Below are 144,179 nucleotides of genomic sequence, written 5' to 3'. Positions count from 1 at the left end.
TACATGAATACACAGTATAAATGTCATTAATGTTATTATTACATGAAAAGGTAAGAGGACCTGCTCAGCGCTCATTTATGGGTTATATATCAATACCATGAGTAGTAGAAAGTGGATTAAACTCAGATAATATAGTAAAAAATATAAATAGCAATGAATGCACCAAGTAGAGTTATTAAATGGTGCCCCCAGGATGATACCTGTGCTAACAGCAGAAAAATAGCCTATATAAATTTACCAAAGGGGGAGAAATTATACCCTGAATAAAAATTCTTGCTGAAAGGGAACTCTTACCCATCATGGAAGTCACCGTCTCTGGTGTCAGCCCCGACGCGCGTTTCGGCCCGGAAGCCTTCGTCTGGGGGTGTGATGGTCAGTTGTCCCATTCTTTAGCTTTATCCAATTCTAAATTGGAATTTCTGTGTCAGTTTACCCCTAAAACATAAAAGCACTGCCCCCCATCATATTCGCACCTCCTGAGCAACAACAATTATACTTTTGGCCATATAGTGTGACAGAAAATTACAGCTGACTCCTGACAGTCCAATTTTATGCAGCATTCATCACCTATTATAATATGTTTGTGCGTTTGCCAGCTAATTGCTTACCTGCTTGGCAATGCATGATTTTCAATAATGCTATTGTGCATTATAAAATCATTAGAATAGCTCCCAAAAGAAGGCATAAAAGTCAATATATTCAATATATACTTCACAAAATCATTTGTCTGCACAACTGGTCATCGGCACACCTCGCTGCTTTCATCTGATGTCTATTGGTGTCATTATGATCAAGTTCTACGAAGGTCTCTTTCACATGGCTGGATTTAGATCCGTTTTTTACATCAGTATTTGGAAGGCAAAACCAGGAGTGGGTCCAAAATATGGAAAGTGGTACAATTATTTCCATTATACGTCTCTCTGTTAATGTGTCACTCCTGGCTTTGGCCTCCAAATACTGAAGCAAAATACTGACCAAAATATTGCCGTGTGAAAGTGGCCTTAGTATGTGAAAGGAGAAAGGGCTGCATCCCATTTGCCCTAAACATCAGAGCATCGTGCGACCGTATAGTGGATCGGCAGTGGGAAAAAAATCTCTGCAATACATCTCATAATGTTACATGGCACGTAATGTTTTTTTGGATGTATATGAGGGCACAGCATGGCTGTGTAGACTTCCATGGGTGCGGTATTATGGCTCCGTACAACTCAGAGCTTGCAATGAGCCGTAATACAGCCATGTCCATGAGCCCTAAGATCACATTTTCCTTTTTTTTTTAGAGAGAGACATATTTGGTAGTAGACATATTCTTCAATAAAGCAGTTTATTGCTCTTGTTGAAGGTAAAACACACTTGAAAGTGACTTGTTTCCCCCAGAGTTCTTTTTTATTAAAATAAATAATGTATATCATTTTAAACTCACAAATACTGTGCCTGGTTATATCCATAAGCACTATTCCCACTCAGAACCTCTGGTAGCTGAGAGCAGGAAGATTTAATGGCCCCCTGCTCTGTTTATTTATTCTGATGCAGCGCCGTAAAAAAGCGTATGCATCAGAATAAAGCCCATTAGTGGCAGCCGTGAAAAGGCGTATTAGCGGTCACTAACGGGTTAAATGATTTATTGCAAAGCCCACTTATGCTACATGAATAAGAGGGCTAGACAATAAAAGAAACATCCAGAAGAACCCCTTTAAGGCACATATGTAGCGCAATGCGTAACAAAAAAATCAACCGACATGCGGTTTTAACGGAAATCAGTGCTGTCTTTTAAATATTTATGTGTGAGCTTCTTGGTAGAGAAATCGGTGGTAGAGAATATCATGACACCTGAACATTAATTCATTCACTGATTGAACTTCCTTTTTTTTTTGACCAGGCAGATGATATCAGTACAATCCAGAAAGACTAATAAAAGGATAATTGTTGGAATTTTACCTTAATGGGCAGAGGTTTAACTTGAAGCTCCTGGGTCGCAATCCATAATCTGTAACTTGGCCCCCACGTACAATATGTCATTTTTTTATTTTTATTAAAACATTGGTTTTGTATTCATTTATCAAAGAAACCACAGGTTACAAATAGTATACAGTTTCCTTACAAGGAAGTACCAATGCGATGCAGACAATCAGTCAATAAGTAACCTGAGGAGGGGGGAAGGGAAGACAGAAGGAAAAAAGGGGAAGGGGGGGGGAAACCAGGATACACACCAAGTATACATTGATCAATACAACATTATAGTACATTCAACAATACCTCTCCCATGAAATACCATTTCCTGTGAACCCGATTCCTCAGCAAGGGAACTTGGCTGTCCACGACTGCCATTGGGACTTGAAGCGCGCCAATTTGTTGTGCCGGAGTGCAAAGAGCCGCTCGTACCCGCAATGAGATGAAACATTATCAATCACTTCCCTCATAGAAGGAGCCACATTAGATTTCCATCGCTTAGCCAATAAGAGTTTAACCGAGAGGCATATGTGAGCCACGATAACTCTCTGGGATAGCACAACAGATTCTATGTCCAAGGACAGGAGGGCCAATGCTGCGCTGAGCTCTAGATGGGTACCCACTAACGTGGACATTAAGTCAAACACCGCTTTCCACAATGGAGCAATAACTGGGCACTCCCAAAAAATATGAAATAATGATCCCACCCTTCCACAGCCTCTCCAACACAAGGGACTAGAAGTCGGATATATCTTGGACAATTTGAATGGAGTATAGTACCATCTTAAGAGTAATTTGTGAAAAATTTCCAGGAGATTAGAGTTCATAGTGGACCGCAGTGTCCATGTAATCGCTTTGCTCCATACCTCAATACTGTAGGTGGACCCTAACTCTTCTTCCCATTTTGCCATTTGTGGGGTCTTGGAGGTTAACACATCCCCCAGAATGATATCATATAACGCTCGAGTTAGCTTAGATTCCCCTGTGAGGGTCTTGAAAACCAAGTCATACAGCTCATATGGTACCTGTACCTGCGTATGAGATCTAGATGGAAGAAGATGTCGAGCCTGTCGGTACTTAAAAAGATCAGTCTGTGAGATTGCAAATTCTGCCCTTAGCTCTGAGAAAGGTCTTATAGCGTCATTATCAAACAAATCGGGTAGTGTCGCAATCCCCAAGGCGGCCCAGTTCCCCAGTCTTAGATTAGGAACCAGAAGTTCCAAAGTATCCACCGGTAGAGGGATCGTGCGGGTGGGAACGGAGGGAGGTATTGCTTTTAAAGCCGCTTTCCATGCCTGTATTGATGCTGTCACCGTAGGGAAGCGCGGGATAAAGCTCTTAGGGAATTTTGCTTGGGATAACAGTAGCGAGGAAAGAGGGATATCCCCGATCAGGTGACGCTCAATCGTAGGCCAACTAGAACCCGTGAACGGCAGGCACCAGTGTCTACAATGTGTCATTTTTAATAGTGTTGTCTTAAGTAGAAGAGAGGCCTTTGGGCCATCTCAGGCACCAGGGCCGGGTACAACTGCTACCTCTGCACCCCCTAAAGCTACACTCCTTGTAATAGGGTTATTTCAAAGGGTAACTTGAGTTAAAAACCCCAAAAAATGAAGCCTCCCATTTTACTTCCATTGGTACTTGCAGTTTATGTATAATATAGACAGAAAATGCAAATATGTGGAGATCAAGCAGTTTGACCCAGTCTACTGCAGAATGGCTTGTGAAGGGTATTCATGCTCACCATCTCTGCAGAAATAAGACATTCGTCAGTCCATGTTAATAGAGTGTGGATCCTGATGCCATACGGATCTTATACGGCAGAAAATGGAGTCCAGTGGCGTAACTACCGCTGTAGCAGCCGTAGCAGTAGCTACGGGGCCCGTGACATGAGGGGGACCATGCCGCCCGCTGACACGCCCCTCCCATATGCCCGGTGGCGCCGCTAGCAACCATTATGACTGCTACAGCGGTAGCGACGCTACTACGGAACCCACACCGCCGAGCCTCTAACATGTATGCGCCGCGAGGCACGGGCGTCGCTAGCACTGGAGGGGGCCCCGGTGCTAGCTATAGCCACCTCCTCTTGCAGTAATTGTACCTGCGTCTATGGCACGCAGGTACAAATACATGCATTAGCGCTGAATAGCCGGCACGTTCTGTGCCCGACCATTCAGCACCTTACAATGACGCTGATTGGCGGGGCAAAATGACTTGCCCCGCTAATCAGCACATTTCAACGATGCTGCGGGGCGATGATGTCATCGCATCGCTTCTGTGCTTGAAAGCCGCTGATTGATGGGGCAAGTCATTCTGCCCTGCCAATCCGCGCCTTTGAGCGACGCACCGATTGCGTCGTTCAGCTCCAGCAGTCCTACTCAGAAGAGAGCAGATCTACATTGCCACCGAACAGCGTGGGAACGGGATCAGGGTATGTAATTTATTTATTATATATGGGGATGTGGACCATTATATACAGGGGGTCTATATATGGGAATATGGGGCACTATCTACAGGGGGGTCTATATGTGGGACAATATATACAGGGGTGGGCTATATGTAGAGCACTATCTGTAGGGGGAGCTATCTGTAGGGAACTATCTATACGGGTGGGCTATATGTGGGACACTATATACAGGGGTGGGTTACCTGTGGGGCACTAGCTACAGGGTGGCTTTATGTAGGGCACTGTCAACAGGGATGGGCTATATGTGGGACACTATATACAGGGGGAGCTATATGTGAGGTACTATCTACAGAGGCGGGCTATATGTAGAGCACTATCTATAGGGGGAGCTATTTGTAGGACACTATCTACAGGGGTGGGCTATATGTGGGACACTACACCGCGGTCCAAATTATTATGCAAATGTTATTTTTCGCTGATTTTCCTAAATATTCGATGCAAATGACAGTCAGTATAATCTTCAAACCATCAACCCTTGGAGTATAATGCAAATTTTATTGAACAAATTTCCTAATGGCAACAGATTTCAAATTATTCTGCACAACAGAGATCAAAACATTTTGAAGGTTGTGAGGAGAACTAAAATGGTAATTTGTTGAATTTGCAGCATCAGGAGGTCATATTTACAGAAATCAAAAGCTCTTTCAATAAAAAAAAAACTTAGCAGGCCAAGTTACATGTTAACATAGGACCCCTTCTTTGATATCACCTTCACAATTCTTGCATCCATTGAATTTGTGAGTATTTGGACAGTTTCTGCTTGAATATCTTTGCAGGATGTCAGAATAGTCTCCCAGAGCTTCTGTTTTGATGTGAACTGCCTCCTACCCTCATAGATATTTTGCTTGAGGATGCTCCAAAGGTTCTCAATAGGGTTGAGGTCAGGGGAACATGGGGGCCACACCATGAGTTTCTCTCCTTTTATGTCCATAGCAGCCAATGACACAGAGGTATTCTTTGCAGCATGAGATGGTGCATTGTCATGCATGAAGATAATTTTGCTACGGAAGGCACGGTTCTTGTTTTTGTACCACGGAAGAAAGTGGTCAGTCATAAACTCTACGTACTTTGCAGAGGTCATTTTCAGACCGTCAGCGACGCTAAAGGGGCCTACCAGCTCTCTCCCCATAATTCCAGCCCAAAACATGACTCCGCCACCTCCTTGCTGACGTTGCAGCCTTGTTGAGACATGGTGGCCATTCACCAACCATCCACTACTCCATCCATCTGGACCATCCAGGGTTGCACGGCACTCATCAGTAAACATCACGATTTGAAAATTAGTCTTCATGTATTTCTGAGCCCACTGCAACCATATCTGCTTGTGAGCATTGTTTAGGGGTGGCTGAATAATGGCTTTATGCACACTTGCAAACCTCTGGAGGATTGTAATGGATTTGCCTGACACAGCTTCTTTGTCGACGCCCGTGGTTAATCAGCCTGCATCTGTGCCTAGGTCTGTTAGAGTGACTCGATCTGCTACTACTCAGGCTGGGAGGCTGAGGAGTGGGAGAACCTATGACAGCCTGGCCAGACGGGTGCTAGGTCCAAGACTCCCACGTCCCGACCAGCGGGCTTACTATGTTCTTTACCCATTCCCCAGAGACCTTGGACCCATATCTCCATGGATTTTATCACCGATCTGCCTCCATCCCAAGGCAAGTCGGTGGTGTGGGTTGTAGTAGACCGCTTCAGCAAGATGTCCCAGTTTTGTACCCCTCAAGAAACTACCCAATGCCAAGACGTTAGCTACCTTGTTTGTCAAACACATCCTGCGTTTCCATGGGGTTCCTGTCAATATTGTTTCTGACAGAGGGGTACAATTTGTTTCATTGTTTTGGAGAGCCTTCTGTAAGAAGTTGGAGATTGATCTGTCCTTCTCCTCGGCCTTCCATCCTAAAACTAATGGCCAATATTTAAGGTGTTTTAGCTCTGACTGTCAAGATGATTGGGTCTCCTTCATTCCCCTCGCCGAATTTTCCCTTAATTTTCCCTTAATAACCGGGTCAGTAACTCGTCAAGGGTCTCCCCCTTTTTCTGTAATTTTGGGTTTAATCCACGGTGGTTCCAACAATCCCGAGGTAGATGTCGTTCATCGGGAACTGTGCACAGTCTGGGCCCAGGTTCAGAAGAACCTTGAGGCGTCCCAGAGCATCCAAAAGACTCAGGCAGATAAGAGACGTTCTACTAACCCCTTGTTTGTGGTCGGGGATCTGGTGTGGCTGTCCTCAAAAGATTTGCGTCTTAAAGACCCGTCCAAAAAATTTGCTCCCCGGTATATAGGGCCGTACAAGAGCATTGAGGTCCTTAACCCTGTCTCCTTCCGGCTGGAGTTACACCTGTCCTTTCAGATACACAACGTGTTCCATGCCTCCCTCCTGAAGAGATGCTCCCCGTCCTTGGCTACCTCGAGGAAACCTCCGGTCCCTGTTCTCACTCTTGAAGGGGTAGAATTCGAGGTTGCCAAGATTGTGGACCGCAGGATGGTCCAGGACTCCCTCCAGTACCTGGTCCATTGGAGAGGTTACGGGCCTGAGGAGAGGACTTGGGTACCCGCCCGGGATGTTCATGCCGGGTTATTGCTCATGAAGTTCCCCAACAAGCCAGGTCCACCTAGGAAGGGTCCAGTGGCCCCTCATAAAAGGGGGGGTACTGTAATGGATTTGCCTGACACAGCTTCTTTGTCAACGCCCGTGGTTAATCAGCCTTCATCTGTGCCTAGGTCTGTTAGAGTGACTTGATCTGCTATCACTCAGGCTGGGAGGCTGAGGAGTGGGAGAACCTATCACAGCCTGGCCAGACGGAGCTAGCTCCCGCCCTCTGTCTATTTATACCTTAATTTCCTGCTCCTCCTTTGCCTGTGATTCTGTCTGGTTTCCTGCCTCTGCTGCTCCTGCTAGTAATATTGACCTCTGCTTCAAATTGACCTTGTCTTTACTGACTACTCTCCTGCTCTGCATTTGGTACCTCATACACTCCTGGTTTGACTCGGTTCGTTCACTACTCTTGCTGCCCACGGTGTTGCCGTGGGCAACTGCCCCATTTCCCTTAGCTTCTGTGTACCCTTGTCTGTTGGTCTTTCGTGTACTTATTGAGCGTAGGGACCGTCGCCCAGTTGTACGTGGTCGCCTAGGACAGGCCGTGCAAGTAGGCAGGGACTGAGTGGCAGGTAGATTAGACTCACCTGTATGTCTCCTTACCCCATCATTACAGGATCCTACACCTTGAGGTTCGCGGGACTCCAGAGGCACCAGCGGCTTCAAATACCTGTTTGCTGCTTTGCAATGACATTTTAGCAGCTGCTCTCCTAATCCTATTAATTTGTCTGGCAGAAACCTTCCTCATTATGCCTTTATCTGAACGAACCCGTCTGTGCTCTGAATCAGCCACAAATCTTTTCACAGTACGATGATCACGCTTAAGTTTTCTTGAAATATCCAATGTTTTCATACCTTGTCCAAGGTATTGCACTATTTCACGCTTTTCGGCAGCAGAGAGATCCTTTTTCTTTCCCGTATTGCTTGAAACTTGTGGTCTGCTTAATAATGTGGAACGTCCTTGTTAAGTAGTTTTCCTTTGATTGGGCACACCTGGCAAACTAATTATCACGGGTGTCTGAAATTGATTACAATGATCCAAAGAGCCCTAAGACACCATACCATCCATGAGTTTAATTGAAAAACTAATAATTAAATGTTTATGACACTTAAAGCCAATGTGCATAATAATTTGGAACACGGTGTATATACAGGGGTGGGTTACCTGTGGGGCACTATCTACAGGGGGCTATATGTAGGACACTGTCTACAGGGGTGGGCTATATGTGAGGCACTATCTACAGGGGTCTATATGTAGGGCACTGTCTACATGGGTGGGCTATACGTGGGCCACTATATACAGGGGGAGCTATATGTGAGACACTATCTACAGAGGTGGGCTATATGTGGAGCACTATCTTTAGGGGAAGCAATATGTAGGGCAGCACGGTGGCTCAGTGGTTACCACTTTTGCCTTGCAGCTCTGGAGCCCATATGTGGGCACTATCTACAGGGGGTTTTATGTAGGGCACTATCTACAGAGGGTCTACGGGGGTCACTATCTACAGGGGGCTATGGGGGCACTATATACAGGGGGCACGGTGTGTGTGGGGGACACATTTTATATGGTACTATTCTAAACAGGGACCCAATGAATGGCGCTATTATAGTTAGTGGTGCAGTGTATGGCGCTTTATTATATTTAGTGGTGTTGAGAATTTTAACTTCGTTTATAGGTGCAGAAATGTTTTAAAAGTGAGAAGATGAAGATACCTGAGCGGAAAACTGCAGAAATGGGTCGTGGCCAGGAGAAATCAATCATAGAGGTCTAGACCGGAGGGAGAAGAAAATAACTAGAATCTGAGACGTCACCGGTAAGTCACTTAATGTAAATGTTTATGCTGCCTCTAATCAGTACCGTAGTCACTGTATGATCTGCATCGAGATGATGGGTGGTATGATTTTTTTTTTTGAAACAGCATCTCCCAGCATATCCTTACTATTGTTCATGCTGGGAGCTGTAGTTTTACGCCGTACAAACCTATACGGTAGGGGTTGCACTAAATTTAGCTTTATTTGTTCTGGTGCTGTATATATGTACTGAGCTTGGTTCTGGGGCTGTATATATGTACTGAGCTTGGTTCTGGTGCTGTATATATGCACTGAGCTTGGTTCTGTGGATGTATATATGTACTGAGCTTGGTTCTAGTGCTGTATTTATGTACTGAGTGTCACGAAGCGGGTTAGTGGACCCACTAGGCCATATCGCCGCAGCGGGGAGGCAGCTGGCCAAACAACAGGACACCCCAGAAATACAATGTTCCGAACAAGGGTACCAGAATAGTCCAGATGGTGGCCGCAGCTCTGGCACAGATGAGATGGGTGCAGCAGATGGTGCCAAACGTGGCGGATCACACAGGAGCCGCAAGTTGCGCCAGACGTGGCGGATTCCTCCGGATGTGGCAGATAACACAGGACGAGGTGGATTCCTCCGGAAGTGGCGGATTCCTCCGGACGTGGCGGATTCCTCCGGATGTGGCAGAAGACACAGGACGTGGCAGATTCCTCCGGACGTGGCAGATGACACTGGACGTGGCGGATTCCTCCGGACGTGGCAGATGACACAGAAAGTTGCGGATTCCTCCGGATGTGGCAGAAGACACAGGACGTGGCGGATTCCTCCGGACGTGGCAGATGACACAGGACGTGGCGGATTCCTCTGCACGTGGCAGATGACACAGAAATTAGCGGATTCCTCCGGATGTGGGAGATGACACAGGACGTGGCAGATTCCTCTGGACGTGGCAGATGACACAGGACGTGGCATGACTAGATACTAGGGCAAAGCACGGGAAACAGGAACAGGGAACAAGGTACGGGTAACAACAGGAATGGGAAACACTAAGGGACCATTTGCAAGACAGACTGGGAAAACTAACAACGCTCAGGCATCGAACTAGGGGGCTGGACCCCTCTTATAGCCCAGGGTACTCACGGGTCAAAGGTCGTTCAAGATGTCCGGTGCGCGCGCTGCCCCTTTAAGAGCGGGCTCCGGCGGAGGTGAGTGGATGCAAGCGCTGGCGTCTCCTGAGGAGGAGGCTGGGGCCAGCGCTTGCCGAGTCGTGGCTGCGGCTGTCAGCGGGAGGCTGGAGCTGACAGCCCGCAGCCACGGACATTACAGTATCCCCCCTCTTACGCCCCCTCTTCTTGGGACTGGAGCGAGAGAGAAACTTCTTTAGAAGAGTAGGGGCATTGAGGTTCTCCTCTGGCTCCCAGGACCTCTCTTCGGGACCAAACCCCCTCCAATCCACCAAATACAAGGTCTTTCCTCTCACTCTCTTGGTGTCCAAGATCTCCTTTACCTCAAAGATGTCCGAGGAGCCGCTGGGAGCAACCGCAGGGCTGGGAGTCTTGGAATAGCGGTTTAGGATCACAGGCTTCAGGAGGGAGACGTGGAAGGAGTTGGGAATCCTGAGGGTAGGAGGCAGCCGAAGCTTGTAGGCGACAGGGTTGATCCGCTGCAGGACCTCGAATGGTCCAAGGAACCTGGGAGCGAACTTGTATGAGGGCATCTTCAGGCAAATGTTCCGAGAGGACAGCCAGACTTTAGTCCCCGGAAGATACTGAGGCGGCTCTCTTCTCTTAGTATCTGCCTTTCGCTTCATGCGATCTACTGCCAGCAAAATAGAGGACCGGGTCTGTTGCCACATTTGCCAGGAAGTCCCCATATGCAGAGTCAGCAGCGGGAACCTGGGATGAAGTCGACACAGGAAGAGGGACTCTGGGATGTTGACTGTAGACGATGTGAAACGGAGAGGAAGTGGTGGACTCACTTGTGTGGTTGTTGTAAGAAATTTCGGCCCAGGGTAGAAGCTGTACCCAGTTATCGTGCTGTGAAGAGATGAAATGGCGGAGATAATTTTCCATGATCTGGTTGATCCTCTCAACTTGCCCATTGGACTGGGGGTGATAGGCAGAGGAAAAGTCCAATCTCACATCCAGGAGTTTACAGAGGGCTCTCCAGAACTTCGAGGTAAACTGAACCCCCCGGTCGGACACAATGTGAAGAGGCAAGCCATGCAAGCGTAAGATGTACTGGATGAAGAGACTTGCCAGACGAGGAGCAGAAGGTAGGCCGGTCAGCGGGATAAAATTAGCCATCTTAGAGAACCGGTCCACCACCACCCAGACAGTGTTACATCCTGATGAGGGGGGAAGGTCAGTGACGAAGTCCATCGCAATGTGCTGCCAGGGGGCATTGGGTACAGGCAGAGGTTGAAGCAGCCCGGCAGGCTTGCTGTGAGTCACTTTGTTAGAGGCACACACCGTGCAAGAAGAGACAAAGTCCAGAACATCCTTATGTAGCGTGGACCACCAAAAGTGACGAGCGATCAGGTCTCGGGTTTTACGGACACCGGCGTGCCCAGCAAGTTTAGAACTATGTCCCCAGCGGAGAATTCTTCTCCTGTCCGCCAACCGAACAAAAGTCCTCCCAGGAGGGATGTCTCTAACCTGCAGAGGATTAGCAGTGACGATGCAGGACGGGTCTATGATGGTCTGGAGGGACTCCACCGTGTCTTCCATCTCAAACGATCTGGACAGGGCATCTGCCCTCACATTCTTGTCCGCGGGACGGTAGTGAAGCGCAAACAGAAAACGGGTGAAGAACAGCGACCACCTGGCTTGACGAAGATTAAGTCTTTGAGCGGACTGAAGGTAAGTGAGGTTCTTGCGGTCGGTGAAGATCAGGATGGGGTGAGCAGCGCCCTCCAGAAGATGTCTTCACTCCTCCAGAGCCAATTTGATGGCCAGCAGCTCCCGATCTCCAATGGAGTAATTGCGCTCAGCAGAAGAAAACTGTCTAGAGTAGTAGCCATATACTACAGCCTTTCCTTTGTAGCTCCTCTGGAACAGAAGTGCACCTGCACCGACAGAGGAAGCGTCCACTTCCAGTGAGAACTGCCGAGATATGTCAGGGTGATGGAGGATCGAGGCTGAAGTGAAGGCACTCTTCAGGCTATTAAATGCAGACTCTGCCTCTGGAGTCCACACTTTGGCGTTCACACCCTTCTTGGTAAGGGTCGAGATGGGAGACGTCAGAGAAGAGAAGTTAGGAATAAACTGCCGGTAGAAATTGGCGAATCCCAGGAACCGCTGTATGGCCCTTAGGCCATGGGGACGTGGCCACTCCAGGACAGCCTTCACTTTCTCAGGATCCATCTTGAGGCCTTGATCCGAGATGATGTAGCCCAGGAAGGGCAGAGAACTCTTCTCAAAGACGCACTTCTCCAGCTTGGCGTATAAATGATTCTCCCTCAATCGTAGTAGAACCTGACGAACATGCCTCCGATGAGTCGTCTGATCTGGGGAGAAAATCAAAATATCATCGAGATAAACAACAATACAGACATAGAGTAGATCTCAGAAGATGTCGTTAACGAACTCCTGAAACACTGCTGGAGCGTTACACAGTCCGAAGGGCATCACCAGGTATTCGTAGTGCCCGGGTGTTAAATGCTGTCTTCCATTCGTCACCCCGGCGAATCCAGACAAGATTGTAAGCCCCACGCAGGTCTAGCTTAGAAAAAATTTTGGCCCCACGTATGCGATCAAATAGCTCAGAGATGAGTGGCAACGGGTATTTGTTCTTGACTGTGATCAGGTTGAGGCCTCTGTAGTCAATGCAGGGACGAAGGGATCCATCCTTTTTAAAGGCATGGTGTTGCCAGAAAAACATGTTTTTTTTTTAAAAATTAAACATTTAGTGTGTGGGTGATTAAACATGGTTCAAATTTTTTTTATTTTTTTCACGAGTCAGGAAATAGTCAGGAAATATTATAAATTAATTCTAATTTATAATACTACCCATTTTTGGTCACTAGATGGAGCTAGTTCCCAAAATTGCAGCATTGCAACATTGGGTTAAAAGCCCTCGCTCTAGTGAGCTCTCAGCATCCCCCCCTCCTTTATCCTGGCTAGTGCCAGGATAAACGAGGGGTTTGAAAGGTTTAACCTCCTACACTGTGTGTCGCCATTTTTTGAGGTAACCCACAGTGTAGTAGGTTTACATACAGTAGTAAACACACACAAACACTAACATACATTGAAATGTCTTACCTGCTCCTGCCGCCGCGGCTCCCTCCGGCCCGTCCGCTCCCTTTGCTGCCGCTGTTCCATGTGCACAAGTCCGGAAGCCGCGACCGGAAGTAGTAATATTACAGTCCGGCCGCGACTTCCGGTCCACAGGAAAATGGCGCCGGACGGCACCAATTTCGAATAGGACTGTGTGGGAGCGGCGCATGCGCAGTTCCCACACAGACGCCGTACACGGACGTGAATGGGACGGGAGCCGTTCACAGTCCCTATGGGACTGTGGCTGCCGTACTCCATGTCTGTGTGTGTCGTTAATCGACACACACAGAAATGGAACAAAAAATGGCAGCCCCCATAGGGAAGAAAAAGTGTAAAAATAAGAAAAAGTAAAACACAAACACACAAATGAATAAAAACGTTTTTATTAAAGCACTAACATCTTTAACATATAAAAAAAATTATTTGCCATGACACTGTTCCTTTAACGAAGAAGAATCCAGCCCCGGCCGGGGAGGAAGATTTTCGTATAAAACCCCTCTCCAGATTCTCCTTTATATAGGCCGACATGGATAGAGACTCAGGCAAGGAGAGAGGATATACCCGTCCACGGGGAAGAGAGGCATTAGGAACCAGTTCAATGGGGCAGTCATAGGTGCGATGTGGAGGCAGCGTCTCAGCCTCCTTTTTGCTGAAAACATCTGCATACTGAGCAAAATGGGGAGGCAGTCCCGACAGCGACAGAGGCAAAGAAGGCTTGACAGGATGGATCTGCAACAGACAACGACCATGGCACTTTGAGCCCCATTGGAGAACCTCTCCAGAATTCCAGTCCAGGACTGGGGCATGAAGTCGAAGCCAAGGCAGGCCCAGCAGAACAGGATTGATGGCCTTGGGCAAAACAAGGAACGAAATAAATTCAGAGTGAAGTACTCCAACCTGGAGCTTCAACGGCTTGGTTTTAGAGATAATGGGATCAGGCAGAGGCAGTCCATTAACTGAGGCCACAGCCAAAGATGTCTCCAGGGGAACTGTGGGCAGCTGAAGATGATCCACAAGCTCTTTCTGGATGAAATTTGCAGCAGAGCCAGAGTCAAGGTAGGCAGAGACTTGATGCGTCCTGTCGCCGGATACCAGGGTCACAGGAATAGTCAGTTTGGAAGCGAATCCTCTGTTAGATTCTGTTCCACCTAGTGTTGTCTCTCCAACCAATCCTAGGCAATGGGGTCTCTCCGGCCTCTGGGGGCACAGACGCACAATATGGCCTCCATGGCCGCAATACAAACAAAGTCCAGAAGTGCGTCTGTGTTGTTTCTCCTGGGTAGACAATTTAACATAATTACTCTGCATCGGGTACTCTGGTGGGACGACTGAGGGGGATTGCGGGACAGCAGAATCCAGCCTAGGAAGTTCTCTCTTCCGGAGAACCTCTTGGGAACGTTCCCGGATCCTCATGTCGACGCGGGAGGCGAGTAGGATAAGATCGTCCAGGGTAGATGGCAGATCGCGAGCAGCTAGCTCGTCCTTGATCCCTGAAGACAGTCCCTGCCAGAATGTAGCCACCAAAGCCTCGTTGTTCCAGGTCAATTCAGCAGCCAGGATACGGAACTGAATGGCATACTCGCCCACGGAGAGGTCTCCCTGGTGTAGGGTTAGCAGGGATGCAGCAGCCGAAGAAACTCTTCCAGGTTCCTCAAAGATCGAGCGAAAGGTCTGTAAGAAGCACTGCAAGTCCCGGGTCTCAGGTCCCTGATGTTCCCACAGAGGATTGGCCCATGCCAGGGCTTTGCCAGTAAGGAGAGAGATGATAAAGGCGATCCGGACGTCATCCGAGCAGAAGGACCTGGCATTTAGTCTGAAATGGATCAGGCACTGATTAAAAAATCCCCTGCAGGACCTCGGATCTCCGTCATAGCATGGAGGTAGCGGCAAGAAACACAGGGGGTTGGTACCGGTACAGACAGGAGGTGTAGCAGGCGGAACCGCAGGAACGGGTGCGGTGATGACTGTGGACGGAGCAAGCAGCCGATGGGCTATGGCGTTCACCGACAGGAGGAACTGGTCTTGTCGTGACTGGAGATCCTCCATCTCAGCCAGCATGGCTTGTGTAGTCAACGTCTCAGGTTGACCAGCGGGGTCCATGGCCTGAGCGTACTGTCACGAAGCGGGTTAGTGGACCCACTAGGCCGTACCGCCGCAGCGGGGAGGCAGCTGGCCAAACAACAGGACACCCCAGAAATACAATGTCCCGCACAAGGGTACCTGAATAGTCCAGATGGTGGCTGCAGCTCTGGCACAGATGAGATGGGTGCAGCAGATGGCGCCAAACGTGGCGGATGACACAGGAGCCGCAAGTTGCGCCAGACTTGGCGGATTCCTCCGGATGTGGCAGATAACACAGGACGTGGTGGATTCCTCCGGACGTGGCGGATTCCTCCGGACGTAGCGGATTCCTCCGGACGTGGCAGAAGACACAGGACGTGGCGGATTCCTCCGGACGTGGCAGATGACACAGAAAGTAGCGGATTCCTCCGGATGTGGCAGATGACACAGGACGTGGCAGATTCCTCTGGACGTGGCAGATGACACAGGACGTGGCACGACTAGATACTAGGGCAAAGCACGGGAAACAGGAACGGGGGAACAAGGTATGGGTAACAACAGGAACAGGAAACACTAAGGGACCATTTGCAAGACAGACTGGGAAAACTAACAATGCTCAGGCATCGAAATAGGGGGCTGGACCCCTCTTATAGCCCAGGGTACTCATTGGTCAAAGGTCGTTCAAGATGTCCGGTGGAGGTGAGTGGATGCAAGTGCTGGCGTCTCCTGAGGAGGAGGCTGGGGCCAGCGCTTGCCGACTCGTGGCTGCAGCTGTCAGCGGGAGGTTGGAGCTGACAGCCCGCAGCCACGGACATTACACTGAGCTTGGTTCTGGGGATGTACATATGTACTGTGCTTGGTTTTGGTGCTGTATTTATGTACTGAGCTTGGTTCTGGGGATGTATATGTGTACTGAGCTTGGTTCTGGTGCTGTATTTATGTACTGAGCTTGGTTCTGGGGCTGTATTTATGTACTGATCTTTCTTCTGGTATTGTATATATGTACTGAGCTTGGTTCTAGTGATGTATTTATGTACTGTGGTTGGTTCTGGTGCTGTATATATGTATGCGCTTTGTTCTTGTGCTGTATGTATGTACTGAGTTTGGTTCTGGTGCTGTATATATGTCAGCTTGGTTCTAGTGCTGTATTTATGTACTGAGCTTGGTTGTGGTACTGTATGTATGTATGAGCTTGGTTCTGGAGCTGTAATTATATAGGATATATTTATAATAACAAAATTGCAGGGCAGATGGAATTGTTCTCAAATCATTGTTTATTTCATGGGAACCTGTCTGGTACTTTTAACCCCTTGAACCGCCACCATGTGGTAATACATGCCCTGACAATATTTCCAAATGTATGTTTTTTTCAGATTCAGCAAAATCTTTCAAATCAACTTTTAAAACGGCGCACACTATATGCTAATTACTCATTACAAGGTCATGGGGCGGTGCAGCTATCTTGAAGAGTCACATAGTCCTGCCTCCAAGCCCACCTTTCCATGTTTGATTGTCATCCCCCTGACTGATACAACTTTCTCGGATGCGCCATTGCCTTGTGGCACTATATACAAGGGGGGCTGTGTGGCACTATAAACAAGGGGGGCTGTGTGGCACTATGCACAAAGGGGAGCTGTGTGGCACTATACACAAGGGGGAGCTATGTGGCACTATACACAAGGGGGAGTTGTGTGGAACTATACACAAGGGGGAGCTGTGTGGCACTATACACATGGTGGAGCTATGTGGCACTATACACATGGGGGAGCTGTGTGGCATTATATACATGGGGGAGCTGTGTGGCACTATATACAAGGGGCTGTGTGGCACTACTAAGGGGGGCTTAGTGGCACTATCTACTAGGGGGGCTGTATGGCACTATTTACAAGAGGGGGGGCTGTGGCTCTATCTACAGTGGGCTGTGTGTGGCGCAACCCACAGGGGTCTGTGTTTGGCACTATCTACTAAGTGGGGGCTTTGTGACACTATCTACTAAGGGGGGCTGTGTGGCACTATATACAAGGGATGGGGGCTGTGTGGCACTATATACAGAAAACTGTTTCTTTTAGGCCTGAGGCTGATATTACAAACACTTACTTTTTCTTCAGATTTAAAATATACTTACAACATATTGAAAGAACGGTTGTGTGGTTAGTAAGGTGTTTTAAAGTCTCTCTGCAGTTCTCCGTGGGATTAGACACAGGGAAGTAGCATTCATGTGCTGACTACGTATTACATAATACAACAAAGTAGTGAAGAGATATCTGCATACATTTGTTTATGTCAACCTTGAAGTGATTTTTTTGTACATTTTGACAAAAATCTGAATTTTTATAACAAAAAAGCCTTATTTTTCTCTGCAGACCTTAATTTTTTGTCCATTTACTGATTGCTCCCCACTGCCTTTCTTGCACATGTGGTTGCTGGCCTTTGTAGTGACACACCACTAGTTCTGGTGACGAGCACAATTCTATTTCAAACTTACTGCTTCTTGGCTGTATGATTTAAATGTTTCTGAGAAAACATAGGGGAATAGAGTAACGTCCCTTTCACACTATGTTTTGCCTCTACATTTGACGGACGCATAGGGAAAGCTCCTGACGCATGTGTCAAACGCACCCTCAGACTTTCATTATACAGACGGAGGCCAAAAGAGTATTACTTTTGCCTTTGTTGGGCGGTATATGTTGGGTATACTTTTTTTGCTAATTAAAACTGCATAGTATTCTTATTCTCATTCTTTCCAGAGGCATCCAGTAAAAAAGTACAAATTAAACATATACTGTTAGGGATCTGCCAGGTACTTCATCTAGGTATACTCCTGGGATTAATCAGTCCACACCTGAGGCCAGACCTGTTCGACTGACACCATCTCCCACCAACCAGGGTGGCAGGCTCAGGAGTGGGAGAGCCTATCGCGGCCTGGTCTGTCGGAGTTAGCTCCGCCCCCTGTCCTTTATTACCTGCCCTGTTCTCTCCTTCAGTGCTTGTAATTCTTTTGGATTCCTGGCCCCACTGCTGCTTGCTCCAGCCTGCTTCTGCCGTGCTTCTGCCTTGCTGCAGTTCTGCTTGACCTGCTTTGCTTTGCCCCTGGCTTGCTTCTGTCTCCGTGCCCGCTCGGGTGTACTCACTTCGTCCTGGTCCTGACTGTTCGTTCGCCGCTCCGTTTCCTCGTGGCGTTCCGTGGCTACTGCCCCTTCCCCTGCGTGTTCCCTGTTTGTTTTCCTGTGCACTTAGACAGCGTAGGGACCGCCGCCCAGTTGTACCTCGTCGCCTAGGGCGGGTCGTTGCAAGTAGGCAGGGACAGGGCGGTGGGTAGATTAGGGCTCACTTTCCCTTCACCTCCTTCCTGCCATTACATAATTACAAGCCCTTACCTAGTCTACCATTTCTCCTACGCTGACGCTATCATGGACCCCCTTGAGACCCTGACCCAGCAGATGCAGGGCCTCTCCCTACAGGTCCAGGCCCTGGCCCAAAGGGTCAATCAGGGTGACGCTGCTTTAGTAGTACCCCTCACCTCACCTCTAGAACCCGACCTCAAGTTACCTGACCGGTTTTCAGGGGACCGTAAGACGTTTCTCTCCTTCCGGGAGAGTTGCAGACTGTATTTCCGCCTAAAGCCCCACTCCTCAGGTTCCGAGAACCAGTGGGTGGGTATCATCATATCCCGACTCCAGGAAGGGCCCCAAAGGTGGGCCTTCTCCTTGGCTCCTGACGCCCCTGAACTTTCCTCTGTTGATCGTTTTTTCTCTGCCCTCGGACTCATTTACGACGAGACTGACAGGACTGCTTTAGCCGAGAGTCAGCTGGTGACCTTACGTCAGGGTAGGAGACCGGTTGAGGAATACTGTTCTGATTTTAGGAAGTGGTGCGTAGCTTCTCAGTGGAACGATCCGGCCCTAAGGTGCCAGTTTAGGTTAGGATTATCTGACGCCCTGAAGGATCTGCTGGTTAGCTACCCCTCGTCTGACTCCCTTGACCAGGTTATGGCCCTAGCAGTACGACTTGACCGACGTCTCAGGGAACGTCAGCTAGAACGCTTCAGTGTGCTCCCCTCTGACTTTTCTGCGATCCCCCCCGAGGTCCCGTCTCCTCGCCCCTCCACGGAGGACTCGGAGGTACCTATGCAACTCGGGGCCTCCATGTCCCCTCGACAACGTAGGGAGTTTCGCAGAATGAATGGTCTCTGCTTCTACTGTGGGGACGACAAGCATCTACTGAACACCTGTCCCAGGCGCAAGAATAAGAAGCCGGAAAACTTCCGCGCCTAAGTGATCATCGGGGAGGTCACTTGGGCGCACAGGTATTTCCCGTTAATGTGAAACGCAATAAAATTTTGCTTCCCTTTCAGGTCTCGTTTGCTGGCCGGTCTGCCACGGGCAGTGCTTTCGTGGATTCTGGCTCATCTGCTAATATCATGTCTGTGGAATTTGCTATGTCTCTAAAGATGCCTTGTATTGATTTACCTTATCCTATCCCTGTAGTAGGAATCGACTCAACTCCCCTTGCTAATGGTTATTTTACTCAGCATACTCCTGTTTTTGAACTCCTGGTTGGCTCCATGCATTTGGAGCAGTGCTCTGTACTGGTGATGCAGGGATTATCGTCTGATCTGGTTTTAGGCCTTCCCTGGTTGCAGTTGCATAATCCCACGTTTGATTGGAATACTGGGGATCTCACCAAATGGGCTAATGAATGTCTTATGTCATGTCTTTCTGTTAACTCTATTTCTCCCCGGGAGGAGGTAAACACGCTTCCTGAGTTTGTTCAGGACTTCGCCGATGTGTTTTCCAAGGAGGCCTCCGAGGTGTTGCCCCCCCATAGAGATTACGATTGCGCTATCGATTTGGTGCCTGGTGCCAAGCTTCCTAAGGGTAGGATATTTAATCTCTCTTGTCCTGAACGTGAAGCTATGAGGGAGTATATCCAAGAATGCCTGGCCAAGGGTTTCATTCGCCCCTCGACTTCTCCTGTAGGTGCTGGCTTCTTCTTCGTGGGGAAGAAGGATGGTGGTCTTAGGCCGTGCATTGATTATCGTAACCTGAATAAGGTCACCGTAAGGAACCAGTACCCACTTCCTTTGATTCCGGATCTTTTTAATCAGGTTCAGGGAGCCCAATGGTTTTCTAAGTTCGATCTACGGGGGGCATATAACCTTATCCGCATCAAAGAGGGGGATGAGTGGAAAACTGCGTTCAACACACCCGAGGGTCATTTCGAATACCTGGTCATGCCCTTTGGGTTGTGTAATGCCCCTGCTGTCTTCCAGAATTTTATTAATTAAATCCTGAGAGAGTACCTGGGTAATTTTCTTGTTGTGTACCTTGATGACATACTGGTGTTTTCCAAGGACTGGTCCTCCCACGTGGAGCATGTCAGGAAGGTGCTCCAGGTCCTTCGGGAGAATAATCTGTTTGCTAAGACTGAAAAATGTGTCTTTGGGGTACAGGAGATACCATTTTTAGGGCAAATCCTCACTCCTCATGAATTCCGCATGGACCCTGCCAAGGTTCAAGCTGTGGCGGAATGGGTCCAACCTGCCTCCCTTAAGGCGTTACAGTGTTTTTTAGGGTTCGCCAACTATTACAGGAGATTTATCGCCAACTTCTCGGTCGTCGCTAAGCCTCTTACGGACCTTACCCGCAAGGGTGCTGATGTCCTCCATTGGCCCCCTGAGGCCGTTCAGGCCTTTGAGACTCTCAAGAAGTGCTTTATCTCGGCCCCCGTGCTGATTCAGCCCAACCAAGAGGAGCCATTTATTGTGGAGGTTGACGCTTCCGAGGTGGGAGTGGGGGCCGTCTTGTCCCAGGGTACCAGCTCCCTCACCCATCTCCGCCCCTGTGCTTACTTCTCTAGGAAGTTTTCGCCCACGGAGAGTAACTATGATATTGGCAACCGCGAACTTCTAGCCATTAAATGGGCTTTTGAGGAGTGGCGGCACTTCCTGGAGGGGGCCAGACACCAGGTAACGGTCCTTACGGATCACAAGAATCTGGTTTTCCTAGAATCGGCCCGGAGGCTTAATCCTAGACAAGCTCGGTGGGCACTATTCTTTACCAGATTTAATTTCTTGGTTACCTATAGGGCTGGGTCCAAGAATATTAAGGCTGATGCTCTGTCACGTAGTTTCATGGCCAATCCTCCTTCCGAGAAGGATCCTGCTTGTATTTTACCCCCTGGTATAATCGTCTCTGCCACGGATTCTGATTTAGCTTCTGATATCGCGGCTGATCAGGGTGCAGCTCCCGGGAACGTCCCTGGGGACAAACTGTTTGTTCCCCTGCAATACCGGCTGAGGGTACTCAGGGAAAACCATGACTCCGCTCTATCTGGTCATCCTGGCATCTTGGGCACCAAACACCTCATTACCAGAAACTATTGGTGGCCTGGGTTGCCTAAAGATGTTAGGGCTTACGTCACCGCTTGTGAGGTTTGCGCTAGGTCCAAAACCCCTAGGTCCCGACCTGCGGGCCTACTAAGTTCCTTGCCCATTCCCCAGAGACCTTGGACCCATATCTCCATGGATTTTATCACCGATTTGCCTCCATCTCAGGGCAAGTCGGTGGTGTGGGTGGTAGTCGACCGCTTCAGCATGATGTGCCACTTTGTGCCCCTTAAGAAGCTACCTAACGCCAAGACGTTAGCTTCTTTGTTTGTGAAACACATCCTGCGTCTCCATGGGGCCCCAGTCAATATCGTTTCTGACAGAGGGGTACAATTTGTTTCCTTATTTTGGAGAGCTTTTTGTAAAAAGTTGGAGATTGATCTGTCCTTCTCCTCCGCCTTCCATCCCGAAACTAATGGCCAAACGGAAAGGACCAACCAATCCCTGGAACAATATTTAAGGTGTTTCATCTCTGACTGTCAATTCGATTGGGTCTCATTCCTTCCCCTTGCTGAATTTTCCCTGAATAACCGGGTCAGTAACTCGTCAGGGGTCTCCCCGTTTTTCTGTAATTTCGGGTTTAACCCAAGGTTCTCCTCCGTCTCCCCTGGTTGTTCCAATAATCCTGAGGTAGAGGATGTTCATCGGGAACTGTGCACTGTCTGGGCCCAGGTTCAGAAGAACCTAGAGGCGTCCCAGAGCGCACAAAAGATTCAGGCGGATAGTAGACGTTCTGCTAACCCCCGGTTTGTCGTCGGGGATTTGGTCTGGTTGTCGTCCAGGAACTTGCGCCTTAAGGTCCCGTCCAGGAAGTTTGCTCCCCGATTTATTGGACCTTATAAGATCATTGAAGTCCTCAACCCTGTATCCTTCCGTCTGGAGCTCCCCCCATCCTTTCGCATACATGACGTCTTCCATGCCTCCCTCCTTAAACGCTGCTCCCCGTCCTGGTCCCCCTCGAGGATACCTCCTGTTCCCGTTCTCACCCCTGAGGGGGTGGAATTCGAGGTGGCCAAGATTATGGACAGTAGGATGGTCCAGGGCTCCCTCCAGTACCTGGTCCATTGGAGAGGATACGGGCCGGAGGAGAGGACTTGGGTACCTGCCCGGGATGTTCACGCTGGGGTATTGATCAGGAGGTTCCACCTTCTCTTCCCCACTAAACCGGGTCCCCTTAGTAAGGGTCCGGTGGCCCCTCATAAAAGGGGGAGTACTGTTAGGGATCTGCCAGGTACTTCATCTAGGTATACTCCTGGGATTAATCAGTCCACACCTGAGGCCAGACCTGTTCGACTGACACCATCTCCCACCAACCAGGGTGGCAGGCTCAGGAGTGGGAGAGCCTATCGCGGCCTGGTCTGTCGGAGTTAGCTCCGCCCCCTGTCCTTTATTACCTGCCCTGTTCTCTCCTTCAGTGCTTGTAATTCTTTTGGATTCCTGGCCCCACTGCTGCTTGCTCCAGCCTGCTTCTGCCGTGCTTCTGCCTTGCTGCAGTTCTGCTTGACCTGCTTTGCTTTGCCCCTGGCTTGCTTCTGTCTCCGTGCCCGCTCGGGTGTACTCACTTCGTCCTGGTCCTGACTGTTCGTTCGCCGCTCCGTTTCCTCGTGGCGTTCCGTGGCTACTGCCCCTTCCCCTGCGTGTTCCCTGTTTGTTTTCCTGTGCACTTAGACAGCGTAGGGACCGCCGCCCAGTTGTACCTCGTCGCCTAGGGCGGGTCGTTGCAAGTAGGCAGGGACAGGGCGGTGGGTAGATTAGGGCTCACTTTCCCTTCACCTCCTTCCTGCCATTACATATACATTTTTTTAACATGGTAACCTATGGGTGATGAATGTCACTGTATGGCATCCATCACAGGCATTCGTTAAGTATAAACGTCATGAGCTTATCAATAGCTTTGTATTGCGTATACATTAAACAAATTCCATTATAGCCTATGGGGGACAGATGCGTTAAACGGATGCCTAACAGTAGCATCCGTCATCCATAGACTATAATGGTACCCGTTTAATGGATACGTCATGAAAAGTATCATGAGAATTCATGATCCATTCGTTAATCGGATACCATTATAGTGTATGGATGATGGATGCTGCTGTTAGGCAGCTGTCATAGCCTGTAAAACACATATACAGTATTGTGTAAACGTTTTAGGCAATTGTGGAATGCTGCAACGTAAGGCTGGGTTCACACGAGCATGTTACGTCCGTAAAGGACGGAATGTATTTCGGCCGCATGTCCCGGACCGAACACACTGCAAGGAGCCGGGCTCCTAGCATCATAGTTATGTACGACGCTAGGAGTCCCTGCCTCGCTGCAGGACAACTGTCCTGTACTGTAATCATGTTTTCAGAACGGGACAGTAGTTCCACGGAGAGGCAGGGACTCCTAGCATCGTACATAACTATGATGCTAGGAGCCCGGCTCCCTGCAGTGTGTTCGGTCCGGGACTTGCGGCCGAAATACGTTCCGTCCATTACGGACGTAACATGCTCGTGTGAACCCAGCCTAAGAATGCTTTCAAAAATAGAAGTGTTCATATTTTTTTTATAATTTAACAAAACACAAAGTGAATGAACAGAAGTGAAATCTATATCGAATCAATATTTGACTTCAAAACTGCATAAATTCTTCTAGATACACTTGCACAAAGTCATGGATTTTGTAGGATTATAGTCAGGTGTATGATTAACCAATTATACCAAATAGGTGATAATGATCATCATTTTCATATGTAGGTTGAAACACAGTCATTAACTGTAACAGAAACAGCTGTGTAGGAGGCTTAAAACTGGTTGAAAGACAGCCAAACTCTGCTATAAAGGTGAGGTTGTGGAATACCATTTCATGTCACAAGTCTACCAGGGCAAGACTGAGCACAGCAACAAGACATTAGGTAGTGGGACCCAGGTACCTCCATCTACTGTTCAGAGAAGTCTGGCCAGATGTGGTCTTCATGGAAGAATTTCGGCCAGAAAGCCATACCTTTGATGTGGAAACAAGGCCAAGCGACTCAACTATACATGAAAACATAGGAACTGAGGTGCAAAATATGGGAGTAGATGCTCTGAACCGATGAGTCAAAATGTGAAATATTTGGCTGTAACAGAAGGGCGTGGGAGCGGTACAATAATGAGTGTCTACAGGCAACAGTGCATTTCAGCAAAAGGAGTTGTGAATTTGGTCAGGATTGTTGGTATCCTCAATGCCGAGAAATACAGGCAGAGATTTATTTATCATGCAATACCATCAGGGAGGCATTTGACTGGCAGGGCAACAACCCCAAACATACAGTCAATGTTATTAAGAAACACCTTCAGGGTAAAGAAGAACAGGGAGCCCTGGAGGTGATGATATGGCCCCCACAGAGCCCTGATCTGAAAATCATCGAGTCTGTCTGGGATCACATGAAGAGATAGAAGGATTTGAAGATGCCTACATCCACAGAAGAACTGTGCTTAGTTTTCCAAGATGTTTGGAATAACCTCCCTGCTGGGTTCCTTCAAAAACTGTGTGCAAGTGTACCTAGAAGAATGGATTCTTTTTTGAAGGCAAATGTGGTCACACCAAATATTGATTTGATTTAGATTTCTCTTCTATTCATTCATTTTGCATTCTGTTATTTGTGAAAAAAAAACTATTAACACTTCTATTTTTGGAAGCATTCTTACTTTGCAGCATTTTTCCACAACTGCTTAAATCTTTTGCACAGTCTTGTACATAGTTTGCTTTTCCCTGCGTATACATCGAACGCAGGGGCGTAGCTAAAGGCTTATGGGCCCGGGTGCAAGAATTCAGCTTGGGCCCCCCTATCCCTCCTTAACACCACCATCATCAGACCCCTGCGCGAGCCTATGCCCAGACGCTTTGCCCAACAGCCCCCATAGTATAATGCCCCCACACAGTATAATGCCCCATACAGTATAATGCCCCCCATAACAGCCCCATACCGTATAATACTCCCCATATCAGCCCCCACAGTATAATGCCCCACATATTTGCCCCCATACAGTATAATGCCACCCATACAGTATAATGCCCCCCATATGAGCTACCCATACAATATAATGCCCCCATATGAGCTCCCCATACAGTATAATGCCCCTCCATATCAGCTCCCCATACAGTATAATGCCCCCATATCAGCCCCCCATACAGTATAATGCCCCCTATATCAGCTCCCCATACAGTATAGTGCCCCCCATATCAGCTCCTATACCGTATAATGCCCCCATACAGTATAATGCCCCCCCATATCAGCCCCCATACAGTATAATGCCCCCCATATCAGCTCCCCATACAATATAATGCCCCTCCATATCAGCCACCCATACAGTATAATGCCTCTCCATATCAGCTCCCATACAGTATAATGCCTCCAAATCAGCTCCCCATACAGTATAATGCCCCCATATCAGCTCCCCATACAGTATAATGCCCCCCAAATGAGCTCCCCATACAGTATAATGCCCCCCATATCAGCCCCCCCATACAATATAATTCCCCCATATCAGCCCCCATGCAGTATAATGCTCCCCCATCTTATCAGCCCCCAAGCCATATCAGCCCCCCATACAGTATAATGCCCCTATATGTGCGTAATAGAAAAATAGCATAATTACTTACCTATCCCTGTTCCTTCGCCTCCTCAGGTGTGTGCTATGAGTGACTCGGCGCAGACAGGCGCGATGATGTCGCTACATCCCGCCTGTCTGTGCCGAGCCGCTCAGGGCACAGTGAATGCTGGAGCAAGGAGACATCAGCTCCTTGCTCCAGTATTGAATGGAATCGGGACCTTGGTGAGTGACTCGCGACCCCCCGGAGGTGTTCACACGACCCCCCAGGGAAACGCGACTCACAGTTTGTAATGTATTGTGTTGTATTGTGCAGTTTGCGATGGAGAGAGGAGGGGGGACTGTAATTTAACGGGCCCCCCCTCCACCGCAAACAGCACAATACAACACATTACAAGACAACACAACACAATACATTACAAGGCAACACAATACATTACATTACAATACATTACAAGACAACACAATACAACACAACACATTACAATACAGACTCTGCAGCTCACCTGGAGTCCTCTGCACCGACTCTTCCACTGCACTGGCTGTAAGACGTGTCACGTGACAACACGGTCACATGGTACACTAAGTGTACCAAGTGACCGTAACCAGGAAGTGCCGGCTTCGCGGCACAGAAAATATATTTGCTTGCTGTATGGCAACGGGGGCCCGTGGGCCCCCCAGGCTTAGGGGCCTGGTCGCATTTGCGACCGCTGCGACCCCTATAGCTACGCCACTGATCGAACGGAGACCAATAAACGCAGTATGAAAAGAGCCTGAGGGTATGTGCACACGATAGCAGGCATTTACGTCTGAAAAGACAGACTGTTTTCAGGAGAAAACAGCTGCCTCGTTTCAGACGTAAATGCTCCTCCTCGCATTTTGCGAGGCTTCTCTGACAGCCGTAAATTTTTAGCTGCTCTTCATTGAGTTCAATGAAGACCGGCTCAAATTACGTCTGAAAGAAGTGTCCTGTACTTCTTTTGACGAAGCTGTATTTTTACGCGTCGTCGTTTGACAGCTGTCAAACGACGAAGCGTAAATGACAGGTTGTCTGCACAGTACGTCGGCAAACCCATTCAAACGTATTGTAGCCCTATTTTCAGACGTAAAACGAGGCATAATACGCCTCGTTTACGCCTGAAAATAGGTTGTGTGAACCCAGCCTAAGGCTTCACCACACCAATACAGAAGAGCTCTCTGTAGAAGTTAATAGCAAATGAATGTTAAATAAATAGTCCACATGATCTTTACTGCAAAAGTGGAACTTCACTTTAAATTGTGCTTTAAAACTAAATGTTAAAGCCCACAAAAGCGATAGTCCCTTTTTAGAGGTGGGGGGAGTGTTACAGTAGCAGGTTTACAAAATACAACATTAATATAACTTAATTCTCCATGTAAGCTTCCGTAATTATAAGCTATGAGTAGTGATGGGGTTACTGGGCTCTTTATAGTACATTGCTCGAACATGTTTTTTTGTGAATGTTGCTCAAAGAATCTAAGAAATCCTCATATCTCTAACTCTTAGGTGACGGCTGATACTAATAGGAACCTATCCAGGTTTCCCAACTTCCTCTGGGAGTCACGCCAAATCAAAAGAAAAGCAATGCAAGAGTTAAAAGGGCTGTACGTTTTGATAGTTTCAAAGTAAGTTGAAGTTTCAAGGCAGTCGCAGCTCCTGGAGCGAAACTGGTTCATCCCTTGAGATGTTACGTGATGAAAAAGAAGGTCAGTCACTTCATAGACTCTGGTTTGGGGATCAGCTTAAGATGTTCTTACTGAAATTTATGCACAAATATTACAAATCTTTATATGCAGTGTCAACCTTTGTATGTGATAAACCTGGATAGGATGTACCTTTCAAGCAGTGAGATTTTGTTTATGCTTTTTCTTCTTGCATTGAAGTTCAATGTCACAGTGATAGATATGCCTCACTTATTTATGGGATATTTGCAAATAAGAAAAAGATTATATGGGAGCAAAGGCCCTAAAGTAACAAGGAGTCAAGTGCAGCACTGTGGCTAAATGGTTAAAACTGCTGCCTAGGGTCCTGGGATCCAATCCAACCAAGGACAGCATCTGTATGGAGTTTGTATGTTCTCCCCGCGTTTGCGTGGGTTTCCTCCGGGTGCTCCGGCTTCCTTCCACACTCCTAAAACATACAGAAATGGAATTTGGATTGTGAGCCCAATTGGGGACAGTGAGTGAGGACAACTTCTGCACAGCGCTGCGGAATATGTTGGCGCTATATAAGCAACATAAATAAATAATAACTGAATCATAACAAGCAATTAGCAGTTGAAACATTTTACATGAATTAGCAAGGGTCTCAAGGAGGCGACATGTGTATATATACATCAAACTGCAGTCTAACTATTGCAAAACTACAACCCCCAGCATGCCCTGACCACCTACACCCACTGATGTAAACTAAAACATTGCTTGCATCCAGTATGAATTAATATATCGACTGCTATTCTATTCTATTTTTTTTAAAAACAGCCGCGTAAAAAAACATCTTGTAAAAAGAAGTGCATGTCATTGACTTAATAGAAAAACAGCTCCAAAAAAGGCCGTAAAAAACACAGCAAAAAAAGCAAGTTGCTTAAAAAACGGCTGAAAATCAGAGGCTATTTTCCCTTGAAAACAGCTCCGTATTTTCAGCCGTTTTTTGTTAAGCGTGTGACCATAGCCTAAAATGCTGCCGATTTTTTGCACTGAAAATCTGCAGCATTTCCGTTCCGTGTGAATCCAGCCTAATTATGTGTACCTACCAAGATAATCGACAACAGCGATCCCTAGCAGTAAATTATCCACCTTTCTCTGTAAGGTTTGCCTCACATTGATTGGTTGCTAGGTAAAGCTGACATCAAGGGGGGTGGGGGGGCATACATACAGACACATCCTTGTTTGCTTTTTGTGACCATGAGCCCATTGATATTAGACCCATGAGAGTTAAAGGGGTTGACCTACACACAGAATAGGTCATCAGTATATGATTGGTGGGGGTCCGACACACGGACTCCGCACTGGTCGGCTGCCTCCGGGAACTGGATGTCCATGCCGGAAACAAATGGCTCTGGTCACAGAGTAGCGGCCGAGCTGCAGTACTATGAATAGGAGTAGAGTTGCTGTTCTGCAGACGTATGTAGTCGTCTGAGCAACCTGCTTCCAGCTCTGAATACTGCATACCCTGCATAACATCCGGCGTCCCGAAAGCAGCCAGAGCAGCTGATCAGTGTGGTGTCGAACCCCCACTGATAATATACTAATGACATATCCTGTGGACTTCACACAGTTATTGTTATAGTTGTATTTCCTTACTTCATGTTATTTTAACCCCTACCCGCACCAGGACGTAACTGTCCGTCGTTGCGGGAGGTTACTTCCCGCACGAGGACGTATAGTTACTGAGTTTTTCCCGGTGCACACTGTCGGCGACAGTGTGCACCGTGAAACGGGAGGTCAGCTGTCACCAACAGCTGACACTCCCCTCTTGCCGGCCAGCGGTCCTTTGCCGCTAATTTCGGCGAATTAACCCCTTAAATTCGGCGATCGGGTGCAATCGCCGAATTTTGGGGGTTTCTAACTTATCGGCAGACCCCGGTCCAAAATCGCGGGGTTTGCCGATAGTTACTATGGCAAACGGAAGCCAAACAATGGCTTCCAGGTCTGCCATGGACGGTGCAGTGTGCATCGGGAACTTGGAGATCAGCTGTCCCCGACAGCTGACACTCCAGTGTTGCCGATCATCGGCTCATCGCCGCTGATTTCGGCAATTAACCCGTTACATGCGGGGCTCGATTGCGATCTCCGCGTGTAGCGGGTTTGTAGCGCATCAGCAGCCCCCATGCAATCGTGGGGGCTTCTGATGCTTGTGATGGCACCCGGGGGCCAGACAACGGCCCCCAAGTCTGCCATGTATGTCAGCCTATGAGGATAAGCCTCTGCTGATCCTCGTAGACCAACTGTTAGAGTGACTGTGACGTCACACTGACAGTTGGAATACGTTACACTACCTAGGTAGTGTAATGTATTCTAGCGGCGATCAGAGCTGCAGGTCGTAAAATGAAAGTGTAAAAAGTAAAAGAAAAGTTAATAAACAAAAATATAAAGTGTAAAAAGTAAAAAAAAAGTTAATAAAAATGTTTTAGAAAAGTGTAAAAATAAAAGGTTTTGTTTTCCTATAATAAGTCATTTATTATAGGGAAAAAATGAAAATGTTAAAAAAAAGTACACATATTTGATATCACCGTGTTCGTAACGACCCAAACTATGAAACTATAATGTTAATTTTTCCACACGGTGAACGGCGCAAACAAAATAAACGGAAAACTGTCAGCATCGCTATTTTTTGGTCACCACCCCTCCCAAGATATAGAATAAAAAGTGATCAAAAAGTCGCATTAACCCCAAAATGGTACCAATAAAAACTACAACCCGTCCCGCAAAAAACAAGACCTCCCACAGCTTTTTTGACGAAAAAATAAAAAAGTTACGGCTCAGAATAGCGTGTCTCAGAAAATAAATAATTTTACAGAAACGTAATTTTATTGTGCAAACGCTGCAAAACTTAAAAAAAACTATACACATATGGTATCGGCGTAATTGTACCGACCGGCAGAATAAATAAAAATGTAATTTATTGCGCACGGTGAGCGCTGTAATAAATAATCTAAAGCGCCAAAATCGCTGTTTTTTGGTCACCTTAGCTCTAAAATCCTGAGGGGCCAAAATGCTCACTATACCCCTAGAAAAATTCCTTGAGGGGTGTAGATTCCAAAATAGGGTCACTTTTGGGGGGTTTCCACTGTTTTGGTCCCTCCGGGGCGTTGCAAACCCGACATGGCACTGAAAACCAATCCAGCAAAATCTGCGCTCCAAAATCCAAAAGGCCCTCGTTCCCTCCTGAGCACTGCTGTGGGTCCAAACATCAGCTTACGACCACATATGGGGTATTTCCGTAATCAGGAGAAATTGCATAACAACTGTTGGGCGGCTTTTTCTCCTTTATTCCTTGTAAAAATGAAAAAAATCTATGTTTCCACAGAAAAATAGGTGATTTTCATCCTCTCAGACTAATTCCACTAAATTCTGCAAAAAAAACTGTGGGGTAAAAATGCTAAGTATACCCCTAGAAAAATGCCTTGAGGGGTGTAGTTTTCAAAATGGGGTCACTTTTTGGGGGTTTCGACTGTTTAGGTACCACAAGACCTCCTCAAACCTGACATGGTGCCAAAAATATATTCCTAAAAAAAAGGAGGCCCCAAAATCCACTAGGTGCTCCTTTGCTCCTGCGGCCTGTGTTTCAGTCCATTAGGACACTAGGGCCACATGTTGGATATTTCTAAAATCTGCAGAATCTGGGCAATAAATATTGAGTTGCGTTTCTCTGTTAAAACCTTCTGTGTTACAGATTTTTTTTTATTACAAATGAATTTTGGCAAAAAAAAAAAGAAATTTGTAAATTTCTCCTCTACTTTGCCTTAATTCCTGTGAAACGCCTAAAGGTTTAAAATACTTTCTGAATGTGGTTTTGAATACCTTGAGGGGTGCAGTTTTCAAAATGGGGTGATTTATGGTGACTTTCTAATATATAAGGCCCTCAAAGCCACTTCAGAACTGAACTGGTCCGTGAAAAAATGGCCTATTGAAATTTTATTGAAAATATGAGAAATTGCTGCTAAAGTTCTAAGCCTCGTAACGTCCTAGAAAAATAAAAGTACGTGAAAAAAAATGATGCAAACATAAAGTAGACATATGGGGGATGTTAACTAGTAACTATTTTGTGTGGTATTACTATCTGTTTTACAAGCAAATACATTTAAATTTAGAAAAATGCTAATTTTTGCAAATTTTTGCTAAAATTTGAAGTTTTTCACAAATAAATATTGAATTTATCGACCACATTTTTTTCACTAACCTAAAGTACAATATGTCACGAGAAAACAATCTCAGAATCGCTTGGATAGGTAAAAGCGTTCCGGAGTTATTACCACATAAAGTGACACATGTCAGATTTGAAAAAATCATCTGTGTCCACAAGGCCAAAACAGGCTGTGTCCTAAAGGGGTTAATTATGTATGGGCACATAGTACATGTAAACATTCATGTTAGGTGTGGTATGTTTTAATTGCTAGCAATGCACGACCGGTTCCTGTATCGTTTTAACTTGTAGCAAACAAATAAGGTGAAATGTATTTGATTCCTCAGTATATTGATTCAATACATTGCTGTTTAATTGTGGCCATGCACTTTCTATGACATGGCCAAAAATGTCTTTGCACCAAGGTACCTTTATCATTTTCTCAGTAAATGTATACAGACCAAGTATGGTTAAAGAAAAAAATACCAGTGAATTGACTGAGTAACATGAGAGCAGAGCATTATTATATTGGTCAAGAGATTTATGAAATCTGGAACAGCTACCAATTATGTGCAGGGAATGAGTCTTCGAGGAAACATTGGGTCTACTTTACCTGCACATTTTCCTTCATATTTAAAGGGTGGCACATATGGCTTCCTGGTTTATTTAATTTATTTTGCATAGATTTTTAAATTAAAGACTATGTACACCTTTTTTTTTTTTAATAAAAAGGTTAGTCAGCTGCTAAATAGTTTTTATTAAAAGTTTGTTTTACCTTTTTAGATATAGTTGCTTTCTATTCTGTATACAGAGCAGCTCTATCGTTCGCTATGACCTAAATCTGTCAGTCCCGCAGACCTGACGGGTTTAGTGTCAACGGGTCCTGCGAGTCTCTGACACGCAGGATCCACCTGTAATATATCACATCTAAGTTATTATCTTAGATGTGATAGATTACAGGTGGATCCTGCATGTCAGAGACACGCAGGACCCGCTGACACTGAACTCGTTTTTTATGGAATTGCTAGTAGAGCGATTCCCCAAAAGCTGCTGGAGACTGCTGGGCGAGAGCGTGCATATAAATCCGCAACCTCAAATCTGCCACAACTTTGATTAACAGAGTCTAAGGCTACTCTATGGTATTAGCCAGAGCCTACCACAAGGTGGGATGGTTTTTGCTGCATAGAACCCAGTTTGTTGTGGCAGAGCTCAACGTTGGATAAGAGGCAATGCAGGTAAACCTGAACAGGATAAGCAGACAGCCAGAGGGTAAACAGAAAGTCCAAATCAATATGTAAGTGGATACCAGGAGAAGCAGAGGTCAGAGCCAGCCGGGGGCAGATAATCCAAATCAGCAAACAAGTGGTTAACGAGAGACAAGCCAAGGTCAGTATTCCAAGAAGTCTAAAAGTCAGAGGTATGGGGTTTAGTCAGAAGCTTGATCAAGACACCTGAAGGTAAGGAAAATCACAAGCAAAGTCTGAGTGTGAAGGACAGGTATAAATACTAAACCAAATCTGATCGGCAGAAAGAATGAGAAAAGAAATAGGCTCAAGGAAAAACAAGAGCCGCCCAGAAGCCAGAACAGTATTCATGGAGATCATTAAAGGAATAGGCGTTTCCTAACACCCATCAGTCTTGCGGACGTGACGGGAACAGGATTTAGTGCTAGAGCAGCTGAATCTCAAAAAGTAAAACTAATTTTAAATGAAAAACTATTTAGAAAGTTGCACTCATCACACTGACTGACCTATTTATTTAAAAAAACTTGCTCTTCAAAGGTTTACATAGCCTTTTATACACTGATCATGGGTATAGTGCATTTGTAGATAGATAGCTAGAGTGTCAAAATATTTGTGTCCAGCCCAATTAAAATGTTAGGCTCTCAATCTTTTTAAAGGGAACCTGTCACTAGGTTTGGAGCCACTAAACCACCGGCATGTCGTTATGCAGCTGGGGTTTAGTGTTCCAAACATATCCACATAAAAACAGGGTGCTTCGCTAATAGTAAAAGGACTCATACAACTCATCTCCGTAAATTGTAAGTTATTTTACTATTACCGAAACGTCCAGTTTTGATGTGGGCATGTTTGAAACATTGAACCCAAGTTGCATAACGGCATGCTGGTGGTTTAGTGGCTCCAAACCTAGTGACAGGTTCCTTTTAACTGGTTCCTGACCGCTGGCTGTGTATTTACAGCTGGCGGTCAGGTTCCTTAAAGCCCGCGCCATAGACTATTTATGGCGCGGGTTTTAGCGATCGGGCAGCCGAATGTCGGGTCTCCGGCAGTCAGTGACTGCCGGGGACCCTGAGGAGATGATAGGAGCAGCTTTTGCTGCTTCTATCTTCTCTGAGGTCTTCTACACAACACTCAATGGGCGCTGTGTATATTAATAGCGGCAGCGCCGCTGCATCTATTGGTCCCGGCGATCATGTGACCAGTCTGACAGACTGCTGCTGGGTCTTACTAGACCCAGCAGAGCTCTATTAGTGACAATGGTCACTATAAGATAGCTGATTTCCCCTGTAACTGGGGTTAAATGGTGTCTGGTCTTGGAGGATCAAAATATCCCGGTCCTGAACCGGTTAAGCAAGAAGTATATAAAGTTTCTAACATTTGTTTTTTGTTTTAAACAAGAAGTATATAAAGTTTCTAACATTTGTTTATTGTTTTAAACCTGTATTCCTCGCATTAAATGCTATGCGTTATCTGTACATGAGTATAACATACCATTTAGGCCTCATGCACAAGGCCGTAGCTGTGTGCAGGGTCCGTGATTACGGCACTGACGGGCCGTGGAGTGTCATCCGCGGGCTGTCGACAATTCACGGACTGTGCACACATTGATCTCAAATCCGGACCATATAACGACGTCTTATATTTTTGCGGTCCAGGCTCCGGGCATTACACGGATTGTGGAAACAGTCATGTGCATTGGCCCACAGGTTAACATGTGTTTTATACTATCCGCAATTGCTGCTCCGCAATTGCGGATAGTATATGGACGCAAATGCACTGTCGTGTGCATGAGGCCTTAGACCTCATGCACACGTGAATTTCTTCAGAGCGCTATCAACATTTTTTGTGGATAGCACACTGACCCATTCGTTTTTATGGATCCTGTTTCCATTGTTCCATCTTGCAACTATAGAACATGTTCTATCCCTATCCATTTTTGCGGACTCGTGCTCCTAATTCAAGTCTATAAATCTCTCTGCATTCTGCGGATAAGTTGCTAGTAAATGCTTGGAAAATCCCCTCACGTGACCCTACCGTTGGTGTTTCCAGGAGGGGTGGCACTAGATAGTAAAAATTTCCTCCTTACGTTTTTTTTGTGGACTATGAAATACAGATACAACACGGCCATGATATATAGACACATGGAACATTTGCGAAAGCAACTAGGAGGCATTACAGACTTAGTTTGCGTCCCGATCAATGGCAATGGACGTGCATGAGGCCTTAACGTAGAAATAAAGGCAGAGTTGGATGGACATGAGCATATGACATACAAATATCAACCTTGTACCTTGTGGATGCCTGTGATGTGTGGTGTAACGTCCGTGGTCGCTGACCACAAACTCCTTCCATCCAGTCGACGCCCTTCTCTCCAGAGATGTCTGCATATAGGGCCGTCCTGTTCCACAGTGTCCACCAGGGTGCGCTCACGAGCTCAGTCCAGACTCGTGGGTGGGAGATTGAGCTGATTGCTCCCAGAGCGCCCTGGGCTGTAGGAGGGGCCCAGCCCCTTCCTCCCATGCATGAGCGTCATTGTCGTACCCAAAGTTTGTCTATGCAAATGGTCTCCTAGTGCCTTGCAGTTCCCAGTGTTTCCCAAACCTGAATCCTGTATCCCATGCTATCCTGGTCAAGCGCCGTGCTGAGCTGTAGTCGTGCTTTGCTGCATACCACGCCTGTCCTGCTACACCACGCCCGACGTCTGCCTGCTGCCTAGTCCCAGCCGAGCCTGCCTTGCTACTGTCCGAGCTGCCACAGGTACCCTATGCGAACTATAGACTGTTACCTGCGCCCTGTTGGCCAGCTGCCATACCGCCAAGGCGGTACGTCCCAGTGGGTCCACAAACCCAAAGTGACAGTACGCTCAGGACCCCGCTGTTCGATCCAAGACCAAGATGACGTCACAAGGGATGCGCGCGGATATGCTGGACCTCCGGTCTCGACATGACCAACTCCTCCAGGCCTTGAACATTCTCGTACGTCGGCAGGAGGCAGAAGCTGCCGTTCCTCCTACTACACCTCCTGGCAGTGTTGATCCTCAGACTACACATCCTGGGAGTGTTGATCCCCGTCTTTCTTTGCCACTTCCTGACCGCTATGATGGAGACGCAGGTGCCTGTCGTGGATTTTTGAACCAGTGCCAGATCCACTTCAGCCTATATGCAATGGCATTTTAATCTGATGGCGCAAGGGTCGCTTTCATCATCTCTCTCCTCACTGGCAAGGCTCTTGCATGGGCGAATCCTATCTGGGAGAGACAAGGACAAGAGACCTGTGACTTCCAGGGCTTCCTCCGGACTTTTCGCATGGTGTTTGAGGAGCCCAGACAAGTCTCATCTGCAGCGGCTTCCTTGCTAAACCTATGCCAAGGAGACACCTCCGTGGGCGAGTATGCCATCCACTTCCGCACCCTGGCGGGAGAACTGTTGTGGAACAATGAGGCACTGGTGGCTACATTCTGGCAGGGACTGTCTTCTAAGATTAAGGACGAACTTGCTGCTAGAGATCTACTGTCTACCCTGGATGACCTCATCCTTCTGTCCGCCCAGATTGATATGAGGATCCGAGAACGGCTCTAAGAAGCTCGTCGGGAGGGAGGCCTTCCTAGTCCGGTCCCACCCTTGCAGCAACCTCTGCTGTCCTCAGGTGCCGATCCTCCTAAGGAGTCTGTGAGGATGGACCAGTGTATCTATCCACCCAGGAGAAACAACGCAGACGCACTTCGGGACTCTGTCTATATTGCGGCTTCGGAGGCCATCTTGTGTGTCTGTGTTCCAAAAGTCCCAAAGCCTAGGGTTGCTAGGAGAGACAACCTTGGGTGAAAAAGGACTTCCATCTAAATTGTCCATACCTGTGACCATAGTGTCCGGCGAGAAAACGCATTGGGTCTCTGGATCTGGACTCTTGATCCGCTGCTAATTTAATTTGTAGATTCCTAGTGGATCTTCTTCAATTACCCACTACCCCTCTGGAGAGGCCATTGACGCTTACATCGGTAAATGGACTGCCTCTGCCAGACCCAGTTATAGCTGTGACCAAGCCGCTGAGGCTCCAAGTGGGAGCTCTCCACTCCGAGCTGTTATCGTTCTTTGGCTTGTCCAAGGCCGTTAATCCCGTGCTGCTGGGCCTGCCTTGGCTCCAATTACATGCCCCAGTTCTGGACTGGAACTCTGGAGAGGTTCTCCAGTGGGGCCCTGAGTGTCACAACCGTTGCCTGGGACAGATTCGTTCGGCTCAGCCTCCTCTGCTTCAGTCATTGGCAGGATTGCCTGGTCATTATGCTACATTTTCGGACATCTTCAGCAAGAGGGAGGCGGAGACGCTGCCCCCATACCGGACGTATGACTTTCCTATCGAACTGATTCCTGGTGCATCCCTTCCCCATGGTACGGTATATCCTCTCTCCTTACCAGTGACTCTGTCCATGTCCGCCTATGTTAAAGAGAACTTGGAACTGGGCTTCATATGGAAATCTTCCTCCCCGGCAGGAGCCGGGTTCTTCTTCGTCAAGAAAAAGGTTGTTTCTATGCGTCCCTGTATCGACTACAGGGGTCTCAACCAGATCACGGTGAAAAAGAAGTATCCGTTGCCATTAATCTCAGAACTATTTGATTGTATACGAGGTGCCAAGATTTTTTCAAAGCTAGACCTGCGTGGGGTTTACAACCTAATCCGGATACGCCGGGGTGACGAATGGAAGACTGCATTTAACAACCGTGATGGACACTATGAATATCTAGTAATGCCCTTTAGCCTGTGTAATGCTCCCGCAGTCTTTCAGGAGTTCATTAATGACATCTTCCGTGACCTCCTCTATGTTTGTATAGTAGTCTATCTTGATGACATCTTGATTTTTTTCTCCAGATCCTATGACTCATCAGAGATATGTCCATCAAGTTTTGCTGTGGTTAAGGGAGAATCGTCTGTACGCTTAGTTGGAGAAGTGCGTGTTTGAGAGAGATGCTCCACCTTTCCTACATCGTCTCGAATCAAGGTCTCGAGATGTTTCCGGAAAAGGTAAAGTCCATCCTGGAATGGCCACGCCCTCAAGGCTTAAGTGCCATACAGCGCTTTCTGGGATTCGCCAATTTTTACAAACAGTTCATCCCAAACTTCTCCTCACTGACATCTCCTATCTCTAACCTCACCAAGAAGGGCATGAATGTAAAGATGTGGACTACTGAGGCAGAGTCCACATTCAATAGCCTGAAGAGTGCCTTCACGTCAGCCTCGTTGGAGGTGGATGCTTCCTCTGTCCGTGCTGGTGCACTCCTGTTCCAGAGAGGTTCCAAGGGCAAGTCAATGGTATGTGGATATTTCTCTAAGCTCTTCTCTTCCGCAGAACGCAACTGTTACTGGCCATCAAATTGGCTCTGGAGGAGTGGAGACATCTACTAGAGGGCACAGCTCATCCCATCCTAATTTTTACGAACCTCAAGAATCTCACCTATCTCCAGACGGCCCAACAGCTGAGTCCTCATCAGGCCAGGTGTTCGCCGTTCTTTACCAGGTTCCAGTTTGAGCTTCATTATCGCCCGGCTGACAAAAATGTGAGGGCCGATGCCTTGTCCAGGTCTTTCGAGACAGAAGACACCGTGGAAACTCCACAGAACATTATTGATCCGTCTTGCATTGTCTCTGTCAACCCCCTGCAAGTTGGGGACTTTCCTCCAGGGAGGAATTTTGTGCGCCTGGCTGACAGAGGGAGAATCCTCCACTGGGGACACTCCTCTAGACTGGCAGGTCACGCGGGGAACCGTAAGACCCGAGATCTGGTTGCCCGTCATTTCTGGTGGCCCACGCTGCCCAAGGACATCATGGACTTTGTTTCTTCCTGCCCAGTGTGTGCAGCTAACAAGGTCGCTCACTCCAGATCTGCTGGCCTGCTCCCGCCATTGCCTGTGCCCGATGCTCCCTGGCAGCATATAGCTATGGACTTTATCACTGACCTGCCTCTCTCTGCTGGATGCAGTACTGTCTGGATGGTGGTGGATCGATTTTCAAAGATGGCCCACTTCGTTCCTCTGACCGGTCTTCCTTTTGCTCCTCAACTGGCCAAGCTTTTCATCCAACACATCTTCTGCCTGCACGGCTTGCCGCAGCATATTGTGTCTGATCGGGGGGTTCAGTTCACCTCGAAGTTATGGAGAGCCTTCTGCGGACTCCTAGGTGTAAAGTTAGACATTTCCTCTGCCTACCATCCTCAGTCCAATGGTCAGGTCGAGAGGATCAATCAGATCTTGGAGAACTACCTACGCCACTTCATGTCCAAACAGCATGATGACTGGGTTCAGTAGCTCCCGTGGGCTGAATTCTCATACAATAATCACACCAGCGAGTCCACAAGGAATACACCGTTCTTTATTGTCTATGGCCAACACCAACAAATTTCTCTCTCGGTGCCTGATACGTCCAAGGTACCAGCAGCTGACACTGCTTTTAGGGACTTTCTGCAGATCTGGCAGCAGACCCGATCCTCCATTCCTCTGGCGGTCGACCACATGAAATGAAAGGCGGACACAAGGAGAGGAGAACCTACTCAGTTTCTCCCTGGCACGAAGGTCTAGCTGTCCTCCAGGAATATTCGACTAAGGGTGCCATCATACATTTTTGCTCCCAGATTCCTCGGACCATTCGAGATCCTACAGCAGATCAACCCTGTCAACTACAAGCTTTGGCTGCGTCCTACCCTCAAGATCCCCAACTCCTTCCTTGTCTCCCTCCTAAAGCCGGTGGTGCTGAACCACTTTACCAAGACTCCTAGCCCTGCGGATGCCTCCAGCGGTCCTTCAGACACCTTCGGGGTTAAGGAGATACTGGACATTAAAAAAGTAAGAGGTAGACCCTTTTATTTAGTAGATTGGAGGGGGTTTGGTCCAGAAGAGAGGTCCTGGGAGCCAGAAGACAATCTCAATGCTCCTACCCTCATTAAGAGGTTTCCCTCTCATTCTGGTCCCAAGAGGAGGGGGAGTAAGAGGGGGGATACTGTAACGTCCGTGGTCGCTGACCACGAACTCCTTCCATCCAGTCGACACCCTTCTTTCCAGAGATGTCTGCACATACGGCCGTCCTGTTCCACAGTGACCACCAGGGTACGTCCGCGAGCTCAGTCCAGACTTAAGAAGCCAAGGCGCACGCAGGTGGGAGATTGTGCTGATTGCTCCCAGAGCACCCTGGGCTGTAGGAGGGGCCCAGCACCTTCCTCCCATGCCTGAGTGTCATTGTTGTACCCAAAGTTTGTCTATGCAAATGGTCTGCTAGTATCTTCCAGTTCCCAGTGTTTCCCATACCTGTATCCTGTGCTATCCTGGTCAAGTGCCGTGCTGTGCTGGATACCATGTCTGTCCTGCTACACTATGCCTGACGTCTGCCTGCTGCCTATTCCCAGCCGAGGTACCCTATACAAACTATAGACTGTTACCTGCACCGTGTTGGCCAGCTCCCATACCGCCAAGGCAGTACGGCCAGTGGGTCCACGAACACAACGTGACATGTGGTAGATGTTTTTAACTAGTTATTTTTGGTGGTGGGGCATTTCATCATTATCTTTTCCTTCTAAATTAAATCACTTAGACTATTGATATGTACATAACACATACACATGTAGCTCTGTAGTTTATGTGCTGTATAAACTTCATTAGTGAATATGTAGGATTGACATAACATTCTTTGCAGCCAGGATCTGTCCAAACATAAACATCTTTGTTGCTGATGGTACAGAGATTATACCCATGGATGCTGTTAGCCATGACCATGAGCAGTGAGAGGTCAGGGTTTCCTGAATCGACCCTGTACGCATCATCTACCTGTAACAGGAAAGAACCTTAGATCCTGACAGGGAGATGATGAGAAGGCAGCATTTCATAGCTTCCATTGTATTTGTGAATCACATATGACTCACTTGGAACTGAGCTGTAAAACTAAGGTGCACATCTGCAACTGTCTTGTGAGGCATTGCTCTGTAATGTCTGCAGGAAAAAGAAAAATGCTGTGAGGATTGAAAATCCGACTGTTCTGCTGTGACCACTGCACCTGCACATTTCTACCATGTTAATTTTTTCTTTATTCTTTTTTTTTCCGGTAGGATGACCATGTAGATTTGATATTTCGATTCCAATTGAAATCCTTGGCCACCATGGATGAATTAGTTGTCCTTGACCTGTTGAACTGCCCAGTCTGTTTAGGAAAATTGGATGCCACTGCCAAGGTGCTACCATGTCAACATACCTTCTGTCAGCCATGTTTACAGCGGATATTGAAAGCCCGAAAAGAGCTGAGATGTCCAGAATGCAGAACCCCAGTATATTGCAGCATAGAGGAGTTACCGGCAAACTTGCTCTTAGTCCGTCTGCTGGAAGGCATAAAGAGTGGGCAAGGCCTGATGAGAAAGAACTCATTTCAGCGAGTGGGAGGACTGTTTACCCAAGATTCTTTTAGGAAGGGTCGAGAACAGAAGACATATAATGAATCACAGTACAGACTGTTCCCAAAGACAAGAATGCCTATAGAAGGGGTAAGACATTTAAGACTTTTCCATACATGCGTTTTCATAATAATGTGTATGAATACACTATGTGTATGTTGATCTACTGTTTATACAGACTGTTGGTCTATATGATTCCCACAAAGAGGGGAAGCCATTTTGGAACTGAATATATATACATATACATACATATATATATATATATATACATATATATATATATATATATATATATATATATATATATATATATATATATATATACACAAGTATGTATATTTTGTTTTTTATGTATATCGATAGATATATCAAGGGGGTCTGTCAGCTTAATGGCAACACATACTTTATACCATCTCTATCCTTGTGCCTCTCTATTATTAGTGTTAATGCAAATCTGTGTAAGTTTTGATTACATGTTTGTTTTTTTTATTGTTGTGTACACTGGCATACACGAATGGTTAGAATACAAGCACACTTTTTTTTCCCTTTCCAAACAGTACAAGCAATGTCTGTTGTGAAAATGTGCCAGGGTATGTTTGATTTGGCCTTTACTTCAGAGAAATCATTGTATTGAATGATATTATGTTTTGTACATGTCTGTGCTTGGAAGGTGAAATCACCTGATTGTGTAGGGTGCATATTAATTTCAACATTGACTAGAATATTGTGGGGATTTACTGAAACGGCCTTTGTTACTCTCTTTATAAAAACAGTGGGATGTTATGTTGATGAATTACCTCACCTCTATGAGATAAACTTGGAGCAGAGGGGCGTTTGTATGTTACAATACTGACTGACACCTACCTCCCTCCTTTGCCTAAATCCAGTGATTAAGTTCTTTAGTGGAAATATTTCTGTCATTTTGGGACATATCTTTAAAAAAAGTAAAAAAAACCTGCACAGTTCTACAGTCTTGGGCAAAAGTTTTGAGACTGACACAAATTTTGGTTTCCACAAAGTTTGCTGCTTCGGTTCTTATAGTGGCAATTTGCATTAACTCTAGATGGTATGAAGAGTGATCAGATGAATTGCAATTAATTGCAAATGCATTCCTTGCCATAAAAACTTTATCACCAAAAAACAATTTCCACTGCATTTCAGCCTGCCCCAAAGTGACCTGCTAACATAATTTCAGTGATCTTCTTGTTAGCTCAGGGGAATGTGTTAATGAGGACAAGGCAGCTGATCTCACTCTGTCATGCTGATTGAATTATAACAGCAGACTGGTTGCTTTTAAAGGGAGATGGTGCTTGAAATCATTGTCTTCTTCTGTTAACCATGGTTACCGCCAAGGAAACATGTGCAGTCATCATTGCTTTGCATCAAAAGAGCTTTATGGGCAAGAACATTGCTGCTTGTAAGATTTCCCTTTTATCAACCATTTATCGGATCATGTAGAACTTCAAGGAGAGAGGTTCAATTGCTCTGAAAAGACTTTAGGGCACCCAAGAAAGTCCAACAAGTGCCAGGACCATTGCCTGAGGAGGATTCAGCTACAGCCAGTGCAGAGCTTGCTCAACAATGGCAGCAAGCAAGTGGCAGTGCATCTTCATTCTCAGTGAGGCAAAGGCTTTTGGAGGCTCACCTAGTGTCAAGAAGAGCAGTAAAGAAGCCACTTCGGACAGACTGACATTCTGCAGGAAGTACATGGATTGGACTGCAGAGTACTAGGATTAAGTTATTTTCTCCGATGGAGCCCCCTTCAGACTCCTTGAGACAACTGGAAGAATAATTGTCCAGATTAGAAAAGGATAGCGCTCCCTTGAGTCCTGTGTCATGCCAACAGTAAAGCATTCTGAGGCCATTCATGTGTGGGGTTGCTTTTCATCCATGAATAAAGAAAGAATGGTATCTAAACATCCTCCAAGTGCAACTTCTCACAACGATCCAGAAGCATCTTAATGATGAACAATGCTTTTTCCAGCATGATGGAGCACCATGTCACAAGGCAAAAGTTATAACGAAGAGGCTCGGTGAACTAAACGTTGACATTTTGTGACCATGGCCAGGAAACTCCCCAGATCTCAATTCTATTGAGAACCAGTGGTCAATCCTCAAACAGCAGGTGGGCAAACAAAAACACAGAGATCGTGATAAACTCCAAGCACTGATTAGCCAAGAGTGGGTTGCCATCAGTCAGGATTTGGCCCAGAAGCTGATATCCAGAATGCCATGGCGAAAAGTAAAAAAGACGGCACTCCAAGAAGATGTTGTCAGAAAAAAAGGTAGATTTATTCTCACATCAGTGCAAAAACCAGTGCAACGTTACAGCTGCTCAATGCAGCCTTCGTCAAGCATGCCAGGGCGAATTGCAGAAGTCTTGAAAAAGAAGGGTCTACACTGTAAATATTGTGTCTTTGCATAAACTTGATGTATTTGTCAATAAAGGTTTAAAAACGTATAAAATGCTTAGAATCGTACTTCCGTATACTATAGAAACATCTGACTAAAAGATCTAAAAACACTAAAGCAGCAAACTTTGTGAAAACCAAAATTTGTGTCAGTCTCAAAAATTTTGACCAGGACTGTAGGTATTACTTTTTTTTGTTTTCTAAGTTTGTCACTAGGATCTTGACCCTAAAATGTCTCCTGCCTATACAAACTAGGCTTACAAGGTTCAGGGCAGAGAGGAGCCCATTCTCACTTTGTAATGTGCAGCTTACTTATGATGCTAGAATGTCAAAAAGAACCAGCACTATTGGACCCCCCTACAAGTCTAATTTGCATAGGCATTGTGGCAAGCTATGCCCATAATCTCACCCAAGTTTATTTCATAGGAAAGAAAATTGTGGCAGATTCCCTCTAGAGACAGGCAGCAAGAGGAAAGAGCAGTAGAGATAAGAAGAATGTGATCTGTGACCTCCCATACTACAGGGAGGGAGGAGAGGGGAGATAACCATGTGTTCAGTTTACATGACATCACACAAGCAGGATATAAACACCAGGAACGTGGTCATGTGACTGCACGTGGGACTGGTTTACAAACCTGACATTTCAGCTACAGACAGTGCATTAGTAACTGACTAATTTGACTGCAATTTAACCATCTGCACATAAATCCAGAAAATCCCTTTAAGTGTTGAACTAAAGTACCAGTAATTGTTATTGTATAATCCAATAGGGAAACCCCTTTGTTTGTTACCATTCTGACTAATACATCCCTCCCTCCTCTGCTCCAGTGAATAGGTTCTTCTCTGGAAATGTTGCTGTAATTTTGGGCCATATCGTTTAAAATATTCAAAAAATTTATTCAAAAAATAACTTTCAAATATTGAGTACCATATAGAAGTAGTTTGTGACCTATACTGGGTCTCAAGACATTTTTATAACTGTAGATACCTGTATCTTCTGTATTATTACAATAGCTCTCTACCTCACCAAGGTGGTTTACACAGAGTATAAGGAAAAGAAGGCCTGTTGTTAGCTACTGATTGGAAACAAAAATATCTGCTTTACAAAACACATGAAAGCTGTTGCCAACCTCTGACACGTCGTTGATTTCATCTCGTTTAATGGCCGGTAATATCGTTTGCAGTATTACATGAACAGACTTGGGCCTAGGCTTACAGATTTTCTGGGTATATTGCTGTTTAAATATATTTTATTTCTATATTTATATTTGAAGCATTTGATCAACCTCAGCACTATATGCAATTATAACTTTTATAAATGAATATAATAAAATTATATGTTATCCTTGTTGTTTTATTTATTTGTGGCATACTGAAATCTTCTGAGCTGTCAACATTAGTGTTTTTCTTGTAAATTAATTTGTTCAAACAGGAGTATTGTTGTATAATAGTGACTTTTTGGGGACATGTTATACCCTTAGGCACTGTTCACACCTGTGCTTGTTATTCCGTTGTTCTGCTCCGTCAGAGGAGCAGAACAAGGGAATAACCGGAATTAAAGGACACAACCGGCGGCCTGAATTTTTGCTAATGTGTATGTACCACAGAATTGTATCTTAAAGGAGTTTTCATGGACATTTTTTTTCTCAGGCCATGCAGTGCACGAGCACTGAGGAGTTTTATTAATAAGGGGCAAATGGGGCAGGCATTGAGGCGTCATCAAAGGGGCAGGCAATGATGAGACCGTGGACCAATAGGATGCCTCAAACCCAGGTTTACGTCAGAAGTCCCAGGTTTGAGGCATCCTATTGATCCACAGCCTCCTCAACGTCTGCTCCGTTTATTCTTTGCTTGTACTTGAATAGCAGCACGATTTCCTTTGCGTGCATGCTATTCCTCAGTGAAAATTGGGGAATAACATGCACGCAAAGAAAATCGTGCTGCTATTCAAGTAGAAGCAAAAAATGAATGGAGCGGACATTGAGGAAGCCGTGGACCAATAGGATGCCTCAAACCTGGGTGTACATCAGAAGCCTAGGGTTTTGAGGCATCCTATTGGTCCACGGCCTCCTCAATGTCCGCCTTGTTCATTCTTTGCTTATATATATATCTCATAGATTGTAAGCTCTTGCGAGCAGGGTCCTCACTCCTCCTGTTTGAATTGTAAATGAGCTTTGTCCCTGTGAAATGTCTGATATAGTCTGTTTCATGTTCCCTCTAAATTGTAAAGTGCTGCGTAATATGTTGGTGCTATATGAATAAAGATTATTATTATAATTATTATATATATATATATATATATATATATATATATATATATATATATTATATTGGGTACATAAATTTAGGTATGGTGGGGGTCACATTAGATATCTGAGGTGCGGTCACAGGATTCTGTGACCGCACCTCAAATAAAGAAGGTAGGCGGGATAAACTAAAGCGGAAGGGAGAACTAGTGTGGAGGGCCAATAGACACAGAGGGGGCGGAATAATTAGTAAAGAACAGCCGTGTCGTTACGTAGGTCAGTGATGTATCGACACAGGACTGATTGAAATCAATGGTGGTTTCCGTTCGTGTCAGTTTGTGTCTGATCAGAGTCCCGTTCTGACGGAAAGCTCAGACGGAACGTCAGAACGGGACCCCAACGCAGATGTGAACAGAGCCTTAATCAAATCATTTTCAGTGAGAAAGTAATTCTCAAAAAAGTGGATTGTTTAATCATATTAGTTGCTTTGTGATATACAGTATATACATAAGCACATATAAATGCAAAATATGCATAGTTGTGTGTGCACAAGCCTTAGGACCTCAGAATTCAGTCCCACATATATATTTCCAAACAAATAGGCAGCACTACACAGGACTCCAATTCAGTGAAAAAAAGGTTTATTCACCCATACGTCAGTGCAACATTTCAGCCCACATGGGCCTTGCTCAAGTATATATATATATATATATATATATATATACATACAGTGGCGTAACTACCGCTGTAGCAGCCGTAGCGGCTGCTATAGGGCCCGTGACATGAGGGGGCCCGTGTTGCCCGCCGGCACGGGCCCCCACCATGGCCGGAGGCTCCGCTAGCAGCCGCTATGGCTGCTACAGCGCGATGCCACTAAACACTACGGCAGAGCAGGGAGGTATCTCCCCGCTCTGCCATTAAACAAAAGACGTGTATCCCCTATCCACAGGATAGGGGATACATGTGTGATCGCTGGCATTGATAGGGAGAACGGGGGACTGAAAGTCCCCTGAAGTTCTCCATCACAAACCTCGGACTTCCGGGGTCTGTGTCGGCAGCTCCGTAGAAATGAATGGAGCGCCGGTCGCGCTTGTGCGCATGCGTGACCAGCGCTCCGTTCATTTTTATTGAGCTGTGCAGACGCTGGAAGTCAGCGGTTAGTCATGGAGAACTTCAGGGGACTTTCGGTCACACGTTCTCCCTATCGCTGCCAGCGATCACACATGTATCCCCTATCCTGTGGATAGGGGATACATGTCTTTTGTATAACACACACTGTAGGTCAGATTTTTTTGGGGGGTTGGGGCTGCATGGCGTTACCTACAGGGGGGGCTGTATAGCGTTACCTACAGGGGGTGTCTGTCTAGCGTTACCTACAGGGGGGGCTGTATAGCTTTACCTACAGGGGGTGTCTGTATAGCGTTACCTACGGTGGGGGCTGTATAGCGTTACCTACAGGGGGGGCTGTATAGCATTACCTACAGGGGGGGCTGTATGGAGTTAGCACAATACAGCCCCCTCTGTAGATAACGCCATACAGCCCCCACTGTAGAGAACGCCATACAGAGTCCCCCCTGTAGATAACGCTATACAGCCCCCCTGTAGGTAACGCTATACAGACACCCCCTGTAGGTAACGCTATACAGCCCCCCTGTAGGTAACGCTATACAGCCCCCCTGTAGGTAACGCTATACAGCCCCCCCTGTAGGTTACGCTATACAGCCCCCCCTGTAGGTAACGCTATACAGCCCCCTCTGTAGATAGCGCCATACAGCCCCCTCTGTAGATAGCGCCATACAGCCCCCCCTGTAGGTAACGCTATACAGCCCCCCCTGTAGGTAACACTATACAGCCCCCTCTGTAGATAGCGCCATACAGCCCCCTCTGTAGATAGCGCCATACAGCCCTCTGTAGATAACGCCATACAGCCCCCCGTGTAGGTAACGCCATACAGCCCCCCTGTAGAGAACTCCATACAGCCCCCTTTGTAGATAAAGACATACAGCCCCCTCTGTAGATATCTACAAAGGGGGCTGTATGGCGTTATCTACAGGGGGGACTCTGTATGGCGTTATCTACAAGGGGGGCAGTATGGTGTTATCTACAGAGGGGGCTCTATGGAACTATCTACAGAGGGGGCTGTATGGCGTTATCTACAGAGGGGGCTGTATGGCGTTATCTACAGAGGGGGCTGTATGGCGCTATCTACAGAGGGGGCTGTATGGAGTTCTCTACAGAGGGGGCTGTATGGCGTTATCTACAAGGGCATGTATGGCTCTATCTACAGAGGGGGCTGTATGGCGTTATCTACAGGGGGGCTGTATGGCGTTATCTACAGGGGGGACTGTATGGCGTTATCTGCAGAGGGTTGTATGGCGGTATCTACAGGAGGGCCGTATGGCATTATCTACAGGGGGGACTGTATGGCGTTATCTACAGGGGGGGCTGTAAAAAATCGCACTATCTACAAGGGGGGGGGTTGTGTGACACCCAGGGGAGGGGGGGCCCCAGTCAAAAGTTTGCTATGGGGCCCAGTCTTTCCTAGTTACGCCCCTATATATATATATATATATATATATATATATATATATATATATATATATATATATATATATATATATATATATATGAAGAATATATTAGGAAGAAAAATGGGAGAAATTTTATGCACCCGAATAAGACTCTCAATTCGTTTCATGGGAAGAGCAAACTACATTTATTTTCTCTGAGAAACCGGCAAGCTTGTAATATATATTGCGAAAGCTCTTTTTTTCTAGATCATACAGGCATTTAGTCCAATTATTAGTTTTACTGATACTGTAGAATGACAGGTAATGAAGTCAGACAGGTAGCAGACATGCCGCTACGATGAAGCATCAGTCTGAATTCCAAAGCAGGTGAATTTATTCATATGTATGATTCCCATCGTGCAGATCTTACTAGTGCTTTTAAGCATAAAATTAATTTCATTGAATGACTAGTTTTAAAATGCAGCTTTCAATGTAATGTCGGCTGCTCAATTTCCAGGCTCAAAGAAATCTTCCAAAGCCTTTTTAATACGTTCTCAAAGTGGCCTCTCTAAGAAGCTGTAAAAAGGGATCCTTTTCTAGCTGAGCTCTTCTCCAGAGATATTTCAAGAAGAAAATTCCAAGGTTTATCAAGCAATAAATTAACATGAAGTGTTGAGACTTAAATAGTGAAGAATAAAGTTCATTGAGGTCACTTATTAATTGTTATATTTATAATAAAATTAGCGTAAAGAAACCCATTCCATAAAAATGCACATACATATAGGGAGCTTAAAGAGCTTATATCACCAGACAGAGGTCTTTACTACGTTGCAGCTATCATATACCCTGTTAACAATTAGATAGTCAGGGTACCTCCGATCTTACAGCACTGTGTGCAAACACAGCAAATAAACCCTCTCAGCCCTTCTTTATGGAGGGGTTTATGGAGGGGTTCACTTGAGCGTTCCATCCTCCAGAGCAGAACTCATTTAGTTTTTTGTGAGTTCTCTGTATGCAGCAAACTATATAAACAATGTATGTTTTTATTCTTGCTGCCATGGTTAAAGAAGCACACATGGTGCTATATTTCAGGGGAGGCTGCTCCGTTTCGGTCCGCCATGTGGTCACGTAATTTGTACTCTGACAATTCAAATCCTGCAGAGTCTGTTGTAGAAACCGGATGTCAGTCTCTTAATGTAAGTCTGAGACTCACATCGAGAGACTAACTTCCGGTCCGTTCAGCAGACGCTGTAGGATTCAGGCCCTGAAGTGTTTCTTTAAAACCTGGGCATGTAAATGTCCATAGTTTGTAGTCCAGTGTTCTCCTACCAAGTTTCTGTGGGACCCTGGTGTTACGTAAAACCTAGTCCCTGAAGACAGTAGCCATAATAAAGTAAGGGTACTCAAATATTCTATATTACATTTGTGATGTTATCAAGTTTGCTGGTGTTCTCGTCTTCAAATAATATAATAATAGAAATAATAATAAAATATAATTCCGTTATTAAAAGTAACAGTATTTAAAATGTTTGGAACCCCTTTGACATTGCATCACTTATCTCTTTATTACAGGTTCCCTAAATACTAAGAATTGGGGCATGGGAAGAATATAGCATTTTATTATATTCATGCTTAATCCTTCACTAAAACCACTTTTTGAGTGACGGATTGGGCCTGCTTTTAATGTTTGTAGCCATTGGCCAATTTTGGAAAACCCCTTTAAAGACAATTAAGATGTAAGAAAGCTGTTGTTGCCTGTCTAAGCTGATCACATATGCAATTTAAGTCTTCGGAAAATCACAGTTGACAGTACAGTTTACTTGTGCAATTCTAGCGGTCATATCTCATCATAGTAGTAATATATTAATAAACCACATATTTAACCACTTCCTGACCAGAAGCTTTATCGCCCTTTCAGATCAGGCCCATTTTCAAGTTTTAACCATGTGCGTTGTTATGGAAACTTGACACATATGATATATCTTTATTAATGTACACTTGCTTGAACAAGTGTACTTATTTGGGCTGGTGCCAAATAATGGAACCAGTATAGCAGCTATGACCAGACGCCTTGGTTTAGACACCAAGATTATTAAATTTATCTCAACAGCACTTAATCATCACATACATTAAATAACTATGCTTAGCACTTTTGTTAGCTAGGTGCAGAAAAAAAAAAAAAAGGAAAATCACCAGTTTCATAAGAATTTTTTATGTATTACTAGTTGGGATGGACCTTTTGAAATATTGGGGGTAGATCCGGGATTCAATTCTAGCAGGGTTGAAGAAAGCAGGGAGCAAACACGTAGCCACGAGTTTCCTCTTTTTGGTCATGCCCCTTGCTACTTCCTTAAATATGTAAGCCACACCATCAACACGGAACACAAAAAAACGTAATCACAAACTCAGGGACAGGTGTACACGTGCTCTTTTAGTCAGGGACAGTTGTATACTTTTTTTTTCAGTCAGGAACAAGTGTCCACTACTGCTATACAAAAATCTATCCAACCAATAATATCGCCATACAGGGACCATACACATACCATTTCTGCACAGGCGGTTTGCAGAGTATCATCACGCTCTAGACCAGGGGTCTCAAACACGGCGTGGTAAGTGGGCCGCATATAGAAAAAATGGTAAGTTGACGGGCCGCATTACTTTCAAATTTGATACAATACTAAATTATTGTTAATCAATTAGTTATTTGATCTACTATAACACTATATTACTATAACAATAATACTACATTACTATAATACTAATACTACATTACTATAATAATAGTGCTAGGTTTAAAATTTTAGATATTTCTCCACGTTCTTATTTCAACAATCCAGTTTTCCAGTTTAAGTGTCGCTAAATGCAGTTCGGCGGCTCAGTTAGCAGCGTTTGGCAGACACACATGTCAAGATTGGGCAGCCCCTTTTTAGCTAGGGCCACAGTGCCCTCTGTGGATGCTGCTGCAGTGCCCACTGTGGATGCTGCCGCAGTGCCCTCTGTGAATGCTGCCGCAGAGTCCTCTGTAGATGCTGCCACAGTGCCCTCTGTAGATAATGCCACAGAGTCCTCTGTAGATAATTCAACACACCCCTAGATAATGCCACAGTGCCCTCTGTAGATAATGCCACAGTGCCCTCTGTAGATAATGCAACACACCCCTAGATTATGCCACAGTGTCCTCTGTACATACTGCCACAGTGTCCTCTGTACATAATGCCACAGTACCCTCTGTAGATGCCACAGTGCCCTCTGTGGATGCTGCCACAGTGCCCTCTGTAGATGCTGCCACAGTGCCCTCTGTAGATGCTGCCACAGTGTCCTCTAGATGCTGCCACAGTTCCCTCTGTAGATGCTGCCACAGTTCCCTCTGTAGATGCTGCCACAGTGCCCTCTGTAGATGCGGCCACACTGCCCTCTGTAGATGCGGCCACAGTGCCCTCTGTAGATGCTGCCACAGTGTCCTCTAGATGCTGCCACAGTTCCCTCTGTAGATGCTGCCACAGTGCCCTCTGTAGATGCTGCCACAGTGCCCTCTGTAGATACTGCCACAGTGCCCTCTCTAGATGCTGCCACAGTGCCCTCCGTAGATGCTGCCACAGTGCCCTCCGTAGATGCTGCCACAGTTCCTTCAGTAGATGCTGCCACAGTGCCCTCCGTAGATGCTGTCACAGTGCCCTCCGTAGATGCTGCCACAGTGCCAGCTGTGCTCCTGACATCACTGGGACTCCTGCTCTGGGGAAGCCCCTGACATCATTGTCGATGTATGGACACCGATGTCAGGGAATTTGACAGAGTACCAGAGCAGAGCCGATAGTAGCGCTCTGCACGGGACTCCGGCTCTGGGGAAGCCCCAGACATGGCTGTTCATATGTGGAGAGCGATGTCAGGGAATTCCAGAGTCTCGGAGCAGAGCCGATACTAGCGGCTCTGTGTCCTGCGGGCCGCAGATGACAGCTCCAGGGGCCGCATGCGGCCCGCGGGCCGCGTGCTTGAGACCCCTGCTCTAGACTATACAAAAGAATACAGTAACGATCAGACACAGTCACCCACAGAATACATAACTATTACATCCAGTTATTCACAGGTGATGTCTTCTCTGATTGCAAGAGTTTCCTTTTCTTAAGCATCCGGCCCAAACCGACTTCTCCTGACAACTTCAGAATTTGCTGCCCAGACATTTTTGGCCCCTTACTTTTACAGCCCATCCCCACCCTTTATATCGACACAAATTCAGACCCCAGAACAGACTCCTAAGTTAATTTTAGACCCCAGACCAGACCCCTAAATATATTCAGATCCCATACCAGACTCTTATTACGTCAGACCCCAGACCCCTTAAATAATGAGGTTCCAGACCTGACACCTCTATATTCTTTCCTTTCCTCGCTCCTGCTCCTGTTCCTAAACTTCAGCTCGGGATGCAATCGCACATAGGGTCCTGCCGCTACCAAGATCAGGACATTGTGTACGCTGTCATACTCTACATTCTAACGCTGGACGGGGGTCACTAACCAGTACGGCAGCGCTTAGAGCGTGGAGAGGTGAGTATTACCGGCCAATAAGTAGTGAGCAAATCCAATAGATAACTGCGTATTTAAAAAAATAAAATAAAAATGTGCTACTGTATAGGTGAGCATTTGGCTTGTTTTTACAGATATTGATGAAGATGTCCACAGCAGCTAAAGCTAAAACCTATTATCTGACAGGGTAAAAGCTGAAACTCTTTTACTTGTCATTCTTCAATCTTCTTCTTTGATTTAACGATACCGCTGCTCTGCATAGAGAATACGGAGCAACTTTATCTCAAAGTAAAGCAGTTTTTAATAAAAAATTATAATAAAGTTGCACCAATCACACTGATTTACTTTATTTTTTTATTTTTATTTAAATGCTTATCAAAGGTTTACATAGCCTTTAGGAATATGGAAGTGGAAACAGGATTATGACTTATAATAACCAAAGGACACTTGTAGTAAACTAAATACAGACATTTTCATCATTTTTAGTTTTGGGTGGGGGCTTTCAATGAAAAACAGACAGAATGTAATGTAGTTGTTTATTGTAAGAGTATGTTCACACGCACTAATTACGGACGTAATTCGGGCGTTTTTGCCCCCAATTACGTCCGAAAAATTCGCCTCGATAGCGTTGAAAAACATCTGCCCATTGAAATTAAAGGCTGACGTTTGTCTGTTCACACGAGGCGTATATTTACGCGCCGCTGTCAAATGACGGGCGCGTAAATAGACGCCCGCGTCAAAGAAGTGACCTGTCACTTCTTTGGGCGTAATTGGAGCCGTTATTCATTGACTCCAATGAAAAGCAGCGCCAATTACGTCCGTAATGGACGCGGCGTTCAAGCGCCTGCACATGCCGTTACGGCTGAAATTACGGGGATGTTTCCTCCTGAAAACATCCCCGTAATTTCAGCCGTTACCGACGCTGTCGTGTGAACATACCCTTATAAGGAATGAAACAATTCCAGAAAGTTAAACTGCATCCAGTGAGATCAGCACAGAAATGAGAAGGGATTGCTGTCCTGTTCTGAAAGAGATATTATAAAGTAGGAAATCCCTCAGATTTTTGTACTCAATAGTTGGAATTCAATCTCACTTTGTTTCCTACCCGTGCAGTTAGGTTTTTAATTTAGAAGTTATTGCTTAATGCCTTATTTCATGAAGTGGTAAAGAACTCAGCTTCTAGTAGTTGTAGGTGATGCATCAAAATGGTATATAATCAATATATGGATATATTTTCTTAATAATTAGATTTTTACCACATTCTGTGACAAAGATAGATTGATGTGGTCATTTTAAAGAGAAGATAAGGAAAAGGCTCATGTAGTAGACTTTTAGATTTATTTTTTATTATAGATTTCTAACTATTAGGATCCTACAAGGGATTTTCCATACATATAGATAGATATGGTGTACTGTAGGTTCATAATCTTTTATGCAGTTGTTTATAATGGCTGACATATAAATTTGTGTCAGTGACATAAGTATATATTTATACATGATGATAGTTTAAGTACAATTTTGGCAAAAGCCAAATAATTGTCAGGGGGTGGAGGTGTCACGTGTGTTGCTGGCCTAGATTAGCATTCTTTAATTTGTAGAAAGTTTCTAGTGACATTATTAGAGGTCTGTTCTCAAGTTTTGTTATAGGCTCCACAATACATATGGGCCTCCCGGCTGTGCTTCAATGAAAAAATAAAATTGTTGCCCCTTTACTATATATATGTTGCCCCCTTACTGTATATAGAAGGATATTGTTACACACAATTAGGGAGTCCAAGGACAGGCACGTGTCTCATTATCCTGGCATTAGTTGCCTCCTATAATATTATACATCTGCATGTTAATGGCCTCCTTCAAGACAATTTTGGGCATTTTGGAGTGTGTATGGAATCGTCAAGTACAATGCATACAAAACATAATATCTCAAAGAGAAAGACAAAAAGAGAAATCAGAATGCAATTAGACTGGTAGGTACCAGCAAAATAAATGTTTGTAACAGCTGTAAGTTAAACTATAGGTCAGGGGTCTGCAACCAGCGGCACTCTAACTGTTGTAAAACTAAAACTCCAGGCATTCCCTGACAGTTTGCACCTGTCAGGGCATGCTGGGAGTTGTAGTTAGAGTGCCATTGGTGGTAGACCCCTGCTGTAGGTTGCTAATTGCTATTGGGGGTAGACCCCTGCTGTAGGTTGCAAATTGCCCTAGGTAAAGTAACCTAGTAGCCAGGATCCAACATGTCTGAATAAATGCAATTATAAAAAAAAAAGGAGGATCGCAAGTAAAAAATTTGTATCATCCCTAATCGGTATTATTAATTGAGATATGAGGGAAATTACACAAAATCTAGCAGGGGGTAATAATAGAAAGAGCAGTCAAGTAACAGCCTAAATTTGCTAAAGGGGAAGGTGGCAACATGTTGTATTGAAAAGCAGACACATGGTCAGGAAACAATCCAAGTTCGGTACACAGATAAGCAGCAGCCAGTTGTAGAATAAGGTAGAAACGTGGTCAGGAAACAATCCAAGTTCGGTACACAAGTAAGCAGAAACAGTTTGTAGAGTAAGGCAGAAAGGAACTAGACTACAGATGGGACGGTCAATAGTCTGGCAAGGAGCAGGTGCAAGGTCCAGACTTTTATAGTAAAAAGGGTGAGACCAATCAGGCAATCTAGGCAAGGAAAAAGAGAGGCAAGAATCAAGAAAAGCTGGACAATTCAGCAGTGGAGCTGTCCAGCGTTTCAGATGGCTCAATGAGAAGAGCTACTGCCTGGGACACAGACAGAATGTTTAAATCCTTACACTGATGCTTATCTATCATACATAATCACAGGGGGGTTCCTGTTATCGTGCAAGCCAGGTATAAGAAGCAGCCTCTCACCAGCACTAAGCAATTATTATGTTTTGAATTATCTAACAGAGAAATTTTATATTTAATCCTGAGACAACCCATTTAAAGGTTGTATAAGATTCAAAAAAAGGGGCATACTTTTTTTTTTAATTCCCAAAAACAGCACCATACCACACTACACTGTACCAGACTGGAAAGGGAAAAAAACTGGTTTGACATACATAAGTGAAGGGGGTCTTAAATGGAAAAGTTTAGGAAACTAGATTAACATGAAGGATGTTTTACCTTCCTATAATTATATATGAATTAGCTGACCTAGAAACGTTCCAGCTTCAAGTCTTCTGGACAGATTTCTAATAATATATCCACTCAAACTAGTAATTATGAACCGCGCTTATTTGCAAAAAAACCAAGGTGTACCTTTCATTATAAACATGACTCACTCCTTCAAAATATGAGTCATAGGCAAACGTGGACCATGGACACCACCTTCATTGTAGACTTTCAATAGCTGTATTTATATGTAGAGTTAAAGTATTATGGGTGGATTGAGAATGCTCACGTTTTTATTCTTCAACAACAGTGAAACCTATTAGTAGCTACATTTACTAAGCCTTAGAACAAAAAATGGTTTCTTTAAACATTAATAACAATTTAGGTAGGGCAGATTGGAAACAAACAATTGTCTGTTTAGGGTTTTTTTTCACTCTGTACTAGGCCTCCTGTGGCTGTGCGGAAGCTCTTAAAATAGCCATATAAATTTCTCTGTTAACTACTTGCTGAGTAATATTGGTTATTCATATTTCAAAATTTAAATTTTACAATTTTGAAATTGTTTTTGAAAAAGTAACTTGTACCTTTTATTAATGGTCTTAATAGGGAAAAAATATGTGGAATTTTATCTTTATGTATTATGTATTATGTATTATCTTTATGTATTATCTTTATGTTTTATGTATTTAATTGTATCTTTAAATGAGTTGTCTTTTGAAGACAACCCCATTTCTATATGACCTATTAGGGAATATGAACGTTATAGAAGTGGGAGCCGTGTCTGGGATCTATTATCCATCTATTAGTCAGAGCGGAGACAGACATTCGCAAAAAGAGGCTCTCGATTTGGCATAACCAGCTTGTCCATGTATTACATGGTCAGCCATTAATTTGATAATGTATTACTTAATTTCCCCTGTATGATCACAGGATCCATTGAGAACATTTATTGTAGAATTGAATATCTATGTAATTAGTGTCTATATTTTCTAGCTAGATTCTCCATCCTGACTTCATGACCAGATAATGCTTAGATAAATTAAGTAGTCTCAACCTGTCATGATGCCCAATGGCACATTTATTTCCTGCAGTTAAATCACATAACCACGTAAAGTAGATTCACTTTGACTTGATCAGAACTGAGCTAAGGTAATCGCTGTGGAGCCTACAGGATGCACTGACTTATAACGACTTTCTGCCGCTTCTATGTACCATAATACATAGAAGCTGCAGAAGAGAAACAGTGAATTTTTTTAAAGAAAAGTCAATTATAAAATTGTTTTTATCACTAAATAAATGTAATTAAAAAAAGACCCCCCCTAGGGTGTCCCCAGCCTTTAACATGTCAGCTGCTGTTGAATGTAACTCCATTGTTCTGTTACAGGGCTCCAAACCCTGTGCTTCCCTTTATATATTGTACAATATGATGTCTAGACTATGATGTTAAATTAAAAATACATTTATGGCGATGACAGGTTTATATTTTTTCAGGAAAGACTTAGGTATAAGTATTAGGTTCTTACCATATCTTGGAAAAAATCCTTGAATTGCACAATTACCAAAATAAATGGGAGTGGCCCTAAGCTCTCACCTAGTTGTGTAAGATTGGATTCATGCTAGCACTCGCAGTAAGTAGGTTCTTGCCAGTCAATATCAACAATGAGTCACTATCAGAAAGATGCTGTCTGGACAAATTGTTTATTGCGTAATTTTCTTAATAATCAATATTTGACTTTTTAGAAATTCTAGGAACGAGTAGAAACATGAGTAGAAACATATCATCCAATTAAAGGACTACTAAGACCATCATAGAAACCTTGTAAAAATCTTTCTACTATAGAGCATATTGTTAGGGATGGGAAAGAGGGGCAATAATATGTATGTACATGTTCAAAGAGGATATTAATACTGGAAATATGTTAGATAAAGTAGTGATCATAGGAGAAGACATTTTCCTGGATTTCCTGTCCGTAATCCCAATGAAGAAAACTACAGTCACTCTCCAACCAACTGTAAAATGGGTGATCACTGACAACAGTAGATTTCATTCAACTGCATAGCACATGATAAGTTTGTAGTTATTATCAAAACCATAGTTGTGCCCCATGTAAACAAAGCAGGTATATTCGAAATACCTAATCTTCACATTCACCTATGGCTGTGTTACTTTTATTGGTAGAAGTCTTAGTATTTATTTTTCATGAAAAGTTAGTACGCCATTTTTCTTGAACCATGAGACTTCCTACACTAATAGGCCTTATTCACACGAGCATGTCTGATTTGCATCTACAAAAAAACAGGCAAATTCTTCATGCATATGACTGCCTGTGTTGTGTCAGTGTGGTTTCTATGTGGCATCCATTTTTCTTGACCATTTTTCCCCTGCAAGCTCTTTTTCTTCTCTGCATTTCTTTAGCAACTGATGCGTGAAAAATATCCATGTGCTGACTGTTTATTCACGCACCCATAGACAGATGCAGATTAGGACATGCAGTGAGTTTCACAACAGGCACTCGCTACGTGAAAAAGCACAGATGTCTGAATTGCACCATTAAATTGCATGGGTTAGTATGCTGTCCATGGTTAAAACGGACAGCACACGGACGAGAAACACGCTCATGTGAATAAGGCCTTACACTGATAAAGTTCACCTCAGTATTTTGGGATTTAATGCATTTTCCTGGGGCAGTGATAAAGCTGGCCATGTAGAAACAATTTTTTTGGGAAATGGGGAGCAATACTGGAAGGAAATGAGGAGTAAAGGAGAGCAATACTGGAGGAAAATGAGGAGTAATACTGCCCCAATAGTTAAAAGAATTAACAATGTTCAGTGCCAAACATCAGTACCATACTGTGTCCATATAACACCGCCATATAGTACATATATTATGCCATACAGTGGACACATAACACTGCCATGATAATATTACTACGTATTGCTCAAGCTCCTAAATATTACCAGATATAAATGGATAACGTAAGCTTAGGCCGTGAAAGGGGCGGGCTGGTGGAGGCACCCTAGTGATCAATAGTGAAGGTATGCTATCATCCATCTCTGAGCTTTTCCAATTATTTAGAATGCTAGATTTTGTAAAATGTAGCAAATCCGGCCCTTTTCACATACTAAAGTCAAGAAACGGACTGCCACAGTGCTTTTCCCACGCTGGCACATTGGAGGTCTATGCACTAAGAGGCATATCACCAATCCTAGCACAGGGCTCTATCAGATATCAGAATTATTCTCAACAGTCTTCCTATACTTTGCCATGTGAGCGTTTTATCCTGTATCACCATTATTTTATGCCTATTCAAATCTCTCTGAATATTTGAATATTTATATATTTTTTGTCATTTTTTCCTAATCTGCTAAATTATCATTAAGAAAGCGGGACCACAAAAAAACAGCGATTATATAATGCAATCATGAACAAGGAACAATTAGCTTTCTTATACGTCATACACAGAAGATATAAATACACCTGTCATAAAATGCTATTCATTTCCAACACTGCAATAGATTCAGCTATGAATCCAATTATCCTACAGAGGTCCTGCACGCTAGTAAATGTGTCATAAAAGAGTTTAGCACTTGCTTCAGGCCCTTGTGCTCCATAAATTAGTAGCATTCTACAATATGTCCAAATGCCTCCAGCACCGACGTCAGAAGGTATAAAAGGTATTCTAGCTACTACACTGTAACTCTTCTCTTTCCTCACAGCACAAAGCACAGCACAAAGCAATAAAACATTTTACAAGCCTGTTGGCGGAAATCTTTTTACATAATTTAGAAGATGCTAATTAGTAATTCTGTATAGAAACAATTGAATGCCTTTTGTAATAAAGTAGTTGGGAAATGTTCAAAATTAAAACCAATTATATAGTAGCTTTATTAATAATTGAGTTGTTTTCATTTTTAATTCTAGGACCTTAGTTGTGTTTAGTTTTGGTCCCACTTCTACAAAATATACAAGGTTTTTAAAATGTATACACTACATATACAGATTATTATATGGAGACCATGGTCACAAGCTGCAAATTATTCCCTCAGCATAACCTGATTAATCTACTAGTAAATCCACATGTATTAAAAGATTGTAGATCCACATGTATTAACAGATTTTGACGCATCAGAGAGGAAATATCGCAGATTATTATTTCTGAAATATGAATTTTTTTTGTCAAATAAGGCTAGGTTCAAATGAATAATGAAAAACTGGAGCCACCGGATCCATCGCATGACGGACACTATCGGCGCATGACAGAACCCATTGACTTGAATGGGTTTCATCGGGTTTCCCACATGGTGTCCGGTGTTTCATATGGAGGCTTCAAAAATAGTCTCTGATGCAGGCCCTAATCCAGCAGCCACTACCTGTTTTTTACATTTATGGTCAAACAAGATTTCTAGTGGAAAAGATTCCACTGTTACCGATCATATCTAAGGCTTCGTTCACATCTGCATCGGGTGTTCCGATCATGGGTTCCGTCAGACCTTTCCATCAGGGGAACCCATGAACGGAAACGAATCGGAAACCATAGCTTTCCCTATGCATTACCATTGATTTCAATGGTAACGCTTTCGCTGCTAATGGTTTCCATTTATCTCCATTCCGTTAGGTTTCCATTTTTTCGGAGGAATCAATAGCCTAATTGAAATCAATGGTAATGCAAACGGAAAGCTACTGAACTGATGTTTTGTAATATCACATTCAACAAATATATGCATTGTTCCATTTATAGAATTTATTTCTCTTCAAGTGGCCTTTTACAGTATATTGTCCCACAATGTGTAGTGGTAAGCAGTATATAGTACATTGCTTCCGTCTACAGTTTTGTCTATGTACTATCCTTTATACTGTGCAACATGGTGTCCTTCACTATCTTTTACACTGACATAAAATCAATGTAATACTTCAGTCACACATAATAGTTGTGCCACTGTACATTAAATTTACCATTCCGGTTATTTTTTTCCACAACCGAATCCAACAGGAAGGAGATGTTTAATTCAGTAAACACACTGTGACTAATCTTAAATGTTGAAGCACACTCCCATATCTGGATGCGTGTCACAGAACGATTATCGGGCAGACGAGCATTCTTATAACGTTCGTTGCCGATAATTGCCCTGTGTAAACAGGCAGAACGATCAGCAGATGAACGAGCAAATGCTCGATCATCTGCTGGTGATATAGTTTTAAAAAAGTAAAACATTATCGTTGTCGGCAGCACATCTCCCTGTGTAAACAGGGAGACGCGCTGCCGACATGATAATAATGTATGGGGACGAGCGATCAGAGTAACGACCGCTCGTCCCCATCCCTAGCTCCGTGTGACTGGAGCAAACGAGCAGCTCCGACCGCTTATCGGCCGGTGTAAAAGGGCCTTTACTAACAATCTTGGCCATTAACTGTTTCAACAAAAAAATCAATACTAATCGTGGTGTTAACATTGTTATGGCATGGTGGAAGTCATAATGGGAATCCCAGCGATGAGATTAATTGACAAATAACCAGAGGCGTAACTTGAAGCTTGTGGGCCCCATGTAAAATTGGTAACTGGGTCCCCCACGTACCATGTGCCGTTCATAATACTGGTGTCTTCTTTTGTGGTACATGGACTTTTGGGTCCCCTCAGGCACCTGTGCAACTGCTATCTCTATAACTTAAAGCTATGCCCATAAACACATTAAGGCTAAATGCACACATTGCATATTTGGCTGCGAAAAATATGCAGCAAAACCACAGGAAACTGCAAGAAATTCACAGGAAAAAGACGCATTTGTGTTTTTCGATGCGTTTTTCAGTGTATTTCTTCTGTTTTGACGCATTATTTGGCGTGTTTTCACGCTGCGGATTTTGGTGCGATTTTTCTCTGCACTAGGCAAATTCGCAAGCGGAAAAGCAAGATGAATCGACATGCTGTGAATTCTAAAAAACGTACCACAAGTCAATTTCAGTCCTGAAATATACCACAGCGTGTACATGAGATTTCCTAGAATCTCATTGACTATGCTGGTACTGTATTATGCTGCATGCAAATCTGCACGGCAAAACCGCACGTTATACGATTCGTGTGCATTGACCCTAATGGTACACATCTCTCTCCTTTTCTGATGGTTTGTATCAACGTAGGTAAAATATATGAGCCTGGAATTTAACTCACAGTGGATTGCCTATATTGTGTACAATTTTATCCACCTCTCAGCTTTGAGAAGTATTAGGTCTGTATGGTTTTGTTTTTTATAATCTGAATGTAAACACAAATGTTGCCATTCACTAGCATCAAAAAGAGATCTTGAAAATGGCAAAAGAATTACTGATCTCCCTAACAGCCGGGAGAACAGCCCAGCTAGTAGCCGTCAGGATGGTAATGAAGGTAAGGCAAGACAATTAGTAGTTGTAGGGGATTTTATAATCAGGAAGATGGATAGAATAATTTGTCGCCAAGACCCCCTCAACCGAATGGTTTGCAGTCTCCCTGGTGCAAGGGTTCGGCATGTGGTGGAACGGGTGGATAAATTACTGGGAGGGGCTGGTGATGATCCAGCTGTCGTGGTCCATGTGGGAACCAACGACAGAATAAATGTTAGATGGAGGAGCTTTAAGAATAATTTTAAAGAACTAGGCTACAAGCTGAAGAGAAGGGCCTCCAAGGTTGTATTCTCAGGAATACTGCCTGTGCCATGCGCATCACAGGAAAGACAGCGGGAGCTCAGGGAGTTAAATGCATGGCTTAAGTCTTGGTGTAGAGGAGAAGCCTTTTATATTCCTAGTGCACTGGGCTGACTTTTCATTGGGGTACAAACTGTATTCTGCAGATGATTTGCACCTAAATGGATGGGGTCCGCTGTGCTGGGGGAGAGAATTCTAGCCGGGGTGGCGGAGTATTTAAACTTGGGCTGAGGAAGGAGGTCAATGTAGAAAATAAAGGGGTAGTTAGTTTAGAGAGGGGTCAGACTAAATTGGTGGGGGGAGAAATAGACTGTGGGAAGAGGACTACACAACAGGGTAAGGAAATCCTTTTGTTACAAAACAGCACATTTCTTATACTGAAAGTGAAAAATTGAAAGGCAAGTTAAAATGTATATGCACAAATGCCAGGAGTCTAGCAAGCAAAATGGGGGAGCTGGAGGCCTTGGTACTGGAGGAACATATAGATATAGTTGGTGTTGCTGAAACATGACTAGACTCTTCTCATGACTGGGCTGTAAATCTACAGGGTTTTACACTGTTTCGGAAAGACAGGGCAAATAGGAAAGGCGGTGGTGTATGTCTGTATGTGAGAAGTGATATGAAGGCTAGTGTGAAAGAGACAATAGTGGGTGAAGATTGTGAGGAGGTTGTAACCTTGTGGGTGGAATTACAAACAGAGGTAAACACTGAAAAAATTACTTTTGGTGTAATCTATAGACCCCCCAATATACCTGGAGATGGAAGGTCAGCTATATAAACAGATGGAGCGGGCTGCACAGGCTGGTACTGTTGTGATAATGGGAGATTTTAATTACCAGGATATTAATTGGTGTCATGGTTCCAACTGCAAAGGGGAGAAATTTCCTCAACCTGTTGCAGTAAAATGTTATGGGCCAGTTTGTGGAAGAACCGACTAGAGGTGAAGCTCTGTTGGATCTGGTCATTTCTAATAATGCAGATCTTGTTGGGAATGTCAATGTTCGTGAAAACCTCGGTAACAGTGATCATAATATAGTTACATTTTACCTATAGTGTAAAAAACAAACGCAGGCTGGGAGGGCAAAAACATTTAATTTTAAGAAGGACAATTTCCCCAGGATAAGGGCTGCAATTCAGGATATAGACTGGGAAGAACTAATGTCAAAAAATGGTACAAATTATAAATGGGAGATTTTAAAATCTACTTTGGGTAATTCTAGTTCAAAATTTATTCAGATAGGTAAGAAGTATAAACAACTAAAATTAAACCTCACATGGCTTACACCTTCTGTAAAAAGGGCAATACCTGACAAAAAAAGGGTTATTTGAAAAATACAAATCTGAGGGTACAGCTGTAGCCTTTGTAAATTACCAGGAGCTTAATAAAATATGTAAAAAGGTAATAAAATTAGCAAAAATACAAAATGAAAGGCAGGTGGCCAATGTCAGTAAAACAAATCCCCAAAAAATCTTCAAGCATATAAATGCTAAAAAGCCAAGTTCTGAACATGTAGGACCCCTAGATAGTGGTAATGGGGAGTTGGTAACAGGGGATCAAGAGAAGGCAGAGTTACTAAATGGGTTCTTTAGCTCTGTATATACAACAGAAGAAAGAGCAGCTGATGTGGCCGGTGCCAGCGCTGTTAATATATCAGTTGATATACTGAATTGGCTGAATGTAGATATGGTCCAAGCTAAGTTAAATAAAATAAATGTACACAAGGCCCCGGGACCAGATGGGTTACACCCTAGAGTTCTTAAAGAGCTTAGATCACTTATTTCTGTCCCCCTCTTCACAATATTCAGAGATTCTCTGGTGACTGATATAGTGCCAAGGGACAGGCGCAGAGCAAATGTGGTGCCTATTTTCAAAAAGGGCTCTAGGTTTTACCCGGGTAATTATAGACCAGTAAGCCTAACTGCCATCGTGGGGAAAATGTTTCCGGGTCTATTGAGGGACTATATACAGGATTATGTGACAAAAAATAGTATTATAAGTGACAGCCAGCACGGTTTTACTAAGGACAGAAGTTGTCAAACCAAACTGATTTGTTTTTATGAAGAGGTAAGCAGAAGCCTAGACAGAGAGGCCGCTGTGGATATAGTGAAAATGACAAAATTATTTACGTTTATTTTTTATTCTAAACATTTTTTAAACATTTTTGGTGTTTTTTTTTATGTGAGTATTTATATAATTATTTTTTTTTATTCCAGTTTTTTTTTTGTATCCAGTTTTCACACTGGCCGGTAGAGCAGTCACAATAGTCTGATGCTCCCTGTTTTCTGTAGTTCACTTGTCATTTTTTCTGTATAGACTGGGATAGAACGATCAGAGTCATCACATTATCATTAAATGGTGGATGAGTTAATGACTGCTTTATTGTACTGCTGGAGACCTAGATAAGGCAGGATTTTAACACTATACACACAGATAAGGTTCTGTATGCATCTCCCCTGTCCCTCCCTGGTTTCTGGTGGAGGTGGCTCTACTCCATCACTTCTTGGAGACTTAAGCGGATTTTACTCTGGGTGATAATCGGGAAGACAAGCATTCATTTGCTGATCATATCGTTTTAAAAAAGTAAAATATTATCGCTGTTGGCAGCACATCTCCCTGTGTAAACAGGGAGACCGGCTGCCGACATGATAATGCATGGGGACGAGTCATCAGTGTAATGACCGCTCGTCCCCATCCATAGCTCCTTGTAACAGGAGCAAACGAGCGCTGATCAACGATGTCTTGTTGATCGGCGCTCACTGCACCTGCCAAAATCGGCCAGTGTAATAGGGCCTTAATAATTTCTCTGTCAGTTGACTCCCATTCATTTTAGCTGACATAATGGACACACACTCTACTGTGTACTATCGATACAGACAATACAGTAAAAAAGTGTGTCTCCAAAATAGTAGCCCCCAGAATTAAAAAAAAAAAATCGATACATTCAATTTTTTTTAACAAACACATTATTTCTCTTCTATAGACTTACCTCTAATTAATTAAATAAAAATTTAATACGTGAGACATTCTCTTTATGTCAGTCTCCAACCAAAAACTTAATTGACTTTCTCCAAAGTTTAAAGGGGAATGTTATTATAATCTGTGTTAGAAATCCCACAGTCCAGGCATTACTCAGCAGGGCTTCCCAGGATCTGTGCCGTTGCCTCATCTCTACATGCACTCCAAGTACACATTCAGGTATGACCTGACCAGTGTGAGACAACCACCTGATCTGGGACATGGTAGACCACAGAAAGAAGAACGTGGCAGTATAAAGGACTTCGAGGTCTTTATTGGAAATAATTCAGTTCCTTTACCATATGTGCACCGTGATACATTAAATTTATCTCTTTAAGGAAAAATTGGAACAGTATGATGAGGTCATGGTATGCCATACACAGTAATGGTATGGAAATATGACTGCAGAATGCTTGCAATTCAACCTGTTTTTCAGCTTTGCTGAATTGGAGAAGACGGGATTTCAGATAAGCAAAATTGACTTGTCTGACTCTTAAAGAAGGGAAAGAACAGTGAGAGTATTGTCATAAAATAATAATGCAGCCGAATGGGATAAGTGGATCAGAGGAGTCAAGTAGGAGTTTCCATTTAATGGTATCTAGCACATGCCACTTGGGATTAGCAGTAGATACAATCTTCGAGTTGGAAATACCAGTGAACTATGATCTAGCAAAGGAAATGGTACATTAGTAAGAACAAAATTGTATATATAAATGACTCATGATATTCTGTTTACAAGCAATACTAACACATGGTTGTGTTTGCAACCTTGAATCTTGAGTCTGTAACACAAAATTTTTTCAGTCTTGGGTTTTTAAAATTATAGCTTCCACTTAATTTTGAATATTATACTTAAACTGAAATAAGTTATGATAGAAAAAAAATTATCCCATCACCACTACTTTCCTAGGCATCGCCATGTACATACTACTGACTGGCAATGCTCCATAGTCATGTATTTGTATAATTACACAACAATAACAGAAATAAATCAAAATAAATCATTTTATTCTTTCCTTGTTTTTTTCTTAGTATGTTCTATATAAGTTCAAAATAAACTTTTGAGTGATATAGTCATAGTAGCCTAATTTACAGAGGAAAAATGCCATCTCTTTTGAGATTCATTCTAAAGAAACCAGTTTTGAGTTTAGGACCCAGTTACTCTCATTCAGCGTCCCCATAATCATACCATCAAACATCTCTTCCTCTTAACAAAAGAAAAATGGACAGATCTGAATCTTGGAGCAGTAATTGCGTTAGTGCAGACACTACTACTGATGAATGTGATTCACGTGCAGGATTTAGTGGCCCACCAGAGGATCTTTCAGACTCAACAGCAGTAACAACCCAATATGAAGCTAACAATAGAATGGATTTTGCTGCTGTGATAGATCACTTATTGGGGAGGGGGTTATTTTATTGATGACATGGTCTGTGTGTGCAATAATAACTAGAAAGTTAACAGCAAAATTTATAGAAAAAAAGGAGGTGAGCAGTACTGTCCAGGAGCCAGAAGACGCCGGGGACCGGAAGGAATATGGCGGGGGTAGGAGACCATCACAAGTGCAGTGCAATATGGATGCGTAATATGGCTGTGTGCATGTGCCAGAGTGATTTCCTATGAAAATGCTAAGGTTCCCAAGTTCATAATTGTTTATATAACTATTGACATAGTCTGTACATAAAAACTAATCTTAGATATTTTCCTGACTTTTGTAGGTAGCAGTTTATGTGTACAGTGAAACCTCTGATCCGACCACCCAAAATTGCACAGAAAATCGGGGTGGTCCTCTCAAAAAAAAAAAACTACACAGGATGCAAGATACAGTGTAATGCTGTCAGCAAACATATACACCATGCAAATCAACAGCCCTGTCATTCTTAGTCTCCAGCATGGCTCCCTTCTCATCTTTCATTCCAAGTCCCAAGCATGGCCTTCCTCTCATTCCTAGTCTCCAGCATGGCTCCCCTCTCATTCCTAGTCCCATCATGGTTCCCCTCTCATTCCTAATCTCCAGCATGGTTCCCCTCTCATTCCTAGTCCCATCATGGTTCCCCTCTCATTCCTAGTCTCCAACATGGTTCCCCTCTCATTCCTATTCCCCAGCATAGTTCCCCTCTCATTCATAGTCTCCAGCAGTGGCGTAACTATAGGGGTCACAGCGGTTGCAATTGCGACCGGGTCCCGAAGCCATGGGGGCTCGCGGCCCCCCGCACATCAATGAAAAGTTACTATAGTAACTGGGGCCTATGTAATAAACTACATGGGCCCCCGTTACTATAGTAGCTGACAGTACTTATACCCCTCATTCCGGAGTGCAGCGGAGGTTCTGACTTCACATCGCTGTGCACAGTGCATGACTTCACAACGCTATGCGCTGCGCACAGCATCTCGACCCTGGACAGACTCAGGACCTCCGCTGCAGCCAAAGAGTAGGGTAAGTTTAATATTACTATCTGCTGAAGGTTGGGGTCCGACTCCGGGGACCCCCGCCAAGCAGCTGTTTTGAAGGGGGTGCAGCGCCCGTACGAGCGCTACTTCCCCTTCTTTCCGGTCCCTTTGTCACACTGTGAATTGCCGACACGGACGTGTCAGTGATTCACAGTGTGAGCAAGTAAGGGAAATGAACAAGCGCTGCACCCCCTTCAAAACAGCTGATTGGCGCGGGTTCCGGGAGTCGGACCCCGACCCATCAGCAATTGATGGCCTATCCTGAGGATAGGCCATCAATGTTTAGGGACTGGACAACCCCTTTTAAGCCTACCATGTGGTAGGCTTAGATACAGGGCCCCAGCAGACAGTAATCTTATACAGTATAAGATTGTACTCTGCTGGAGCCTGCATCTAAGCCTACCTTAGGCTTAGATACAGGGTCTAACTAACAGTATCACACATGCACATGGGCCCTGTATCTAAGGCCCTGTTCACATCACCGCTGCCCTTCCGTCTGCGATTTCCGTCAGGTTAATCCCTCAACGGAAAGGAAAACGGAAACCTTAGCTTTCGTTTGCATCACCATTAGTCTCAATTGTGACGGAAACTTTGCTAATGGTTTCCGTTTGTCACCGTTGTGAACGGGTTTTGTTGTTGTGGCGGAATTAATAGCGCAGTCGACAATGCAAAACAACTGAATCCTGTCACAACGGTGACAAACGGAAACCTTTAGCAATGTTTCTATCACCATTGAGCTGAGGTTTGTCTTTCTGTTGAGGATTACCTGACGGAAACCTCCGACAGAACCCCTCAACGGAAAGGCTGCGGTGATGTGAACAGGCCCTTACTAATTTTTTTTTACGGGTTCGGTCGTTGGACTACGTCGGATTCGAGGACTACTTCGATGACGGCTTTTTTTATTCTCAATAAAATAGTTAATGAGGGTTGTGTGTTTTTTTTAATTTCAATAAATCTATTTTTTCTATGTCTTTGTATTTTTTTTAAACTTCATCGCTACCGACTTAGTAATGGCCGCTGACTGATTGACAGCATCCATTACTAAGGCAGGGCTTAGTATTAGCCGCTGAAAAGGCTAACACTAACCCCCATTATTACCCTGGTACCCACCACCACCAGTGGTGTCGGGAAGAGCCGGGGCGGACGCAGGCTGGAATTATTAGGCTGGGAAAGGCCAAAAACAGTGGCCATTCCCACCCTGGTAATGCTAGCCTGCTGCTGCTGTGTTGTATCTGGCTGGTTATAAAAAATGGGGGGGACGCCACGTCATTTTTAAAAAAAATAATAATAATTGGAAAGCACGATGTGGGGTTCCCCCATTTTTAGAACCAGCCAGATACAGCATAGCAGCAGCAGGCTCGCATTACCAGGGTGGGAAGGGCCATTGTTTTTTGGCTTTCCCAGCCTGATAATAACAGCCTGCAGCTGCGCCAGTGCCCCTCCATCTCTACAGATAATCCGGTTCCAGATCGTACCAGGCTCTTACCGGTACCCCTGGTGGCGGTGGGTACCAGGGTAATAACGGGGGTTAATGTTAGCCTCTTCATGTCTAACATTAAGTCCCCCTGTTATGGGTGTAATGGGCGTTGTCAATCAGCCAGCAGCTATTACTAAGGTGGTAGTAATAAAGTTTAAAAAAATACAAAGACATAGATAATATATTTTATTGAAATAAAAATCCCAAACAACCCTCATTAACCATTTCATTGAGAATAAAAAAAAAAGCCGTTATCGAAGTAGTCCTCGAATCTGAAGTAGTCCAACAACCAAACTAGTAAAAGAACACAAACACACAAAAATAATTAGTAGCACATAAAAAAGCAAAACAATTCTTATACTTACCTTTCCTGGGTCCAGCGCTGGAGCCGCAATGTCAGCGAGCTGGACCCTATATCTAATCATATCATGTGTGATACTGTGTGCTGAGCAGCTGTATCTAATCCTATCCATAGCTATAGGGTTGTAGTGCTAAAAATATGCTGTCTCATATATATATATATATATATATATATATATATATTTATATATATACACATATACATACACATACACACGTATACATATACACACACATTTTTTGGGGGGAACACGTATGTATTGGGGCTATTTCCCCTGATGTTTTAAGTCCCTAGTGATGCCCCTGGCTGCTAGTGCTGCATTCTTGGGTCACTTAGGAGACCCAGCGATGCAGCCATCGGGGGTGGGGGGCCCATGAAGAAACTTTGTATCGGGCCTATGAGCCTTTAGCTACGCCCCTGGTCTCCAGCATGGTTCCCCTCTCATTTATAGTCCCCGGCATGGCACCCCTTTCATTCCTAGTCCCCAGCATGGCTCTCCTCTCGTTTCTAGTCTCAAGAATGGCTCCCCTCCCATTCCTAGTCCCCAGTATGGCTCACCTCCCATTTCTAGTCCCCAGTATGGCTCTCCTATCATTCCTAGTCCCCAGCATGGCTCACCTCTCATTCTTAGTCCCCAGCATGTCTCCCCTCTGAACCTTATTTCCTAGCATGGTTCACATCTTGTTCCCCAGCATGGCTTCCCTGCATTCCTGTTCCCCATTAGGGCTCCCCTTCTAGCCCCTAGTGGCAATCTGCAGGCTGTCTTGCTCAGCAATTCCGCAGGCTGATCAGCATGACACGAGCGGCACCCTCCCCTTTTCTGATATCCTCCATCCCCCCTCCTTTCTTATGATGCTCTGTGTTGCTGGAAATGCTCCTCCTCCTGATCTCTCTGCCCCAATGAAGTGGCAGCTCCTCTCCTCTGATTTGCCAAGCAAGTCCAATATGTGGTGTTTTCAATGGGGTTCAAACGGAAAAATTTGCTTGAATAAGTGGTCTTTAGTTGGATTAGGGGGTGTTTTGCTTGTAGAGGGGCAGCTTCCATAGACTATAATGGTGGGGAAAATTGCTCACATAAAAATTCTGTATGCATGAGTTTGCAGAGAACACTGAATATTATACTGAAATATAGCTTGAGTGAGTACTTTAGTAGCTGTACAGTACTTTTACAGACTTAGTTTAGGTTTGACTTGCAAATGATATGCAAAAGTGAGGAAGTGCACTCCTAAAACTTATTTTTACAATTTCCAACAGAAAGTGCTGGCCTAATTTATTTATACATTTTGCCTTGGACAGGCAATGTAAATTTTATTCCTAGTACATGCTAGAAGAGGCCCAGTTTTCAACCTTGTCAGCGTCTAGACATTCATTTTTAATGCAGGTGAGGCACATACCTTGTCTTTGAATCAACAGGGATTGGTGGTGCTTTTCTAATGAACCGATTTATGTGATTCTCTTTTTCTCCTGGAGTTATTTTACAAATATTGCAAAATATCTTGTTTAATAAATGATGTAGATATTTTACATTAATAACCATTGTTTGGTTGTACAATACAGGCAACAAATGTCTGATTATGCATAATGTAAAGGAAGGAAGGCCCCTTAGGCTGTATAATGTATATAAAATATGTATGGCTGCTGCTGGGCTGCTGTATTCCATGCAATGCTTTCTTAGGATATTTTACTAGTCAAACCAGAGGTCTGCTCTATTAGATTGTTAGGGTAAAGACCGCTGTTGCCATTTTCATTTAAACTTGAAAAATAGTAAACTTTTGATAACCTGGCACTATTGGGAATTTCTCAATGCTAAATTATGGTCATGTTCAGACATTGGACAATACAAGTAAATTTGTGCTTTACAGGGCATGCTGCAGACTTTCAAGTACTCTGAATGGCCTATATGTCACCTTTTTTGCTGCGGATTTGCAGTCGAATCCACAGTAAAAAATTTCTAGAACATTAGAACGTGACCTGTTGGATTTTTTAACTTGCCTGAAAAACACTGAACAAGCAGGGAATGAGAGATATTAATGAGATTATTCTAAGATCAACATTTATCACCTAGCCACAGGATTGGTTAAAAAAAAGTCAGATCTCTGGGGCACCCACTGCTGGATCTCTCAGCAATCCCTAGAATGGGGGGTCCCAAGCTATCATTCCTTCTCACTGCACTCTCTGCAGTTAGGAGGATCTTGTATGGAGCGGATTTTGGTTCGGATTTGCAGACAAATCAGTAGTAGAAATTTTCCATCACATCTGAATGTGACCTGTTGGATTTGTTAACTCTCCCGAAAAGACTGAACAAGCAGGGTATGTTGAGAGATATTAAAAAGGGATTATCCCAAGAAAAAAACAACATTTATAACCTATCTACAGGATAAATAATAAATGTCTGATCTCTGGGAGCCCCACCGCTGGGTCTCTCACCGATCACTAGAGCAGAGGGGTCCCAAGCCCCACCGTTCCTTCTCACTGCACCCCCTGCAGTGAGGAGGAGCTTGTATGGAGAAGCGGTTGAGCACCCTACAGCTCCTTTCAATGTTTATGGGGCTGATGGAAACAACTTGTACACCACTATCTCCGCCTGTTCCATAGACTTTTGAATGAAGCTGCCCTGCGTATGTTCATCTGCCGCTCTATTCAAAGTTCTCCTTACTGCGATGTGCATGGTATGGAAAAGGGGGCTCAATGATCAGAGGGAGGGTCCCAGCAGTGGAGCCCCCAGCAATCAGACATTAATAGCCTCTCCTGTGGATAGGTGATAAATGTTGATCTGGGGATACCCCCTTTAAGTCAGAAGCCTGCAGAATTGTGAGTGTAGCTCTGTAATATAATGCTTGCTACAACTCAAGATAAGTAATGCAATGTATTCCTCAAAACTGATAAACTTTTCATGTATTATGGATTATATCTATATGTAAAATGGTGTTGGTTGATTAGGTAATGGAGCCAAGGGCATCAAGTTACCATATCTGGTGCCCATACTGCCTATTCATTGTTTTGTTAATTGTTGGATCTGCTTCCTTATGATAGAAGTCTTACGTATTGGGAAGTAAAATGCAGTGCTGCCCCCTATTATCTGGTTGGGGAAGGTACAGACTCTGTTTTAGGTAGTGATTCAATTAAACAGTATTGTGCAGAGTCAGAGAGGAAATGATAATGCATGCATGTGCATGTGTTTGGACATATTTATAGATGCATGAAATAAAAACATGCTCCTAAACAGGGTGTATGTTTTTATGTTGGGGGTGGTAAAGGAAGTGATAAAATAAACAAAATTATTTTAAATATGTGTCCAGAATTTTACATGCAGACGGGCAGTGCAGGTACACGACACTTCTGGATAGAATAAATTGCATTGTTCCACTTGACTTAATAGCAGTTTATAAAAGAGTCCGTATAAATGAAGTCCCGGATAGCAATTATATGGAGACACCTGTTACTTAGTCCTGGTGATGAATCCGACATACTTTGCTTCCCTTTGGGAAATGTCTGCATTTCATGGCAAAGTTATTTCTAGTCCTATGTAATTTTCTAAGCATGTGTTGTATAAGCTGGTGATTTCCGTCTAAATTTATACGCATTAGTTCACACACAAAATTGTTTAATCTACAATATAGTTCTGGAAATGAAGATGCTTTCTGGCAAAAATAAACGGCTGCTACATTTCATTAGACGAGGAGCATCAGGCATCTTGCTGGAGGGTCTCTGTTTCCTTACATCAAAAAGCCCTCACCATGGTTATAATTTAGCGCTCATGCACACGGGCACAAATCCTGTACAGCACTGTTCCTTAGTTCAGAGCAGCACCACCTCGGTGCACTGCCATATATGCTGCATCGGGCATGCAAGATATTCTACCCTAAAGTCGTAAGACATGCAGAGGTACAGTAGAGGTCCCATGCACCTCTATGGCAGCCCTATTATGACTCCATACAAAGGGAGCTGTAATGCGGCCATGTGCAGGGTAATTTTAATATTCAATATTATTTAGAACACAATTTGAAACCTCCCTTTAAATTAAAATGTAGTCCATTGGAATTATTTATTAGGAAGTCATTTAGATTGTTAAATGAGTTGTCTAGGACTGGAGAAAAATGGTCTGATTTTTTATTTTTTTTACAGAAGCAGCGCCACTCTCATCCATGGGATATGTCTGGTATTGCAGCTCAGCACTATTCACTTCAATGGGAATGGGATGCAATATCAGACTTTATGGACAAGTTTGGCACCATTCTAATCCTGGACAACCCATTTATTGATTTTTTTCATTGTAAGCAACCTCCCACGTACGTATATTCGGGCTATTGGTTAATATTATTTGTGTTTGAAATGTTTATGGTAATTTGCTTATTTGAAAGCGACTATGAGAGTTGCATCTTATGAAATATTTATACCAGTCCTACTACAAGCATTTCTCATTGAAATCTTCCCTATCCAGGTAATCCACTTACCAAGCAAGTCGCATGCACTAACAAGTGTGTTCTTGTCTGTCTGAGCAAAGCCAAATGAAACAAAAACATGAGATTGCAAAATTTAAAACTTATCTGATCACTGTATATTAACCTGCTGTATGCAAATAAAGAATAACTTGTGTCCAACTTTTTACAAATACCACCACTGGAATTTATTTAGTGAACTATCAATGCTGTATTACTGTTGGTTGAAAGTATGAAGACCGGACCAATATATACACTTGCAAAGGTGACCATGAGAAATAAAATACTTTCTTAAAATGATTATACCAACTGGCCCTTCTCAAAAGCAAGCTAACCTGGAGATCAACTAATCGAGGCGGGTCCGGCTGCTGAAATATTTGGTAGTTAGTTAGTTGTTACGACAATGTGAAGCAGCAGACAGCCATTGCACAGGGGAAAAGTAGTATTACCTGTGATCAAATGACTGGATGACATTGTCATGCTGAGTCCTCCAGAACATGAGTTGCTCTTTGCAGCGGTCCTCTGCCCTGCCTAATAGAGGAGGGTACTAAGCAGGGGACCACCTTCTAGGATGTCAATATGTTATGATAAGGCATATGGACAGGGGTTGTCCTGAGACAATCCCTTTAAGATAAGACAAAACTTTCAAAGCAGTGTAAAAGATTTCAATAAACCATTTAGCAAATATATCATGAGGATTTTCCAATACATTGCCTACTGTGTTGTCAACAGAATTCAGCCAGCACTTAGGGTGTATGTAGATGTTGCGAATGAGCTGCAGTTTAAACCGCATGTGAAAATGCATGAGAATTTGCCGCGATTTGATGAGTTTTTCTTTAAAAAAATAGAAATTGCAGTTTTAATGCAGTTTTAGTCACATCTTTACCGCAACGTCTGAATACACCCTAAGACATTTTGGCACTAAATCGAAGAGGTAGGGCGTGTCTGGAAAGGTAAGGGTTGTCAGGTTAGTTGGCAGTGGGAGGATATTGTATTAAAGTTTAATTACTAGACTGATTCAATATCCGTTTGATTATCTGGAGCACCAGAAATGTTAATATACACGGAATTGCTTGCCGCGATTCTCCATAAAACTGCTGATGTAGTCCTTTTGCTTGGCACACTGTATGCCCAAGGACATTTTTGAAACACAAATAATTTTTTTTACCAGTCTATGTAATAATATAAAAGAAAATAACTAGGATTGAACAAGCCTTTATGGTCTACACCGTGTCATGAAATAGTGCAGTGGAAAATTGTATGATTAGTGCGGGGCAGCGCACTGTAATCTTTTTCTGCCATCACTTTGGAACCACTTCTCTCACATATTAGCAATAACTGCCTCCTATTTTCCATTTTCTGATTACATGGGCAACGTGTCTGCCAGGTAAGATTGCACCCTTGTCATGAAGCATTATTAGTGGTCAGTAGTGCTTAAAATGTCATTCAGCAGATTCTTTATCGAAAGAAAAGTCTATGAAGCGATTACTAATATAAAATTCTCACATAACCTAGACAGCATAAAAGATGTTTCCTTTTTTCTGTGACTAAAAAATGCTTTTCCTTATATAGCCCCATGCACACGAATGTAAAAACGCCCATAATTACGGGCCGTAATTACGGCACGTTTTTACGGGCCCATGGACTTCTATTGGCCACGGGTACCTCCCTATATGCTTACGGGAAGGTGCCCGTGCCGTTGAAAAATATAGAACATGTCCTATTTCAGGCCGTAATAACGGCACAGGCAGGCCCATAGAAGTCTATGGGGCTCCCGTAATTACAGGTGACTACGTGTGTGCACCCGTAATTACGGGAGAGTTGCTAGGCGACGTCAGTAAATAGCCACTGTCCAGGGTGCTGAAAGAGTTAAACGATCGGCAGTAACTCTTTCAGCACCCTGGACAGTGACTTCCGATCACAATATAGATCAACCTGTAAAAAAAAAAAGACGTTCATACTTACCCAGAACTCCCTGCTTCTTCCTCCAGTCCGGCCTCCTGGGATGACGTTTCAGCCCATGTGACCGCTGCAGCCAATCACAGGCCAATCACAGGCTGCAGCGGTCACATGGACTGCCACGTCATCCAGGGAGGTCGGACTGGATGTCAAGAGAGGAACGCGTCACCAAGACAACGGCCGGGTAAGTATGAATTTCTTTTACTTTTTCTGTCCTGCACTGATAGAGAGAAGGGCTGCCGATTACTGAAGCGTAATTTTGCAGCGAAAACGTGCCCGTAAATACGGGTGGAATACAGGTGACACCGGACCCGTATTTACGGACGCGGGTCCGTAAATACTGGTGCAATACGGGTCGAATACGTGTGACCAAGGACCCGTATTTACGCCAGTATTTACGGGAGGACAAAAATACGTTCGTGTGCACAATGTTTGTCTTCAGGTGTTAGCAACTTGACCGGGCACTGATCCTCCATATTCTTTTTTTTCTTTATCAAGATCCTCCATATTCTTAACCAATTCTAAGCCTCCTAAGCCGGGGACTATGAGCAGGAGAGTGGTGCTGGATCAGGCAGGGGCGAGTGACATATTTGATAACTTTATAGAGCCCTTCTTATTCTGAAAATTGGTGGTGGTTAAAGGTTACAAGATTCTCCAATGGTAATGACTCATCGTTGAGAATAATCACTATGGTCTTGGTTCTGGTCATAGAAATTTTTTACACCAGTTGGAAAAATTTGTAATCTGCTTTAAGAAAATGTCTTGGTCGTTACGATAACTGTAAATTATTTATTAGCCAAGAAATTACATATGCAACAATGCATGTCAGCAATATTTGAAACATTAGGTATGGTTTTACTGGTTTATGGTTTTAAATGTATTGCCATTGTTTCTTGTATCTGTGCATGTATACATATTACTTTCCCTTTTTGGGTTAAAACAGTAAAGGGGAACTTCAGGCAAAACTGACCTGAAATGGGACTGTCTGAGCCACAATGATAAAGGGGTTTTGGTACTCTATAGTACAACATGGCCCCTTCCTTTTGTAAATGGGCTTCAAAAATATGCTGCAGGATAAGTGTCAAATAAATTGCCCTGAAAATCAATACGCCTCCCTACATATTACTTCATAACATTTTCAAACATGGGGGGAACGGAATTTGTTTTTGTCGGAGTGCTTCTCTAAATGATACAATTCCAATTGCCTGCTGCCACCACTGGGGGAGCTAATGAGCTTACTGAAGACTGATTTATTATAGAGTTGAATGGGAACAGTATAAATCTATATACCTTGAGCCGCCCCTAGCAGTGGTCGCAGGCAGCCAGCATTTTAAAATGTAAAATTCAACACAATATTTTGGTCGTATTTTGAATAAAAAATTTAAATGATAGGTACACATTAAATTGTGTGAAGGTATTATTGTACCCAACACATTTTTTTTGTCTACAGTAAATGAAAATGAGATGCTTTTATAAATTTGTCTACAGACTTTTGAATCGTTTGAGTTATTGACACTCCATTTGTACATGTTCCCTTTAAAAGTATTGTAGAATTGGAGTATCTGTTGTGTTATTTCCAGCATGGCATGCGTAAAATGTATTACTTGATCCAGTAGATGAGTTTGGATGCTTTTTGACTGTTGACATCTCCGCACTTCTTTGCATATTCTATACTTTGGTGCTTTTTAAGGCTGATCATTATGAGCTTAGTCTTTGTTTAAGCAGATCTGTTTGATTGTTATCTATATGTAAAATTGTTCATCAAGGGATGATACTTGTACTAGACATGTGCAATTTACATTTCTAGGCGTTGGCTACAACCAGCGTAGTTGTCGTTGGTGTGTGAGCGTCTGAATAAAATTCAGTGTTTATATGAACTTGCACTGGAAGGTAATTTGTCAGAACATGCCATGAGATACAGTGTCAAGATTGTATTTACTCTTGGCCAGCTCTGCCCAAAAAATTTTCTTGGCACTCCTGTAATCTATTTCTTTGTGAAAAAAATAATAAATGTCAGTTCTTTAAAAAAAAAAAAAAAACAACATGTTTAAGTGTTTTTTTAAATAATATTCTGAGAGTTACATAAGCCATTCCATTGTCATACCTTTACTGCTAGTTTATTTTTAGTTTGCTTAAAGGGAAATTGTCAGCAAATTATCTATTTTATTCAATCTGTACACTGGACATTAAAAAAAAAAAAATAAATGGGTCCCTGTTGATCCAGGAGGGAGCCACTTCATCAGTTCTACTACCCTGACTGAAAAAGTTGCCTAAGGATATGTAAATCTCTGATAGGTGGGTCTACTGGGAACCCCAATACAAAGTGGCCAGCAGAGAAAGGGAGAAATTCGAGAGAGGTGGCCGAGCATGTGTGTGGTCCTCCCCATAGTAGTCTACAGGGTGGGCCATTTATATGGATACACCTAAATAAAATGGCAATGGTTGGTGATATTAACTTCCTGTTTGTGGCACATTAGTATATGGGAGGGGGGAAACTTTTCAAGCTGGGTGTTTACCATGGTGGCCATTTTGAAGTCGGCCATTTTGTATCCAACTTTAGTTTTTTCAATGGGAAGAGGGTCATGTGACACATCAAACTTATCGAGAATTTCACAAGAAAAACAATGGTGTGCTTGGTTTTAACGTTACTTTATTCTTTCATGAGTTATTTACAAGTTTCTGACCACTTATAAAATGTGTTCAAAGTGCTGCCTATTGTGTTGGATTGTCAATGCAACCCTCTTCTCCCACTCTTCACACACTGATAGCAACACCGCAGAAGAAATGCCTCCCGATCTGACACCCTTAGACTTTTATCTTTGGGGTCATCTGAAGGCAATTGTCTATGCTGTGAAGATACGAGATGTGCAGCAACTGAAACTACGGATACTGGAAGCCTGTGCTAGCATTTCTTCTGCGGTGTTGCTATCAGTGTGTGAAGAGTGGGAGAAGAGGGTTGCATTGACAATCCAACACAATGGGCAGCACTTTGAACACATTTTATAAGTGGTCAGAAACTTGTAAATAACTCATGAAAGAATAAAGTAACGTTAAAACCAAGCACACCATTGTTTTTCTTGTGAAATTCTCGATAAGTTTGATGTGTCACATGACCCTCTTCCCATTGAAAAAACTAAAGTTGGATACAAAATGGCCGACTTCAAAATGGCCGACATGGTCAACACCCAGCTTGAAAAGTTTCCCCCCTCCCCTATACTAATGTGCCACAAACAGGAAGTTAATATCACCAACCATTCCCATTTTATTTAGGTGTATCTATATAAATGGCTCACCCTGTACATCTCCTTATTTGCTTGCCTTTCTCAGCTGCCACCAGCCCCATTGTATTCCTCATGTCGTCCTGGATACTCCTTCTTCCAACAGATGAGACCCCCATAAAATACATAAATGTCTGCATACTTTTGTCTGGCAGCATTGCCTTAAAGGGTATTAAGACCACAAACGCTGAATAACAGGTTAGCTACCTAGTGACACTGGACAGACACTGGACAACACATGACACTTGACAGACACTGGACAACACATGACACTGGACATCACATCAGTGACACTGGAGAGACACTGGACAACATATCAGTGACACTGGAGAGACACTGGACAACACATCAGTGACACTGGAGAGACACTGGACAACACATCAGTGACACTGGCGGGACACTGGACAACACATGACACTGGACAACACATGACACTGGACAACACATGACATTGGACAGACACTGGACAACACATGACACTGGACAGACACTGGACAACACATCAGTGACACTGGAGAGACACTGGACAACACATCAGTGACTGGAGAGACAGCTTTCTACCTTCCAGGAGAAGGAGATATGTTTAATTAATACATGGGACAAATATATACTGTGTATATACTATATAGTATTAATTCCTTTTTTCACTTTTATATTATACTTTTTCTTTTTAAAAATGTAAAAGCAACATTTTTGTTGCTTTTTTAAGTTGCACATCAATATTAGGCACCCTGCACACGCAGTGGAATTTTCTATCCGGATTTACAGGCAGAAGACTGTTCCAGGCAAGTGGATGACACTTAAAAATCTCTTTCACATGCTTTTGAAAATTTTCCACACAAAAATCAAAGCATGCTGCACATTTTTAAATCCACAGTAAGCTCTTTCTGTTCTAAGGATAGGCCATCAATAGCTGATGGGTCGGGGTCCGAGCGCTGCTTCACCTTCGCCTCAGGCGAAAACAGCTCCTGAATTTCAGACGTAATTGCTCATACTCACGTTTTTCGTGGCGTCCATTACGGATGTAATTGGAGCTGTTTTTCAACGGAGTCAATGAAAAACGGCTCCAATTACGTCCAAAGAAGTGTCCTGCACTTCTTTTGATGAGCCGTCTTTTTTACGCGCCGTCTTTTGACAGCGAGGCGTAAAATGACAGGTCGTCGGCACTATACATCGTAAAACCCATTGAAAGTAATGGGCAGATATTTGTCGGCGTAATGGAGCCGTTTTTTCAGACGTAATTCGGGGCGTAAAACGCCCGAATTACGTCTGAAACTTGGTCGTGTGAACATACCCTAAATGTGTGTCAAACACTCACAGTGAGCAAGAAGAAATGAAGGGGCAGCAGCGCTCGTACTAAAACCCCTTCAAAACAGCTGATCAGCGGGGGTCCCGGGAGTCGGACCCCGATCCATCAGCTTTTGATATCCTGAGGATAGGCCATCAATTTTTATTGGCTGGAAAACCCCTTTAAGGGATTTCCACTTTTATTTATCAGGATTTAAGATAATTGTTTTGGATACACAGAAATTATATTTAATGCAGCAGCAGAATTATTATAAAATGAGATGGAGCCAGCCAAGTACCAAATGGACCAATTAGAATATAGGGTTATAGTAGGGACATTTTACTAGCTAAACATGAGTTTTATTACGGTCTTAAACCATGGAGCTCTTTTCTATTCCACAAAACGTATAAAGCATAAGCTAATTATAATTCATGACAAGAGGAAGCGTTGTATCAACCTGTCTAGTCTTTACCACCCAGCAGTAAGTGCCAGCAGTCGGTTGTCTTTTTTCCAACTTAGAAACAATCAAAAACCATCAGAGTGTTTATTTTTGCTATTTGCATTAGACGTCTATGTCATTTCTGGAACGTATTCTGTGTTTTTTGGACAGTGTAGTCTTTCCCATACAGTGATGTCAATGAAAAGGGTAAATGAATGCACTGTTGTAAGAATATTAACTTCTAACAAATGACACATTTTATTTGTTGTGTCTGGCACGGAAAAGAATATTAACTGGCATGCGCTGCGTGCGGCCAGGTGGATGCTCCTTATCCCAAAAAAAAAAAACATCATGTGACTATAAGGGCATTTCTCCATCAAATAATAGAGCTCAAAATATACATTTCTGAGTTGGGTGAAATCTTTCGACACTCCTGACTTATCTTGATCGACTTGATTCTGGATGTAACGGTTACTAATGGGGTAGTAATTCAACTTTCTACTCACCCTGATAAACTTCACTCATATAAATATACATGCTGTATTGTGTTCCCTGTGAGGTTCTGTATCACGATTCAAGCCATCGGTTCGAGCATGCCGCAATTCTATTTTATGTGGACCCTCTGTAAACAGCTGTATTTTGATACGGTGGTATGCATGGTCCCATTACACTGTATTAACACTGTATTTGTAATTACAGTGTATTGTGCCAAGTTTCGATACCCTGGATTATTCTCTTTTCTGCTTAACTTGGGAAGGATGGCAGTATTGAAACTGTGGGTATGAGATTCTCCTTAGTGTTGGCTATGTCATTCCCGGTATAATCAGGCAAACTGTTACAGTTGTAATGATATCCTGCAGTCCGTTATTGAAGTGGCTTGTAGAGGGGAAGCGCCTCTTCTGGTTCTTTGCAGCTGGCACTAATGCAACCCTACTTTGACGGACACTTGATATTGTAAAGAATACTAATAGTCCAATCCCAGCACTTTGATCGCAATCGAGGTTAGGGGTTCACTGTAGTCAGTGGCATCCTAACAAGTTTGCTGGCCTCACACCATTGACCCTTTGAAAGGTTAGACTTGGCATTGCAGTAGCTCAAGCAGGTCCTAGCTTAGTGGTGGTCAACTACTACTACATTATGGGGGCCCTTCACTCCATCTATCCAGATCACATTAAGCCAGGGCATGACGTAGATATGCATACACACGTCTCGATTTCAGCCATATTTGTGGCTAGAATTGTTTCCATGCATGTTATTTTGTTAATCACCCTAAAACCTTCTTTTGGGAAATTACGGATCGAAGAAATATTAAGCTACAAAAAGAAGCTCCTATGTTGACACATATAAACATTATACAACTTTTGGAAATGGGAACAATAGAGAGGAGGAGAAAAAAAGTTAATCTGTTCTTTATTGTTGCGCAGCGCACTAAGCCCATGGGGTGCTCCTGTCTTATCATTATCTCCTACCTGGAGATAATACCAGCTGTACCCTATGAACCTATATGTGCCACACATCTGGCTACAAATGCCACCAGGCGGCCAGTTGAGCATCACTGACCTAGAAGGAACTTTACAATCCCCAATGATAGTGGGTGTCTTAGACTTCCATTAATGAAACTCTACGTACTAAACATTTCTAGTAGGTCAAGTTAATTTTTGTACTATAAGCAGTGTTTGCTGGTGTATTTTTTTTCAGCGCATTCTGAAGATCCATTATAAAATATCCATTCTACAGGTTCACACAAATATCAACATCTGGTATACAATAATGTAATATAATTCAAAAACATAATAAAATTGTTGGTGGGGACCCGCTTTTATTGTCCCCCTGTTTGTAGTATAGTGTTTTTGCTTGAGTATTTCTCTGTTAGGAGAGCTTGGTTGACAACCATTCATAAATTTACGTACAGTCTGTAAAAATATGAGACATTTATTCCAATGTCTGTCAAAATAAAAATGGATGATTATTTTAAAGCTGTGGGAGCTTGTGCAGATTATCATTATTGTCATTATCTTTCAACAGTGCAAAGTATACGCTACTAATCTGTTCATATTAGTATTCTAATCTAATGACATATATAATTTGTCATCTTTATCTTTCATTTTGGTTTTACAATTTGTCCGTAAAAAATATTGACTGTATGTGATCCCCCTGTAAACAACCCCGTAGTACAATTGACAACCATGGCAGAGTTACCCAGAAACACACGATGGTCCAGCTTCTATATTACAATACAAGCACGTATATGGAACAGCTTAATTTGTTTCAAATCAGATATAGACTAAATTAAATAATAAATTTTGTGATCATTCTTTTATCTATAGAGTTTACATAATATGAAATGAACAGAGAATGAAGGCTCCATGTATAAAAAAATAGTTTTACTCTTTTATAGGTACCATGTGCTAAAGCAGTGTCAAGCTACAGAGGCCAAGCCCCCAGTGACCTTTCCTTCAATAAAGGAGACATTATTATCCTGCATCGACAGCTGGATGATCAGTGGTATCATGGAGAAGTAAATGGGGGAACCGGTGTCTTTCCAGCAAGATCAGTGAAAATTCTACGAAAAATAGACCAACCTCCAGCTCTTTGCAAAGCTTTGTACAACTTTGAATTGAACCACATTGGCAGAGGAGAAAACAAGAATTGTTTGAAATTTGCAAAGGTACAGTATGGAGTGAACACACGTCACTCAGTAGTATAAAGCCGCGTAATATCCTGTATTAGTAGTACAGTTGTTTGACCACTTGTAGCATAAATGTAATGGTACATTAGTATGTACTGGATATGCTGGATATTCTGGCATCAAATCTGGAGGCAGCTGCAGGGAAATCTACAGCGGCAAAGCCGCACCAATTCATGTAGATTTTGGTGCAGATCCACTTGTGGATTTGTCTATGTGGTATGGCTAAAAGTGTCTGTGAACATGCTTGTTGATTGTATCCAGGGCCGTAGCTGTAGGAGTGCAGAGGCAGCAGTCGCACCTGAGCCCTGGAGTCTGAGGGGGCCCTAAAGCCCCTCAGCCACATAAGACAACACCGGTATTATAAATTATATATGGTAGGTGGGGGCACTGTTATAGATCTTGCATTGTGGCCCAGGAGCCTCAAGTTATGTCTCTGATTGTATCCATTGACAACCAGCAGTATTGTGTATGCAGCTCTGGGTTATACAGACTGTAAGGCCTCATTCACACGGCAGGGTTTCCCGGCCGGGTGCCGGCCGTTCATAAATCGGCCGGCACCCGGCTGCATTAGGATTAATAGACCCCTAATGGGGCTATTCACACGACCGATTTTTTGACGGCCGGGAAAACCGGCCGTCAAAAAATAGGACATGCTCTATCTTCGCCCGGGTACCCGGCCGCCCGGCTCCCATAGAAGTCTATGGGGCCGGGTATTACACGGCCATCACCGGGATGTGTCCCGAGTGATGGCCGGGTTTTACGGCGCTTGCGCTCTATCTCCTCCTCCCCACAGCGCAGAGTGCTGACGAATGGCATCGCTGTACAATGTGTGGCAGGGCCGGGGTGTACAGCAGGTGGAAGGGAGCGCTGCGCTGGCTCCCTTCCCCTGCTTGTTTTAAAAGCACCCTGGCCCAGCGACACCTTCGATGGCGCCGCTAGCAGCTGCAGCTGCTGCGGCTGCTACTACTGTAGCGACGCCACTATAGCAGAGCAGGGAGGTATCTCCCCGCTCTGCTATGTCCTAGCCGCACTTTAGCTCCTTAAAGGAGCGGAATACCCGTGTTTTCGGGGATTCCGCTCCTGGACAGAGCGCTTGATGTCTCTGTCCATATCTGGGCAGTGACATCAGGGGAAACTCCTGAAGCGGAATCCCCAAACACATGGGGATTCCCCTTCAGGAGTTGCCGCTGATGTCACTGTCCGGATCTGCCCGGCCCGGCACGGATGCAAAACTTAATGCAAACCGGCCGGGCAAAATTGTCGATTTTACCGGCCGACACTCGGGCTCGGGAATGACCCGGTCATGTGAATCCCGCCTAATTCAGTGAAAGATAAGTAATACAATGTATTTGCAGAGTTTCTCATTTTTTGCCGAATATACCTATGTATAAAGTGTAACATGATGTTTAAAGATGGATATTGTATTGCAATTGATTTAAAGGGTTATTCCCATCACAGATATTTATGACATATCCACAGCTCGGGGCCCGCACCTATATTAATATAAGCTGTTTCTGTAAACCCCATAGAACTGAATAGAGAGTGCCACGTGCATGGCCACCTCTCTACTTAGCCTCTGCCCAGGATTGGCATACAGCATCCCGCTCACCAGGTGAGACGGGGATAGATTCTGGTTCCAGAGCTGGAACCCGCATCTATCAGACATTTATGGCATATTCTATGGTTAACCTATAAGTGTCTAAGATGGGAAAAACACTTTAAAGTGGAGCTCTACTTTTCGGCAACTTTTGAATGACTGTAAACAAAGGCATTTTTATTATTTATTTCATGTTAAAATGAATTCAGTATATTATGTCAGACCTGCTATGTCTCGGCAGAAACGTCTAGCATCCCAGTAAATACTGTCACTGGCTTCTTGCCTGTAAGTTCACATTTTCTGCAGCAGTTTTGGCCATAACATCTGCACCAGGGCTAGTAAAAGTTTTTCTCAACCCAGCCCTGTGTACTCTCATTAGATGTATTGTGAAGCTAAACAAAATTGCAGGGTTACTTTAGAATAGAGCTAAGACAGTTGCACTTACTTTCATTTCAATAACAGAAATGTCTGAAAAGTAGAACTAAGTCATGCCAAATTTGTATGTGACTTAAAAGTGACTTTGAATTGTAAGGGTATGTTCACATGCAGCATATGTGTTACAGAAATGTATGCTACTAAACGTGCTGGGTAAGACAAGTAGTTTCTTTTTTTCCTATACTTGAGCTAATTATATATGTTATGGAATGGCTGCGACGAGTTTTACAGTGATTTCCAAGATTAGCTACCTGATAAACAAATGATGATGAGATCTATCGTGTGAATCACAATCTGTCACTACATACGTCTCATGTACTCCTTTATTCTGTATTTTGATGAGAAGGCGTCTTTGTGTTAGTTCAGCAAGGTCAGGTCAGGTACGCGTGTCATGAATTAATTTGACCTTTTTACAGTTTATTTGGGAAATCACTCCCAGACATCAGTTACATTTTGTATAGTATTGAAAACTTATATGGTATTTTTAGATTCAGATTTTTTGTGGATTTAAAATATGGAGAGCTAAGGAACAAGTGTGTACTTTATTTTCTATAAATAGACGCCACGATACTGTTTGTTATGCCGGCCAAATAAAGAATATTATCAGTGAATTCCAACAGAACACTTCTATTGTCTAAGGAGTCCTATTATGATAAAGAGGGGAACAAGTTTTCTGTGCTGTATTTAAGACTTTATGACCTGTTTTGGCCAGAGAGGTCATTCAGACATGATAACTGTTGTGATGTGATGCCAAAGTATTCATTTGTTTAATGCCACCAAAAACATGGCAGATACAAGGCCAGAAACTAAAGTGGCAAATAGTAAATTAAGCAGGATAACATACCCATTGTTAAACCAAAAAAGAATAACTATTTATTTAAAGGTCATATAGTCAATGTATATAAATTCGCATATGGGAACCCATACATAGCATAAGCACCAAAAAACTTCCCTCAAATGCTGCAATAAGACCAAATCAATCGTATTATAGAAAAATACAAAAATCTTTATTGAAGACAAACAACACAGTTAGTCAAGACTATTTAAACATTTACACCCATAAAAACAATGTACAGTCAGTACAAGAGATAGACAGTGTTGATCATAAGGCAGGGCAAACAATGGTGGTGCTATGCATACAATAACAATGTATATAAACCATGCTCCATGCGTCTTACTATATGTATGCCGGTATTGCACAACCTCCGACTATGGTGAGACCACAATATCATAAATGGCAACATTTAGAAGTAAACCATGAACACCTCATGACACACAATACTTAACCCACCATGAGCCATTCCACTGCCACAACACTGTCAGAACACCCCAACGTGCGTTTCGCACCTGGCTTCCTCAGGGGATGCTGAATGAGTGTGATAGGAGGACTTATATAGGCAGCACAAAGCTGAAAGTGTACCTCACTTACTTGTCCAAAGGGTGTTTACTGGCGCATCCACGAGGAGAGCCGGCACCTCGATCACGCAGTTCACGGCCTCCGGAAGTGAGTAATGTGCAACCGCACAGAACTCAAGTCCATGTTGCGCCGCGAACTACGTCATGAACGGCCCCTCACCCCGCACACGCGCACCACAACCAAGGACCACCGCATCCATCTTGGAAAATGGCAAAGCCGTCGCTTTTGCCCATATCCAACGATGAAAGTCGGTATGTATACAGGAGCACCAAATTTAAATAGGGAAATGCATTTTAGGAGCATAGCAATATATATAAATTAGAACTTGGTCAAGCATAAGGGAACAATCGATCGCATATTATAAAGAATAGCAATTGAAATTATAATTTAAATATCAGATTTTGCAACAAGTGTGTACAGAGGGGGACCCAATGCATGCCTAGGGGCCCACTGTGTACACTCTCGGCAAAAGGTTTACAGATAGTATATCATAATGCAAATATGAAGATGCCCAAAAAGTATAATAATAATACTGCAACACATATATTAAATGAGCCAAGTGATGAAAATTAAAAATGTGTATAATAATATGTAAATACATATATATATATATATATATATATATATATATATATATATATACATATACACATAGTTTAAAAATATATATATATTAAAGTGAAGTGAATAAATAAAATCCAAAAATATAAAAATGTGTAAATAATAGGACCAGACAGGTCCAAATAAAGACTCAAATGAGTCAAGCGCTATATACAGTGGCGTAACTACCACTGTAGCAGCCGTAGCGGCTGCTACGGGGCCCGCGGCATGAGGGGGCCCATGTCGCCCGCCGGCACGGGCCCCCACCATGGCCGGAGGCTCTGCTAGTAGCCGCTATGGCTGCTACAGCGCGACGTTTCAGCCCACATGGGCCTTGCTCAAGTATATATATATATATATATATATATATATATATATATATATATATATACAGTGGCGTAACTACCGCCGTAGCAGCCGTAGCGGCTGCTATAGGGCCCGTGACATGAGGGGGCCCGTGTTGCCCGCCGGCATGGGCCCCCACCATGGCCGGAGGCTCCGCTAGCAGCCGCTATGGCTGCTACAGCGCGATGCCACTAAACACTACGGCAGAGCAGGGAGGTATCTCCCCGCTCTGCCATTAAACAAAAGACATGTATCCCCTATCCACAGGATAGGGGATACATGTGTGATCGCTGACATTGATAGGGAGAACGGGGGACTGAAAGTCCCCTGAAGTTCTCCATCACAAACCTCTGACTTCCGGGGTCTGTGTCGGCAGCTCCGTAGAAATGAATAGAGCGCTGGTCGCGCTTGTGCGCATGCGTGACCAGCGCTCCTTTCATTTTTATTGAGCTGCGCAGATGTCGGAAGTCAGAGGTTAGTCATGGAGAACATTGGGGGACTTTCAGTCCCCCGTTCTCCCTGTCGCTGCCAGCGATCACACATGTATCCCCTATCCTGTGGATAGGGGATACATGTCTTTTGTAGGACACACTGTAGATCGCATTTTTTTGGGAGGGGGGACGCTGTATGGCGTTCCTTACAGGGGGGCTGTATGGCGTTCCCTACGGGGGGGCTGTATGGCATTCCCTACAGGGGGGGCTGTATAGCGTTGCCTACAGGGGGGGCTGTATGGCGTTCCCTACAGGGGGCTGTATGGCGTTCCCTACAGGGGGGCTGTATGGCGTTCCCTACAGGGGGGGCTGTATGGCGTTCCCTACAGGGGGGGGCTGTATGGCGTTCTCTACAGGGGGGGCTGTATGGCGTTAGCGCCATACAGCCCCCTCTGTAGATAACGCCATACAGCCCCCCTGTAGAGAACGCCATACAGCCCCCTCTGTAGATAACGCCATACAGCCCCCACTGCAGATGATGCCATACAGCCCCCACTGTAGAGGACGCCATACAGCCCCCTCTGTAGATAACGCCATACAGCCCCCACTGTAGAGAACACCATACAGCCCCCTCTGTAGATAACGCCATACAGCCCCCTTGTAGATAACGCCATACAGCCCCCTCTGTAGATAACGCCATACAGCCCCCACTGTAGATGATGCCATACAGCCCCCACTGTAGAGGACACCATACAGCCCCCTCTGTAGATAACGCCATACAGTCCCCACGGTAGAGAACGCCATACAGCCCCCTCTGTAGATAACGCCATACAGCCCCCCTGTAGATAACGACATACAGCCCCCTCTGTAGATAACGCTATGCAGCCCCCTCTGTAGATAACGCCATACAGCCCCCCCTTGTAGATAACGGCATACAGCCCCCACTGTAGAGAATGCCATACAGAGTCGGCCCTGTAGATAACTCCATACAGCCCCCTTTGTAAGATAACGCCATACAGCCCCCCCTGTAGATAATGCCATACAGCCCCCTCTGTAGATAATGCCATACAGCCCCCTCTGTAGATAACCACATACAGCCCCCTCTGTAGAGAACGCCATACAGCCCCCCCTGTAGATAACGCCATACCACCCCCTTTGTAGATAACGCCATACAGCCCCCTCTGTAGATATCTACAAAGGGGGCTGTATGGCGTTATCTACAGGGGGGCTGTATGGCGTTCTCTACAGAGGGGGCTGTATGGAGTTATCTACAGAGGGGGCTGTATGGAGTTATCTACAGAGGGGGCTGTATGGCATTATCTACAGGGGGGCTGTATGGCGTTATCTACAGGGGGGCTGTATGGCGTTATCTACAGAGGGGGCTGTATGGCGTTATCTACAGGGGGATGTATGGCGTTATCTACAGGGAGGGCTGTATGGCGTTATCTACAGGGGGCTGTATGGCGTTCTCTACAGGGGGGGCTGTATGGCGTTATCTACAGGGGGGGCTGTAAAAAAGGCACTATCTACAAGGGGGGGTTGTGTGACACCCAGGGGAGGGGGCCCTAGTCAAAAGTTTGCTATGGGGCCCAGTCTTTCCTAGTTACGCCCCTGGCTATATAAATACCTGTACAGGCATACACAAATGCGTATAATGCACACGTGTACATGCCTGCACATGACCAATCTGTGCATGAATAGACATATGACCCGTTGGCCTATATACACATGAATGTATGCAATCCCGCTTCTAGAAAAATTGTGTCTTTTAATGGTGATTCTAAAAAACCAAAATGAAGCCTCAGATTAGGGGAGTGATCTGGATGAACTTGAGAAACCAAATTCAGCATGACAAATTTACATTTTATCACATATCAATCTGTCATTGACAGGACCTCTCTCATGTCTATGGCTACCTGTATAGTGACCGGGAGTAGTCCGTCTATTTTCTTCATTATATATTTATGCATTGATTTTCATTTGAAAAGGATTGTGTGTGTTATCTGTGGCACCTACTTGATAAAATGTAGTAAAATATCTAATCAACAGTTAAAATCTGTAATTACAGGATGATATAATCAGTGTAATACGACGAATAGATGATAACTGGGCCGAAGGCAAGTTGGGTGATCAAGTTGGAATTTTCCCCCTTCTCTTCGTAGAGGTATGAAACAAAAACACATATGAATAATATTTTGAGAGCAACTAATGGACATGTAGTGGAAATATCGGGTCCTGTCAAATATTTTCTACCCATGTGGACTAACCGCAATTTTTATCTGAATAATTGTACCAGTTCATGTATTTGAAGATCATGAGTAACCATATGCCAAAACAAAATGTTGGCTACGTATTCTAAGAACTCATGGACACCCTGAGTTTGTAGATGCTAAATCATAGCATTGCTGCATAAACAAGACTGTCTACAAGTGTATTCCATATTTTTTAATGATGTTTAATAGAAAAAAAGTCCCACTAGGGAACATATTCTCATTGTGGGGATTGAGCAAAAGGCTTTATAGCAATGGTCCCTGGGAAAAGTATGCAAAATAGCTTTTCCTCCTGAAATAAGGCGGGTGTCTCTCCAGTGCGACCTATCATGGATTTATTAGGTTTGGCTGATAACCCAAGTCATGCTTCAAGCCTCTTTAAGGGGTTGCACGCCATCTGTAAGGTAGCTAAAAAGACAGGATTCCTCCTTCTGGAAGACAGCTATCTTATTCAAGTCCTAGAATTCTACATTCCACTTAAATGAAGCAATACACTTAACAGTGGGTAAAGTGAAGTATCTCTTGAAGCATAAATGTAACTCATGATTCTAGCAATTGATCTATTATGTCTATCATGTTCTTGCCTTTTTTGTTTTTATCAAAGAATAACTTACCAATGATATATTTTACTTGCAGCTAAACAGCACAGCCAAGCAACTGCTGGAGTCAAACAAAGCTAAAAGAAAAGATGTAAAAAATTTGCCTTTTACTTCTCCACTGAGGAAGTCCCCCTCAAATGTTAAGTCTTCAGAGCCAGAAACAATGCGACGAATACCAGACGGAAGGCGAAAGAGCCCACGGCAGTTCCTGATTACCAATGCTCTAAATACATTAAACAGAATTGTGCATTCTCCATCGGGTAGACAGACTCCGGAGATTAGTACTCCCATACTCATCAGTTCCAGTAACACAGCCATTATTGAGAAGGCCAGGTATTTACCTAGCTCATCAAATCAGGTAAATGAGAAAATATATTACGTACAACAAGCATATGATCCTGTAGAGAATTTTTATAACTGTGAATCTATTTTATTCTACAGCTGTTTTCCTTTAGATTAAGTTCTCCAGAACCTATTCTTACTAGGAAATCCCATGTTGGAAAGCTTTAGGTATGGAATAGAGTCGGTGTGGTCTAGATCCAAACAACCAGTAGAGTTGTAATTCAGGAATTGATAGACTTATGCACTCAATCGTTTACAATAGTATTGAATCTCTAACAATGTTGTAGGAGAAATATATTATAAGATGGGGGAAAAGGAAAAAGCACTTTGGAATATGTGGAAACCTTGTGTCTACTTCCGATCTGCGGTGGAAGGTGGGACAGGGTTGGGATTAGAATGTGTCTATGTGTTTGGATGTAGTATATTTATTAAGTTGCAAATATATATATGCAGTATATATATATATATATATATATATATATATATATTACAAACAACAAGCTGGTCCTAATGTCAACATTATATTGGTTCATAGGCTGTATGGGTCCAAAGATAGGTACATTCATACAGTTAACTCAAGACCTAGGACAAAGTAAGGTGGCAGTGCACATCCTCAATGCCGTGATGTCTACATTAGTCTATAATTTTTATTGGTTTAACGGATATATAAGCTTATTGCCTATGGCAGATTCAGATAGACTTACTGTTCTGAAAAGCCAGAGGTGTAACCTGAAGGAAAAGAGTCTATTTGTTACTTAGGCTTACCGTACTCATCCTGAGCGAAGATTTTTATTCTGGGGTGTAGAAAATCACATGCCCTTAACACCCTTACCTTTTTTTTGGTTCTGCTACATACCAGTTTTCTCATAGATATTATACGATATAATAAGACTGAATACTCATAGTGTTCACCACAATGAATGATAGATTTGTTAGTGAGCATTCACAATATGTAATTATGACAGGTTTTTATTATGGGTGTTCCAATGATAATGTAGACAGAAATTTGGAAGAGGAGAAAGCAATGAAACCTAAATTCAAATGAAACGTAATCTAATGTATATAGTGTATAGCATTGTATTTTCTTTAAGGCTATGTTCACCCTCTGTTTTTGGGATACGTTTGGCTTATATACTGGGAATGCTTCCAGCGCATATACGCCAAAGGCATCCATAGGCTTTCACTGATCCAACATATGGCATATCTTTTTTTTTCACAGTATTGGAAAGAGAAGTCAGCTTAATTTTAATGCAAAGGGAGCCTGCAAAAAAGAACATGCACTGCATAGTATTTTTTTTTGTTATCATGGGAGCCTATGGGCAATATATACAACTATATGGCATATAGTTGCATACGTCGGAGCCTTAATTATTAATATTCCCAGTGTATGCACCAAACGTGAAGAAATAATGAGATGAGAACAGAGCTTTACTCATACTACAAGATGCTGCACAGTAGTATACAGATCTATTGTTTATTTATGTTATATAGACATACACTGTGCTGCTTTTGGTATATTGGTTTTGCGGACTGGCGACTACTGTTATTGACCATACCCTGGTGACACCCCGACAATAAAAGCCTGTTCTTAATAGGAACTCTATACAGTACAATTGTGGGATGATAATAATAATGTGCTCACCTTTAAATTGTGGCAACGTTCCTGTGCCGCCGGTCACCAGATTTCCCCACTGCTTGTTGTCATCACAACATGACATCCAGTACTGCAGAACATTGAATGGCTATGTCAACCAATCGCTGTAGTCGTAGTAATGTGCCATCCATAAAGACGTCATGTGCCATCAATATTTTCTTCTATTTGTAGCCCACCGCGACATTTTTTGAGGGGTCAAAAAGCCCTTTTGATTGGGTTTTATGACTTCATGCAGAATTTTTATATAAGCTAACACTTTGTTACCTAACAGCTGATCTTCAGGGCTTTGGTCGCAGTGGTAGCTTGTTTATTTATATGTATTTTGCTCATGTAGGACAAAGTATCTGAAACTGTGAGGCAGGCATCTCCAGTGAGGCGCCCCCTAGTTGTTGATGGGCGCAGCTGGGGAGTCACGTTGACAGAATTGATCATAAGCTGCACAGTCCTTTTATTTAATTTTTTTGCCAGGAGAGAACCCCTTAAAGCCCTAATTTTTTTTAAATTGTTGTGCGGAGGCAAAGTATTCCATAATTATTAGTCGAAATTTGTTGACTGCTTTGTCAGCACAATGCTAAGGGCCTGTTCACATCACGTCAGATTCCGTTTGGGGTTTTTGTTCATCTATTCTGTCAGAGGAACAGATGAATGGAAACTATAGCTTCCATTTGCATTACCATTGATTTCAATGGTAATGCTTCCATTTCAGTTGGGTTCCATTTCTTTCTGTTCTGTAAAGTGTCAGGTTTTTTTAACAGAAATAATAGCGTAGACGACTGCGCCACTGTTTTCGTGAAAAAACTGAAACCAATTGCAAGGGAAGCATTACCATTGAAATCAATGGTAATGAAAACGAAAGCTCTAGTTTCCATTTGGCTTTCCGTTCATCTGTTCCTGAATAGATGAACGGAAACACCAAACGGAACCCGACGCTGATGTGAACAGGCCCAAAGTATCTCTTAGAAGGCTGAAATTAGTTTGCCATTCCTACTGTAAAAGTAACAGCTCTTGTTGCTGCTATCTTGTAGGGAACCCCTGACTCCAGGGAAGATGGCACCATAAATAAATTTTAGTATTACCTTAGTATTACATTGTAAATTAGCCATTATAAAGCATATCTTTATAAAGAAATTATTATTTCAAGTTCAGCTGTTTGTCCTCCAGATCTGTCTATCTCTTTTTTTAAGTATATATATATATATATAGGTAATGTATATTCATTATCAGGACACTTGATTAACGTTAATCTCTGTGTTTGTCGCTGCACATCGTGTTCTAGTAAGAACGCGATGCTGCTGTGTAAATGAATGGAGAGGAGTGTATAACGCTGACTGGTCACTGATTGATCAGCGTCATACACTCCTCTGTACAATGCCAACTTGGTCGAAAGTAAAAACACGCCCACTTGGGCATTAAGAAACTCATTAGCATAAAGCTAAAAATCGCTAATAAAGTGGTTTAAAATAGATCGTTTTTCTAAATAAAAAGCATTACTGTCACCTACATTATAGCTCCGATCTCCTTATGTAGGAGATAGGGCACTTATAATGTGGTGACAGAGCCTCTTTAAGCTCAGCGTTTATATGTGTAAATACAATAAAGCCTTTAAACTGCAAACAAATTGTATTATGCTAGGATCCACGGCGACACAACATGCCTGCGCATCATGGTGAAACTGCAGAATTATCATGACCAAAACTCAACTTCTAGTGGCCTTGCTACCATCACAAAAATGTCAGATTTTTCTGCAATTGTCCCAATTTTAATTGTGCAAGTTTTTCTTTCCATACGGAAACATTAAGATCGCAGTAATTCAAACATGGCAACACCATGTTGCCATGGAACCCTATCCTCAAAATGTAAAATATTAACTCCCAGCAACATTATATCAAAGGCTCTTCCTACATTTGAGTACAGCTACATAGGGTGTTCAGTGTTCCCAGTACACCAAACAAATCCAATTTCTGTTGTCGTTTATTCACACGGTGTGTTTTTTCCACGTTTCATGCCGCGTGGCCGAAGACCACACTGCAAAATCGCATGCATTTTTTTCAGTGACTTGCTTAGATTTCTGTGCTAACTGCAAAACTGCACCTCAAAACCGCACCATGTGGATATACCCTTGAGCAAAGTCTGAAGCTGTCAGCCACCATAAAGCTGAGTTCATACTGGCTGAATACGCAGCGTAAGGCCTCATTTACACGAGCGTATGCGTTTTGCGCGCGCAAAAAACGCTGCGTTTTGCGCGCGTATGCATGGCGTATGCACTGCGTATACGCAGCCTTGTTGCGTTTTAAACGCGCAAAAGGCATTTGACAGCTCCGTGTGTCATGATGCGCGGCTGCGTGATTTTCACGCAGCCGCCATCATAGAGATGAGGTAGTCGAGGCCCGTCACTGTCCAAGGTGCTGAAAGAGCTAACTGATCGGCAGTAACTCTTTCAGCACCCTCGACAGTGAATGCCGATCACAATATACACCAACCTGTGAAAATAAAAAGACTTTCATACTTACCAAGAACTTCCTGCTTCCCCCAGTCCGGGCTCCCGGCCGTTGCCTTGGTGACGCGTCCCTCTCTTGCCATCCGGCCCCACCTCCCAGGATGACGCCGCAGTCCATGAGACCGCTGCAGCCTGTGATTGGCTGCAGCCTGTGCTTGGCCTGTGATTGGCTGCAGCTGTCATTTGGACTGAACTGTCATCCCGGGAGGTCGGACCGGAGTTATCGGTAAGTCAGAACGTCTTTTTTTTTTTACAGGTTCATGGATTTTCGGAGCGGAAGTCACTGTCCATGGTGCTGAACCAGTTTAACGCTTTCAGCACCGTGGACAGTGACTGTCTCCTGACGTCGCGTACCCGAACATTTTTTACCGGTTTCGGTCAAAACGAGTTTGGCCGAACCCGGTGAAGTTCGGTGCGCTCATCTCGAATTTGACACTCCGTTTGGATGTTTGTAACCAGAAAAGCACGTGGTGCTTTTCTGTTTACATTCAGGAGTTTAACCTAAGAACGAACCAATTGGGACATATCCCTGAAAGAAATATTGTACTCAATATAAAAAGTACAAAAAATATCTTTATTAAATATAATGACAAAATAACACAATGATAGGAAAAAGAGGAATGATACAACAAATGCGGAGACATAAACAGCAGGGTCAGATGTACAAGACCATGACCGACAGAATCAACCGTCCACTAATGACCTACAACACGCTCAGATGATAATGAGTAACACACAAGCCCAGGGGTGTATGATGTGACATATGGCACAATATTGCTGGCAAAAAATTCCCGTGTACAGAGATAGTAACCTATACACCGACGAAAACTACACAGTATATGATAAGATATAGAAAAAGCAATGTGCATATGGCAATCTACATGTAATAATGCATAAAGGCCAGTACGATAAGTAAAGGGAGCATCAAAATAGGTATGCATCCAATAGAACGTACAATGCTAGCACAAGAAATAATGCAGATACCAATGTATATCAAAAAGGTGTAATAGGACGTGCAGTACTAGCACAGAAGGCAATGTATATCAGAAGGTGTAGCAGCTCAGGTAGTAAAAAAAGAAAAAACTGCCATAGCAAGACCAAATGAACACATACCCTGAGACATGTTTAGGAGCGTGAGGGGTCAGAAGAGCTGGATGGGTGAACAGACGCGCCGGTCTATCGGGCGAAACGCGCGTCGAGGCGTCTGTTCACCCATCCAGCTCTTCTGACCCCTCACGCTCCTAAACATGTCTCAGGGTATGTGTTCATTTGGTCTTGCTATGGCAGTTTTTTCTTTTTTTACTACCTGAGCTGCTACACCTTCTGATATACATTGCCTTCTGTGCTAGTACTGCACGTCCTATTACACCTTTTTGATATACATTGGTATCTGCATTATTTCTTGTGCTAGCATTGTACGTTCTATTGGATGCATACCTATTTTGATGCTCCCTTTACTTATCGTACTGGCCTTTATGCATTATTACATGTAGATTGCCATATGCACATTGCTTTTTCTATATCTTATCATATACTGTGTAGTTTTCGTCGGTGTATAGGTTACTATCTCTGTACACGGGAATTTTTTGCCAGCAATATTGTGCCATATGTCACATCATACACCCCTGGGCTTGTGTGTTACTCATTATCATCTGAGCGTGTTGTAGGTCATTAGTGGACGGTTGATTCTGTCGGTCATGGTCTTGTACATCTGACCCTGCTGTTTATGTCTCCGCATTTGTTGTATCATTCCTCTTTTTCCTATCATTGTGTTATTTTGTCATTATATTTAATAAAGATATTTTTTGTACTTTTTATATTGAGTACAATATTTCTTTCAGGGATATGTCCCAATTGGTTCGTTCTTAGGTTTAACTGTTATAGGGGACCCCATTACATGCCATTCAGTTGGTGTGAGGTTTTTGGTTAGGTTGTCTTTACATTCAGGAGTTTGACAGCTCTTGCGTGATTTTCGCGCATGCAACGCAGGACCGTCAGTGTGGCATGCGTTGTTTTCACGCACCCATTGAAGTCAATGGGTGCGTGTTGCGTGAAAAACGCAAGAATATAGAACATGTCGTGAGTTTTACGCAACGCACTCACGCAGCGCAAAATTCACGCATCGTCTAAACAGCCCCATAGACTATTATAGGTGCGTACGACACGCGTGAAAAGCACGCGCGTCGCACGCGCGTATAATACGCTCGTGTAAATGAGGCCTAACTGTGGTGCAGTTTTTCGCCCGGAATGTCCACTGCGGAAAACTGCACCACTTTTTCTGCAATGGGATGACGCTGTGATTGGCGTCATCCCAGGAGGCCGGCCCTCTGACATCATCAAGGCCGGCCTCCTGGGATGATGTTTCATCCGATGTGTCCACCATTACAGCCTGTGATTGGCTGCAGCAGTCACATGGAATGAAATGTCATCCCAGGAGACAGCGTAGGAGGGAGGAACACAGACTTTTTTGATGTGAAATGCGTTTTTTGTAACAGAATCGCTGCGAACCCTCCGCAAAAAAAACAACAATTGCTATTTGTTGCAGGATTTACCTCCCATTGAACTCAATGGGGAAAATCCGCAACGAAAAAAAACAGTGTTTATGCAAATATGATTCCGCACCGCAGGTCAATTTCTGGGCGTTTTTTCCGCTCAGTATTTACGCAGCGTGTGGATGAGATTTGTTTTATCTCATACACTTTGCTGCTACTGGATTTGCTGTGGATTTTCTGCTGCTACTGGATCTGCTGCGGATTTTCCGCAACAAATTCCATTGCGGAAAAACCGCAGTATTTTTCGCAACGTGTGAACTGACCTTAATGCTGCAACATTAAAGAAGCATTTTCAGTCATATCGGACCTTGTTGCCGAGGAATATTAGAGTTTGCTAGACTTATTTAATTAATAACAACCCATTTTTTAAACACTATCACTGCTTGCTTTTTAAGAACTTCTCATACATAAAACTCCAGTCATTCTGATCATGAAATAAAAATAATTATTATTTGTCTACCCTAAATTATTTTTCACAGAAACTATAAGCTTGGAATATCCATTTATTTTTAGAATAGTGTGACCTGTAGAAAATACATTTCACATTTATAATATATTTATATGCTATTATAGTCTTTAAAAAAACATTACAATCCACAGCCCAATTGTTTTTGCTGGTAATCTTCCCTGCTACTGTAACTAGCAGGCTGAAAGGAGCAGGGTTAATAGCGAGCCGCACTGCCTGGTTTGTTGGCACACATCCTGCTCCTGCGCCTGGCTAATAGGTGTTTCTCGAAACCTCAGTTACGCTATAAGAGTTCTAATTTCACGCTGGCAGCTTCCATGGCATAGAGGACAGCGCATCGCTTCTATCTATCCCAAACAGCTTGGCTTGAAATATAATGCAGAACACCATAGACAGGCCACTACATTTACAATAAATAATGCACATACAATTATGGCACTTTTATATATTTTCCATTGTTTGGTAAGCAGCCATGAAGAATAGTCTAGTGTTCATACACACGTCTTGGCGTCCCTCTGGAGCTTGGCTTTATTTCTGATGTGGATAACCTTTATGGATCAATGTTAATAAGTTAAGATCGATTTTTGACCTCTGTTAATGGCCGGCTCACCAAAGTACTTGAGCCATTAGCGTCCAGTAATGATCATTTATTTAAGCAGCCATTAAAGAGCAGCACAGGCTAATGTGTTTTCCTGGTCTTTTAACTACCCTAGGAGGTTGTCACAAGGAATAGAAAAAACAAGAAGTAATAAAAAGACAGTCTGGCATTAAAGCTCATCCCCATTCAATTGAATAGGGCCAAGCTGCAATACCAAAAATTTCCATGAAGAAGAGTGGCAGTGTTTCTGGACGTAAGCTGCCATGTTTTTCTAAGCTCACACCAACCCTTTAAGTTTAAATTAAAAAAATACTCCCCCCTCCCGCTATGATATATATATACACATCATAGTGCAGGCAGGGGTTAAAGAACAATCCAGGAAAAAAATGATACACTGTGTTATTCCTACTACAGGGCTTGAGGGATGGTGCATGACACAGGAATTGAAAGAAATCCAAAGAAAGAAACCCTGTGTCATGCAACCACCCCTCCCTCAGGCCCTGCACTATGCCTGACACAGTTTTGCCCAGAGTGACACTTTAAAATGCCAACAGCAATACTGCGTTGCAGATCATGCAAATATGTTTCAGCGAGGCATAGGGAACAGCTTGGCAGGTTAAAGGGGTTGTCCATACATCCCAACTGTCCTGTTTTTCGTGCGATTGTTCTGCAAAACAGACCTCAAAAGGGGTTAGCCTTAAAGAAGCACTTTTTTTATTAGGTACCTATCCCCCAATATAAAATATAAAATCTACAGCAGTTAATGTATATAAGAGTCAGCCTCTTCACTTCCTGATTTATGGACTGTACTTTATGGACTGTACCAAATAGGTTCCCCACAGAGGGGATACAGAAACAACTGTCACTAACTACTGATGAGCAGACACATAACTATCATACAGTTATAATGATGGAGTTCACAGCTCTGCCTCGTGACGTATAACTGTGTGACAGTTATATTATTTGTCTGCTCATCAGTAGTTAGTAACATAAGTGTCTGTATCCTCTCTTTGGAGAACCTGTTTGGTACAGTCCATAAATCAGGAAGTAAAGAGGCTGACTCTCAATTACATTAACTGCTGTAGATTTTATCAGGTCAGAGTGAGTTCACATGACCCAACTATAGAGAATAATTCAGATAGAAAGGAATAACTACATAAGGTAATATTCACTGAGTACATATGTTGGGGGTTAGGTATCTAATGATAGAAAAAAATCCAGAGTGCTTCTTTAAAGAGGCTCTGTCACCACATTATAAGTGTCCTATCTCCTACATAAGGAGATGGGCGCTATAATGTAGGTGACAGTAATGCTTTTTATTTAACAAAACAATCTATTTTCACAACGTTAGGAGCGATTTTGGTTTATGCTAATGAGTTTCTTAATGCCCAAGTGGGCGTATTTTTACTTTCGACCAAGTGGGCGTTGTACAGAGGAGTGTATGACGCTGACCAATCAGCATCAAGCACTCCTCTCCATTCATTTACACAGCAGAATCGCGTTCTTACTAGAACATGATCTGCAGCCACATACACAGCGATTCTGCTTGATTAACGTTAATCCAGTGTCCTGATAATGAATACACATGACCATCCAGCCTGGACGTCATGTGTATTCAGAATCCTGATACTTCTGAATCTTTTCTGTGAGATTCCAGCAACGGATACGAAATCTCGCGAGATTACGTAGGTAAACGAGATTTCATTTCCCTTGCTGTAAATCTCACAGAAAAGATTCAGAAGTGTCAGGATTCTGAATACACGTGACGTCCAGGCTGGATGGTCATGTGTATTCATTATCAGGACACTGGATTAACGTTAATCAAGCAGAATCGCTGTGTATGTGGCTGCAGATCATGTTCTAGTAAGAACGCAATTCTGCTGTATAAATGAATGGAGAGGAGTGCATGATGCTGATTGGTCAGCGTCATACACTCCTCTGTACAACGTCCACTTTGTCGAAAGTAAAAATACGCCCACTTAGGGCTCATGCATACAACCTTATTATGTCTCTGTTTTGTACAGAGCCATAACAGGGCTTCTATTAAAGTTCATGAGGCCTCTACTGCATGGAGGCATGTCAGATTTCATACGAAACAGACAGAAAAAAAATTGTATGCTCCATCAGATGCTGTATTTAGAGAGGTATTCTTTCCTAGACGCATTGCTAAATCAGACTTCTGGTGTACAGTTATGTTATTTCGATAAGTAGAATAACAAAGAGCATAAAATAGGATTTACTTAACAATATACCTTCTTGCTGACCTTGCATGCATTATAACTGGATCTTTAAAAGACAGGCTGCTCTTTCCAATTTATTGTATTATCACACATATTAGCCTTCATGGTCACATAACTTTTATTTCTTGGTTACGTTGTTGCAGAAGATACAGTATCTCTCTTTTCATTGCTTGGCCACAGCTTTGGTGTTATTTTTAACGTGCTCTACTCGTGTGAAGTGGTGATTTAAAATGTCTATGTGATAACGTTGAAGTCTGTGCAGAATAAACAGACATTTTCTAGTTATCAACTAGCACAGACTGTGTTGCCGGAGGCTTTGTACCTTATCAGTAGCACTTGGGGTCCAAGAATACAAATAAGCCTGTTGACAAAGATGTTTTGCTACCCCTGGAAACATTTATTGTGCAGCCGACTCTGCATCAAAATAAAATTTTTGCATAATTTTACGCATATATTTTTTTTTATCTAGTTCTAGCTTTTGGAATATATACAAATTATTTTCTACAATGCAAATAGTGTTCAGAGTGTAAATTGTGTAAACTAATTTGAGCCTCAATGGTGACAGATGGCCTGGGGTGGAAGACAAACCTAGGGGTCCAGGATGCCAATTTACCTTCCCTTTTAATTTTAATGATAATGTATTATGTAAATGCAGAAATCACTGGGGGAGATTTATCCATACTGGCACACCATACCCTAGTGCAGCGTGCGACAGACCTGGTATTGTAATTAGAAAGTGTTGGAAATGTTTGCTTCATCAGTTGCACTCAGTGTGACTGAAGCCCTGGCCACTATTTACAAAAATGGCAAAGGGGCTTCATAAATATGGAGCAAAAATCATATAAAAAAAAAAACAACTGGCATAAATACACTGATGAATCCATCCCATTGTAGTTACATGAATGGAAGACATGGCAATTATAACTTTTAACCCCTACTTACTGCTGTTTGCCAGGATGGAGATATGTTGCACCCTAAGGGTATGTCCGTAATGGCTGAAATTACAGGGTTGTTTCAGCCTGAAAACATCCCCGTAAGATCAGCCGTAACGGCATGTGCAGGCGCTTGAACGCCGCGTCAATTACGGGCGTAATTGGCGCTGCTATTCATTGGAGTCAATGAATAACGGCTCCAAATACGGCCAAAGTAGTGACAGGTCACTTCTTTGACGCGGGCGTCTATTTACGCGCCGTCTTTTGACAGCGGCGCGTAAATTACGCCTCGTGTGAACAGACAAACGTCTGCCCATTGCTTTCAATGGGCAGATGTTTGTCAGCGCTATTGAGGCGCTATTTTCGGACGTAATTCGGGGCAAAAACGCCCGAATTACGTCCGTAAATAGGCCGTGTGAACATACCCTTACCCATACCTGTATTTGCTGAAATATTGCAACATGTCATTGACCCATGATTGACGTCATTGAGCTACTGATATTTGAGAGTTCTAATGCTGTTTGGGTGCACAACTAGCAATTCTAGTCTCTTTGTCTTGAGCATGTCAGAAGATGTTATAAGTGGAGAAAACATTTTAAAGCGACTTTCCACATGTGGAGTTAATGCCTTCAAGAAATTGCACTTTTGAAGCAGGCCTTCCATTGGTAATTCTAAGGGTATGTTCACACGGCAGCGTCCAATACGCCTGAAATTATGGAGCTGTTTTCAGGCGAACACAGCTCCTGAATTTCAGACGTAATTTCTCGTACTCGCGTTTTTCTGTCTCCTGATTGGACAATAGAACCGTCACTCAGAGGAAAGGGACTGGAAATGTTCAGTAAGGAGAGCCCGGATTATTTTAACATCAAGGGGTTGCCTTTAGAGCAACTGCGACTGCGGAGCTAGGGGGCATTAAATGTCGATATTTTGGTGATGCAACTTGCATGACAGACACAACAGGTGACGTTACACTGCCCTCCCCCTTCTCTATATAGTGATGTCAGCAGTTTTAAGGACTCAAAGCTGCTGACAGATTCCCTTTAAGATAAAATTAATAAATGCCGTTTTCTTTGCAGTATCTGTTACCTTTTATCTGTATATCTATGGAAAACATAAAATCCTATATTTTTAAAACACTGTGTAATCCAAAAGAATTTGTACTGTTTCTTATATGTTCATCTGAATTAATCACATCCTCAATAGGGAAAATCCTTATTACATTTCTCTGGCTTAAACCCTTAGGTCAATGCTTCATTTTATTATGCCACACTTGGACCACAAGGGAAAGGACACTCACTAGTGTCATTTCCAAGTTCTCATCAGAGTATTCTGGCTAATATGTAAGTATACTAGGAAACTTTGGGTAGTTTTGAATATAATTTATCTTTACAATTAAAGTGTCATTTACCTTGTTGTTTCAAATTTCAATATTTCTATTGACTTGCTTATAATAATTCTGCTTATAATGATCTAAAGGTTAGATCATCATTTCATTGCAGCTCTGTTCACTATTAAATATTAGACCTGATTAATTAAATCTAACTTTTTTTGAATCCCACATGTTGCCTATGAATCAAACATCCAGTTGTCTATCTAATCAAACTTTTGCACAGTATTTACCTGCTTCAGAATGGACTCAATAGTAACACTCTGTTACAGAGCCCTATGACAGGGGAAAGATTTTTTCAGAGGCCGTATGGTTGGCCTGTTACTATAATGAGCTGGCCACGTGGTCTCCCAAAAAGATTACCGGAGCCATCATGAGCATGACACTTTTCTAGCGCCACTGCCACTGTTCTAGCAATCACCAGAGGTCACAGTGTTCAGACTCTGCCACTGATTGGACATTGATGTCTTATTCTAGTAATGTCCATCAGGAGAAACCCTGTCCATATACCCCGAAGGACATCATAGAGGTTGGTCCACTGGAAATAACAGCTCATTGCCGGGGGAGGGGGGGGTAAAGCACATCACAGAGCTGGCTTCTATTTAATAAGACAGGGGCCTTGACGAATTATTAATCCATACAATACTATGAACCGTCACTTTATTTTGTTGAGCAACACCTTCTCTTATGGTCAACTGTCCCAAGCAGTTAACCCAGAAATGTATACATAGTATTGACGATCGTTCTCCTCTTTTTATTGTTCTATTTAAGAAGGGGTTGTCTTGTTTTAACTTCCTTCTTGGGGTGTGTGATCGGTTACAGGTTCAAAACTTCCTATTTTGCCTAGCCGTTTATCCCTGGTTAATTATTATAATAATTGTTATGTTCTTTCTTGAGATATAATGAGATATAATAATACATTTTATTTCAACTTACGGATGTAGCCATCTTTATATTGACTTTTAACGCATTAATTACACAGTGACGATCCTTTATCTTGACTTTTTCAATGACTTTTCAATGGCTTTTGTTGTGTGATATCATGCTGCAGCAAGTTATCAGTCAAGATAAAGATGGCTACATCCGTAACTATGAGCTTTAGTAATCTAATATAAATATAGCAGGGGTACCAACTTTTTTTTTTTTCTGGAGAACAACATTTTTTACATTGGAAAATCATAATGCATCATAAAGATTATAAGTAATAGACGTTTATAGCTCTAGACTAATATGAACATATTAGCAGCATTACAATACTGGAAAAAAAAAGTCTATTTTCTGGAGTGTCCTGGAATTTACAGATGTTTGCAACGCTGCACAGTAGAGGGGCTATATCTTGGACGTACATAGAGTTCAGTAAAGTAATTTCGACATTGTGTTAGAACATATTCTTAGATCTTGCCCTTATTGCCTATTTGACAGGTGTGTAGCTCTCTATCCATACACAGCTCATGGACCAGACGAGATGGATCTCCAGCAGGGAGAAGGTGTTCGTATCTTAGGGAAATTCCAGGAAGGCTGGTTACGTGGAGTTTCACTGGTTACTGGAAAAATTGGCATCTTTCCAAGCCATTGTGTTAACCCTGTTTACAGGTTAGTATAATGCCACTGCAGTTTTTTCTTTTCACTACTGAGGGCATTGATTTAAGTACTATTGTACTGGCTTCATAGTTGATTGGATTTCAAACACAATTAATTAGATTTACTAAGCAAAAATTTGGATTGTGAATTTTTTTAATGTAAAGTATGCCAGCAATGAAGTGACATAAAGAGGAGAAAAGGGTTTAATATGTCTAGCTATATGCGTCAAATTTATCATACAGCGTGCACCACTGGGATAAATTTGCCCCAGTTTATAGATGCCAAGAAAAAGCTTTCAACCTATAAACCAAACGTGTCCATATGGCTCCATTCACCCTACGCAGGTCAAAAGAGTGTTCTTTCGGCCACCGTCGAACTGGTATATTTTAGGATACCATTTTTTTCCTGTATAGAAAGCATAGTCTACTACACTTTTCTAGGCAGAGGCAAACCACAAAAACATGGATACCACATGGTATACGTGTTTTTAACATATGAACCTATACAGTGGCATGCATCAGAGCCTTCTGTAGTAGTATATGTCAGACAATTTTCCCTGACGTGAACAGAGCCTTAACACAATGTCTGCACAGGCCAACTTTTAATGCACCATTACTGAAACATACAATTTGGCATGTGCTAAAGTGTTATTTTTTGTAATGTTTCAAGATTTATTTAACTTGTTAGTTCTTAGTCCTTGTCGGATGTTGGCAATTCCATAATTAAATACATTCTGTAAACCTTCAAGAATCTCAGATTGTTGCTCTAACACTCAACAGTCATGGCCATCTCTAAGGAGCTGACTGAGGATCTTATAATAAAACCATTGACTTTCACAGCAGGAGAGAACTATAAATTATAAATGCTTCCTGCTTCATCCGTCTGAAATGTTGTTGAGAACCTGTCACTTACCATTTATTTTTATCCTAATTATTTACTAACATTGGTCTAATACTCATGATATAAACCTCAGTAGTATTTTCAGTGGTTACTACAAATCTGAAATTGGTGATACCATATTTAATATAATAAAACTGTCCAAATTCTGTCTACCCACCTTATTCTCTTGCATGCCAAAACAGTATAAGTACCAAAAAATGTTTATAAGGGGGGAGCGGTCAGCATAGAACATCCCTTCCTGCCATGGACTGTAATTCTGTACTTTCCGCACACTGGTGGTCAGAAAATGTAAACTCAAGTATGTCATATGTGTGTTGTGGTCCAATAAAACATTGATTTAACACTTTGGATATAATCATCAGGCATGATTGGAGAAGAAAATGAGAGTTGTCATAACACAGGGATGGTCATGGTAGGCTTTGGGGTTGTGTGACAGCCAGTGGCTTTTGTGTAGATAGAGGGAAGAATGGATTCTACTAAATTTCAACAAATTCTCAAAGCCAACGTTCTACATTAAGTTAAGAAACTGGAGATAAAAAAGATTGGATATTGCATGAAGACAATGATCTAATGCATCGCAAACATGATTTTTGCTAGTTATTCATAAGAGACTTACTGTATTTGAGATGTTTCCGACATCAGCTTAAATTATTCGGTTTACTCTCTACGTGGTAGACATCAGCCAAATGTAATTGCAAAAAAAAGAAAGGTTAAGTAAGTGTATCAGCGGTGAGTTCTCCCAATTAGACATCTCCTGACTACTTTGTAGCCTAAATTAGAAAAAGCAAGTACCAAGGATGGAGAATGACACATAGAAGAACTTGGCAGTGCTTACCAGATGAATGCCTGGATGTCAAGTCATTCAACACTAAAATACACTTGAAAGTGAAATGATAGAGATTCAAACAAATGCAGGAACTTACTGGGAAGCAGGATTTGTCAGAATCACACAGAATCTTCCTCGGAGATATTCACAGAAATGTATTTACTTGTGACTATTTGTGCCCATAACCACATGTCCATAAATAATAAATTATTTCTTCCTGTACGTCTGCCTTTGTGTGGAGCCATTATGTCCCTGCTGAGTATTAACTTGAATTATGATTTAATACCTAGCAAACCAGATTTCCTATTTCTTATGTAAGTAATTCATATATGTATAATGCACACAAGTACCAGTGATGGACTTAGTTGGGGCCATCTCAGACTTGCCTACCATTTTGCCCAGTAGCATAGCTAGTGCTATTGGCATGACAGGGCGGCACTTAGACCCAGTCCCTGGTTCCAGAGAAAACCAAAACGCCCCTCTGCTACACAGGGGCCCAGCAGGCAAGGGTGCCCACTGCTACTTTAAAATAATAATAATAGGGCTCTATTCTGTCCAGTAGATTGCATGGCTCACAACTAGATGGAAAGACCAGTAAGGAATTTCATGGAGAGCCATGAAGGAGGTGCTAGGAGATCAAAAGAAGTAGTCATTAGCTGTTCGAAAGATAGGGGTCCATATGCTGTTGTGCACAGGGGCACTTTGCTGTCGGTGTCGGCCCCTGCTACATATTAGGACATATAAGTGGCATGTGACTATAAATGGCATGTGACAGTTGAGGAGCCCTGGTACAGATTTTGCATCAGGGCCCATCGGCTTCAAGCAATGCCTCTAGTTATGCCATATGCACTTACTTATCAGGTTGGCAAATTTGCAGATTGTTTAATCTAATTGTAGATTGCTCATATGGCTCGGGCTCATTATTGTCCCATGTAGCGCATCTTTGCTTATGATTTTTTTTATTTTTGGGGGTTTTTATTTTTCATTTGGCTCAAGATGCTGTGTGGTCTGGACCTACAACAAAAAATGGTTTCTGCCTGTGCCCAATTCTTACATTCACATTCAATCTGTATAAACCTGCATGGCTGTTAGGCTTTTAGACTGTCTCATACAAATGATACAACTTTGAATTACTGTCATGCTACATACCAAAATGTAAAGAAATGACATACCTGGACTGTGAAATTACACAGTCTGGTTGGCTTAATGCATTCTAGAAGAATCTTTATTCTCTTGCACTTGGCTAGAAATGTGAGTTTATGGGAAGAATTGAGCTCTATTCTGTGAAAATGCTCAAGGAATTATATGTGGAACATGAAATTGACAAGAAAGAAATGCATTAGTTGGATTTAAGTGGTTTCATTACTAGGTGGAGCGCTGGGTGTTGGTAATGTACGCTGTTAAGTTATAATTGCAAACAGCTAATGTTAGGGAAGGTAAAGTAAAGTTTTAGTAGTAGCAGCAATAAAGGAGAGGAACGCCTTGGAGATGAGAAGAGGATAATATATATATATATATATATATATATATATATATATATATATATATATACATATATATTGAAATATATATTGAAATATTTGTATTTTTTTTCAACATTGTGTTCTTAGAATTGGGGAAGGATTTTTGTTCTTCTGACCATGATGATTTTAAGCTGGTCATTATATTTATGCTTGAATTACAAACTTATTTAATGTTCACTACCCGCCAGGGGTCACATCTTTACAAGCGAATTACCATGGATATAAAGTAGATCATTTACAAATTACAGCTCTGCAGCACGGTTATTTAAACTGAGTTTCCCCTATTATTTTATTCAATGTTCATTTAAGCAAACTTTTCATCTTTGGTCTATAGCTGCATATATTCTGTTAGACAGAATTCCTTTTTGTGGTCACTGGCGTAATTTGATCTACTTTTCCAATTTACCTAAACCTTTTCCTACTTCACTCCAACATGTAATCCGTATATATATGTAATATATATATATATATATATATATATATATATATATATATAAATATAAGGTGCTTTACACTGCCATCATGGCTCCTCCTCCTCCCTATCAACAAGATGGGGTGTGTGGCACTATCTAGCTATCTAGAGGGGGTGTGTGTGTCACTATCTACAAGGGGTCTGTGTGTCACTATCTACAAGGGAATTTGTGTGGCACTATCTACAAGGGGATGTGTGTAGCACTATCTACGAGGGGATGTGTGTGGCACTATCTACAATTCGGTATGTGTGGCACTATCTAAAAGGGGTGGGTGGCAATATCTAAAGGGGACTGTGTGGCAGTATCTACAGGGAGCTGTGTGACACTATCTACCGATGGCACTGTGGCATTATCTACAGAGGGTGTGTGTGGCATTATCTACAGAGTGTATGTTTGACACTATCTACAGAGGGCACTGTGGCACTATCTACAGAGGGCTGTCACGTAGGGTTCGTGGACCCACTGGGCCGTACCGCCTTGGCGGTATGGTAGCTGGCCAACAGGGCGCAGGTCAGAGTCTATAGTTTATATAGTGTACCTGTGGCAGCTCGGACAGTAGCAAGGCAGGCTTGGCAGGTACTAGGCAGCAGGTAGATGTCAGGCATGGAGAAGCAGGACAGGCGTGCTATACAGCAGAGCACGGCTACAGCTAAGCGCGGCACTAGATCAGGATACAGGATACAAGAACAGGGAACACTGGGAGCAGGAAACACTAGGGGACCATTTGCAAGACAGACTTGGAATACAACAAAAAAGCTCAGGCGTGGGAGATGGGGCTGGGACCTTCTTATAGCCCAGGGTGCTCTGGAGCAATTAGCTCAATCACCAACATGCGTGCGCTATGGCTTAAGTCTGGACTGAGCTCGTGATCGCACCCTTGTGGTCACTGTGGAGCAGGATGGCCGTATGTGCAGACATCTCTTGAGAGAATGGCGTCGACTGGATGGAAGGAGTTCGTGTTCAGCGACCGCGGGCGTTACAAGGGCACTGTGGCACTATTTACAGAGGGCACTGTGGAACTATCTACAGGGGACACTGTGGCATTATCTACAGAGGGCACTGTGTATATAGGGGCACAATCAGGGGACCTAACATCTATATGGGGACATAAAGGGGGATTAACTTTTATAAGGGGGCACAAACTGGGGGCCTAACTTCTATATGGGGAAAAAAACAGGGCCTAACTTCTATATGGGGGCGCAAACTGGTGGCCTAACTTCTATGGCCTCGTGCACACTTACGTCACCGTTTTCACGGCCGCTTTTGACGGGTCCGTGAACCCGTTTTAGCGGCCGTGTGGTTTCCGTGTGCACTCCCGTGTGCACTCCGTGTTTCCGTTTCCGTGCGCCGAACATGGTACTGTCCAGGGTGACAGTACCATGATCGGTGCGCGGAAAATACAATTTTAATGTAATAAAAAAAAAAATAAGTTCATACTTACATTCCTCCTGTCCGGCCTCCAGCGATGACGTTCAATCCATGTCGACGCTGCAGCCAATCACAGGCTGCCGCGGCCTCGGCAGCCAATCACAGGCTGCCGTGGCCTCGGCAGCCAATCACAGGCTGCCGCGTCACAAAAGAAGGTCGGACTGGAGGAAGAAGAGGGACTCGTCACCAAGACAACGACCGGGTACGTATGAAAGGCTTTTTATTTTATTTTTAATCAGCAGCCTCTTTTCTCTATCAGTTATTGATAGAGACAAGTGGCTACCGATTAGTGTAATATTTTTCTAATGTTTTTCTGCCCGCCCGGCGGTTGCTAAGCAACGGCTCCATCACACACGGACGGCACACGGATGCCTTCCGTGTGCCTTCAGTTTTTTTGACGGCCCCATTGACTTGCATGGGCCTCACGGTCACGGAATCCCGGACCAAAGTAGGACATGCTCTACTTTGGATCGGAAAGGAGCAACGGACCGTCAAAAAAACTGAGGTGTGCATGGCCCCATTGAAATGAATGGGTTCAGGGTGCTATCAGTGACAAAAACGGATAGCTCCCTGAAGGAAAAAACTGAAGTGTGCATGAGGCCTATATGGGGGGCATAAACAGGGCCTAACTTCTATATGGGGGCACAAACTGCCGTTTTCTGCCATTTTACTGAGTTCCCCCACAAAGGGGCCTACTATGTCTGTATCACTCAAGGGCCCACATAAACCTGGAGCCGGTCCTGTATACACATTATCCATCATATTCTGTAATTATGTGCCGTCAGGTAGATTTCATATCTTGGTGATGTGAGAGGTACTTACTGAGCGCATCCTATCTTCTATTTGGGTCTTCAAGCATACATAGCACAGATCAAAAAATGCATATAGACCTCAAGTTTACTAGAGTGGTCTTCTTAAGGTTCATAACTTATATAAGTACAGTTAGGTTCAGAATTATTTGGACAGTGACTCAAGTTTGGCATTTTAGCTGTTTACCAGAACATATTGAATATACAGTTATATAATCAATATGGGCTTAAAGTGCAGACACTCAGCTTTAATTTCAGGGTGTTCACATCCTAATTTGAGAAAGGGTTTAGGAATTCCAGCTCTTTAATGTGTAGCTGCCTCTTTTCCAAGGGACCAAAGGTAATTGTAATGTCGGGGTAGGGAGACAGACAGGTGAGCCCTAATCTACTTGCACGGCTTGTCCCAGGCGACGGCGTACAACTGGGCGACGGTCCCTACGCTCAATAAGTGCACGACAGACAAACAGACAAGGGTACACAGAAGCTAAGGGAAATGGGGCAGTTGCCCACGGCAACACCGTGAGCAACAAGAGTAGTGAACGAGCTGAGTCAAACCAGGAGTTTACGAGGTACCAAATGCAGAGCAGGAGCGTAGTCAGTAAAGCCAGGGTCGATATGAAGCAGAGGTCAATAGTAATAGCAGGAACAGCAGAGCCAGGAAACAAGAGAGACTCACAGGCAAAGACAAGCAGCACATGAAGGTATAAATAGACAGAGGGTGGGAGCTAGAACCGTCTGGCCAGGCTGTGATAGGTTCTCCCACTCCTCAGCCTACCAGCCTGAGTGGTAGCAGATCGAGTCACTCCATCAGACCTAGGAGCAGATGCAGACTGATTAACAACGGGCGTCGACACAGAAGCTGTGTCTGGGAGATCCTTTACAGTACCCCCCCCTTTTATGAGGGGCCACTGGACCCTTCCTAGGTGGACCTGGCTTATTGGCGAACGGAAGATAGAACCTCCTGAGCAATACCCCAGCGTGAACATCCCGGGAGGGTACCAAAGTCCTCTCCTCGGGCCCGTATCCTCTCCAATGGACCAGGTACTGGAGGGAGCCTAGGACCATCCTGCAGTCCACAATCTTGGCCACCTCGAATTCTACCCCTTCAGGGGTGAGAACAGGGACCTGAGGTTTCCTCGAGGTAACCAAGGACGGGGAGCAGCATTTCAGGAGAGAGGCATGAAACACGTCGTGTATTTAAAAAGACGGGTGAACTCCAGCCGGAAGGAGACAGGGTTAAGGACCTCAATGACCTTGTACGGCCCTATATACCGGGGAGCAAATTTTTTGGACGGAACTTTAAGGTGCAAATTTTTTGAAGATAGTCACACCAGATCCCCGACCACAAACAAGGGGTTATCAGAACGTCTTCTATCTGCCTGAGTCTTTTGTATGCTCTGTGACGCCTCCTAGGTTCTTCTGAACCTGGGCCCAGATTGTGCACAGTTCCCGATGAACGACATATACCTCGGGATTGTTGGAACCATCAGGTGAAACGGAGGAGAACCGTGGATTAAACCCAAAATTACAGAAAAAGGAGGAGAGCCCTGACTAGTTACTGACCCGGTTATTAAGGGAAAATTCGGCGAGGGGAATGAAGGAGACCCAATCATATTGACAGTCAGAGATAAAACACCTTAAATATTGTTCTAAAGACTGATTAGTCCTCTCAGTTTGGCCATTAGTTTCATATTTATGGGAAATACCTGTGCGCCCAAGCGACCTCATCGATGGTCACTTAGGCGCAGAAGTTTTCCAGCTGCTTATTCTTACGCCTAGGACAGTTGTTCACTTGATGCTTGTCATCCCCACAGTAGAAGCAGAGACCATTCTTCCTGCGGAGCTCTCTACGTTGTTGGGGAGACACTGAGGCCCGAGTTGCATTGGTTCTTCCGAGTTTTCCATGGAAGAACGAAGCAACGGAACCTCGGGAGCCAGAGTTGAAGGCACAAAAATGTTCAAGTCGTCGTTCCCTGAGACGTCGGTCAAGACGTACCGCTAAAGCCATAACCTGATCTAGAGAGTCAGAAGAGGGATAGCTAACTAATAGGTCCTTCAGGGCGTTCGACAGACCCAATCTAAACTGGCACCTCAAGGCAGGGTCATTCCACCGAGAAGCTACACAACACTTACTAAAGTCAGAACAGTACTCCTCAACGCGTCTCTTACCCTGACGTAAGGTCACCAGCTGACTCTCGGCAAAGGCAGTCTTGTCAGTCTCGTCATAGAGCAGAAAAAAAAATCAACAGAGGAAAGTTCAGGGGCATCAGGAACCAAGGAGAAGGCCCATTCTTGGGGGCCGTCCTGGAGCCGGGACATAATTATACCCACTCGCTGGCTCTCAGAACCTGAGGAGTGGGGCCTTAGACGGTAATAGAGCCTACAACTCTGCCGAAAGGAGAAAAAAGTCTTACGGTCCCCTGAGAACCGGCAACTTGAGGTGGGGTTCAAGAGGTGAGGTGGAGGGCACTACCTGGTTAGCATCACGCTGGTCGCACCTCTGAGCCAGGGCTTGGACCTGTAGGGAGAGACCCTGCATTTGCTGAGCCAGGGTCTCAAGGGTGTCCACAGTAGTGTAGGAACCAGGGTAGAAAAGGTATATCGGCCTGTGATTATGTAATGTCGGGGTAGGGAGACAGACAGGTGAGCCCTAATCTACCCGCCACTCAGTCCCTGCCTACTTGCACAGCCCCTCCTAGGCGACGGCGTACAACTGGGCGACGGTCCCTACGCTCAATAAGTGCACGACAGACAAACAGACAAGGGTACACAGAAGCTAAGGGAAATAGGGCAGTTGCCCATGGCAACACCGTGAGCAACAAGAGTAGTGTTCGAGGTACCAAACGCAGAGCAGGAGCGTAGTCAGTAAAGCCAGGGTCGATATGAAGCAGAGGTCAATAGTAATAGCAGGAACAGCAGAGCCAGGAAGCAAGAGAGCCTCACAGGCAAAGACAAGCAAATGAAGGTATAAATAGACCGAGGGCGGGAGCTAGAACCGTCTGGCCAGGCTGTGTGGTAGCAGAACGAGTCACTCTATCAGACCTAGGAGCAGATGCAGACTGATTAACCACGGGCTTCGACACAGAAGCTGTGTCTGGCAGATCCTTTACAGTAATTGGACAATTATCTCAAAAGCTATTTAATGGGCTGCATGGGCTATTCCCTCGTTAATCCATCATCAATTAAGCAGGTAAAAGGTCTGGAGTTAATTCCAGGTGTGGCATTTGCATTTGGAAGCTGTTGATGTGAGCCCACAACATGAGGTCAAAGGAGCTCTCATTGCAAGTGAACAGACCATCGTTAGGCTGAAAAATATGAAGAAATCCATCAGAGAGAGCGCACAAATTTTAGGAGTGGCCAAATCAACAGTTTGTACATTCTTGAAAAAAAAATAGCGCACTGGTGATCTCGTGAACTCCAAAAGGCCTGGACGTCCAAGGAAGACAAAAGTGGTGGATGATCCCAGAATCCTTTGCCTGGTGAAGAAAAACCCCTTCACAACATCTACCCAAGTGAAGAAGACTATCCTGGAAGTAGGTGTATCAGTATTTAAGTCTAACATAAAGAGAAGACTTCATGAGAGCAAATACAGAGGGTTCACCACAAGGTGCAAACCATTAATCAGCCTCAAAAATAGAAAGGCCAGATTAGACTTTGCCTTACATCTAAAAAAGCCAGCCCAGTTCTGGAACAGCATTCTTTAGACAGATGAAACTATGATCAAACTGTACCAGAATGATGGGAGGATGAAAGTGTAGCGAAGGCTTAGAACGGCTCATGATCCAAAGCACACCACATCCTCTGTAAAACATGGTGGAGGCAGTGTGATTGCATGGCCACCAAAGGCACTGGGTCACTAGTGTTTATTGATGATGTGACTGAAGACAGAAGCAGCAGGATGAATTCTGAAGTGTTCAGGGATATACTTTATGCTAAGATTCAACCAAATGCAGCAAAGTTGATTGGACGTCGCTTCACAGTACAGATGGAGAATGACCAAAAAACATACTGCGAAAGCAACCCAGGAGTTATTTAAGGCAAAGAAGTGGAATATTCTGCAATGACCAATCACCAGATATTAACCCGATCGAGCATGCATTTCACCTGCTTAAGACAAAATTTAAGGCAGAAAGACCCACGAACAAGCAACAACTGAAGACAGGTGCAGTAAAGGACTGGCAGAGCATCACAAAGGAGCAAACCCAGCGTTTGGTGATCTCCATGGGTTCCAGATTTCAGGCAGTCATTGCCTGCAAAGGATTCTCTGCAAAGTATTAAAAAAAAAACTATTTTATTTATGGTAATAATTTGTCCAATTACTTTTGAGCCCCTGAAATGAGGAGTCTGTGTAGAAAAATTGTTTAAATTCCTAAACATTTCACAGGATATTTTTGTTCAACCCCTTGAATGAAACCTGAAAGTCTACACTTCAATCGCATCTTAGTTGTTTCATTTCAAATCCAATGTGGTGGCATGCAGAACCCAAATCATGAAGATTGTGTCACTGTCCAAAAAATTCTGGACCTAACTGTATATATATATTGTCAAGATCTGTACATATGAGGGGGTTGCGGATGGCAATGAAGCCATAGATACAGTTTAATTTTAAAGTCCACGCCAACAGAAACCTCAGCAAACTAAGTTTTGCTGAGAAACTCAACAATCCTGGATTCCTTATCTCCCTGATCTTAACCAGCCAGGTGAGAAATACACCTCCAGTATTTTCCCAGGCATAGGCTTAAAATATATAAATATATACAGATGCAGCCATCTTTGTCTTTACTTTGCTAAGTTGCTGCAGCATGATATCGCCCAACAAAAGCCATTGAAAAGTCATTGAAATAGTCAAGAAAGGATCTTGCCACTGTGTATTTAATGCGCTAAAAGTCAATATAAAGATGGCTTCATCTGTATATACATACATACATATATACATACACTATATGGACAAAAGTATTAGGACAATATTACACATATAAATCCAATTCTAAATCCATAGGCATTAATATGGAGCTGGTCCTCCCATTTAAAGGTAAACAACTTCCACTCTTCTGGGAAGGCTTGCTACAAGATTTTGGGTAGTGTCTGTGGGAATTTTTGCCCATTCATCCAGAAGAGCATTTGAAGTTATACACTGATGTTGGATGAGAGGGCCTGGCTCACAATCTCTGTTCTAGTTTATCCCAAATGTGTTAGATGGAGTTAAGGTCAGGGTTTTGTGCAGGCCAGTCAAGTTCTCACCAAACTCACCAACTCGCCAGTCAAGTACTCACCTAACCATGCCTTTCTGGACCTTGCTTTGTGCACAGTCATGCTGGAACAGAAAAGGGCCTTCCCCAAGGTATTCCCACAAAGTTGGAAGCATACAATTATCCAAAATATCTTGGTATGCTGAAACATTAAGATTTCCCTTTACTGCAACTAAGGATCCTTAGCCAACCCTTGAAAAACAACCCCACAGCATTATCCCTCCTCCACTAAACTTTACAGTTGGCATAATGCAGTCAGGCAGGTAACGTTCTCCTGGCATTCACCAAACCCAGATAGAGAAGCGTGATCCGTCGCTCCACAAAACATGTTTCCACTACTCCAGAGGCCAGTGATGGTGTTCTCTACACCACTTGGCATTGTGCTTGGTGATGTAAGGCTTGCATGCAGCTGCTCGGCCATGGAAACCCATGCCATGAAGCTCTTGGTTGTGGTTCCTAAATGCTTCAACTTTGCAATAATACCACTCACAGTTGATCGTGGAATATCTAGGAGGGAAGACATTTCACAAACTGACTTGTAGCAATGGTGGCATCCTATTATAGTACCACGCTCTAATTCAGTGAGTTCTTTAGAACTACCCATTCTTTCACAAATGCTTGTAAAGGCAGATTGCATGGAGAAGTGCTGGATTTTATACGCCTGTGGTAATGTGAATGAATGAATGAAGAAACTGAATTAAATGATTAAGAGGTGTGTCCCAATACTTTTGTCCATATAGTGTATGTATACACATTCATGAATTAAAACACCCCTTTGGCTTACTGAAGTGTTCTGTATACTTATTTCCCACTGTTTTCTAAACCGTTCTAGCCTTTTCTGTCTTTCGAGGTTTTGACCGGTAAACGTATAATGTTAAATGTAGATCCAAATTTTCCCTTTTATTATTGTATAATGGTTGCCTTGCCGTTGTTTACAAAAAATACTTCCGATAGTAAATCGTCTATGCATTGTACACAATTACATTCTTTTAAGTCAGCAGAACACGTTTTCCTCTTCTCATATTCATGTGGTTATGTGTCATGAATTGTCATTGACTAGTATACTTGAAATATTCCAGCAAGGGAATGGAAATTGTGGTTTGTGTTCTTAGTGCTCATTTTGCAGCCTCTTCATTGTTCTCCCCCCAACCATAACAATAAAACGTAACTACAAGAGAAGACATAAATAGCACTATAATAAGGAGTACGAGGCAGACGCTGAGCAGGCAGATCTACATCACAGAGCCTATTCCGTACTCTCTGAAATGTCTGTACTAATGAAATGAATTGGTGCATTGGGTGCTTTGCCACAGACTAGCTATATTATTAAACTATAAATCAGGCTCACTAGGCAACAGCCTATAACACAAGCCAAGAAAGTTTGAATTGTTCCGTATGGCATCGTTTCAGTTGAATTATGACAAGTTGGATTTTAACTGCGGGCTTCAGGGACAGAGGCTTGTTTGTTCATCTTTACCAGTAATGCATACAGATGTCTCCTTTCATTGAAACACAAAGGCCCATATTTACGAAGACGGACGTTTCATACACCAGACTTAGGGTAAGTTCACACGTAGCGTAAATACTGCAGATTTTCCGTAATGGAATTCGTTGTGGAAAATTCGCAGCATAATAGAGTAGCAGCAGAGTGGATGAGATTTGAACAAATCTCATCCACACCCTGCGTAGATGCAGAGCGGAAAAAAACGCTCAGAAAGTGACCTGTGGCGCGGTTCTTTAATCCGCCGCATGTCAATTGTATTTGCGTAAACGCTGCTTATTTGTTGCAGGATTTCTCCATTTAATTAAATGGGGGAAGTAAAACTCACAACAAATAGCGGATGTTGCGCATTCTGCGGCAAAATCGCGGCGATCCCGCAGTAAAAAACGCAACTCAGAAAAAAAAAAATCTTATTCTTATCCAGAAGTCTGTATTTTTTCCTCCAGGCTGGTCTCCTGGCATGACGTTTCATCCCATGCAACCGCTGCAGCCAATCACAGGTTACAGCGGTCACATGGGATGAAACGTTATTCCAGGGCTGCAGAGCGTCATGCCGTAAGGACATCAGAGGGGTGCGTCACCATGGAAAGTATCCTTTTTTTTTTTTCCAGTTTTCCACAGAGGACATTCCAGCCAGAATACCACAACTTTTTTTCTTTCACTTAGTAATGGGAGGTATGGTTGCTTATATTAACCCATACATAAAACAAGAGTAAAATATATATACAGTATATATATATATATATGTATATATATATATATATATATATATATATATATATATATATATATATATATATATATATATATAGAGAGAGAGAGAGAGAGAGAGAGAGAGAGAGAGAGAAAGACAGAGAACACAGTAACGGCCCCAGGACTTCAAGGTAGATGAAAAGCAGGGTGGATTTATTCACCTCAACACAGCAACGTTTCGGTTCAACAAAAACCTTTCTCAAGCCATGGCTTGAGAAAGGTTTTTGTTGAACCGAAACGTTGCTGTGTTGAGGTGAATAAATCCACCCTGCTTTTCATCTACCTTGAAGTCCTGGTGCCGTTACTGTGTTCTCTGTCTTTCTCTATTTTGAATTGGGGAATTGATTCATCCCCTGGTGACTAGCACATGGCCTGATTTTGGAAGTATTGGAGTGCTGTGTTCATCTACCTTTGGACTTTCCCGGAGTGCTTCTTTAAACAATAAAGCGATGAGCTTAACCATTGTATTGTGTTTTATGCTTCATTTGCATTGCTCAGTGGATGAGTTGAAATAATTGAAATCATTCATTTGTGAATTGTTTCCTGCCATTGTGTTTAAATACACTGTAACATTTAAATACTGCTTCATCTGTAACAATAGAAACATGGGTTTAAATGACTGTTTCGATATTCCACACTTAGACCTCATGCACACGAACGTAAAAACGCCCTTAATTACGGGCCCATAGACTTCTATTGGCCACGTGTACCTTCCCGATTCCTTACGGGAAGTTGCCCGTGCTGTTGAAAAATATAGAACATGTCCTATTTCAGGGCATAATTACGGCATGGGCAGGCCCATAAAAGTCTATGGGGCTCCCGTAATTACGGATGGCTACATGTGTGCACCCGTAATTACGGGAGTGTTGCTAGGCGACGTCAGGGGATAGTCACTATCCAGGGTGCTGAAAGAGTTAACTGATCGGCAGTAACTCTTTCAGCACCCGGGACAGTGACTACCGCTGGAGTTAATAGTATTAAAAGTTAACTAACCTGCTTCTTCCTCCAGTCCGGCCTCCCGGGATGACGTTTCATCCCATGGGACCGCTGCAGCCAATCACAGGCCAATCACAGGCTGCAGCAGTCACATGGACTGCTGTGTCATCCAGGGAGGTCGGACTGGATGTCAAAAGAGGGACGCGTCACCAAGACCACGGTACGTATGAACTTCTTTTACTTTAAATCGCTGCGGAAACTCTGCCCGAAATGGCTGCCCCTTCTCTCTTTCCAGCACTGATATAGAGAAGGGGCTGCCGATTAGTGCAGAGAAAAAGGGGCCGTAAATACGGGTGGAATACTGGTGACACCGGACCCGTAGTTATAGGCACGGGTCTGTAAATACTGGTGGAATACGGGTCGAATATGTGTGACAAACGACCCGTATTTACGCCAGTATTTATGGGAGGAAAAAAATACGTTCGTGTGCATGAGGCCTAAGTCAGCTAACATTAGGAATAAACCTCTATTTGATTGGGTATTTGAAAGATACAGAGAAAAAATTCTTTGTACACAAGACAGGACTTTTATGTATAGTCAAAGAGGATATCAAATGGGTGAATTTTAGAAGTTTACAATATGAACAACAATAATGGGTTTCGTTTGAAGCAACTCTTAAATAATAGATAAAAATGGAAATAAATCTACCATACAGAGGGTAAAGAATGCATAATGAATAATATATCAAAACACCAAACTACATATAATTCATCATGATGTGTCATTCATATTAAATCTATATTATTCATGTAACCAAGCCTGCATAATTCCGTTTTACACTATTTCCTGCCTCAGTAAATTTCCTTCTCTCTTACTTGTGGGGAAATCCAGTTTCGTAATAAAATAGATAGATAGATAGATAGATAGATAGATAGATAGATAGATAGATAGATAGATAGATAGATAGATAGATAGATAGATAGATAGATAGATAGATAGATAGATAGATAGATAGATAGATAGATGAGTTAAAATGGAGGTCGTTCACCTTCTGCCGCTATAACAGCCTTTACTTTTCTGGGAAGACTTTACACAAGATTTTGGAGTTTGTCTGTGGGAATTTGTGCCCATGTTGTCCAATTATTTGAATAGGCATTTTTACTGTTTATTTTCTCTGTAGTGTGGTTTTGCAGGTAAAATAAGCAGATATACCGTTCTCCCAACTCTTTAAGACAACTCCTTTGTATTTGCCCTGGCATGCTGAGCTCATAGAGGGTTTCCCGCAAATATAGGCCCACCCCTGTTAGCTATGGCTGAGATTTGCTCATCTGCAGTAGCGGCATAGGGAAAATGAGCCATCACACAGAGGCTTCCGATTACATGTGATCGCTGGAGTACCCTGCCATGGGAACCTCAACAATCAGCTGGTCTTAGAGGGGCCTACAGCCTGAAAGCGAGTTGATCATACCGGACAGCCGGTTGACAATAGTAGTAAAAAGTGAATGTTTGTATAGTATAGTTTATATTCATTTTTTTCTTATCCATTAGAAATATTTCAAAATGTGTCCTATTAAATCACATCTTTTATTTGCCATTCTCGTGTGCTCATAATCAAAAGTAATTTGTAATCTACTTAATTAAATTATTAAAGATATCGGCCATTTGAAAGATAGTGATCTCAATAATAATTGAAAGACATTTACAAGTTATATCAAGACCTTCATAACACATTCATCTATTAATGGTTGTTTTTTACAGTGATATAGACATTTGTAGATAATTAACTATTGCAGTTTATTTACATGTATCTTAGCAAAGCATTTTTTTAAAATAACTTGATCATATTAAAGGTAATTAGTTCTTTCGTTAACTTTCGGGATTTGCAGGGAATAGAGGGGGCTTGTGTACATTTTTTTGAATGTGGCTTAGTCTAATGACCGGCAGGTTGTAAATCCACTGTGCTACAGAACTGGTTTGATTTAGGGCCACCTCTAAGGGAGTTTTCTAAGTAGCTTCCCCGGTATTCACCCTTTAACCCCCATAGGGGAATCTTGACTTCACTGCGGGAAGGCTACCAGGTCGCTACCTCTTGAGGTGGTCCCAGTGTGAGTAGCAGCTGACTTAGCGGACCAGGAGACAACGGTGTAGTACAACGTGGGTACAGGCACTGGCAGATGATACCTTGGCAGACGGATGCAGATCTGAAGTTACAGTTCTTAACAGGTTCTTCAGTCTTGCAGCAGGACACAGTTTGCCAACAGGTAGCAGAATACAGACTGGTAGCAGGTAGCATGCAAGATGCGTACTGGTATCAGATAGCAGAATGCAAATGGGAACATTTGCAGGAAACAACTAAGTTGCACCAAAGTTGCTCAGGGACCCGGTGATCAAAGCAGGTCCTTTAAATAAGCCTGGGGCAACAAGGATTGGTTGGGGAGGTTTAAAAATGCACGCATTGGCCCTTTAAGAGGCGGCCAGGGAGCGCACGGCCTGAGAAACTTACGGCTATGAGCAGGAGGTGGAGCACAGCCACAGAAGGCAGGAGATCGGCGTTGGCGTCCACGAGCAGCAGAGGGACCAGGCACACTGGCGGCGAAATTAGGCGACCTGCATCACACTTAGATTTCTGTTCTCCTATGGAGGGTAGGTATATCAGCCAGTCATCTAGGTTTTCAACCTGTGGTACACATACCCCAAGAGGTACACTCCATGTCTGTATGAGGTAGGTACACTGTCCTCATGGTGTGCCTTACGTAAGCAACACAGTGCATGATCATAGCCATGGTGGTAGTTTGGGGTAATTTATCTGAGTAGAGGGTACTTGGCTTAAAGGGGTTTTCCCACTTTCTGACAACTGATGACCTATCCACTGGATAGCTAATCAGTATATAATCAGTGCGTGTCTGACACCTAGACCCCGCACGATCCGTCACTCCGGCTGCCTCCGGGCGCCGGACGATGATGACGGAAGCAGATGGCTCCAGTCAAAGAATAGCGGCCGAGCTGCAGAACTGCAGATCTGCTCCTATTTAAATTAATAGAAGCAGGGCTGCAATACTGCCGAACCGCTGCTATGCAGTGTTCGGAGCCATGTGCTTCCGACTCCAACTACTGCATCCCGTTCCAAACATCCGGTGCACGGAGGCATCCGGAGTTGTGGATCGGTGCGGTGTCCAGATGTCGGACACGCACCAATCATATACTGATGACCATCCGGTGGATAGGTCATCAGTTTTCAGAAAGTGGACAACCCCTTTAAGGAAGTTGACCTAAGGCACCATTGAAATGCAGAGCATTTCAATGGTGCCCTAGACCAACTTTCTTAAGCCAAGTACCCTCTACTGAGATAAATTACCCCAAAGTACAGACATTACACACAGACATAGCAAAGCAGCCAAACATACATGTTACGAGATTAATTGAACCATGTAATGTATGGACAAGCTTGATCCGCCAAAGCATGGGATGCTCTTACATTGCAGCTTTCCTTTCTAGATCATAGGGAGTCATCTGGAAAATGGGGTCCCACTTTATGATGTTCATATTTTCTAGTAGGGCATATAGAAAGGGGTGACTCTAGTATACACTATTCTGTGTGTGCTTATTGTCTCCCGCCCAATGAAACCTTTGACCTACGACAACTTCTAGATTTTGGAAAATACCCTAACATCGTTTTGAGGCAACCCCTTTTTAGAGATTTTATATTTGTGTGTTCAAGAAATGGGACAAAGGTTAAATGGCAATTAGCATAGAGCTGCCTTCAGCAACCCGTCAATCGCGATTGATACGCCAATCGCTGACGGGTCCAGAGTAGATTGTAGGGAAACTCAATGATTGTGATCTACCAGTACAGTACAAAGTTCATCGCAGGCCAGTCTCTAACAATGTTGTGGACAGTTTGGTCAGTAGCATTGGACTAGGTCCTGGCTTATATAAGACTAAGCTGCAGTATACCTTCCACCTATCATAATGCTACAGCTCCGCCAGGGAGAGGAGCAGTCTCCCATTGAAGGACCTGCAACCACCTCATCATAGTCATGTAAGTTGCTGCTGTGAGGCAATGAGGACAATCTGATGGCACCGTAAATTGGTTAATGGGGGCCCTTTAGTGGCATTACTAAAGGAGACATTTAGGTGATGGCATTGGGGGGCATTGTTAATGGGGGCATTTTGATGGTAATAATGGAGGCACTCAGATGGCACTGAAAATGAGGCCACTATGGATGCATAGTTAGTGGGGCACAACAATTCACCTAGAAATGGGTCTACTGTGGTGGCATTTTTAACATAGGTCCCTTTAGTGGCATTGTTGAGGGGGTACTGTGGTCGCATTGTTAATGTGGGCATATTGGTGACACTGTGAATGGGGGCACTGTGATGGCATTATTAATGGAGACTCTGTAGTGTGACTATAAATGGAGGGAATATGGTGACACTGTTAATGGGGGAACACTGGTGGCGTTAGTAAAGAAGGAAAAGTAGAAAGAAATAAAAACAGTGAACAACGGTACTGCAGGAAGGCGCATTTCATTAGTATCATTTGTAACCTAGTGCTAGATCTTCAGAACCCCTTATATTATTTTGGTAGATCTTCATGACTTCAACTTCAGTACCCCTGGCATAGAATATGATAAAGCTGATGGGAAAGTCTACTGCGGGATGTGAGAAATATAGGATTTGAAGAAGTATTATATTCAACCTGGACAGTAACCAAACTATTAAGCAATAGCCCCACAGAAAACAATTGTGACCTATAAGAAAAGTAGAATGTTCATGAATGTTTATTTTTTATTTTAAAAAAAAACCCTACCATTACATAAATAATAAATCTGACATTTTATGTCCTGTCATTTGAGGTACGGGACGACGACCATCTTGTTCCCTTGATCAGTGGGGATCTTAGTTGCCAGATTTTAATGGCTGATATTTTAGGGGACAACCCGTTTAAGGGCATGACCACACATGGCGGAATTCCTCCGCAACTGTCCGCATCAATGCCGCACCTAATCCGGGTTGCGGATTACGGCTGCGGATCTGCACAAAATGTGCAGTACATTGATGCGGACTAGCTGCTGCGGACTGCGGGAAAAGTGCTTCCCTTCTCCCTATCAGTGCAGGATAGAGAGAAGGGACAGCACTTTCCCTAGTGAAAGTAAAAGAAATTCATACTTACCGCCCGTTGTCTTTATGACGCGTCCCTCCTTCGGCATCCAGCCCGACCTCCCTGGATGACGCGCCAGTCCATGTGACCGCTGCAGCCTGTGCTTGGCCTGTGATTGGCTGCAGCCGTCACTTACACTGAAACGTCATCCTGGGAGGCCGGACTGGAGACAGAAACAGGGAGTTCTCGGTAAGTATGAACTTATATGTTTTTTTACAGATACATGTATATTGAGATCGGTAGTCACTGTCCCGGGTGCAGAAACAGTTACTGCCGATCGCGTAACTCTTTCAGCACCCTGGACAGTGACTATTTACTGACGTCTCCTAGCAACGCTCCCGTCATTACGGGAGCCCCATTGACTTCCTCAGTCTGGCTGTAGACCTAGAAATACATAGGTCCAGCCAGAATGAAGAAATGTCAAGTAAAAAAAGCAAGACGCATCCGCAGCACACATGACATGTGCATGACAGCTGCGGACTTCATTGCGGAACTTTGAATCTCCATTGAAGTCAATGGAGAAATTCCGCCATGAGTCCGCCACTGCTCCGCAACAGACAGAGCATGCTGCGGACACCAAATTCCGCTCCGCAGCCTATGCTCCGCAGCGGAATTGTACGCATCGTGTAAACGAACACTGCTAAATTAAAGTGAAAGTCAATGTAGAAACGGCTCCGCTGCGGATTAACGCTGCGGAGTGTCCGCAGCGGAATTTAAGTGCAATTCCGCCATGTGTGAACCCGCCCTAAGGGGCATAATATAATTGCAGTACCACAAAGGAACAGGAATGACTACAGGACTTTGGCCATAAAATAAAAAATACAAACTTGCACACTTCATTTATGGAAATTACTGTAGCAGGTAAAGGTTAGGGGCCTTCTGTCCATCTTTAGCACAAATAGCAAAAATGTATTTCTATTGTATCACTCAAACGGTCAGAGATTTCAAACTAGTTCTTCTTTTGGAAGATACTAAGCATAGAATGCAATGGATGCTGCTTTGAAAATAGAATTCTGCTAGGCTCTGTGGTTCAACCGTCAATGAAAGGATTACGTAATCCGCTCACAGTTCTAAGGCTTTAAAAGAACAGCTGACATAGAGTAGCACCGCAAAACATGCACCAAGTAAAAGAGTTTTGATAATACTCACAAGATGAAAGATACAATAGGAGAATAGAAAATTTTATCATTCGCGCCATACCAGTCAACTGCCCAACCCTGCTGAGTTTCGCTCTGTCTGCTTCGTCCAGGGACAACTTAAATAGTTGTAATACTACAACTCCGAGAACATCAACAGTTTCAAGTCCTTTAACAAGCCATTATTGGTGGAATTAGGTCACGGGATTGCATACTAAATAGTGAATCGGTCCGAACAATACACATAATGAGTATTAATGGGAGGGAACTGGGCTTAGTCCATTTAGGTCATTTGTTTTGTCATTTTTTGTGAATAAAAGGATGAGACTAGCTTCCTGATTGGCCAGATCCTACCATTTCATCAAACATTGAGTGTTGGTTTACAGAAAATTTGGTCTATTTATAGACCTAAGGAATAAGCCTTCTTAATTTTGTAGCACCGGTGCCGCTGACCGCCGGCATCTCCCTCCTACTGGCGGCCACAGCTGTTGGCTTGTTCATCCTCGCCAACGTCTCCCTTCCCAGGAATGCTGTCTTTCTTAAATGGCCAGCGCATACACCAGTAAAAGTGTCCCCAGCCTATCCTTGCACACCCAGGACTTTATAAGTGACCCTGCCCCTTGCCTAAGTGCCTGAGCAAAGTTGGACAAACCTAGTGTTATCCTGCGAAGCTTCCATATCCTGTATGCTGAATCCGTAACCTGTTGGTATCATGTACCTTGAGTCCGTTAGCTATCGGTATCCTGTATCCTGAGTCCGTTACCTATCCGTACCCTGTGTCCTGAGTTTGTTACCTTTCGGTGTCCCATGCCCTCTAGGTGCTTCTAGTAATCTGGCACCAGCGTGCCTCCAGTAATCCAGCACCAGCCTGCTTCCAGTAATATGGCACCGGCGTGCCTCCAGTAGTCCGGAATCAGCCTGCTTCCAGTAATCCAACGCCAGTCTGCTTCCAGTAATCCGGCACCAGCCTGCTTCCAGTAATCCGGCTCTAGACTATATCTTGCTACCACCAGGGTACCATCTGCCTGTCTCATCCTAGCTTCTGTTTGGCCAGCAGCTACTCTGCCGGGACCTCAAGAGGTAGTGACCTGGAAGTCTCCCCGCAGCGAAGACCAAATCCCTGTAGGGGGGGTCAAAGGCTGAAGACCAGGGAGGATGCTTGTATCTTTTATCTTGTGAGGACTTTGGCCAGTTGAATCATGGTTAAACATTAGGCACTTTTTCTTACGACGGGATGTCACTCTTGTCATTTTACCTTAGTGGAATTTAGCAAAAAGACTTAGCTACACTTTGGGTTTTATTCATTCATCTCCTGACCGAAAATGTATTTGTGAGCCCCACTGGGCTTAGGTACTGGTGTGTGACTACTGTATAACCACGGTAAACATGTTATGTAACTTATACATTTTGAGTCTGGTTTTCTTAACATTCTAAAATTGTTGAAGTTAAAAAAAAATCCGATGATTGAATTTCTATTTATTTGGAAAAGGTGGATAAGATTCTTCCTTGTTTTAGATTGTGTGCCAGAATAAATGCCTGAATTGCTAGTTGTCCAGATATGTCTGTAAATAACGCCCATGCCTTGTCAGACGTAAGCTTAAGTTAGAGCAGTTGATTATTTTTCTGTTCTTTGTTTCAGCCAGTAATATGTGGATTTGGAATGTCAAAATAGCAGAGAAAAGTTGGGTTCAGTATTTAAGACGCACTTGAGAACTTCTTCTTCACCCTTGCTGAAAGATACACGTTTGATGAATCATATTATACTAGTATAGTTTGATCTATTTTCTATTCAAAAACTGTATGTATTATAACACATTTGGCATTTTAATATACCATCCATATTAATGGGAGAAGTAAGAGTATGACATAAAAGAATTGTGTATAAGTTTGTCTATATCTTGTAGTTTAATCTATTCTCTACTAGTTTTTTTTTTATAAATTAATTTGTCATCATTTGCCACAATTACATACTAAATAGGAAAAGAATCTGTGGGTGTTATTGAACAGAAACCAGTGTCAGGCAGCTGTTGCCAAAGCAATTAAGATGATGGGATGCATCAAAACAGGCATAAATGCACATGATGAGAATATTTTAACCTTTATAGAAATCACTAGTTAGGCCTCATGCACACGACCGTAGTGTTTTTCTGGTCCGCAAATTCCAGGACCGTGTTCCGTGAAATGTCATCCGCAGTTCATCCGTATGTAATCCGCAGTTCATCCGTATGTAATCCGCAAAATGCGGATGAAAAAAAAAAAGCCTAGGTAAAACAGGATGACGACAGAACTCATTCCCGCTCGTCGCCTAGCAACACTTCCGCAAATCCGCAAACTGCGGATGACATACGGAGGTGTATCCGCAATTTCCACGGGCCCATTGACTTCTATTGGCATGTCCGCATCGAATTTGCGGCCCGTAATAAGACATGTCCTGAGTTTCTGCGGCACGGATGTGCGGACATGAGGAGACCCGTGAAAACACGGATAGTGTGTATGGGCCCATAGAAATGAATGGGTCCGCAATTCTCCCGTGGATTTGCGGGGGAATTGCGGACGCAAAAACACGGTCGTGTGCATGAGGCCTTAGACTGTAAGGCAGACCTAGGTGGTCCACACGGCTACAACAAACAAATCAAACCCTTCTCATTTGAAGAGGCACAGTTCTTGATACATCTGCGGTACAGGCAGGCGGTCGATGAATGGCTGGACCTCAACTTCGTCAGACACAGTCTAGGGAACTCCTCCTGATGCAGGGAATATCTGGTAAATTTAGGATTACTAGGCCGCAACAGACTTGCGGATTGTACCTATTTTGGGGTTTTGGGGTGTTTATTTATTCTGGGGTTTAGCTTGGCATCTGAAATTATTTACTGTTCTATGTCTGGGTTCTGCATTTATTTTGGGATTTAATGAACAATTCATATGTACTAATTGATTGCACGGAAAGGAGTCAAACGCATTAGGTTGGCCGTTTGGGGACATAGTCTATGTAAATTGGCAGGCATATGTTAAAAATATGTTGTGCACTCCTTATCACACCACTTCTGGAAATCTGCCTGATGTCACCATTCAAAATTGGGCAAGTATGGTGTGTTAGCCTGTGTGTGTTTTTATGCTGCAAATATGTGTTCTTGTTGTGTAAGTATGTGTTAGTGACTGTACACTCATCCCTGACTGTCCATAAAAGCATTAGAAAAAAAATGTTTCAAAATTCTAAAATCTTATTCGAGTTTATGGAAAAAATACATATGGCGAGAACACAGACCAGAAACCTATAAAAAAAAGCCAGCACCTATCATACATATACACATGAAGATTGGAAAAGATGAAATGATGCCCCACAACACAGGAGAAAACATGCTCTTCTGTTGTTTATGGTTCTACAGGGCACTGGGCACTCATGCCTGATCATTATCCTAGAGAAGGCAGCTCCACCTTATGAATTTGACTTCCCCTGGCAGGCCAAAAATGAGCTGGGCTGCTAGTTGGCAATTACTGGTCTAGACTACAGCATATTACACTTTTAGTTCTTATCAATTTTTTCTACATTTGCAATTCATTATTCCAGCCTAAGATTAACAGACACAAAATGTTTGCATTTCTTTGCAGAAAACCTTCAAAATATCCTGATCCAAGGCTTCCTTCTCATCACAGCAACTGGATTTCAAGTAATGCTTCAGTCTCCTCACAGGGTAGTGTGTCTGAAACTGGTATAACTAGGCCTGTCAGGTCTGTTTTTGTGCCAACTGCTGTGGTGGAACCAGTGAAAAAGAATTTGACTTCCTCTTCAGCTCTTGTATCCACTCTCCGTCGGAGAAATGACAGCCTCAAAAAAAGTATGTCCTAGCCTATGATGTTTGGACTTATTTACCACTATGGTATTCTGCTCTCTCTACTTTAGATTTTATCCTTCCAAAAATAAACTTTTTATCTAGTTTAGCATATTGGCATGATCGTTTATTTATGTTCTAACTCGACATTTAAAGAGTTATTCGCATCTCATAAAGTGATGGAACATCGCTAATCAAAGAACCCAATTAATGTCTAATTCTGTCCATACAAAGGAATGGCAAAGGTGGTCACATTCACTTTGAGGAAACATTTTTAATTTAAAAAAAACTGAATAGAAAATACGGCCTAGCTTAAGTCAACAATGTTTAGTGTATTTTAAAGTTTTTAACTATATATTAACCTATACTCACTAAAATCGAAATCGTACTTGGCAATAATTGCATTGACATTGCATTGAAGTATTCATCATTGATATTATACAAACTGATATTTTAGAATGTTTTAGCAAAGATGGTGCACAGTTCATACACTGTTTACACAATTGTAACGCTTTTAAAAAAAATTATGTTACTGCTTAACCCCTTAAGCCACCAGGACGTAACTTACATCATGGTTTGGCTTACATAACGCCATCATTCAGACAGTATATATCCTATATAATTACAGCACCAAAACCAAGCTCAGTGCATAAATACAGTACCAGGACAAAGCTCACTACATAAATGCAGCCCCAGAACCAAGCTCAGTACATAAATACAGCACCAGGTCAAAGCTCACTACATATGTACAGCACCTGAACCAAGCTCAGTATGTATATACAGCATCATAGCCAAGATCAGTGCATATATAAAGCACCAATACCAGTTCATATATACAGCACCAGAACAAAGCTCAGTCCATAAATGCAACACCAGAACCAAGATCAGTACATATCTACAGTATCATAACCAAGAGCAGTACATATGTACAGAACAAGCTAGTACATAAATACAGCACCAGAACCAAGCTCAATACATATATATACATCCCCAGAACCAATCTCAGCATATAGTTAAACAGCACCAGAACAAAGCTCAGTACATATATACACAGCACCAGAACCAAGCTCGGTACATAAATACCGTGCCAGAACAAAGCTCAGTACATACATACAGTGCCAGAACAAAGCCCAGTACATTAATACAGCGCCAGAACGAAGCTCAGTACATAAATACAGCACCAGAACCAAGCTCAATACATAAATACAACTCCAGCACAAATACAGCTCAATTTAGTGCAACACCTGCCGTATAGGCTTGCTAGACATAAAACTACAGCTTCCAGAATTGCTCAAACAATGGTAAGGATATGCTGGGAGTTTCAGTTTCACAAAAAACAATCTTACCACCCATCAGCTCGCTGCAGATCATACAATGACTACAGTACTTATTAGAGGCAGAATAAACATTTACATCAAGTGACTCACAGGTGACATCTTCTCCGATTCTAGTTGTTCTTTTTCTCATTTCTTTTCCATCTGGTCCAGACCTCTATGATGGCTTCTCTTGGCCACAGCCCATTTCTGCAGTTTACCGCTCAGATGTCTTCATCTTCTCACTTTTCAAACATTTCTGCACCTATAAACGAAAATAAAATTCTCATGGTGCCACACACTATGCCCCTAAATATCATAGCACCATACACATAGCTAATGCCACTCACACTTTTAAGAGGAAAATAAAAACCTGTGCATACTCACCTGATCCCATTGCCGAACCGTCCTCTTGCAATGCAGACCTGCTCTTTTCTGAGCAGGTCTGCTGGGGCTGAACGATGCAAGCGCCGCGATGATGTAATAACGCCGCTTGCGTCATTGAAAGGCGCTGAATAGCAGGTTATGGAACAGGCGCTTATGCATGTAATTGTATCTGCGTCCTATAGTCACAGACACAATTATAGTGCAGGAAGGGATGTCGGCGGCTGATTTCAGTGGCGCCGCTGCCCCCTCAGAGAGGTAGCAGGCCACAGCCTGAGCCGAGACACTCATCTCGCCTTATGGACAGTGCAGCCCTGCGGGAGCCTAGCATTGAATGACTGGCAGGCTGACGCTGCAACTGAAGTTTCATCCCTTAGATGACGGGCTCCCTCTCTCAGAATCAGCGGCCCGTGATCGCCTTTGCATTAATGGAATGCCACTGCAGCCAGTGGCCTAGCAAACGCCCTCAGGCCTGCCATGGCAAGAGGCATGTCTTCATAGACTGCCTGTCAGTTTTGCACTGACAGGCAGTAATGCTTTGTTATACTAAATAGAGTTAACACATTACTTTAACTGAAGGTGAACGGCGTATGAAACAAATGCAAAAAACATCAGCATTGCTTTTCTTTCCATCCCCCTCTCAAAAAATAATAATAAAAGTTATTCAATAAGTGCCATGTACCCCAAAATGATACCAATAAAAACGACATCACATCCTACAAAAAACAAGCCGACATACGGTTGCATCAATTGTACATCAATTGATAAATACAAAAGTTATGTGATACAAAAACAAATTTGAAGAAAAATATGTTTTAATTAAGCAAAAGTAAAAATAAAGAAAAAAAACAACTACACATACAGTATTTGGTATCGCCGTAATTGTACCAACCCATAGAATAAAGGTAAAATGTTATTTACATCACACAGTGAACAGCGTAAATGTAAAACGCTAACACTGGCAAAATACAGTTTTTTTTCTATTCCCCCAGAAAGAGTTACAAGAAATTAATCAATGAGTTATATGTACCCCAAAATGGTGCCATTGAAAAACTCATTCCACAAAAAAAAACTCATACTCATGCGTGCCACTCATGCGATCCGATTCATGTTGTTGACAAATTGTCTGATTAGGGGGTGATTAGATGTGTCATATTCTCACCCCTGTAGTAGGGTAAAATTACTCCATTAAATGTAACAATCAGAAACCACATATCTGTTCTGACTGGTAAGAGGGGTGATAACATGAAGAAAAGTTCCTGTGTCACCCCCCAGGCTTTGATCCTGGTACCATTTGAAAGCTGGGATTTAATATGATACCTAGATTTAAGCTCTAATCATTATTTTATATTCTAGATATTTTTACATACAACATTTTGTTTTACTAGGTATGCCTCCACAGAAGAATGTACAAAGTAACACTACACCACATGCTGTGACCACCTTCAGTAGACCACCATCAGGCATTGTTCAACCACAACAGATTTTTATCAATGCCGCTCATTCTAATGTAGGAGCCAGTGCTGAAATCCGAGTGAGGCCCAGCTCAATTTGCGATGTTTTGCCTCTCTCTGGGAGACCAGTGGATTACAGGAGATTCTCTGCTGCTAGTTCCTTCACTTTTGAGCCCAAAGAGTTCCCAATTAAAATTGATTCACCATCAAAACTACCAACCTCTTCTCCTCCATCTATACTGGTGAAACCAGACACACCTAAAAGTGCTTCTGACAAGGTAACTATTGGAAAAGCATAATTAACTTTAATAAATAACACAGTAAAGAAATATGTTGTTTTCTATTCCATTCTTACTTTAGATAAGGTAGGGTGAAGAGATATGATACGCTGATTAAATTGGATGTCTTATTTCCATATTCGCCTATTAGGATTTGTAGGAAATAGATGAGGTCCCCTGATCTGGGACCCATTTTTGTTAGTCAGAATAGAGAGTACTGCAAAGAGCAGGTCACATCTCTACATTACACGGACACCTATTGAATCCAATGAGTGCAGGGGAGTGCTTCATTTCAACTGTTGCTGCCCCCCTCCCCATGATGTCCTCATTGAAATGTAATGCAATGTCCTAAGATACTTGGCTTTCAATATGTCACAATTTCAAGAAATCTACTTAGATTGCCCAGACGAAGTAGATGAACAAATCTTCTTGCTACAATGTATCAGTGTAGGCAAAATATATCAGTTAATAGTTATGGTTGTTTATCTCCCAGAATACAAAAGTTGTGTTTACGTGTTTTGAAGTATAGGAGAATGGCTGGCTGGGGCAATGACAGACAGGGAATACTCTTTTATGAGGCATGTGTGTATGTATGTATATATATATATATATATATATATATATATATATATATATATATATATATATATATATATATATATATATATGTATATATATATACACACATATATATATATATATATATATATATATATATATATATAACACTGAAGCATTTTGTAGCAAAATAAACCCTTTGCACAATGGTAATGCTTTCAAAAACAAGGTGGCCACTACTGGGCCTGGTGAAATATTGTTAGGAGATGTACATATGCAGGTTAGTAAGGGTATGTTCACACGATGAGAGGCATTTACGTGTGAAAAGACAGACTGTTAACAGCTGCCTCGTTTCACACGTAAATGCTCCTCCTCGCATTTTGCGAGCCGTCTGAGACGCTCGTAAATCTTGAGCTGTGCTTCATTGAGTTCAATGAAGAACAGCTCAAATTACGTGGCAAAGAAGTGCCCTGCACTTCTTTGCCGAGGCAGTCCATTTACGCGTCGTCGTTTGACAGCTGTCAAACGACGACGCGTAAATTACAGGTCGCCTGCACAATACGTTGGCAAACCCATTCAAATGAATGGGCAGATGTTTGCCGACGTATTGTAGCCCTATTTTCAGGCGTAAAACGAGGCATAATACGCCTAGTTTACGCCTGAAAATAGGTCGTGTGAACCCAGCCTAACAGTTCCCAGTGGTGATTGTTCATTACAGAACAGATTCTTGTCAGTCATCCTAAGAAAATGTAGGATTAGTACATGTAGTGCCAGTTTGAATACATACACAAAGTGTCCTGAAGTTGTTGGTTTCAGCTCAACTGACGGAATCGGATAAGAGAGGGAACGATACAGCTTCTATATAAACAAGATACATAGAAGCTGTATGTTAAAAAGTAATAAAAAAGTTAATAAAAGTCAATTGAAATTTATTTTTTTTAAAACACAAAATACATTAATTCCATTTAAAAAAAAAAATGCTTTAAAGCCTCCTTCGCATATAGACTTTTTATGGCAATTTAAACTGCATGAAAAAACGCTTCTATAAACGCTAGTGTTATTAAAATGTAACGTGGTTTAAGGTGTTTTGTTTTTTTCTGGCGTTTTAGAAGTATTATAGAGAAGCCTATGGGAAAACGCCTGTAAAAACACCGTACCAGGAGCATGCTGCATATGGAAAAACGCTACTGACCACAAAATTGCCTCAAAAACACCACAAACCAAAATGCAGTTGTGCGTAGTGCATTTTATATTTTACTATAGATTTGAATGTAACTTCTGTAAAGAACGCAGCAATAATGCCATGAAAAACATACAAAAAACGCTGTGTGTGAACCCAGCCAAAGGACAAGTGCGATCATCTAGTTGTCATATTAGTGAACACCATTTATACATATTAATACATCCCTTTATAAATAGATACCAAGTAAAATAGTTGCTAAACACATGGCTTAGACTTGCCATAAACAGCCCAACATTACCACCCAGTTAGACAATCTAGTGATCATACTGAAATCGAAAACTTCCAATGAACAGAAGCGCACAATATGACATAATTTTTTTTTTTTTATGAACACAAATCGTTTTTTGGGCTCACTGAGATGGCACCAGGTACGGAAGTTTTGTCACTGACGATTGGTGTCAGTCATATATCTTTTTGTCCATGGCTAGCTTCACCTTAAAGGGAATGTGTCGCTAGAAATTATTACATTTTTTTTTTTCAGTTAAACAGTTAGTGTATAAGTGATTACACATTGTTTTAATTTTTTTCATTTTTTCACAAGTCAGGAAATATTATAAATTAGATTCTAATTTATAACATTTCCATATGCTGGTCACTAGAGGGAGCAATTCCCGAAATTGCAGCATTGGCAATGTGGTAAAGCAACCTCATTGCTTTATGCTGCAAATTTGGAGTAGACACACTCGCTCTAGTGTCCTCACCCAATTCCCCCCTCCTTTATCCTGGCTAATGCCAGGAGAAGGAGGGGGTTGAATCTTCAAACCTCCTACACTGTGTGTTGCCATTTTCTGAGCGAATGCACAGTATAGGAGGATTAGATACAGTGGTAATCAGACAGTATAACACAAACATACACGAACATAACTTACCTGCTCCTGCAGCCGCTGCCGCCTCCGCTCCTATTCTTTGCGTCTTCGCTGCCTTGAACATGTGGACCGGTAGCCGCGACTGGAAGTCGTCATCTTATTGTCCAGCCGCGGCTTCCGGTCCACATGAAAATGGCACCGGATGTCGCTCTACCAAAGACCTTCCTTTTGGTCTGTGTGGGAGCGGTGCATGCGCCGTGCCCACACAGACGGCGTACGCTATAGTGTATGGAACGGCTCCCGTTCGCATTCTCTATGGGGATGTATGTGCCGTATTCCATCTCTGTACGTGTCGTTAATCGACACATACAGAGATGAAAAAAAAATGGCAGCCCCCATAGAGTAGTAAAAGTAAGAAAAAAGAAAAAGGTACAACACAAGAACACAAATAAATAAAATTAATTTTAATACCATACTAAAAGCAATATTATATTTAAAAAAAAACATTTGTGACACCTTCCCTTTAAGTTGGCTTAGCTAAGCACAATTTACCTGGTCCTATTTCAGTGTAAAAGTTAATAATTTTCTCTTTTTCAACAGGTGAAGACTGTAAGGTTCATGAATTTTAGTCCACCTACATTGAAACGTCAAAGTGCTCATTTTGATGACAAACTGGAACAATTATCCAACCATCCAACCAAGCCAGAAAACTCCTCCACATCAGACGCTTTGGTGACTATTCCATTAAAAGCCAACCCCAACTCAGCTCAGCCAGCAGAAGGTCGCAAAATACAGAAGCTAAAGAATACTTGCAATGACCTAACTCTTCCTCCACAATCAACCTTGTCCTTTCCCAACAAAAAAGTCCTAAATGATAACTCAAATAGGTGGAGTGCAATCTATCAAACGCAAGATATCCTGTCAACTTAGTGCCTCTGTCTTGATTCAACTTGTGCTAAGCTTTTTTTTTTCCTGCCATGGCACATAAATAAGATTTTGTGTCTGAGAGTTTCTCTATAATTTTCTCATCAATCCATTTTGTCATATGGGACAGAGTTACCACGACAAACAAAGGATCGCTGGCACCTTCAATTATGAATGTCTCTTTTACCCCTTATTCTTATTATCAAGACAGGTTTGTGTCAGACATCCTATCATACTCTTTGCCATATGAAGATATATAGTGGATATTTTTGACACATTGACTGGGTTATATTTCTCTTTAGGAAATAAGGTCACTTACTCAACAAGGTGAAAGAAAGAAACTAGTTAGATTTTCCTTTCCGTAGTTTGAAGCAGGACATTTAAAACTTTTGTTTTTATTGCCTGCCACTTTTATTGTATATATTATGTTTTTTTTTTTTGTTTTTCAATGAACCGTAAAATGAATTAGTAATCCAAAAAGTTGACTTTACAGTTCTGAGGTCTCAAATTCTACCTACTGTTACTCTGTCTGATTGTGTAATACCATGTCTCCATACTTTACAATTACATATGAGATAACTTTATTCTGCGGGACATGAAAGGAAAAAATCACTAACTGTATTTACTTTGATAAACTCAATGAACATGAAGTTAAAGGCTTCCATCCCTCCAGGACTGCCGTATGAGACTCTGGTTAGAGCTAGCCGTACACATAAGGTAATTGTTGGTGGATCTCTCCAGCATCTGCCTAATTCTTTGTTCCCACAAGAGATAAGTGACACCAAGGCGTCTAGCAGCCATTTACCCCAATCTATCTATGGCAATAATCATGCATGTTTGCCGATCCTAGCATGTATTTTTATGGGGGAGATAGCCCTGGGCTATAAAAAAGTGTCTGTTCAGATTCATCGGGCCTTTACAAAATTTGGATTTATCTAGCAGTCAGAAATCAGGCTGGATTTACATGCAGTGAGGTCAGTAGAAATAAACGCTATGCTCATATGGTCAAAATACTTAAGATTATAGAATCAGAAAACATTTTTTTCAGTTGCTTTGTCACTACTATTGGAGCATGTAAACACTAATGGCAAGGGAGACTTCATTATAGGGAATAGCAGGGATTTATTCCTTTACAATCTCTGTACCAATCCCAATAAAATATTTTTACATGTAAATGAACAGCTCATTCTGAAGTCACAATAATTATTAGGATGTATATCCAGCGTCATATGTTAGTTCTTGTTCCCAACCCCATCCACTCGCAACTCATACATGCCACTGTCTTCCATATGCACCTTTTGAAGTTTTTTTTTTGTTTTTTTTTAAATAAAAATGTCAGTGTGTTCTGTGCAACTTTCGAATTACTTTTTCTTAAAAATAATTTTTACTTTTTGAGATACAGCTGCTTTGTATACTATATACAGACCAGCTGTATCTAGCACTGAAACCTGTATCTGTCAGGTCAGCGGAACTGATGGGTTCAGTGACTGTAGGTCCTGCGGGTCTCTCACTCTAAGGGTGGATTTACACGTCCGTGCAACGCGCGTGATCTTCACGCGTTTCGTACGGACCTATGTTAGTCTGCGCAGCGTGAGTTTTGCGCAGCGTGAGTTCGTTGCGTAAAACTCACGACATGTCCTATATTTCTGCGTTTCTCGCGCATCACGCACCCATTGAAGTCAATGGGTGCGTCAAAATCACGCGCACCACACGGAAGCACTTCCGTGGGACGCGCGTGATTCGCGCAACAGCAGTCAAAAGTATGATTGAAAACAGAAAAGCACCACTTGCTTTTCTATTTACAAACATCCAAACGGAGTGTCATAATGATGGCAGCTGCGCGAAAATTACGCAGCCGCACATCCTATGTGATGACACACGGAGCTGTTAAGTGCCTTCTGCGCACGCAAAATGCAGCGTTTTTTGTGTGCGCAAAACGCACACGCTCGTGTAAATCCACCCTAACTTAGATGTGATCAATAGCAGCTCGATCCTGTCTGCTGACACTGAACCAGTCAGTGCTGCTGACCTGACGGATTCAGGTCATAGCACACGATACAGCTGCTCTAGATACAGAATACAAAGCAGCTGTATCTCAAAAAGTAAAAATTATTTTTAATAAAAAGTAATTAGAAAGTTGCACAAATCACACTAATAAACATTTGTATTTAAAAAAACATATAAATTACAAAAGGTGTACATAGTCTTAAAAGTATGCAGGAAAAGGTAAGTAAATGTTTCTGAGGTTGCTGGATCTGTTAAAATACTATTCAAATCATTTAATATTATGGCATATATGTTCGACCTCTGGGTCTCCCGCTGATCAGGAGAACGAAGGAATTGAGGGGGGATGTTTTCTAGTTACCTGCACAGGAGGTGGCCGGGGGCATCGCTGTGCAGGGAAATTCAACTCTAGTTAAGCAGTCAGACCCCACTGATCAATTGACGGATGGCATATCTAGCGATAAACATCACTTACTTTAGTGACCAGACTATTTTAGGCCCTAATGACCAAGGTATATTTTTCATTTTTCTATAGTCTCATTCACAGAGCTATAACTTTTTTATTTTTCTGTTGACATAGCTGTATGAGGACTTGTTTTTTGCGGAATTAGTTGTACTTCTTAATGGCACCTTTTTGGGGTAGATATCATTTTTTGATTAACTTTTATTAACTTTTTTCGGGGGGAATAGAAAAAAACCCTGAAATTCCGCCATTGTTCCATGCGTTTTAAATTGACGCCGTTCACTGTGCGGCGTAAATAACACATTACCTTTATTCTATGGGTCGGTACGATTACGGCGATACCACATATGTAGAAGTTTTTTATGTTTTACGGCTTTTGCACAATAAAAACACTTTTGAACTAAAATTGTTTTTGCATCGTCGCTTTCCAAGAGCCGTAATGTTTTTATTTTTCCATCAATGTAGTGATTTTTTGGGTTTGTTTTTTGCGGGAAGAGACGTAGTTTTGATTGTTACTGTTTTTGGGTACATGGGGCTTATTGATTAACTTTTATTATGACTTTTTTGGGGGCAATGGAAAAAAATTGCAATTCCGCCATTGTTTTTTGCAGGTTTTTTTACGGTGTTCACCTTGAGGTTTAAATTACATATTAACTTTATTGTTTGAGTCATTACGGTCGCGGCAATACTATATATGTGTATTTTTATTTATTTTTTACACTTTTACTATATAAAACCACTTTTTATGGAAATTTTTTTATTAATTTCTTTACTGTAATTTTAATTTCACATTACTTACTTATTTTTTTAGTCCCACTAGGGGACTTTACTATGCGATCTTTAGATCACTGCTATAATGCTTTGGTATACTTAGTATACCAGAGCATTATTGCCGGTCAGTGTAAATCTGACAGACAATCTATTAGAACATTCCTCTGGCGCGTCCTAATAGGCATATGCCCAGGGTAGACCTGGTGGCTTTTACCAGGCCCCCGGCTGCCATGACACCCCATCGCAGGCCCACGATTGCATTTGCGTCCCGCCGGTAGGTCAGAGGTGAGCTCCCTCCCTCTGTAAACAAGTTAAATGCCGTGGTCGCCATTGACCACGGCATTTAACGGGTTAAACGGCCACGATCGAAGTCAACTTCAATTGCGGTCGTTGGAGCAGGAGCCCGGCTGTCATTAGACAGCCGAGCCCCGGATCCAGCCTGCACGGGATACCCGTGCAGGACTTAGACTGGGCCGCCGTGAAAAGGCGACGGCCTAGCCTAAGGCCCCTTAGTGACCGCCGTGAAAAGGCATATTGGTGGTCACTAAGGGGTTAAGGGGGGGACATTAAAGCGGCTTGTTGCCTTTGTTATGCTGGAACGCTTTAGCTATTTATTTGTATGTGTTATTCCTGTCTAAATGGAATATATGCACATGTAATTGACACAAGGGCTGCATCTGAGTCCCCAATAATGTGGCATGGTGACCCTCACTATCAATTCTAGTTATGGTACCAATTTTATAATGTTTTGGTAGAATTAGTAAAAATCTTCCATTTATGATATTTATGACTTTCGCTAGAATATAAAAATAACATGCATCTATAGGCATGAATGTATAGTAAGTATGTTATCTGTAAATAACTTTACATGTCAGTATTGACTTATGTGAAATAAATCTTACATGCAATTTTGGATATCAATGTCATGACTGATATTTTTTAATTACATTATTTATTATTTGTATGGCACAGCATCATGCACAGTTAGGTCACAAACATTAAGGCTCATTTCAGGTATCGTTTAAGCCCTCAGTCGGAAATTATATGTTGGGAGGATGTCCTGAAGTATACTCCTGGCGTTCGGCTGCGATTTATGCCGCTATAGGTATACAGTGACATAAGTTGTTAATACTCACCCATAGTAAAACATATAAATTTTTATATATATATATATGTGCGTGTGCGTGTGCGTGTGCGTATATACAGCCGGTATATATTTTTATTTTTTTTATGGTATCCCTCTGTACAGAATAGTAGGTCTACTATGCTACCACTTCTGCTACCGGCCCAGTATAGGCCAAAAGGACACCCTCAGAATACACCGGGTACACAAGGCTGTATGGATACCTTCTGCGTTTGCGCCAGGAGCCTTCCATACCCTGAACGTAGCTCACAAATGATCTGAGAACAGAGCCTACGACTTGTGTGTAATGACGGAGGCAATGATGCTGTGGTTAACCTTAACACCAGTCACTTAGGATAAGATTTGTGTATCACACCTACTGTAGTTTAATTTTGATGCTCAATGTTTGTACATTACAGATTTTCAGCTCACTTTACACCTCACACATTTATCTTCTGTTTTGATTATTTGTCACATTGATCAGAACAGCGTAAAACGTGACAACGGGTGAAGCTCCATTAATGTGCCACAAATTCAGTGAATTTGGCCGTTTAAACTTCAGAAATGTAAAATGGCAATTCAACAGCAATAAATATATAAATTACAGAGACATTTACTAGGGTTAGAAGAATTACAACTGAACTTTTACAGCATTCACTGAAGACTCTTTCATTACTGCTTTAACCAATACTGAATGCAGAATTTTTGGACAAATTAAAATAAAAAATAAAAAAGGATCAAGGCAAAAGTTTAAGGGCCTGACATGGTAACATAATCTTAGTTCTAAAGTAAGACACAATGGGACACATTTCTCAATAGTGTCATGAGAACAACACTTTACAAAAAAAGAATTATGGGCCTCACTCATCAAAACGGTTTACAGCCTAAAGTAACCAATCACAGTGCATCTTTCATTTTTCGCCGTGCATAAAATACAAACTGTGAACTCATCGGTTGCTATGGGCAACAGTGCCGTTTTTTTAGACAGTTTTCATAAATTGGCCTCCATAGTTGCCATGAAATTGATCAAAATAACATATATTGCATAACAATTTGGCACAAATAATACCATACTAGGCACACTCCTCTTCCTTACACCAGCTCATTGCTGCCATACATAAAACAAATGCGGGTCTGCTACAATATTGACACTACCATTGTGAGTGGTTTGCCAGGCCCTGTGGGTGCATCTTTGAGCAAGTCTTAGAAATCTGTTGTGGAACCAAAATAAACTTTTCATGCATGTCACTTTCTCCAATATTATTGGTGCCCATAGCTTTGGCATAAGGTCATCTGGCTACTACTCTGGCCGGTGGCATGGCTTCTGCTTTACAGTTCATGGATCCTAGTCAGGTTTGAGTTGTGCACCACCTAATAACCACCTGTTATCTATTGACTGCCAAAAGCAGTCTAGTGAAGTCTTCCTTCAACTTTAGTTACTAAATATTGCCGAAAATGTTCCTGAGTCATCCAATGACTAATACTTTCTGGCAGCAATTCCCGCAGAATAATAAAGGTCGAGAATTATAACCAGTTAATTGAGTGTTTTATTATGCATACCACTATGGGCATATAGAGATTTATTTACCACACCCTCGTTTTACAATTCTGTTTGTGTGCTAGAATCCCGCTCTGCCCAATAACTTTCAGTCTAATAGTCCCCCTACGTGCCATTATTCAATGGTCACATTCCATTGAGACTTAATGAAATTGTAGAAAAGTAAGAGCTTCATGCTTGCTTGAAGAATTGTATTAACAGAAACATAAAGAAGATATATGCGTGTGTGTTCCTGAAGCCAAATAAAGGCAAATATACAGAGACATTTCCTGTCATGTTGTCGCAGATTCTCCTGGTTTTATTTTTGTTAGCACCTCACTT

The 144,179-nt window shown here is 43.0% G+C and overlaps 1 protein-coding gene across 1 annotated transcript; it reads left to right on the top strand.

The window, feature by feature from the left end:
* Nucleotides 1-41,205: 41,205 nt before the first annotated feature.
* Nucleotides 41,206-139,283, top strand: SH3RF2 (SH3 domain containing ring finger 2). Its single transcript, XM_075860030.1, has 10 exons — nucleotides 41,206-41,722; nucleotides 84,221-84,490; nucleotides 91,405-91,500; nucleotides 92,243-92,563; nucleotides 104,729-104,826; nucleotides 106,296-106,466; nucleotides 130,759-130,985; nucleotides 134,065-134,408; nucleotides 134,636-134,638; nucleotides 137,616-139,283. Exons 1-10 carry the CDS (start codon nucleotides 41,345-41,347, stop codon nucleotides 137,943-137,945), a joined length of 2,238 nt encoding a protein of 745 aa, XP_075716145.1. The 5' UTR covers nucleotides 41,206-41,344; the 3' UTR covers nucleotides 137,946-139,283.
* The last annotated feature ends 4,896 nt before the right edge of the window (nucleotides 139,284-144,179 follow it).

The sequence above is a fragment of the Rhinoderma darwinii genome, chromosome 3 (assembly GCF_050947455.1).
Source record: "Rhinoderma darwinii isolate aRhiDar2 chromosome 3, aRhiDar2.hap1, whole genome shotgun sequence".
Taxonomy (NCBI): domain Eukaryota; kingdom Metazoa; phylum Chordata; class Amphibia; order Anura; family Rhinodermatidae; genus Rhinoderma; species Rhinoderma darwinii.
The sequence above is the reverse complement of the archived record's forward strand: the minus strand, read 5'-3'. Positions and strand labels throughout refer to the sequence as shown.

What these genes read in the sequence shown, in the direction of transcription:
- SH3RF2 (XM_075860030.1), top strand. Translation starts at nt 41,345, where the DNA reads ATGGATGAATTAGTTGTCCTTGACCTGTTGAACTGCCCAGTCTGTTTA. An exon ending in TCCCCCTTCTCTTCGTAGAG is followed by an intron (nt 91,501 to 92,242) that starts GTATGAAACAAA and finishes TTTTACTTGCAG; the next exon opens with CTAAACAGCACAGCCAAGCA. An exon ending in TACCTAGCTCATCAAATCAG is followed by an intron (nt 92,564 to 104,728) that starts GTAAATGAGAAA and finishes TTAAACCCTTAG; the next exon opens with GTCAATGCTTCATTTTATTA.